The sequence below is a fragment of the Oryctolagus cuniculus genome, chromosome 4, assembly GCF_964237555.1.
Source record: "Oryctolagus cuniculus chromosome 4, mOryCun1.1, whole genome shotgun sequence".
In the NCBI taxonomy this organism is placed as follows: domain Eukaryota; kingdom Metazoa; phylum Chordata; class Mammalia; order Lagomorpha; family Leporidae; genus Oryctolagus; species Oryctolagus cuniculus.
In genome coordinates, this window is record NC_091435.1 from 107517159 (window position 1) to 107661337 (window position 144179).

The window sequence follows — 144179 nt, forward strand, 5'->3', positions numbered from 1 at the left end:
GTCTGCATGGACCTGGGCAGCATAAACCAAGGGCCCAACTGGGGCACCGAGGAAGGTGTATGTGCAGGCTTTTGACTCAAGGCGTCTCTGTAGTAGCCCAGGTTACCTTGCTCAAGTTTATGAAGGGTTGCATTTAGAAAGAGAATGATAATTATTTGTTCAGTACCTGATCTGAAATCATGCGAGATTGAACATTTGTACTAACAAGATTAACAGAGATTGATGAGTGTTAAAGAGAAGAGTTTTTCTGTTAGATGGATTAAACCAGAAAGCAAGTTGTCAAATCTCCAGAGGTGTTTAAAAATATAGTGGTACTTTGGCTAATCAGATATTAATCCATTAGTAGAAAAGCAGTACCAGGAAAGAATGTTTTAAGAACTCCTGTAGCAGTATGATTTTTGTGGCGGCAAATTTCATCTTTTCGCACTTCAGTACCTGTTGATTCAAAGTAAATTTCCCCACTTCTGTGAGTACTTTTCCACCTAAACTCCAATGGTTTCCACTCTCATGATCCAGTGGAACTCAACTCACCTTGCCAAGCCGTTGGGCTGCTTGTAGTGTGTTTTTGTGTGGGGCTTCCCACTGTGTAACTTTCACAAAGGAAAGTCAATGCTCTTTAAAGTAATTTATTTAAAAGGGGTAAGGGGGGAAGGCGGGAGTTCTGATCATCTGGTTCACTTGCAAATGCCCACAAAAGCTGGGGTTGGGCCAGGCTAAAGCGAGGCCCAGAACTCAATCCAGGATTCCCACATAGGTGACAGCGACCTAAATACTTGAGTCTGCTGCACAGATATCCCAAGAAGCATCTCTTTCCCAGTTTTTTTTTTTTTAAGATTTATTTATTGAAAAGGGAGAGTTACAGAAAGGCAGAGACAGAGGCACAGAGAGAGAGAGAGAGTGTGTGAGTCTTCCATCCACTGGTTCACTCTCCAAATGGCCACAATGGCTGGAGCTGGGCCAATCTGGAGCCAGAAGCCAGGAGCTTTTTCTGGGTCTCCCATGCAGGTGCAGGGGTCCAAGGACTTGGGTCATCTTCTACTGCTTTCCCAGGCTGTAGCAGATAATTGGATTGGAAATGGAACAGCTGGGACTTGAACCAGCACCCATATGGGATGCCTGCATTGCAGGCAGTGGCTTTACCCATTATGTCACAGCGCTGGCCCCATTATTTATTTATTTGAAAAGCAGGAAGGAAGGGAGAGAGAGAGAGAGAGAGAGAATAAGAGATATCCTTCATTGACTGCGTTCACTCCCCCAAATGGCTGCCACAATGGGGTTGGACTGGGCCAAAGCCAGGAGCTCAGAACTATATTCTGGTCTCCACATGGGTAGCAAGGGATCAAGTAAGTACTTGGGTCATCTTCCACTGCTTTCCCAGGATCATTAAAAGGGAGCTGGCTCAGAAGAGGAGCAGCTGGGACGGAAACCAGTGCTGTGATATGGGATGCCAGTGTCACAAGTGGCAGCTTAACCCACTGTGCCACAACGCGGCCCTCCCCTCTGCAAGCAGCATCTGAACTGCTGTGCCAAATACTGGCCCCAACTGCTCATCTCTGTAAGCCTGCTGCCCTGCCTGCTGACCTCCTCTGTGGCCCTGCTGCCCTCTCCCGCAAAATGAATGGTGTGTGTTCAATGTGTTTTTGTTGTATTTAACTGAATTGCAAGTCGCTCAATTTTAGGCATTATCCCTAGAAATGTTTGAGTTTTTAATTCATGATTGCTGAATACAAGAAGATGATTTCTGAAAATTTCATGGTTTGTGAATAAACTTTTTAACAGATGTTATATTTTGTACAATTCTTTACCTCATTATATTTAGCTAAGGAGGAGAGATAATGCCCTCTTTTTCCATGGTCAGCCTATCAGATCTAAACATTTGACTTTATCAATTATATATGGTCAGCCATGTGCCTGAAAATAGGGCATAGGGAAGCCAATGGAGAAAGCAATACATTTAACTTTGAGTTAAAACTTTTTAAAAACATTTATTTTACTTATTTGAAAGACGGAGTTATAGAGAAGCAGAGGCAGAGAAATATCTTCCATCTGCCGGTTCATTCCCCAAATGGCTGCAACAGCTGGAGGTGGGCCGACCTAAAGCCAGGAGCCTAGAGCTTCTTCCAGGTTTCCCAGATGGGTGCAGGGGCCCAAGGTCTTGGGCCATCCTCTGTTGCTTTCTTAGACACATTAGCATGGAGCTGGGTTGGAAGTGAAGCAGCCAGGACTTCAACGGGTGCCCGTATGGGATGCTGGTGCTGCAGGCTGGGGTTTTAACCCATTGTGCCATAGTGCTGGCCCCAAGTTCAAATTTTTAAAAGAATAACTTTCTGGTAATATACCAAAGATAAAAAAAATGCCCAATAGAACTAAGCAATTTTTTTCTTTATCTGAGATAAACATTAGAAGCCAGGAGGCAGTAGAAAATCTAACTGAATAAATAATTCACCTGATTTATCTTAATATATCTAGTCACTAAAATTTAAATGTCATCCTGAGTACTTGGCCTAGGAATTTAGACCACTGGGTATTTTTAATAATTAATCATTATGAAGCATATTTAAACAATATGAATGATTTATTCCTAAGAAACATACACTGATTTTTCTACCATTGACTTACAAAAAAATGCAACTAAATCAGTTAAATGAATTCTAATTGTAATCACTAATCTGGCTCTACCAGTAGTTTAATTAAAAACAGATCTGAAACTTCTAAGAGGTGTAATTTTACATCATTCAGAAAATGAGCAGAAGTTTCTCCCTGAAGCTGTCATTCCCTTGCATGCAGATTATTTGAAGATGCCATATGTCTGTAGCTGTCTTCCTTCCCTTGCCTGTCTGATTTGCTTCTACTCAGCTTTGAAGCCTTTTCTTTCCACACAACTTTACTATAACACCAACATTTTTCTGTTTATTTTCCTGTTTATTATTTATTTCCTGTTTACTATTTATTTCCTGTTTATTTTCTTCCCTACAACACTTATAATCTTTCTCTGCAGTCACAGTGCCCCATTACCAAGCATGGTAGAGTGTTCACTACTTGGTAGGTCATTGGTAAATATCTATGGAGACAATAAACGAAAGTTATGGTGATGGTCGATTTTAGGTGTCAGCTTCACTGAATAAGAAAACCAAGGAAAGTGTCGGTGCTGTGTGCAGCAGGTTAAGCCCTGGCCTGCAGCACTGCCATCCCATATGGGTGCTGGTTCCAGTCCTGGCTGTTTCTTCAGAAATCATCCTCACACACAGATCCAGAAATATGAATAATCTTCAAAAAGTTCCTGAGAAAATGTATATTATGAATAAACTATGGATCAATTTCTGATAATAAAATATGGATCAATTTCTGATCCAACTCCCTGCTCATGTGCTTGGGAAAGCAGCAGAAGATGGCCCAAATATCTGGGACCCTGCCATCCACGTGGGAGATCCAAAGAAGCTCATGGCTCCTGGCTTTGGACTGGCCCAGCTCCAGTCATTGTGGCCATTCAGGGAATAAACCAGTGGATGGAAGACTTCCTGTCTCTCCTTCTCTCTCCTATAACTTGCCTTTCAAATAAATAAATAAATCTTATAAAAATAAAAAAACAAAAGAAAACCAAGACAGCTGATAAAACATTATGAGGGGCTTCAAAATATTTGTGGAAAAATTGAATTGGAAGAAGTTTATTTTGGTGCAAAAGGTTTTTTGTTTTTTGGTTTTTTTTTTTTTTTAGAATTATTTTATTTATTTGAAAGTCAAAGCTACACACAGAGAGAAAGAGAGGCAGAGAGAGAGAGGTCTTCCATTCCACTGGTTCACTCCCCAAATGACCACAATGGCTAGAGATAAGCTGATCCGAAGCCAGGAGCCAGGAGCTTCTTCCAGGTCTCCCACATGGATGCAGGGGCCCAAGGACTTGGGCCATCTTCCATTGCTTTCCCAGGCCTTAGCAGTGAGCTGGATCAGAAGAGGAGCAGCTGGGACTCAAACCTGTGCTCAAATGGGATGCTGGTGCTGCAGGCTGGGGCTTTAACCCGCTGCGCCACAGCTCTGGCCCCGGTGCTAAAGTTTTTTTTTTAAATCCATGCATAGTTTATTCATAATATACATTTTCTCAGGAACTTTTTGAAGATTATTCATATTTCTGGATCTGTGTGTGAGGATGATTTCTGAAGAAACTGGCATTTGAATTAGTGAGTGAGGGAGATCTGCCCTCACACACTGTAGAAGGGCACCATCCAATCTACTGAGGGCCCGTGTAGAATAAGAAGGTGGAAGAAAGGCAATTTTTTTTCCTCCTCTGGACCTGGGTTGTTGTTCTCCTGCCCTGAGACACCAGAACTCTAAGTATTTCTGCCTTTGAATTCTAGGACTGAACAGCAGTGACTCCCCAGTGCTTTGGTCCATGTATGAGTTTGCATGTTGAATTGTCCCCATGGGCCGATGTGAAAGACACTTGGTCCCCAGGTTGGACCCCTGGGAGGTGTGGAATCATCAGGAGGTGGAGTCTAAAGAGGTCACTGAGGGCATGCCACGGGGAGGTAGCTGTATGCGACCTCTATGTTTCCATGAGATGGTTGTTAATGGAAGCCCGAGTTGGGACTCATCCACTTTCTCTGCTTCCTGGGCCACCACATGCTCCTTTCTCCATATGTGCTCTGCCATCAGCCATGAGGCCTTCAGTGAAGCCTGAATCACATACTGTTTGGGCTTTCGACCTCCAAAACAGTGAATAAAGAAACCTCTTTTTCCTTCATCAGGTCTCAGGTATTTTGTTGTAAAAAAGAAGAGCTGACTAATACCCTGAGTTCCTCAGGCATTTAGCTTCACATTAAGATCTACCCTTCTGGTTCTCTGGTTCTCAAGCCTTCAGACTTGGACTGAGCTGGACTCCCAGCTTCCCTGGATATCCACCTTTCAGAGGGCTTGTGTAGGACTTCTCAGCCTCCTTAATCCCATGAGCCAACTCCTATAGTATATCCCCTCTCATGTATCTATCAATTGATCAGTTGATTTAGGATAGATTGATGTCTATCTCCTCTTGGTTCTGTCTCTCTGGAGAAACCTGGCTAATACAGTTATACTTGAAAATAGTAAGGTAAATGTAACATATTGTGATGTTATGTAAGTTTGAATGTATTCAAGTCCTTGATACATAGTTTCATACATGTGAACCATGAAAATATATCTGGTTCTTGAAAGGGCAACATAAAACAGAAAAGCCACTTTATATCAAAAACTATGAAATCATTTTCCCAGGGATTACCTAGTCTTAAAAATGTTATCCATAGTTGGTTGTATCAGTCTGAAAATCTGGGGGAAAGATGGAGATAGAGAAAAGATATTTAACCAGAGCTCTACTTTAAAAGTAGCTTTTTAATCAGGCAACCATTCAATGACCTTCCTGAAACAAGATTTTATTTCACTGAAATAAAATCATCTTAGTATTTTCAGAAATAGTGAAACTTTTACTTTAAAAGTTTGGTTCAGAACACAAATACCAATAACACAATTCTCTTTCCAGCTATATAGTCTCCATATTTACCCAAAATTTGGTCATTTAAGTTGGCTGTATAATACACTGCTAGTTGATCAGATAGCAGTTATAGAAGGTGCTTAGATGACAAGCTGCAAGGCCCAAACACATTACGTGATGAATTTTATAAAATACTGTCACTCAGAGGAAGAGACATTTAAGCAGCTACCAACAGCATGAACAGTAGGGGCAGAGTGCCAACTGGAGAGAACATCTTGGAAACACGTCCATGAACGGGGCAGGGGTAGAGGGTGGGGGGACGTGAAGGCGGAGGAGGTTTAGCACAGTGCTTAACAGCTGCTTGGGATGCCTGCTTCCCGTATCAGAGCACCTAGGTTGAGTCTCAGTTACTCTAATTCCATCTTAGCTTCCTACCCAGCAGTCCTTGGGTGCCTGACACCCACATGGGAGACCCAGATTATGCCCTTGGCTCCTAGCTTCAGCCTGACCCAGCCTGGGCTGCTGTGGACATTTGGCAGGGGTGAACCAGCAGATAGAAGCTTGCTCTCTCATTCTGCCTTTCAAATAAATGCAAACAAATCAATTTTTAAGCTCTGGGGCAGAAAAGCCTTAGCACATAGCTGACAAGGGAAAATAGGCAGTATGGCTGCCCTACCAACACAAGGAGGGAGGGCCCTACATGAGTTACAGAGGTAGACAGAAGTTGATCATGCAGGATTTGTAGACTTGCAAAGGAGGTTTAGTTTATTTGATTATAATATTCAAACTTACCTGATGTTGGCTGGAACCCTGAATGCCCAGTCGCCACTTGCCATAACACAGACCCCGGGAATAGCTATGCAGGTCATTAGTAAGGCTCACAGCTTTCCTAGTCTGACAGACTCAACAAGAACACCAAAAGAACAGTGAAATCGTTTCTAACTCAGTTTCTTGGAGGACCAGAAGTTGTGGGGGAGGGAAAAAAAAAAAAGAAGAATGTATTTGGTTTTGAGCAATAAATACAGTTGGTCAAAGAATTTTAATCTGTATCATTGCAGAGCAGCTTCCATTTTGGGGATACCTGAGCTAAAGCTGTCCAAATACATAGTTTATAAAGAAAAATCGAAATGCCTGGTGCGAGCCAAGTGATGGACGCGAGACTGGACGCGGCGCCAATGCGGAAAGCACGTGGGAGGCTTTAGCCGCCTCTCCGCCAGGTACACCATCACCAAGCGGCCCAGCAAGCTGGTAGCGCAATGCTGTGCAGGTCCCCCCACAGCATCAGGCGCAGGCCAGGCTCCAAGAGCTCCTGAAATGCCGGCAACCCCCGCGGGCTCAGCACTCAGCACTCAGCACAGCAGTGGGACCTCGGCCCCTGTCGAGTTTGAAGCTCAGGCCTGTGTTCAAGAGCGTGAATGGCCAGCAGCCCCCTGCTACATCCCCCATCCCTGCAGGGGACCCGGGAGACCTACACACTGGCCTAGAAGGAGAACGTCGGCTTGGTGTCCAAAGCCTAGCAGCGGGTGGAGCAGCACCTGGGTTGTGGCCTCATGGGGCCTGTGCGGTAATGTGGAGAGGAGCCACCAGTCCCTGGTCGCACAAGATTGTTGACCTGGCTGAGTAGGCACTCCAGTTTCTGGCTGGAATATTCAACTGGTCCTAGTGGCTTCTTGAGAAGCACTGGCTCCGTGGACTCTGTGCCACCAGAGGACATGGGTGCCCTGTCCATCCCTGTGGCTTGGCCACGTGCCAGCCATGCCTCGAGTGACAGCATTTGGACTTTTGTGCCTGCTGTACTTTGATCCAGCTGTTCTGAGCTGTCAGGGGGAGGGGCTGAACCCGTCTGACTTCAGTCCTGTCCATTGTGCACGGAGACAATCGCTGGAGCTGGCAGGAGAAGCTCCAGGCTGACAGCTTTAAGAAAGTGCAAAAAGAAAACAAACGACCAAAAGAAAAATGAAAAATTGACTTCACATGGTATTTTTTTTTACTAACAAATCTTCTATTTTTTATTATTGTTAATATTCCTGTGTTATTTTACAACACGTGTTTGTGTGTGTGTGTGTGTGCCATAGGTTATTTGGATGATGCTAGGCTTTTGTTACTATAAAGCAGACAGCCACAAGCTATGTGTTACACAGACCATGCTCCAAGCTGCACCATACTCTTCTGTCAGCCAGAAATCTGAACAGTACAATTTTTTTTTCAATAAATCTGAAGGGTTTTCTTAATTTAAAATTATTTTTATCTGAAACTCAGTTACAGATTGAGAGGGAGAGAGAGAGAAAGATATCTTCCACTCAGTGGTTCATTCCCCAGATGGCTGCAACTGCCAGGGTTGGGCCAGGCTGAAGCCAGGAGGTTTTCTGGGTCTCCCATGTGCATAGAGGGGCCCAAGTTCTTGGGCCATCCTCTGCTGCTTTTCCCAGGCTATTAACAGGGAGCTGGACTGTAAGTTGAGTAGTTGCCAAATCCCAGGTAGCAGCTCTACTTGCTATGCCAGCCCAGAAGGCATTCTTTAGAGTTAAAAACACACACACTCACACAAATTACTTGCATGGAGCCACTCATCATTTACAATATATAGGAAAGCATATGTGCACCTCAACCCTCACTCTACCTCTTTTCCCTCTATCCCGAATTAGTTGTAAAGTTATTTGTCAATAAAAAAAAATGAAAACCTGAGCTTCAGAGAATGAGCAAAGGGGACATCACCTTCTTTGAATAATGTAAGAAGACCTAGGGATCATGTACAGTGCTACAATGGGGGAAAGGGTAGAATGCCCTGCTAAAATGCTGCCTTTTTTCCATTAACTCTTGGTATTGTAATGGATTGAATAGTGCTGTCTCCACTCCCATTCATTTTCTTCCCAGAACCTCAGAATATGACCTTATTCAGAAATAGGGTAATTGCAGATGTGATGAATTAAGATAAAGTCATACTAGAGTAGGGTGAGCCCTTAATCCATTATGACTGACATCCCTATAAGACAAGAGGAGATACAAAAGATTGATTCTTCATGCCACTGCATCACCTGCTGCAAGTCCTTGCAAATATCACCCCTGTCTTGGACACCTTAGAACTAACATTTTCTTCTGCTTCTCCTGCTCTCTCCCTGTCAATATACCCTCTACACAGTTACCAGAGCAACCTAATACGAACCTTTCAGTGCCTCCAGACTGCCTGCGGGATAATGTTCAACTTCTTTGGCATGATGCAAGGCCCTGCTTCATGTGATCTCTGCCCAAGCCTTCAGGTTAAAATCTCATCACTCTCTACTCCTGGCAGCTGATGCTCCAGAAATGTGGGACTACTGATCTACCGCTCTGCTTGCACCGCACTCCGGAGCTGTTGTCCAGGCTCTTCTGTGGGCTTGCGATGGTCTTACCAGGGTCTGCCTGCATGCTCCTCTTCAGCCTGCAGAGCCTGCTCAGTCACCACTTTCATTGTGAATCTTCTTATTCTCACTCTCCCAGAACAAAACTAGCCCTGACCTCCTCTGCACCACACCTCCGAACTTTGTACATATTTGAAATAACCCTTTTCTGTCCAAAAAAAGTGGACACTTTTGGCAGGTAAAGAAGCTATACCTTCATCATAACGGGGCCTACCACAGTACCTTACAGGCAGCAGGACTCAGTAGATGTTGGACGAAAATTCTTTTTGTCTTAGATGGGGAAGTCACGTCACGTGGTACAGTATATGATATTTGGGGTAAATTTGAATTTAAATTTTAAAGAAATTTTACTTATTTGAAAGGCAAAGAAACAAGGAGGGAAGGAAGGAGGGAGAGAGAGACAGAGAAAGAGATGTTTCCTGGTCACAGATTCACGTCCCAAATGCCCAAAACAGCTAGGGCTGGGCTAGGCCTGAGTCAGGAGCCTAGAACTCAATCTTTTTGGTAATGACTCAGCTACTTGAGCCATTATCTACTGCCTCCCAGGGTATGCCTCAGCAGGAAGTTGGAATCAGGAGAGGAGGCAGCACTTGAACCCACGCACTTTTTTATTAATGTAGGAGTCACAAGCAGTATCTCAACTGCATCAAACCACTGCCCTGGGTGCCTTTTTTTTTTTTTTTTAAGAATAAATAAATAAATAAATATTTTGCTAAGTAGTGGTTTTGTTGTGTCATATACTTAAGAGATATTAATAAAAATTGAAGCAATCATGTAAAAGAAAAATCAATTGCTTAACTCAAACCATACCATATGGGCTTAGGAGCAGGACCAGGGCATTTTACTGACTGCTCTCTTTTGTTCACTCATCTTCACTCTCTCTACTCGCCTCTCTCTGTTGGCTCTGCATTTCAAATAAATAAATAACCTTTCAAAAGTCTTTTAAATTCTAATTACTATATTAAGATGCATTTTTACATATGCCAGGTGTTTTAAGACCTTACCTATTTCCATGAAGCAGTTATCCCAAATGTTTTCTTTCTGATTTCTGGTTGTAATTCTGCTAGGGAACTTTCCTCTCCCTCAGCCCATACTCCTCTCTCCCCAGTCTTTAACAAGAATCCTGTTTTGAATGCCCTTTCCGCTACCATTGGCCCACTGGAAGAGGTTTCATTCAGCTAGCGTCCACCAAGTCTTACCACTGTAAAGTAAGTTTTTTTTTTTTCACTTTGTAACAATAATTAGAGGTCATTTGATGAGGAATGAAAATCCCTTGTCAAGCTTTTACCCACTCGTTTTAGCATTTATTTACGATTTTCTGTGGTTAATAGTTGACATTCCATTGTAAGAAAAGCCTTCCCTCTTTCCCTATTTGTTTGTTCATTTATCTTAGTACAGATTCCTGGACTTTCAATGGTTTGTAGCCTATTATGATAGTTTGTTTTGATGCTAAAATTATGCCAGTTTTAGCCACCAGGAGCTCTTTCAAGCTGCCACCTGTTCCATGATGTTTTGAGTACTTCCTTATCTTCCGGCAGGCCGGGCTTATCTTGTAAAGCCACGTGCCCCCGCCTTAGAATCCGCCTTTCCTCCAGGGAGCTGTGCCAAAGGGCTGGTTTCCTGCTACGAGGAGGGAAAGGGATTTGGAAACCAAGACTTGGGTGCTAAGTGTACCGCATGAGAGTCGTTGTTGGAGCTACAGGGATTTTCCCTTCTTTCAACTTCTCAGCTGGATATTATACTACCTGGCAAGTCTGGCTCTGGAAGACTTAATGCCTATCTTAATACCATCTCCACTTTGAGTGAAAGAACCCCCGTGCCTTGCACGGAGACTCAACCCACTGGAACAATTTCGGGTCTGGGGGTTGGAGAACCTCCGGGAAGAAGCCGCTGGCCACAGGCATGCAATGCAAGCCGCTGTCCTGCAGGGCCCGCTGCGCCACGCGCCGCGCCGCGCCAGCGCCTGCTCCAACCTGGGGTGCCTGGAACACTTGGCAAGGACACACGCGAGGGGCACGTCAGCGCTCCGACTTCCTCCCGACGCCACCCGCGATTGGCTACTGGGCGTATAAGAAACAAGCCAAGGAGCCGCTGCCTCTGGCAGAAACTTGCCGGAGGTCTCTGGGTGGCGTCGCCCCTTCCCCCTGGGTGCACCGGCGGGCCTGCGGAGCCGGGGGAGGATGAGGTCGTCCTGCGTGCTGCTCGCCGCCCTGGTGGCGCTGGCCGCCTACTACGTCTACATCCCGCTGCCCGGCGCCGTGTCCGACCCCTGGAAGCTGATGCTGCTGGACGCGACTTTCCGGGGCGCACAGCAAGTGGTGAGGCGCAGCGGCGCGCTGCTTCGCTCCGGGTCCTCTCGCGCGGTCTCCCGAAGGGAGCAGCGTTCCGACCTCGATCCGCGGGAACGCAAGGTCTCCCGAACGCGGCGGGGCGGTCGCACGCTCAGATGCTTCTGCCAGGCTTGTACGGGAGGTCGCAGTCGCCCCCTCTCTGGCAGCGGGCTAGGTCCGTGTCTCGCCTACGACTGTGCCCGGGGAAGTGAAGTCCTAGGATAGAATTTGGCAACGGGGTTAATCTTTCTCCTGCCATAACTAGCCCCCTCTCTCTCGGCTTGCAACATCGAAAAGCGAATCCATCTTTGAGCCTTTTCCAAGTCTCCCCTCCCCCGTGTTCGTTCTCCGGTAGGGGCCGGCAGAGAGTGAGTTAAATGCATAAGGTTCTGATTCCGGGGAAGGCAGCCACTTAGAAGCCACGGGCGCGGGCGGGCCGGCCCCCACGGCCCTGGGCTCGCGGCGCTCCTTCCCGAGGGCAGCAGGCAGGGCCCTCGGGGCGCTGAAGGGGCCGCACGGATCTCCCAGTTCGTCTCCGGCGCAGCTCCAGGCAGGAGGCCGGGAGGCTGGGGTGGCGGTTAAGGTGCGGCGGCGGCTCGGCTTTGCTGGATGTGTGTTTTCTGTTTGCCCGGCCTCTCTTTACGTCCTTGACTGTCAAGGAGATAACCTTTTCCTGAACCTTAGCCTGGAAGGATCCCATTTCTCCCTATTGTAACACGGGTGTGCGGTTCTCCCCACCCCTGGGACAGGAAAATCTGTTTCAGGCTTGTTCCACTGCAAGAGGCACTATTTTTAGTGTCAGAGAATCTAAAATGTAAATTACAGTCTGCAGCCAGGGCTGAGCCGTCCCATTGGACAGCATTTCTAAGCGGCCTGCTCTAACCTCAATAACCCACCTCCAAAACCAGCCTTTCTCCTCCTTCCCCCAACCTTTGTAAAGTCTTTCCTTCAGGAATGACAGCTGGAGAAAGAGGGAGAAAAACCGTGATTTTCTTAGAGGGTTTCTATTCCTTGTCCCTGTCCTCCTTGATTATGTGTAGGATTACATGGTGTAGGGGCTTACGTTCACACACACCCCTCCTGGGACACTGTAGCGTGTTTACAGTTTGGATTTGCTTTTCCTGAACCCAGCTTCTTTCTCCACCTCCAAGGTTGCTTTTGTCCCTGAGGACAAGTCTTGAAGCTGGAGACCCCCATCTTCCCTCCTGCTTACTGTGATGTTAACTACAATGGTGGGGCAATGATCAGCCCTTCCACAGGAAGTCCCGCCTTCCGATTCTGTGCCCCCCTCCCCCAGGCGGTTATGTAATTTGGAAGGATCACTCTGCAAAGATTCTGGAGAACAGTATTTGAGCAGTTGGGTGGGAGGGCTGTCTACAGTATGAGGGCACTTCAAAGAGTTTGTGGAAAAATAGAATTAAGAGTTCATTTTGATGCAAAAATTGATATCCATGCATGGCTTTTTTCCCCATGGTATTCATTTTCCAGGAATTTTTTGAATAATTCTAGTTAACTTGAAACTAAAGAAAGCAAGAAAAACTTATCAGGCCGCTGTGTTGGCTGCAGAGATTATTCTTAGTTCTCTCCCCAAGAAGTCTCCCCTGTGTAAGTAATTTGGGAAACACCAAGTTTGGGGAGAGCCTTTCTTCTCAGCTCAGCCACCCAGTCCTCAAGGGCAAGGCCCTGTTGGGTGCTCCACGGGGTAGAGGTGTGTGCAGATGGTGATGTGTGGGACAGATGAGGGAACAGATGTCCCATCCACCCCCACCCCCACCGGCTTAGCAGAGAAGTGGTGCCTGTCGCTTCCCTTCTGAATTTCGAAGCATCACAAACGACATGAAAGTGTGTTCCAGCTGGGAAAGCACTGGAGCACTGTCACTTCACATTCTCCTAAGTCCTCCCTGTGAGATAGGGCAGGTGACTCCATAAGCCTGCGGTGAAGTTTAGTGATGTAGTTAGGTGTTTTCATTCTAAAAGTTTGTCCCCATGTCGTGTGGATTGTGGGGAATGGAAATGGAAGGAGATTTATAACAGTGGCACCTAGAGAGCTACTCCATAAAACTTTTTAGCCAAATAATTGTAGTTTGAATCAGATGGCTCATTTCCAAAAACAGTTGAAGCTAGTTGAGAGATTAGTGTTGTTTGCTTCCTAGCACAGCAGTACCTACCTAGCATCAAGCAATTCAAGTGCTACATTATTAGTGGTGTCTTTGGCAAATGCCTCCCCATATCCCTCCTTATCTCCTCTGTCTTGTGCAGGGAGTCAGAATTTTGGGGTTATGTGCATTGTACTTTGCTTCCACAGTCATCTAGTATTTTGTTTTTTAAAGATTTATTTATTTATTTGAAAGAATTACAGAGAAGGAGAGGCAGAAGTAGAGGGAGAGAAAGTCAGATCTTCTATGCACTGGTTCACTCCCCAAATTATCGCCACAGCCCAGGCCGGGCCAGGCTGAAGCCAGGAGCCAGGAGCTTCATCCAGGTCTTCCATGTGGGTACAGGGGCCCAAAGACTTGGGCCATCTTCTTCTGCCTTCCCAGGCGCATTAGCAGGGAGCTGGATCGGAAGTAGAGCAGCTGGATTCGAACTGGCACCCAGATAGTATGCTGCACTACAGGCACTACTTAACCCGCTCCACCACAGCGCCCGGCCTGGTTCCTCTAGTATTACCTAAGAAGAAGCTGCTTAGACTCTCTAACTTGATGGCGCCAGTGCTATTGGGTAGGTTAAGTCTCTCTGTGTTTCTTTCAAATAAATAAATCGTAAAAAAAAAAAAAAAAAAAAAAAAAAATCCTGATGCCCCAGTCATACCTTAATACCATATTTATTCCAAATCCCTGGGATGTGAGTATTTTTAGCAGTGTTCCTAGGAAATCGCCTCAGGTGATTGCAATTGCAGCAAAACACGAGAACCATGGATCTATGAAATAAATAAAATGCCTTGCTGTTGTGGATGATATATTGTCCTTGAATTGCTCAAGTTGTATTGCATACATGTTCCTGGGAATAAGCCCTTTTACATTAGCATGGATTAGTTTCTCAGATTAGTTGGTTGATACTGTGGCTCTGAGAGTCTAAGGGGATAAAAGAGTAGCCTGGCAGATTTCAGCGGTGCAGCAGTGGGCAAGCCTAGGAAGGGGCAGGGGATCAGTTTAGCTATGACTGACAGCAGGAGACTAGAGGGCTAATTGGGAAGTTCTGAGGACTGTTTTCAAAATGCTATTCAAATGAAGATTTAAAAAAAAATCAAAGGCAATTCTAGCACAGCAGAAGACACTGACAAGTGTACAGTGCTGAGCGAATGTACTTTGGAACCACTTTAGTTGAGGACAGCTTGGCAACAGCCCTGGGAAGCTTTAAACCCAGCAATCCCTCTGGAGAGAATTTTTTGGTAAGAGATGCTGGCTCTAAGCAAACCTGTGGCTGTAAAAAAGGGAGCATTTTACAGGATTCAAGGCCTCGTTCAGCTCATCCGAAAGCACTGTGAGGAATCACTCACCAACCTCTTCTGTTCTCTCTCTCTCTCTCTCTGATTCTTTTTCTTGCAGCATTGTTTGAAAAAATGAAAATGGATATAGAGAACAAGCAGGAAGATAATTTTTTTATTTTTAAAAAGATTTTATTTATTTATTTGAGAGGTAGAGTTATAGACAGAGAGAGGGAGAGACAGAGAGAAAGGTCTTCCATTTGCTGGTTCACTCTCCAAATGCAATGGCCGTAGCTGGGCCAATCCAAAACCAGGAGCCAGGAACTTCTTCCGGGTCTCCCATGCGGGTGCAGGGGCCCAAGGAGTTGGGCCATCTTCTACTGCTTTCCCAGGCCATAGCAGAGAGCTGGGTCAGAAGAGGAGCAGCTGGGACTAGAACCAGGCCCTTTGGGATGCCAGCACTGCAGGCAGAGGATTAACCTACTGAGCCATAGCACCAGCCCCGATAATTCCAAATATAATGATTTTCCTTCCAGGTCACAAGGAATCTTACCTTTATTTTAATATCTGTATATTGCCACAGTAAACGTGAAGTCAGAAGAAAGTATTTTAAAACTTTTTCTGGGAGCCCAAAAATAAGTTTCCTTCTTCTAATGTGGAATTGATGTGCTTATGCATATCAATATGATGTACATTTTGGTAGTTAAATTTCCTCTAAAAATTTATTGCAGGGGCCAGGTTGTGGTGGAGTAAGTTAAGTCTCCGCCTGCAGCCATGCCATCTCATATTGGTGCTGGTCTGAGTCCCAGCTGCTCCACTTCCAATCCAGCTCCCTGCTAATGGCCTGGGAAAGCAGTGGAGGATGACCCAAGTGCTTGGGCCCCTGCACCCACATGAGAGACCCGGAAGAAGCTCTTGGCATCTGGCTTCAGATCAGCCCAGCTCCAGCCATTGTGGCCATTTGGGAAGTGAACCAGTGGATGGAAGACCTCTGTAACTCTGCCTCTCAAATAAATAAATAAATCTTTAAAAAAAAAACCACACAATTAAAAAAAATCTATCACGGACCCCTGGTTTAGTTATCACAGTGCTCTTGCTCAGTTACTTAGAACTGAAACAGATTGAAAACCTACCATGTGAGTGTTTGGGGAGACTCTAAAAGGACCCAAAAGAGTATAACCTACTAGGCTGGAAGACATGTTAATACAAAGCTATGAGAAACCTAGGAGCCCAGAGCAGGTGTGTAGCCCTGATTCTCAGCCGCCTGCATCCCACATTCAAGTGCCTGTGTTCAGTTCCTGGCTCTGGCTCCTGACTGCAGCTTCCACCAGCCAGTGCAGACCGTGGGAAGCGATGGTGAAGGCTGAACTGATTGAGTCTCTGCCACCCACGTGGCAGAACGGGGGCTCCTGGCTCTGTCCTCTGGCCTTTGAGAAGTGAACCAGCAGATCGGGAGCTGTCGCTGTCTCTCTGCTTTTCAAACCAGAAAAGCCTAGGAGTCTGTGGGTACCTTCGAAGAGCTGCCCATTCCAAACGCCATAGAAAGGAGAAGCTCTATCTGAGCGATCACGGTCATAATGGTAGCTAAGGGAGTTCAGGGCAGTGTCTGACTTGTTTTGTCTTGATCTTTTTCTTACTTGCTAGTACCTACATGATAAACATTTTCAATGCCATAAAGTAAAAGAGAGGTAGCTACAGTGGGCATTTCTGCAGAAGGTTCCCCTATGGTTTATGGGTGAATATTTTTTTACCAGCTGTGCAAGGTTGTTCATCCTATGAAAAGTCCCCAGACTTGTTGGGATTTAATGTGACCTCACCTGAATTTTTGTGCATGATGTGCTTTTGGGTTGTGTGGGTGTGGTTTAAGTGACAGCTCAGCTGAAAACCCTGTAGAACACCAACATGCTAAGCTTTTTGAGAATATCAACTGGAACATTTACTAATGTCAGGTAAAATTAACTTTTCAAACATTAATAAATATTGAATTTTGTCTACCACCTTCTAGAATTGTAACAATGTATATTTTTTCATGTGAGTTGGAAATTTTGGCAGTCACAATACTTTTTGGCTCGTTTGATGGGATTTTCGTTAAAAACAAGGCAGCAGTAGTGTTTCATCAGTATTAGTTTGGAAAGGGGAGCAGTCTGTTGGTCTCTGCAGATTGCATCTATGAAACACTAACGTCAGATTGATTCAACTGCCAGATGAGTAAGATTTTCCTAATTTATAGTTTTCCTTGTTTCGCTAGCACTTCTACAGATGCAGCCCTGAGCACAGAAATACCACTGTCATCAATTATCTTAATAGGACATCTATTTCTAACATCTTGAGCTTGATCAGAAAACATTTCTGTGAAATGTGAAAGTGCAGTTAGTTACTCTTAAATCTTCTTTGTATATACAGTTACTTTAATTTGTATTTGAAGGCAGAGAGAGAGAGAGAGAGAGAGAGAGAGAGAGCGACATATCTCCAGGCTACTAGCTCATTCCCCAAATGCCCATAACAGCCAAATCTGGGCTAGTTGGAAGCCAGAGCCAGGAATTCAATCAAGGTCTCCCTTAGGGGTGAAGGTACCTAACTACGTGAGCCGTCACCTGCTGCTTCCCAGGGCACGTTAGCAGGAAGCTAGAATCAGGAGCAGAGCTAGGATTTGAACTCAGGCCCATCTTAAGGGATCTTAGCTGCTATGCCAAACACTTTCCCCCAATTCTTTTAAAATAGCAGATACTGATTTTTACTTTGCAATGAAACTGTATAAGAAGTGTCATTTCCTTTCTCCTTCATTTTATGCTTACAAAGAATGAGGAAATGTAATTGAATTTCCAAGTGATAAACTTGGTTGTATTCCCTGCCTAATCTAGGATATGTCACTGTGAAATTTTAACAATCTATCTTTCAGTGTTTTCAAAGTAAAGTTAAAATCCTACCATCTGGAAGTTACCACCTATTAATTAAATATTAACAGAACACAAATACTGGGAGCTGGCAAAAGAGAATTGAATAAGATAAATGTATAATATGAGGAGCTTACATTTGAGTGAGGGGCATCAAATTCCGATAGTGACATAGTGTGCCCCTGAATGATGGAAGAAGGGTTATGAGACAGGCATTTATGGATTGCTATAAGAGCCTTGAAAAGTAGACTTGTGCATTGGGGAGTGGTTGTTTCACATTGGTATCTGATCTCTCATGGTTGAATGTTTACAGTGAAAATAACATCAGTCAAGTGAGTAGTGAGCATTTACTCTGTCAGATACTGTGCTATTTGTCTGCAGTTCATTAAGTCCCTACTTTAATACTAACAGGCACTGTTTTTTAGTGTGAAGTTTATCTTATTTGAAAGGCAGAGAGAGAGACATAGATATCATATCTTCCATCTGCTGGTTCACTCTCCAAATGCCCACAACAGTCAAGACTGGGCCAGGCTGAAACCAGGGGCCAGTAACTCGATCTAGGTCTCCCACATGATTGGTAGGGACCCCAGACCATAACCTGCTGTCTTCCAGGGAACACATCTGTAGAAAACTGAGCCAGAATTCAAACCCAGCCACTCCAATATGAAACGTAGGCCTCCACGTGGCTACTTAACTGCTGTGCCAAACACCTGCCCTTGGCACATGTTCTTATTTTTCCTTATGCGACGAAGGAGAAAATTGAAATGTAAAGAAAAGTTTGTAAGAGGTGGAGCCTGATTCAACTCCAATCTGCCTTACTCCTGAGCTTGAAAGCTTAACATTGTGCTAGATTGCCTTTCCATAGTAACCAGCCAAGTGTAGCAGGTTGCGGGGAAGAAAGGGGTGAAAGGGACGCCCCGACAAAGAGCAGCAGCATGAGGGAACTTCCAAAAGCTCATGGAGGGGCCGGTGCTGTGGCACAGTGGGCTAAACCTCTGCCTAGGGTGCCAGCATCCCATATGGGTGCGGTTCCAGTCCCGGCTGCTCCTTTTTTGATCCAGTTCTCTTCCATGGCCTGGGAAAGCAGTAGAAGATGGCACAAGTGCTTGGGCCCCTGCACTCATGTGGGAGACCCGGTGGAACCTCCTGGCTCCTGGCTTCGATTCAACTCAACTCTGACTGCTGCAACCATTTGGGGAGTGAAACAGCCAATGGAAGACCTTTCTTTCAGTCTGTAGCTCTACCTCTCAAAAAAAAAAAAAAAAAAAAAAAAAAAAAAAAAAAAAAAAAAAAAGAGTTCATGGACACTGTAATCAAAAGATAAGCTTATTTTGGTTCAAAAAATGTTTGAAATCCATTCACAGTTTCTTCATAACATGCACCTTGTATTCGTGATGGTTCTATTGGAATAGGCTGGTACAGTTTGGGAAGTAAAAGTGGTTTAGACGGGCAGGGATTTAAAGTTCAAAGATCAGGGAGCAAGGTCAAAAGGAAGTACTGATCAGGTAATGAAGGGCTCTGTGGGTAGGGAAGGAGCACGGGAAGGTTTGTCGTGGGGAGGTCACATGGTTAAATCTGTGTTGAAGGGCAGCCTCCTTGGTAGCCATGAAGAGACCTCAATTTAAGAAAGCAAAAGTGAAGGCAAGAGACCACATAGGAAGCCCGAGTGCAGGTGAGAGCGAGGCCTGGTGCATGCGGCTGGGGGCTGGTTGGGAGGGAGGCTGAGCAGAGCAGCTGCTGAGGAGGGGAAGGAGTCAGCGGGGAGCCGTCAGGGATGACTCTTGGCCCAGACTCTGGAACCCAAGGCCAGTGGAGATGCTGATCCTGACAGGACAAGCGGCAGGCCCAAGGGCGACGACAGACCGTGTGGGAAGAGTCAGTGGGGGGCTGGTCCACGCACAGCAGCCGCACGTAGAGGTCCGGAGCTCAGGACAGGGAGGCTGGGCTGGAGATGTGGACTTGGCGCCGGTGGCAAGTGCGAAGTAGCGGAAGCGGTGGATGCAACTGTGTGTGGGGTGAGAGCTGGCCTGGGGGCTCCTACCAAAGGGAACCCCTGCGGGTGAGAGAGGGTGAGAGGAAGAAGGGACCAGTCCTAAGGGAAATGGGACTATAAGGAACATAATTTTTTACTATGCCGTACATTTAGATAGCCCTTTGGGTTTTGTGAAAGGCTTCACTTATCTCATTTTATTGTGTGGTGAATAACTAACTGGTGGGCATCGCTAGTTCCATTTGTCAGCTGAGGAGGCTTAAGGTTCAGAACAGGTCAGTGACATCCTCAGGATCACGTGGTGAGTTTCACTGGTAAAGCAGGGGCCGCCATGGAATTTCCCGAACTTCTGCTGGCCTGTGCTCACTGCTGGGCTGTGCTGGAAGAATGCTCGGAAGGGTGTCGTTAGTGCATTCTTTGTGTCCTGACCTTTTCTGAGCTCTCACAGTTACTGTACGGCAGCCCTGACCTGTCTTTTTCATGTCATAGAGATGATTAGAGTTCTGTGGTACACCTTGAAAGTATGGGATATAATTTGGGGAGAAACTGTATGGTTTTGAATGGCATAATATACATGATTTATAGAGAGAATTATGCAAATGGTCAGAATGCAAACTCTGATAAATCTTGAAGTTATTAAAAATGGACTTAAGTTGTGATCCCTATAATACACTTAAATATCAGTATCTGGAGCGGCCTCCTATAACCCATTTGTTGTGTACCTGTTGAGAAGCTCCCCTCTCTACAGATTGTCCCTGTTAAAAGTACACATTGTTATGACTATTGTTATTAAACACAGAGGGTCCCATGTTACATATGTCTAGTAGCTATATCATTTGTTATCCAAACCAAGACATTTTCGAGAATGACAGGGGCTGCTTCTAATAACCTTGCTGGGAAAACAGGTTCTTTCTTTTATTTTTAGATTTATTTGTTTGAAAGGCAGAGATACAGAAAGAAAAGGAGAGAGAGAGAGGGAGAGGACTTTTATCTACTGGTTCATTCCCCAAATGGACACCATAGCCAGGGCTGGGCCAGGCCCAAGCCAGGAGCCTGGAACGCCATATGGGTCTCCCACATGAGTGGTAAAGGCCTAAGCATTTGGGCCATCTTCCACTGCTTTCCCAGTCTCCTTAGCAAGGAGCTATATCAGAAGTGGAGTAGGCAGGATGCTGGGGTCATAGAGGCAGCTTAACCTGCTATGCCACAGCACCACTCCCCCAACCCCTCCCTCCTTTCCTCCCTCCATTTCTCTCTCTCTCTCTCTCTCTCTCTCTTTCTCCCTTCTTTTTGGACAACAGTTTCAAACCAGAATTATTCCCAGGCAAACCTGGACTGATGCCTAGGCTACAGTCAGTTGACTTGTAGCCATTCAGCCCAGTCAAGCCAAAGTTGTAGAAGGGTCCCTGTGCCTGAGTCCTGAATGCTGAGCCTCCAGTTCCACTCCCTCATCCCACCCTGGCTGGCGCCCTCGGCCAACCCCAGCGTCACGTGTCTGACACTACCTCTTGTCCTGTCTTCCTTGCATGCCCTCCTACCCTCTTACTTTGGCCAACATCCCACACATCTTTCAACACCAACTCAAAATCATCTTTTCTAGAGACTTCCTCATCCTCTCCTTGAAACGCCAGCCAACCTTCCTTTCCCTCTCTACCCTCTGCTAGCATTTTGTGTTTCCTTTATGGCCATTGTGCTTATTCTCTCATGTGGGTATTTATTGACAGATTCCCATCATAATCGTAAGCTTCCTTGCCTGTCATAATTCCCCTGTTACCATTTTGGGCTTGCATTTTTGTCTTGCTTTGTTTGAAGATCATTTGTGATACAGAAACCAGAGGGAGAATGGGGATCCGTGGTTCTGCTTTCTTGCGGTGTCTGTGCTGCTGCATCTGTCCCCAGGGGCTGACCTAGTGCTCCCATGTGCTTCTGTCTTGGAACTTAGCCAAAGTGGCTTTTTGTTGTCCTTTGCAACTTTTATTTTTGCAAACCTCATGGTTTTTTATGTTTCTAACTTCCTCATAATACTTTTTGTAATGAATTAGGTATCTGTTTCCAGCTAAATATCAGTTGTAATTACAAACCATTTCCTTAAACAATTACTGGCAAATTCCCTCCTTCATTTGATACCATTCTACCTCTTCTACTTCTTCTTGAATGGGATACCTGATGAGTGCCCCTGAGAAATGATGTGACACACTGCCTTCTGAGCTGCCTGTCCCACAATATTACTCTAGGACACAAATGACTTTTTTTTTTTAAGTTTATTTTATTTATTTGAAAGGCAGAATGACACAGAGAGTGGAGAGACAAAGAGATCTTCCATCTACTGGTTTACTCCCCAAATGGCCACAATCACCAGGGCTGGGCCAGGCTGACACCACGAACCTGGAACTCCAACCATGTGTCCCATGTGGGTGGCAAGTTCCTAAGCACTTGGGCCTTCTTCCACTGCCTTCTCAGGCACATTGATAGGAAGCTGGATCAGAAGTGGAGCAGCCAGGGCTCAACCAGGGCTCTGATATGGGATGTCGGCACTGCAGGTGGTGGCTTAACCCACTATACTACAACAGCAGCCTCATAACCTTGAACCTTTTGATCTGTTTTCCTAAAGTGCAAGATGTTTACCACACTGATTTGGGATGCACATTAGTTCTAAGATAGGATCATTTTGTTCCCAAGTTTCAGCCACTTCCATTTCGTAGCATAATTCTTCCTCTTGAGAGGCAGGAGCTGCAGTAACCGCTGCTTCCTTCGCTTTTGTAGTAAGGCAAGTCAGTTCTGCTTTGAGAAGATGATCTGCTTCTAATAGACTGCAGGTCTCTGCATTACGCTGGATCCACGTGCTGAATAGTAGACAATCACCTAGGAAAATAGTAGGATTAATGTCTTCACTTTACAGAAAGGAAATAAGGAAATAAAGGCTCCACAGAGTGAAGCTGTTCACAGACACACAGCTGCTAGTGCGGCTGGCTGTGACCCAGGTCTGCTGGCCCCAGAGCCCTGCCAACGACAGGCGACAGTCTCCCGTCAGGGCCCCTGTGTCCCCCATGCCCACCCCCAACTCTAAACTCATTTGTTCTGGTCCTGTGAGCATGCATCACACCAAGAAAGACTGAGCATGCCATGTATTTACACATTTTAATTCTGGGAGATCTTAATATCATTAAAAAAAAAAAAACCTTTAGGCAAAATAAATTTGATAGCAATCATCTGGGCAAAGACCAAGTGATGATGATGAGTCAGGCAGGCTCAGAACCTCAAGAAGCTCAGAGTTCCACTCTGCAGCATGAACAGTGAGCTGTCATAGACCAAATGGGCAGCAAAGTGGAGAAATTACTTAACTGGCTGCAGCTAGACATGGGCCTTATGTGGGTATGATCCATGGAATGTCCTGTGGTAGAAGTTCGTTAGTGGTTTCTGATTACTTCCACTTAAACTTCATTTTGCTGTTTGCACTGAATTGGGTTTTGCTTTGCTTAGTAGCTCTGAGTCCAGGGACAACCTCAGAATAAGTTTCCTTATTTGCCTTAAGAATGTACAGCACAGGGGCCGGTGCCGTGGCTCACTAGGTTAATCCTCCACCTGCGGCGCCAGCATCCCATATGGGCGCCGGGTTCTAGTCCCCGTTGCTCCTCTTCCAGTCCAGCTCTCTGCTGTGGCCCGGGAGGGCAGTGGAGGATGGCCCAAGTGCTTGGGCGCCTGCACCCACATGGGAGACCAGGAAGAAGCACCTGGCTCCTGGCTTCGGATCAGCTTAGCTCCGGCCGTGGTGGCCATTTGGGAGGTGAACCAACGGAAGGAAGAGCTTTCTTTCTGTCTCTCTCTCTCACTGTGTAACTCCATCTGGCAAATTAAAAAAAAAAAAAAAGAATGTATAACACACATTGCAAAGGGTTCTGTGATTCACTGAGTTTGTGAACTATTGAGTTAAGCAATTAATCAAGAATTTTTTTCTTAACCGAAAGATTTTAGAATTCTTACTACACTCATATCAAGAGAATTTTCACCAAGTCCCACACTTAGTTGACTACAGGTCTCTTATTTTACAAAATATCTCATACAGCTGATAGAGTATTAGCAAATTTTGTGGAACATATCCATTTAAGAGCCCAGACCTGGGGATCAAGGGGACTGACTGAGGTATTCTAACTGTGTGACCTTCCACAGGGTATTTAACCTGTGAGTTTGTTTCCTGATCCAGCAACTAGTTATAATACTTAGCCCATTGACTTACTGTGAAGAGTTCATAAGCTGATGTGTGTGTGTGAGGCTTCATTGCTCATTGTCATCCTCTTTCTCACTCATTAGATAATATGCAAAGCATTGGGAGCAGTACCTGGCACATAAGGAACATTTTCTCGAGATCTAATTTTTGGCAGTTCCCTCCAGTATACTACAATGCACTATTTAAATATGTTGCTTTTTTTTTCTTTTTTTTTTTTTCTTTTTTAGATTTATTTATTTGAAAGGCAGCGTTACAGAGAGAGAATGAGATCACTCCCCAAATGGCCACAACTGCTTGAGTTGGGCCAGACAAACCAGGAGCCTGGAACTCCATCCAGGCCTCTCACTTGGGTGGCAGGAGTTCAAGCACTTGGGCCATCTTCCACTGCTTTCCCAGTTGCATTATCAGGGAGCTGGATTGGAGGTGGGGCAGCCAGGACTCAACCGATGCTTATATAGAATGCCAGGGTCGCAGGTGGCAGCTTAACCCACTGCATCACAATGTTGGCCCAGATTTTCATCCTTATTGTCAATGTGTTACTGCTCTTAGGTCTGTGGACTTCTATATAGGAGATTTTTTTAAAGATTTATTTATTTTATTTGAAAGGCAGAGTTACAGAGAGGCAGAGGCAGAGAGAGAGTTCTTCCATCTGCGGGTTCACTCCCCAAATGGCCACAAGGGCCGGAACTGCACCAATCTGAAGCTAAGGGTCAGGAGCTTCTTCTAGGTCTCCCATGTGAGTGCAGGGGCCCAAGGACTTGGGACAAATTCTACTGCTTTCCCAGGCCATAGCAGAGAGCTGGATATGAAGTGGAGCAGCCAGAACTCAAACTGGTGCTCATATGGGATACAGTACTGCAGGCAGCGGCTTTACCCACTATGCCACAGTGTTGGCCCCACAGGAGTAGATCTTAACATGAACTGCAGTTGGCTACAGTGAAAAGATTTAAATTCTGGCTTTAGCACTTACTAGTTGTGTGACTAGTTGAACAAGTTACTTGACCTCTGTAAGTGTTAGTTTCTTTATTTGTGAAAGTGGGGATAATGACAGTGCCTCTCTCCAGGCTTGATTCAATCAATGTGATTATTCTGTGATTTTCTTATATTAACCCAACTTATAAAATCCTGTGAGGTAAGTACCATTGTTATTCTGGCTTTGTAAATGAAAAGACTGAGACACAGAGGGTAAAGTTTAAGTATCTGCCTGAGTCACACAGCCAGTAAGTGGAAGAGCCAGGATTCAAATCCACATACTCTGTCCAGGGTTAATGCTCTGAGAACTGGAGAAATTACACATCTCCTCGACAATCACTGTGTTATGTCCAAGATCTCAAGCTGTCAACTCAGTTTAGAATTTTTGGTGTCATTTGAAGAGAGTCCTTAGACTTCAGGTACTTGAGAGAAAGTTTTAGTTTTAACTTTAAGATTTATTTATTTACTTGAGAGTCAGAGTTACAGACAGAGAGGGAGAGACAGAGAGAAACCTCTTCCATCCTCTGGTTCACTCCCCAAATGGCTGCAAAAGCCAGAGCTGGGTCAGTCAAAAGCCAGGAGCCAGGAGCCAGGAGCTTCTTCATGGTCCCCCACGTGGGTGGCAGGGGCCCACGCACTTGGGCCATCCTCTGCTGCTTTCTCAGGCGCATTTGCAGGGAGCTGGATTGGAAGTGAAGCAGCCAGGACTCAACCCACACCTATACTGAATGCAGGCACTGCAGACAGAGGCTTAACCTGCTATGCCATAGTGCTGTTCATAGGTAAAGCTGTTAATAGGACATTTTGTTATAAAAATTACAGTGCTTTGCTTGAATTCTAGTCTGTACGAAGGCAGTGATGAAGTCTCTGTGAACAGGGTTGATCTTTTCCTCAACAAAGGGCTCCAGATTTGCCCCAATGACTGCTCTCTTTGCTGCCCAGAGATCTAGCCTGTATGTATGAAGGAGATGACTTTGACATCTAAAGTTGTTAAAGGCACTTTAATTGACTACCTCTTCCATTGACTACCATAATGATGGAGCTTTCCATAGCCTCTATCATGTATTAGCTGGGCAATTATTATGTGCTCGGCATTGGCAGAGAGCAGTTCATGAGCCAAAGGGCACCTGCCCTAGAACTACGTCCATTGCCAAAGTGTGTGTGAGTAGTTGTGTGAACACGGGGACCTCTGTTGGCAGGTCAGGGATAATGGAAACCCTGGAAATACATGAAAACCCCTGAGGAAGCAGTGTTGAGAGAAGACTGTGGCAGATCTGCTGGGAGAACTGGGGCCGGCAAAGGAGGCAGAACCTAGAGGGAACAAGGAAGAAACCGGGAAACAGTGTCAGACCCAGAAAGAATACTGCCAGTGGGTGGTCAACTGCGTGGAGTTCTCCTGAGAAGCTGAAGAACGCGAGGACCCAAAAGGGCCATCAGCCCCGCAGCCTGGTGGAACCCGCAGAGTGTCAGCCCCAGCTTCACGTGCAGCGTCTTCCGCCCGCAACCTGTTTGTTGGCGTGATGTCAAGGATGCCTGCCAAAAATCATGCTCTCACTTTGGCAATATTGCTTCTGAGCTATTACTGCTGGCAGGAAATAGTCAAAATATACTTTATAGGTTGTGGTTAAAACTTGAGGTGAAGTTACCGATGTACTAAATAGTGCAAAAATATATTTACATACACGCATATTAGGAAAGAAAAAGTAAAGAAACTCCCACTAAATTTCCAAATAACTACCTTTCAATTTATGTTGATTGGTTCATTTATGTGGAAACATTTTACAATATGGAATCTTAAAGGCTGATTAGCTTAACTGCCTCAAAACAAGGTTCACGGGGCTGGTGCTGTATCATAGCTGGTAAAGCTGCCTCCTGCAGTGCTGGCATCATATGAGCACCGGTTTGAGTCCAGGCTGCTCCTCTTCCGATCCAGCTCTCTGCTCTGGCCTGGGAAAGCAGTTGAAGATGGCCCAAGTCCTTGGGCCCCTGCACCCATGTGGAAGACCCAGAAGAAGCTCCTGGTTCCTGGCTTCGGATTGGCCCAGCTCTGACCACTGTGGTCATTTTAAGAATGAACCAACAGATGGAAGACTTTTTTTCTCTCTCTCTGCCTCTGCTTCTCTGTAACTCTACCTTTAAAATTAATAAATGCATCTTTTTTAAAAAAGTTCACATTTGATGAATATTAAACACTATTTTAGACTGAATCCTGCTAACTCTCTAGTTATCAGTGTAACATTTAAATACACATACAGGAGTCAGGTGTCTGGTGCAGCAGTTAAAACCTTGCTTAAGATTGTTGCATCCCATGTTGGAGTGTCGGGGTTTGGGTTCTGGCTATGCTTTTGTTTAGTCTCCAACTTTTGTTTATTTCAAGATTCATTTATTTTTCTCTAAAAGACAGAGTTAGAGGGAGAGAGGGAGAAGCGCGTGCACACACACACACACACACACAAACAGAAAGAGAGAGAGAGAAAAATCTCCCATCTACCAGTTCACTTCCCTAGTGGCCCACAATGGGCCAGGGTTGGGCCAGGCCAAAGCCAGGAGCCTGGAACTCCAGGATCCTCTGTGGTACTTGGGCCATCTTCTGCGTTCTTCCCAGGCACACTGGTAGGGAACTGGATTGGAAGTGGTGCAGCCAGGACTCGAACCGGTGCTCAGATGGATGCCAGGTTCATGGGTGGTGACTTAACCCACTGTGCCACACTGCCTGCCCCTAGTCACCACCTTCGACAGTTACAATTTCAGGAACTGAAGCCAAACTACTTACTGTTATTTTAGCCTCACAAAGTTTTGGTTTTCTCATCTCTAAAAATACTGGCTATGGGATATGCATCTAAACCTAGTAGTTTAAGGTGCGGCTTGAGATACCTGCATCCCATTTTGGAGTGCCTGGGTTCAAGTCCTGGCTCAAGCTGGCCCTAATTCAAGCTATGCTACTAATGCACTCCTTGGGGGGAGTCCATGCCGCCCACATGGATAACCCAGATTGGCTTCAACCTTGCCCAGACCTGGTTGTTGTGGGCATTTGAGGAGTGAACTAGCAGATGGAAGGTCTCTGTCTTTCAGAAAAAATGAAATAAAAAGTATTTTTTCATTGATAAGGTAAATACACATAATGTACTTTTGCCAAGGACGGGAGGTCAATGTTTTATACAATGTTCCATGTACCGGAAGCCACAGAAGCAGCTCCTTACTCAAACCAATAACTTGTCAGTCTAATTTCCTCACAGAGCCAAATAAAAATCATGTAATTATATTTGATTAAATATAGCTATGTCATTGATGAAAAGAAAAATATTGTTGGCTTTATCTATAGAAGGAACTTACTTGTAGTGATTTTCCATTGCTCTGAAGACATTAACATGAGTTTCCTGTCTACAAAAGCATATTGTGGGGGCAAACAATAGAATTTTAATGTCTGAAACACTTTCATTTGGTATTACCAGTGGTTAACTGTCTTCTGACCAGCCCTCCCTTGCCCTTTAACCACCCTGGTCCTGTTTATGCTGTTTGCAGGCTTCACCGAGGGGCCGGCAATCATGGGCAGTGTTTTTAATTCTATATCCTGGCTGGTGCCATGATGGCTCAATAGGCTAATCCTCCGCCTTGCGGCGCCGGCACACCGGGTTCTAGTCCCGGTCGGGGCGCCGGATTCTGTCCCGGTTGCTCCTCTTCCAGGCCAGCTCTCTGCTGTGGCCCGGGAGTGCAGTGGAGGATGGCCCAAGTGCTTGGGCCCTGCACCCGCAGGGGAGACCAGGAAAAGCACCTGGCTCCTGGCTTCGGATCAGCGCAATGTGCCTGCCGGCCGCAGCGCACCGGCCACGGCGGCCATTGGAGGGTGAACCAACGGCAAAAGGAAGACCTTTCTCTCTCTGTCTCTCTCTCTCACTGTCCACTCTGCCTGTCAAAAAAAAAAAAAAAATTATCGAAATGGTAAGTTTAATTCTATATCCTTTGAGGGTCCAGGGAATCATGCAGCATACTTAACCGCTACAGTCATTATTGACCTTCGAGAAATTCCACTGGTCTTTGTCCTGACCACATCATGTCTGTGAAGGGCTGGGGAAGGCTCTAGCAAAGGAGCTCATTGTGCTCCTGTTTGACCATTGGCACTCTGACCTGTGTACTGATTGTTGGCGGGGGCCAGAGGGGGTGGGGAGATATTATGTTATTGCAGGTCCTTGGGTAAGGCAAGGCAGGTCCTCTCTTGAGACTTACAGTCCAGACCCTTGTAGACCCAAGTTGTGTTTAGGTAGTTATTTGAAAGAAAAGAATGGTGTCTCCTGCTTGTACTTAACATTAGCTCCTCTTGTGCACAGCTGAATATTTGTAATTATGTTCTGTGTTGGGCCCGCTGCTATAAAAACAATAAAACAGGACACAGAAGGGAAAGAAGCTCTAACACTGGTAAATGTAGCCACAATGAAAATTGGTTCCTGTGGTTTTACAGGCATGCGGGAGATCTAGGTTTGCTTTTAAGGTCTTTTTATTAACGTTGAAGTTACACTTAAACGTGCAGTGTGAGACTGTTACAGCTCTACACGTGGTTCCTTTTCTAAAGTGAAAGTGTATTTTCAGCAGACATTTATCGATCACCCAGAATGTGCCAGACACTGCAGAGACCTTGAAATGCTCACACTCTGAAGAGCCAGTAGGGCCACAATCGCAACAAAGCCTTCAGAGTACTTTAGGCTGTAGTGTGTAGCGGGCACTGTGAGGACCTGATGGAGGAAGCCCCTGTGCGCCTGATGAACTTGGGCAGAAGAACCCGGAGGAAGCACTGGCTGAGCTGAGTCTGGAAAGAGAAAAGGCTCTGTCGATCAGACGGCAAGGGCATTCCAAGAAAGGAAGGCAGCAGGTGCAAAAGTCTGCAGTGGTGAGTGTGATCCCCACGGAGAGCTACTTCTGTTGAGTTTCTGAAAATGTAAAATGAAAACTTGAGGGAGATCTTTACCTAATTGAGCCCTGGGAGCCCCAGTACTGTTAAAGATCTGTTTCACTCTTAGTTGTGGTCACTTCTAATAAGCTAAAAGCAGGATTATGAAAGCACACAACTAATGTGTGATTTTTCAAGAGTAAGGGTGAAATGAACTTAAAATTACTTATTAAAAATGTTCTCCGAGGCCAGCGTTGTGGTGTAGCAGAGCACCTGTTGGAATCTGGCTTCTCCTCTTCTGATCCAGCTCCCTGCTAATGTGCCTGGGGAGGAAGCAGAAGATGACCAGAGTGCTTGGGTCCCTACCACCCATGTGGAAGACCTGGATGGACTTCCAGGCTCCTGGCTTAGGCCTAGCCCAGCCCTGACCGTTGTAGCCATTTGGGCAGTGAATTAGCAGATGGAAGATCTTTTTTTGTCCTGTCACTCTGCTTTTCAAATAAATAAATAAACAGATTTTTAAAAGATGTGTATTATCTGTTATAAACCTGTGGAGTAGCATTTAAATTTTGGTGGCCGAATAATATAATTTGATAGAAAACAAAGCATTTTCCTGGCATTGTTTAGTTTTAGTAGCTTCTTGTCTTCAACAAAAACTTCAAGCCAGTCCATTTTATTGCATCTGTAAATCATTGCTTCAGGAAGTCATTCTTTGAAGCTTGAAACAAAAACTGCAGTTGTTGGCAGTGATGGTGCTTTATTTGAGACAAAACCTTGCATGTTCATCCAAGGGGTGGGTCCGAGGTTAGAGGACTTGGCCTCTTGTTTGAATTACCCAGTGTAGTTTCCCTCTCACCCTGTTTTCCTCTCTCAACCCACTCTGTTCTTTCCTATCTTTGTCTTCCAGATCTTTCATCTTGCCATGAGCAATTGTCTGTTTTTCCAGTTCCTCCTAAGTAACTCTGTCTCCCATGCCCAGCAGGAGGGGGAAGGTATGCAGGCTTCCCAAATACGTACCCAGTTCCTAAAAGTACCTGGCACAGAGAAAACACTCACACGCTTGCTGAGTGAATACATGGAAGAGGGACCAAAAGCCCCTGGGCAGTTTCTACAGTAAAGACGTTGCTGGTGATAACCCTGACAGGAAGTCATCCCTGTACATCCCCTTTCTCAAAGGCTGCATCAGAAGGATCAACCAACAAAATTGCTTGCTTTTACCCTGGATTCCTGTTTGTTTTGTTTTTCCAGGAAGAGCCTAAGTGAAGCTAGGAGGTAAGCTACCTGCTATCTTATAAGACATGCATTTGGAAGCTGCAGTGAAAAGCAACAGTAATAGAAATTCTGTATCTTCATTCATGCTACAATTCGTAGGAGGGAGTATGCTAGGCCTCAGGGAATAAAGGTGAGGGCGATCTAGAGACTGATAATGGTACTGCAGCAAGTTTCAAAAAAGCAGAGGCTAGATGCAGGTGGTAAGAGCACAAGAGCAGAGGTGAGTGTCCCAGGCAGAGCTGGCCGGGGCTACAGGAAGGGGCGTTGGAGTGGAGCACCAGGATGAGCTGTCAGCTGGTTCTGAGGAGAAGCAAGAGAGAGTCCAGTAACCGATGGAATCTCATAGTTCAGCCCTCTGTATCTTTTCTGCCTGGGCAAGAAAGACAAGTTTTGCAAGCAGGGTGTGTACAGGCCAGTAGTAAAGAGGAGTGTGAGTAGGTAAAGGTATGTTTGGTCAATGAGTATGTGTCAGGAGGTAGAGAATGTTTAAGTTCTATAATCATTGGATGTCGTAGCTGCTTCAGAATTTTCCCACAAAAGCATAATTCTTGTAGTAAGTTAAGGCTGTTATTTTTTTTACTGTGAAAGTTAAATAATCATGATATAGGAGTTTTGAAATACAAAAAAAAAAAACACCTGTAATTTCACCTTTTTTTTTTTTTTTTTGGACAGGCAGAGTTAGTGAGAAAGAGAGAGACAGAGATAAAGGTCTTCCTTCCGTTGGTTCACCCCCAAAATGGCTACCATGGCCAGCGCGCTGCGCCGATCCAAAGCCAGGAGCCAGGTGCTTCCTCCTGGTCTCCCATGCGGGTGCAGGGCCCAAGGACTTGGGCCATCCTCCACTGCCTTCCTGGGCCACAGCAGAGAGCTGGACTGGAAGAGGAGCAACCAGGACAGAACCCGGCGTTCCAACCGGGACTAGAACCTGGGGTGCCGCGGCGCTGCAGGCAGAGGATTAGCCTAGTGAGCCAGGGCACCGGCCTGTAATTTTACTTTAACACAACCATCATTCACTTTCTGTTATATTTCCTTTCAGTTTCTCTTTTTGTGTATACAGTATCTTGCTTTTTTGGTGCTGTCCTATTGTACATACAATTTTATGAACTACTTATTTTACTTAAATTCCCACACAATATTCCCAACTTTCCCTGTGACAGATGAATCAAAAAGCTTGTGACATTTTGGGACATAACTGTTCCCTATTACCAAAAACAGACTGTTTAGGAACTTGCCACTAAAGATAATGTCACAGTGACCACATCTATGTATATAATCTTTTGGTTTTTAGGCTTTTCCTCAAGGGATACCCAAAAAGTGGACCTATTAGATCAAAGATTTTAAATATTTTTGCAGGTTTTCTTATTTCTTTCTTTTTTAAAGATTTATTTATTTATTTGAAAAGCAGAGACAGAGAAAGAGAGGGTGAGAGGGAGAGAGGGAGAGAGAGAGGAGAGGTCTTCCATCCGCTGGTTCACTCCCTAAATAGCCACAGTGGCCAGAGCTAGGCCAATCCAAAGCCAGGAGCCAGGAGCTTCTTCGGAGTCTCCTACATGGATGAGGGGCCCAAGGACTTGGGCCATCTTCTACTACTTTCCCAGGCCATAGCAGAGAGTTGGATTGGAAGTGTAGCGGCCAGGACTCAAATTGGTGCCCATATGGGATGCTGGCACTGCAGCGGTGGCTTTTAACCACTATGCCACAAAGCCGGCCCCCACCCCCTGAAGCTTTTTTTTTTTTTTATTGGTTGTTTTCAGACATTTCAGTTCACTCTTTAAATATCTTCATTGGTAACAAGTCTTTCTTCTCTGAAAGTGCATTTGATTTTCACAAAAGCCAGTGTTCTTCTAGAACAGATTCTGTGGTGATGCGGATGACTTCGTTTTATTCATAAACCAGGTGATACTAGAATGTGAGACTGATGTTCACATGAATCTCATGAAATGACTTGGGGTGAAATTTCTAGGGTCAGGTTTCAGGCATGTTCTGAGTATTAGCCATGGCATCACCATTCAGTTAAGCTTAGGGCCACATACTTGGAGCAACGAGCGCCCTACTAACAGGGCCATGCATTTCCTTCTCAGGGTGGTGCAGCAGGTAAGAAAGACCATAGCATCGAAATAGACCAAGTTGCATTCTCTTCATAGCCACTTGCCAGCTGCATGAGTTTGGGGGAAACATTTAACCTCTCAAGCCCTTTTTTTTATATAAATGGATTTTTAAAAAGATTTGTTTATTTGAAAGGCAGAACGACAGAGACGGAAGAGAGAGAGAGAGAGAGAGTCTTCTATCTACTGTCTACTGGTTCACTCCCCAAATGGCCACAACAGCCAGATCTGAGGAACTCCATTCTGGGCTCCCACATGGGTGGCAGGGCCCCATGTGCTTGGGCCATCTTCTGCTGCCTTCCCAGGTGCATTAGCAGGAAGCAGAGCAGCAAGATTCAAACTGGCACTCGAATGTGGGATGTCGACGCCACAAGCAGCAGCTTAACCTGCTGTGCTAAGATGTCAGTCCCTTGAATACTTTTATTTAAATGAGCCTCTCTGAAGTGTATGAATAAACAATCTGTGTGCTCTGTCCCCAGGGGGAAAAGAGTGGGGTTACACAGTGATGTGCATGCAATAGATATTCATGAAGCAATGAGCAAAAATTGGAATGTCAACCATTTTCAAGGAGAGCTCTATTAAACAAGGCAGTCATTTAAGCTACTCCATGAATGAGTTCTAAAAAATCAGTTCCAATAGTTCGTGCTGGAAAAGAGGATAGCTCAATGGGCACTGTCACACATTGCTAGCACCTCCAAACAAGATGGACACATCTGAAACCATTGAACTTACTGAAACAAGCCAGTCCCCAAAAGGCCGAGATCATGTTTTCCCTGATCTGAGGTAACTAGCTAGAGTACCCAAAATGTAATGTATTGGAGTGAAAAGGACATTTTGAAATTCGATGATTGTTTACAGACTGTCTTTTCTGTTGGAACAGTGTTTTTTTCTTCATACTATTTGTTGAACTCTTTTTGTTAGTGTAGGGTTAACTTTACGATCATTAAGTAAACTGAAAATAGATATTTGTAAAAATTAACAGTAGGAATGGGAGAGGGAGGAGGAAGGGTGGGAGGGAGGGTAGGGTGCAAAGTATCACTATGTTCCTAAATCTATATATATGAAATACATGAAATGGGTGCCAATTGGTGTCCTGGCAGCTCCACTTCTGATCCAGCACCATGATAATGCACCTGAGAAAGCAGTGGAAGATAGCCCAAGAGCTTGGGCCCTTGCCACCCACATGGGAGACTCAGAAAAAGCTCCTGGCTCCTGGCTTTGGTTTGGCCCAGCCCTGGCCGTTGCAGCCATCTGGGGAATGAACCAGTAGATGGGAGACCTGTTCCTCTCTCTGCCCCATCTCTCTGTAACTCTGACTTTCAAATAAACAGATCTTAAAAAAATGCTTTTGGGGGGCTGGCATTGTGGTACGGTGGGTTAAGCTGCCACCTGCTGTGCCAGTGTCCCCTATGAGCACCATTTTGAGTCCTCACTGCTCCACTTCTGATCCAGCTTCCTGTTAATGTACCTGAAAAGGCAGCAGAGGATGGCCCAAGTGCTTGGGTCCCTGCCACCCTAGTGGGAGAGCCTGGTGGAGTTCTGGGCTCCTGGCCTCAATCTAGACCTGTCTTGGCCATGGTGACCATTTGGGGAATAAACCAGGGAATGGAAGATCGATCAATTTTTCTCCTCTCTCTCTCTCTCTCTCTCTCTCTTTTACTCTGCCTTAACAAATAAATTTTTATTTTTTTTATTTTTTTATTTTTTTATTTTTGACAGGCAGAGTGGACAGTGAGAGAGAGAGACAGAGAGAGAAAGGTCTTCCTTTTGCCGTTGGTTCACCCTCCAATGGCCGCCGCTGCAGCCGGCGCACCGCGCTGATCCGATGGCAGGAGCCAGGAGCCAGGTGCTTTTCCTGGTCTCCCATGGGGTGCAGGGCCCAAGCACCTGGGCCATCCTCCACTGCACTCCCTGGCCATAGCAGAGAGCTGGCCTGGAAGAGGGGCAACCGGGACAGAATCCGGCGCCCCGACCGGGACTAGAACCCAGTGTGCTGGCGCCGCAAGGTGGAGGATTAGCCTATTGAGCCACGGCGTCGGCCCAAATTTTTAAAAAGTCTTTAAACAGGCTGGCGCTGCGGCTCAATAGGCTAATCCTCCACCTAGCGGCACTGGCACATCGGGTTCTAGTCCCAGTCGGGACGCGGGATTCTGTCCCGGTTGCCCCTCTTCCAGGCCAGCTCTCTGCTGTGGCCCGCGAGTGCAGTGGAGGATGGCCCAAGTGCTTGGGCCCTGCACCCCATGGGAGACCAGAAGAAGCACCTGGCTCCTGGCTTCGGATCAGCGTGGTGTGCCAGCTGCAGTGCACCAGCCGTGGCGGCCATTGGAGGGTGAACCAATGGCAAAAGGAAGACCTTTCTCTCCATCTCTCTCTCTCTCACTATCCACTCTGCCTGTCAAAAAAAAAAAAAAAGAAAAAGAAAAAAAAGTCTTTAAACAGGAACTACTTAGGTCCCTGGTTGCCACATTAGGTTACACGTATGAATCCCTAACTCCTTTGCTAGGGTGAAAACCTGCACATGCCTGGAGGTTACTTGGCTTTGTATCAGCTTCCACTCCTGTCCAGGGCACTTGTGGGCTACCACAAACATTTAACCTATCCATCAGCCTCAAGGACAAGGGCAGGAAGAATATCCTTTAGCGTTGCTCATGACCGTCAGCACAGAATTGGGCACCTGTCATTGTAGCAGAGGTTATAAATAGTCTATTTCCTGGTATTTGCTGAAGTATTTGATAGCAACATACTTGGTGGTGGAGAGAGAGACAGCATTTAGGCAGCTTGGACTCTATATATTTGTGATGATGTATATGTAATATTTTCTTTTTTAAAATTAGGCATTTTTACTTTTTTTTGAAGATTTATGTATTAATTTGAAAGGCAGAGTGACACAGAGAGAGGGAGAGATGGAAAGAGAGAGATCTTCTGTCTGCTAGCTCACTCCCCAAATGGCTGTATCAGCTAGAGCTGGACCAGGCTGCAGCCAGTAGCTATGAGTTTCATTAGGTTTCCCATATGGGTGGAGGGACCCAAGCACTTGGGCCATCTTCTGCTGTTTTCCCAGGCACACTAGCGGGGAGCTGGATCAGAATTGGAGCAGCTGGGACTTGAACCAATGTTCATATGGGGTGCAGGCCCTGCAGACAGTGGTTCAACCTGCTGTGCCACAATGCTGGCCTCTGTAAAATTCTATTTAGCATATTTCTCTTGTCTTCTAATTCTAATGTAATAATTATCTGAGAAAAATGAATCCTTATCACCCATTTCCAGAATTAGCTCTGACAAGGAAAAGGAAATCTATGTTTTGAAGGGAAAAGAAATTTTAAAACAAGTGCTCCAGCCTCTGTTGTCCTTGAGCACTCAACATATGCCCTCGCAATTCTCCGTGACCTCCACGTCAGCTTTCAAAGCTAATTGAACAGCTTCTATGCATTTAAAATGTGAAAAAAAATAAAAATTTATATCTTTATATCTTGATTTTATCATTGTCTGCATTTGGAAATGCAACACTGTTAATTATGCATTTTATTTGTGCGAAAAAATGTGGTTAGACATTGAAACAGCAAGCCTGAGAGCTGGAGACCAACTTGTACCTATGCTATCATTGGTCCATGCTGCATATTGTCAGTACTTAAAATTCCAGATATTTCACAGAATAAGCTGGGCTTCCCACTTCTCTTGAAAAATCATCATCTAGTAGGTTAATCCTTTGCCTGTGGTGCTGGCATCCCATATGGGCGCCCATATGGGTTCTAGTCCCGGCTGCTCCACTTCCGATGTAGCTCTCTGCTATGGCCTGGGAAAGCAGTAGAGGATGGCTCAAGTCCTTGAGCCCCTGCACGTATGTGGGAGACCCAGAGGGAGATCCTGGCTCCAGGCTTCCGATTGGCGCAGCTCTGGCTGTTGTGGTCAATTGGGGAGTGAATCAGCAGATGGAAGACCTCTCTGTTTCTTCCTCTCACTGTCTATAACTCTACCTCTCAAGTAAATAAATTTAAAAAATCTTTAAAAGAAAGAAAGAACATGATCTAATTAACAAAAAAAAAAAAAAGGAAAAGAAAAATTATTGTCTAGCAACACTGGGCCACGATTTCCACTTCACACAGTTACTCAGGGTGGAGCAGCAGCAGTTGCCCTAGGCACTGCTTCTCTTTGCTTCTTTCTCACTGTCTGATGTGTAACAACTGCTTTACTTGCTTTCATTAGTTGCCCGGGCTCCTGAGTTTATGAGAGTTTACAGAGAATGAGAGACTCACAGACAGACAGACAGATGTCTTTCATCCACTGGTTCATTCCCCAAATGGCCACAATGGTGGGGGCTGTGCCAATCTGGAGCCGGGAGCCAGGAGCTTCTTCCATGTTTCCTAAGCAGGTGCAGGGTCCCAAGACTTGGGCCATCTTCTGCTGCTTTCCCAGACCAAAGCAGAGAGCTGGGTCAGAAGTGGAGCATCTGGGGCCGGCGCCGCGGCTCACTAGGCTAATCCTCCGCCTAGCAGCGCCGGCACACCGGGTTCTAGTCCCGGTCGGGGCGCCGGATTCTGTCCCGGTTGCCCCTCTTCCAGGCCAGCCCTCTGCTGTGGCCAGGGAGTGCAGTGGAGGATGGCCCAGGTGCTTGGGCCCTGCACCCCATGGGAGACCAGGATAAGTACCTGGCTCCTGGCTCCTGCCATCGGATCAGCGCGGTGCGCCAGCCGCAGCGCGCCGGCCGCGGCGGCCATTGGAGGGTGAACCAAGGGCAAAGGAAGACCTTTCTCTCTGTCTCTCTCTCTCACTGTCCACTCTGCCTGTCAAAAAAAAAAAAAAAGAAGTGGAGCATCTGGGACAAGAACCGGTGCGCATACAGGATGCCAGCACCACAGCTACGCCACGGCACCAATCCAGAGTTTATGATCTTATAACATATTCTGCAGTGAACATTCATTTAATGTTTCATGTAATTAGCAAATATTTACTAAATAGCTAGCATTTTACACAAGCGTTCCAAAGAGTTCCTGTGCCAGAAGGGTTCTGAAGACAGGATTTACTTGAAGACAAGTAAAATAGTATGGAAGGTAAGCCTAGAAATCTCAGTAGGTAATTAGGGCACGGGTGATTCCTTCTTTCTTTCCTTCCTTCCTTCCTTTTAAGATTTACTTATTTATTTGGAAGGTGGAATTACAGAGAGGCGGAAGCAGAGGCAGAGAGAGAGTGAGATCTTCCATCCACTGGTTCACTCCTCAAATGGTTGCAACGGCTGGAGTTGGGCCGATCCGAAGGCAGAAACCTGGAGCTTCTTCTGGGTCTCCCATGAGGGTGCAGGGGCCCAAGGACTTGGGCCATCTTCTACTGCTTTCCCAGGCCATAGCAGAGAGCTGGATCGGAAGTGTAGTAGCCAGGTCTCGAACCGGCACTCATATGAGGTGCTGGCACTGCAGGCAGCGGCTTTACCCGCCACACCACAGCGCTGGCCCCCATCTTCTTAACACCATTAGCATGTGACTGCTGAGGCTTAAACTCCTACATGCGTTTTGCGGAGAACAAGCCATATTCGCGGCACAGCAGCAGATGTATGAGCGTGCAGGCCACTGTTCATCAGCGAGGGCCGTCTGCTGTCCCTATACCTCCCGACGTCGTGGTCCATTTATTCCCAGCTATCCCGGAAATGCCTCGCCGGAAAGGTACTGAGCACTTTGTGCAAATACTGGCCCACCTCTCTTTATGCAAGACTTGTTTTCCTCTCTCCCTCTCTCCCCCAAGACACAATACAAGAGAAACTCTTTCTACTAGACTCCACTGGGAAAACTTGGTGTGAGAGAACCAATAGGAAACGAGAAAATGGAGGGAGGTGGGTTATGAAGTTAGGAGAAAGGGAAAAAGGAGTGTGGAGAGGAAGGGTGAGGAGGGGGCACATTCTAGTGAGTTTTTGGAGGGGCCGCGTTCACCCATCCCTGTCACCTGAAGACCAGGGCCCTGTAAGAAGAGCATCACCCTACATCTCCTCCACGATGTTCTGTTCTGGGCTCATTCCTCTAGTCCTTTGAACGCTTTCAGATGGCATTGTGTGTCCATGTCCCAATACCTCATGTTGCACTGAAGTTGTGTAAGTCAGGGAAACTAGGCCAGCCCTCTGGCCTGTAATGTGAGATCTGGGATCAAGCTGAGCTAAGAACAAGCATCCACCCTCCTGCCCCGCACAGGTATACACAGTGTGAACGTTTGTAGTCAGTTGCAGGCAATTTGTTGGTACTGGCTGTGCTGAAGGCCAGAAACAACTGGATCCAGCAGAGGAGAAACAGAACTTGAGAGTAGGTCTAGCCCTGGTGCTCAGACAACTGGCTCTTGGCCCAATAACAGAATTCAACTCACTCTTCCTTTGTAAAATAAGGGAACTAGACATGACGAGGGCTTCCTAAACCAGTGTTAAGTGAGGTTTGTAGATGTGGAAAGGGGAAAGGTTAATCAACGGGAAATCCGTCTCTTTGACGACTGGAACTTGTCGGTGTGTTTACACAGCCGATGATGGCTCAGAGAGAAGTGATGTGCGGCATTTCCCAGGCAGAGCTGATCACGGAGCCCTGCACCCTTGCTCTCGACGCGAAGGGATCCCCTCCACCCCATGTCATAGAGAGCTCAGTTTGGGAGGGACTGCTCTGTAATTCTCCATCCAGCTCCAACATTCTAAGCATGTAAAGAAGGCAACAAAAGCCTAGAAAGCCACAGGTGTTGTCTTTTTTTTTTTTTTTAAAGATTCATTTATTTGAAAGGTAGAGTTACAGACAGTGAGAGGTAGAGACAGAGAGAAAGGTCTTCCACCCTCTGGTTCACTCTCCTGATGGCCGCAACGGCCAGAGCTATGCTGAGCCAAAGCCAGGAGCCAGGAGCTTCTTCCTGGTCTCCCATGTGGGTGCAGTGGCCCAAGGACTTGGGCCATCTTCCACTGCTTTCCCAGGCCACAGCAGAGAGCTGGATCGGAAGTGGAGCAGCCAGGTCTCAAACCGATGCCCATATGGGATGCTGGCGCCACAGTCGGAGGATTAACCTACTGGGCCACAGCGCCATCCCCCACAGGTGTTGTCTTAATCTGTTTCCTTTTGGTAATTCCTGAAGACAAGAAGTGTTTTTCTCACTGTTCTGGATGGTAGAAGTTTGAGAGCAGGGTGCCAGCATCTGGTGGGGGACCTTCTTGCAGCGTTATCATGCAGCAGAGGGTATCACAGGGCGAGGGAGTCTGCCAGAGAGAGAAAAACAAAAACAAACAAATGGATAAGCTCAGGCTTTTATCAGGAGCCCAGTCTGGCAGCGCCCTCATGGCCTAATCACCTCCCAGCAGGTCCCATGTCTGAAAACTGCTACAAAGGCCATTGCATATCAGCATGAGTTTCAGAGGGACTTCCAAGGCACAGCAAATGTCAAGGCAGGTGAGAGATCTGGTCCTTAGATAGTGAGGCTTTGGAATGAGGCCTTTGGATGTGGGTGCCCTGTCTCGAGGTCCGGGAGGCAGATGGAACAGAGAAGGGGGAGAGCAGGGTTTAAGCAACTGGAATGACTGTAGAGTTAGTCAGTTTTGCCATGAAGGGGAAAAGAAAGAATCTGAGTGAGGGTTGCAGGAACTCTGAGATGAACTGGGAGTTTGTTTTTTTCAGTTGAGATGTAGTGAAAGAACCTAGAGCTAGAAATCTGCCTGCCTGGTTCAAGTCTGCACAGGTCAGCGACTGGGTCATCTGGGGTTTGTCACCCATCTCTCTAGGCAGCAGCTGCCTCCGTTTTCTAAGAAGGGAATCTATATTTGTGGGCTCTTTGGGTTTTAAAATTATTATCCGATTTTCTTTGTGTCCAGTTTCAGTTAGTAGGGATTGAGGTCTTGGAAAGGGATTTAGTGAGGAAAGATGTATGAAGAAATAAGGGCCGAATCCGAGATTAGAGAGAATTAGGTCAAGAGAGGCCCTTGAGTAGCCTGGTGAAGATGGGTCCTCAGTGGCATGATCACTTCCAGCTCCTGGGATTTCTCTGAAGAATTGCATATAGAAAAGATGCTATCTGTTCAGTTGACTTCTTGTGTCAGTGTGTCTTCATTTCCCAACTAAACTGGCCAGGCCAGCGCCGCGGCTCAATAGGCTAATCCTCCACCTAGCGGCGTCGTCACTCCGGGTTCTAGTCCCGGTCAGGGCGCCGGATTCTGTCCCGGTTGCCCCTCTTCCAGGCCAGCTCTCTGCTGTGGCCAGGGAAGGCAGTGGAGGATGGCCCAAGTGCTTGGGCCCTGCACCCCATGGGAGACCAGGAGAAGCACCTGGCTCCTGCCTTCGGATCAGCGCGGTGCACCGGCCACAGTGCGCCAGCCGTGGCGGCCATTGGAGGGTGAACCAACGGCAAAAAGGAAAACCTTTCTCTCTTTTCCTCTCTCTCACTATCCACTCCGCCTGTCAAAAAAACAAACAAACAAACAAACAAAAAAACTGGCCAGGCCTCTGAACTAGATTGAATTCTTGTTAGCTCTCCTGAGTAACTGATAATTGGTTTACTTGGCTTTCATCCAGATAATACTTTTTTTTGTCATATTTTTTGAGATATTTCCAATTTTTGTTCAATTGCAGTCTTGTCACATGTTCTAGATTTACTTTCCTTCTTGAGTTATCTGCTAAGATAAAATTCGTTTTAGCAATCTCTTAATTATGAGACACAGTAATGTGTGTCTTGGTTAATACTTTTAGGCATTTGGGAAGAACCAGTGCATTTCTTTTTCAAGTATTAAATATATAATCCTCTGATGTTTGTGGGCATCCATTCATTCCACGAGTATTGAACACATATGTATTGGTGCCAGGCATTCTTCTCAGTAGGGCAAAGTGGTGAACAAATACATCATCATATTTCTCATGTTCTGTGTGGATAGATACCTAACTTAAACACTGTTTTAAGCACTGTTGCTGTGAAAACATTCACTTCCTCACTCATTTTTATTTATGATTCTATTAAGTTATAAGAGAAAGATAAAATGGTAACGTTCAACACAGCTCTGCCAGAATGAAACTATGCTTAGTTATCAGTCACCTAGTATACAATAGGAAAGGAGTAAAATATTTGATAGCACTAAGTTTTATTGATACCTGCAATAAACAACTTATGCTTGTGTTTTTTTTTTTTTTTAAGATTTTATTTATTTATTTGAAAGTCAGAGTTACACAGAGAGAGGAGAGGCACAGGGAGAGAGAGAGAGAAGTCTTCCATCCGCTGGTTCACTCCCCAATTGGCTTCAATGGCCGGAGCTGCACCGATCCGAAGCCAGGAGCCAGGAGCTTCTTCCGGGTCTCCCATGCGGACACAGGAGCCCAAGGACTTGGCCCATCTCTCACTGCTTTCCCAGGCCATAGCAGAGAGCTGGATTGGAAGTGGAGCAGCCAGGTCTCGAACCGATGCCCATATGGGATGCTGGCACTTCAGGCCAGGGTGTTAACCTGCTGTGCCACAAGCACCGGCCCCTGCTTGTATTTTTTTATACATAGCTGGATCACACACAATTCAAAACTCACAAAGAACCTGAGTCTTTACAGTACATGTGTTCTTCCTGGAAATCCTTTTTTTTTTTTTTTTTTTTTTTTGGACAGGCAGAGTGGACAGTGAGAGAGAGAGAGAGAGAGAAAGGTCTTCCTTTGCCCTTGGTTCACCCTCCAATGACCGCCGTGGCCGGCGCACTGCTGCCGGCGCACCGCGCTGATCCAAAAGCAGGAGCCAGGTGCTTCTCCTGGTCTCCCATGGGGTGCAGGGCCCAAGCACTTGGGCCATCCTCCACTGCCTTCCCTGGCCACAGCAGAGAGCTGGCCTGGAAGAGGGGCAACCGGGACAGAATCCGGTGCCCTGACTGGGACTAGAACCCAGTGTGCCAGTGCCGCTAGGTGGAGGATTAGCCTATTGAGCCGCGGCGCGGGCCTCCTGGAAATCCTTAACTACGGTATAACAGTCTATCTTTAAGCAGTAAAATTTGATTATGTACCATTTTATATTTAATGTCACATTGACAAGTCAATCAACTGAAACTGTGAAAGTGGAAAAACTTTTTGTGGGGGTCTGGTTATTGCAAATGAGAAACAGATTCAGAAAGTTCAGAAGGGATATTCCCAAGAAATTCAGATTGTACAGGACTTTTCAAAGGGAAGGAGAAGTTACCTATAAGGAAGATGATTGGAGCAGACAAGGTATCTTAATTCCAGTCTACATCACTAGGCTGTACCTGATCAATTGCTAGGGTTGTCTTTAGCTAAAGAATTCATTGTGACAGCAGTAGCTGTAGCATTCATTAAAGGATGTTGATGATTTTTAGAGATGTGATGCAGTTTGTGAGTTCACATTCCCAGCAGTATCTAAGTACTAATCCCTAATAGCCTCTTGACTCCATTTTGAAATGTTCTCTCAGTGTTGCTTGTCATCAAGATTTTCTTCTAGATTTCACAGCATTACAAAATAATGAAGGCACAGCTCATGCAAACAAGCTTGAACCTGTCGCTCGCCCATTCGCGGAGGAACGACACAGGACCCTGCGCTGTTCTTTTGTCTGCTCGGCCCTTCCTGGGTTGGCTGCCGACCCCTCCACCTCCGTGGAGGGGTGGCTCCCCCTGCTACTTTCCCCACTTCTGCGGAGGAGTGGCACACCGCCGGCCGGCTCTCTCGGGGGCTGCTCAGATGTTATCCGGATGTTCCCGGTGCATGTTGTCTCTCTCCTCCTTTATAGTCCTCTTCCACCAATCCCAACTCTGCTACCCACACGCCGAGCACGCTGCTCTCCTCCAATCAGGAGCAGGATCAGCTCCTGCAGCTTATCAGTCAAGTTGGCGAGAGGCAGCTGCGCAGAAGTTGTTTGGTCTCTTTCTCTCAGCGCCATATTGTGGGAGAGCAGATGCATAGAATAAGTCTTAATTCCAGTAACTTAGTCTAGTCTCAGTTGCTCCCCACAGAACCCTTTCCATTTTTGAGCTGGGGGCGGGTACATACTTGGATAGACAAGAGACAGGGAGCACATAGATGGATGTGTCCATGCGTGGTCTCTGTCCCTCTTATAAAGCCATCATGATTCAATCATGGGGCTCCACCCTAATGACCTCATCTAAGCCTTGTCACTTCCTAAGAGGTCCCACCTCTAAACACCATAGGTGATTGAAGTTCCCACCCTGTTGACTATTAACATATGACCTTGGGGATTACAATCCAGCATGAGTTGGGGGAGGAGCAACAAGGAATAGCAAGTTCTGATCATTTCACATGCACTAAAAATGACATGACTAAAGGGGCTGGCACTGTGGTGCAGCGGGTTAAGCCATGACCTGCAGCGCTGGCATCCCATAAGGGCACCAGTTGGAGTCCCAGCTGCTCCACTTCTGAGCCGGCTCCCTGCTAATGTGCCTGGGAAAGCAGAGGAAGATAGCCCAAGTCCCTGGGCCCCTGCACCCATGTGGGAAACCCAAATGAAGCTCCTGGATCCTGGCTCTTTGCCTCAGCTTGGCCTAGCCCTGGCCATTGTGGCCATTTGGGGAGTAAACCAGTGGATGGAAGATCTCTCTCACTCCTTCTCTCTGTAACTCTGCCTTTCAAAACAAACAAAAAAGACATGATTTCACAGGGACCAACCTGCGTAACATTGGATACACATGTTTTAGAGTTCATTGTTCTATAACTCTTTCAGAACATTATTACTTATAAAATAATAGCTAAAGTAGTTTGATGTTTAAACACATGCTTCCCACCTCCTTTGTAAATATACACTACCAAGAAAATACCGGAATCTGAGTTTGTTAAGTAATGAACAGGGATGGTGAAGACATTTCACAAGTTATCCACCTTCTGTCATTGAAGCATGTTGTTTCTCTAAATGCAGGGGTTCAGAACTCTAAGCAGCAGTTTTCCTGGCCTTGTTAGCAGCAGTGCCTTGTTAGCAGCAGTCTCCATCACTAAGATTTATTTCATTTATATTGTTGCTGAAGATGGCAGATATAGATTCTTGTTTTCCAGTAAGAAAATTTCAGACCTGAGACAGAGATCAGCAGTAAGTAAGCTAGCGTGGTTTAATGAAGACAATGCACCTGGCAGGCCAGATGGTTGTCTCAGGCAAGAACTGAGATCCCAGTCTGCATTCAGACCAGAGTTTTTCTGGGCATGGGCTCACCATTTCTCCCCATACTGGGACATTGGCTGGAGAGCTTTCCAATTCATGAAATTCCTCCCAAGGCTTTACCAGCACTGTGCTGGGAACTTAAGATGCCTGTAGGGGAGGGCTGGGACCTGCCTAACAGTGTTATCAGACATGAGGAAGACTTTGATGGCAAATGCTGTCTCCTTCCAAGGCCTGCTTCTAGTTCCTTCCCTCATTTAACCACAGGAACTTCCTGTTCTCTCTCACACATGGGCTAATATCTACTTTCCTACCTAGCAATTTGAAAGGCACAGTGACAGAGATGGGGGGAGATAACAAGAGACAGATCTTCCATCCTTTGATTCACTCCCCAAGTAGCCACCAACGCTGGGCCAGGCCAAAGACAAGAGCCTGGAGCTCCATCCAGGTCTCCCACATGGCTCAAACACTTGGGCCACCTTCCAATGCTTTCCCCAGTGCCCTAGCAGAAAGCTGCATTGGAAGTGGAGCAGCCTGGACTTGAACCAGCACTCTGATGTGGGATGCCTGCGTTGGAAACTGAGGCTTAACGTCCTAGGTGACACCGAGGCCCTTACATTTCTGCCATCTGAAGTGTGAAGCTCATCTCTGAGTTACAAAAGATACTGTTTCTGTGCTGGGAAATTTAAGGGCTAAAGGTACTAGAGAATTAAGCATTGAGAGCATGGGCTTCATTGTCCCATGTATGACAGTGGAGTGACAACCTACTTCCTATCTTCCTGACACTTTTTTTTAAGCAAGTGAAGTTGTTTCTTTTCTTATTCTTTTATTTCTTTTTTTTTTTTTTTAGGTTTATTTATTTACTTATTTGAAAGGCAGAGTTACAGAGAGGAAGAGACAGAGACAGAAAGGGAAATTTTCCATCTGATGGTTCACTCCCCAGATGGCCGCATTGGCTAGAGCTGGGCCAGGCAGAAGGCAGAGCCAGAAGCTTCATCTGGGTTTCCCACTTGGGTGCAGGGGCCCAGGTACTTGGACGATCTTCCACTGCTTTCCCAGGCACATTAGGGGAGCTGGATTGGAAGAGGAGCAGCCGGGACTCCAACTGCACCCATATGGATGCCTGCAATACAGGTGGCGGCTTTACCTGCTATGCCACAGCACCGTGCCCCAACCTGACACCTTTTGCAAGCCTCAATTTTCAATCCTCACAGAAACAATTATGAAAGAATAGTTCAAGGTCAACTCATCATTGCTTTACCACTGTCGGATACATTTATTGTGCTCAAAATGAACATACAGTTTGAAACTGAGGGGCTGGACAAGATCTGTATGCCTCACATTAATATTAAGCACTTCAAAAAAGTTTGTGAAAATGAAGTATAATAATTATTTGCCTGAAAAAAATTAAAATCCATGCACTGCAAAACTTCAGAAAGTTCCTAACAAATGCATATTATGAAAAAACTATGCATTATAGGAATATCAGAATAGGTTTATGTAACAATTAAAAAGTTGTATCTTTCAAGCCCATTAATCCAAGAATTTTGTCAGTTTTTTTTCCCTCTTCCACGTCTTCAGTGTCTGGCCCCTCTTCTTGGATACCTCAGAATGGGATTCCTCATCATTCGCCCCCCCCCCCACCTCCTCACCCTGTTCCTCTCCGACCCCACCCTATTTTGCCCCTAAGGTCCATGCCTAGTCTGCATTTCTCAGGTGAGCTGTGTAGCTTGGCAAATAAGGGCTTATGGGTGTCGGTGTGTTTTTTTCCAGGGCCTGAACTTCCTTATCAAACTTGGTTTGCTTCTGTGGCTTTCTGAGGACAATGACAGGGTGGGCATTTTACCAAGGTAGACAAGCTCTCCCTAAGTCTTTTTTAGGCCTTGGTGTCTCTTTGCACAGTGGCGCCCCTTCGCCCTTGCTCGCAGGCGCGCGCAGGGTCCGCACCCTGCACAGCTGTTCCCTCCGGAGCCCCGCGGATCGCCCGTGTCCTGAGCCTGCCGGCTTAGAAGTGCGAAGGCGGGGTCCCTGAGCGCCAGCAACTCCGGAGGAACGTGCGGAGGGCGGGCTTGTTTTCTCTGCGGGAAAAGAGGCTTCCCAGCCGCCCGAGGCCAGGAAGTAGCCGCTTCTCTCTGCCGCCTGGGATTTCAGGCAAGGCTCAAGCCCCTCCACCTCCACTTGTGGCAGCGCGCCAGCCGCTGTGCCTGGATACGGGCAAGACGCCAGCCTGGTTTCAGAGGCGTCGCGCCCACAGCAAGTCTCACACCGAATGGGGAAGTTGCACCATTCGAGATGTGTTGGAGACCCACCTCGAGAGCCTAAAGTCAGGGAGCAGAGGGCGGGCGAGGGCCTTGACAGAGGACGCTTCTTAAAGATGCGGAGTTATTCTCCCTGATCGGTGACAACTAACTGAACACCAAAAAGGAAACCTCCTGAAGTGAAATGGACACTATGAGAAATGGTGACTTGATCAGCATAGCCCTGACTGCTAATGGACAACTTAATACATTATCCCTCATAGTATTTTTTTTTTTTGTCTGTTCTACTTAATATGACTGGTTTAATTCTGTAATTATCACACAGTTATTCTTAAGTGTTGAAAATTAACTGAAATGTGATCCCTGTTAAACATAAAAGTGGGAATAAGAGAGGGAAGAGATGTATAATTTGGGGCATGCTCGGGCTGACTTGCCCCAATTGGTAGAGTTGGAAACATACTAGGGGATTCCAATTCAATCCCATCAAGGTGGCATGTGCCAATGCCATCTCACTATTCCAAGTGATCAATTTCAGTTCACAATTGATCATAATGAAAGGACTAAGAGTCAAGGGAGCACATAAACAAGTCTAGTATCTGCTAACACTAACCGATAGAATAAATAAAGGGGAGAGTGATCCAACATGGGAAGTGAGATACTCAGCAGACTCATAGAATGGCGGATGTCCTAAATAGCACTCTGGCCTCAGAATCAGCCCTAAAGGCACTCGGATCTGGCTGAAAAGCCCATGAGAGTATTTCAGGCATGGAAAGCCAAGACACTCTGGCAAAAAGATCTCTGTGAGTGAGATCCCAGTGGAAAGAACAGGTCTTCAAAGAGGGAGGTGCCTTTCTCTGAAGGGAGGAGAGAACCTCCACTTTGACTATGACCTTGTGTAAACAAGATAAGAGTCGGAGAACTCAAGGGGCTTCCATAGCCTTGGAAACTCATGACTGGTGCATAGGGAGATTACTGATGCCATAAACAGGAGTGTCAATTTGTAAAGTCAACAACAGGAGTCACTGTGCACTTACTCCTCATGTAGGATCTCTGTCCTTAATGTGCTGTACACTGAGGCTTAATGCTATAACGAGTACTCAAACAGTATATTTCACTTTGTGTTTCTATGGGGGTGCAAACGATTGAAATCTTTACTTAATGTACACTAAACTGATCTTCTGTTAAAAAAAAAAAAAAAAAAGAAACTATCAATTCCCAACTTGACTCTCACTGGGATTAAACATGACAATAGGTCTGATCTGATTTCATCATCATTTAAAAAAAAATCATCTATTATTTTTCACTTTATGTTTCTGTGTGGGAACAAACTGTTGAAATCCTTACTTAAGGTATACTAAGCTGATCTTCTGTATACTAAGATAATCGAAAATGAATCTTGATGTGAATGGAAGGGGAGAGGGAGTGGGAAAGGGGAGGGTGGTGGGTGGGAGGGACGGTATGGGGGGGAAAGCCATTGTAACCCATGAGACATACTTTGGAAATTTATATTCATTAAATAAAAGATAAAAAAAAAAAAAAAGATGCGGAGTTCAGGGCAGAGACCCCTGGGGTGTGAGGAGGCCAGCGGGATCTTTCAGACTTCCCGCTCAGGCTTGTTGTGGGGAGTACTGCAGCATACCCTGGACATACCCTGGGCTGTTGATTGCAAAGGAAATCAGTAAGAGCAAACATGGCTAACGAAAGGCAGTTCTGCACTTTGAATCCCCTAGGCCCTAGGCCCTTGTTTTCCTGCTTTGTGGTACAAAAGAATCACCTGGAGGAGAGGTTTCCTGGGCCCCACCTACAGGGAGTCAATGGATAGAGTGGGGCACAAGATTGTGCATTAGACACCTTAATCACAGGCTACCCTTTGAGTAGTCCTGGATAGGACAACTGCATTGTGTAATGGTGACAGATTCACAAAACCAAGGAACTCACTCTCTATAACCTTGCCTTGAAAACAGTTGAATTTTTAAATGAATAATTTGCTAACCTATGGGTGATTCACACTCGCTTTGTATGTTCAGTTGGGAAGGATCCCTTTTAATGAAATTATTTTTGCTTCCCTGACTTTTGTCCTGGGGGTTGTAGGGCCTGGGTGGAATAGTTGGAGAAGCAGAGAGATGCTTTTTAAAAGATCAAATGTTTAAAAGATTTATTTACTTATTTGAAAGGTAGAGTTACTGGGGGAGGAGGGGAGGTCTTCTATCTGCTGGTTCACTCCCCAAATGGTCACAACAGCCAGGACCTGGCCAGGTGGAAGCCAGAAGCCAGGAGCTTCTTCCAGGTCTCCCACCATGGGTGCAGGGACCAAAGGACCTGGACCATCATCGGCTGCCTTCCCATGCACAATAACAGGGAGCTAGAGTAGAAGTGGAGCACTTGAACCAGTACCCATATGGGATGCTGGTGCTGCAGACAGCAGCCTAACCCATTATGCCACAGTGCCAGCACCCTATCAAAACATTTGAGGCAGGCATTGTGGTACATTAGCTTAACCTGCTGTTTGGGAAGCCCACAGCATATATCAGAGTGCTGGTTCCAGTGCTGGCTACTCTGCTTCTAATCCAGCTTCCTGCTAACATATCTAGGATGCAACAGATGATGGCTCAGGGCCCTACCACTCACTTGAGAGACCCTGATGGAATTCCTGGCTCCTGGCTTCCACCTGACCCAGCTTTGGCAGTTGGGCACCTTTGGGGAGTGACCCAGTGGATAGAAGATACCTCTCTCTCCCTTTCAAGTAAATAAAAATAAGCATTAATAAACAGACACAACAGACACCCCTATTTTCAAACCAGTCTTGCTCTTCCATATCTGTATGTTACACGATTTTTCCACTGGGAGAATGTCTTTATCTCCCATTTTCTTTTGGCAAGTTATTTGTAGAGGCCCCGGTTCAAATGTGGCCAATGCTGTGAACACATTGCAAGCTCCCCTAAGTGGAAACCGTACTTCTCTGTGACTATACCTGTCCTACTGTATACACTATTGCATTGCAAAGTTTGCATCTGCCTTTAAAAAAAAGATTATTTTATTTGCAAGACAGAGTTACAGATAGAGGGAGAGACAGACAGAGAATTTTTGATCTGCTGGTTCACTCCCCAAGTGGCTGCAATGACTGAGGCTCGGCCAGACAGGAACCAGGAACCAGGAGCCATGAGCATCTTCCAGGTCTCCCATGTGTGTGTAGGGGTCCAAGCACTTGGATCATTTCCCACTTTTCCCAGGCACATTAGCAAGGAGTTGGATCATAAATGGAGCAGCTGGGAATCCAACCGTGCCTATATGGAATGCCAGTGCTACAGGTGGTGGCTTAACCCACTGCCTTCTAAAGCTTCAACTTCTTAAGAATGGAGCCCATGTTTATTTGTTTTTTCCCTAATCTCTTTACCAGTTTTGAAATCTAGAAGACAATAAATATGAAGATTTTGCAGGGAAGGGGGCTGAAAAATAAATGTGGGGCCAGCACTGTGGCATAGCAGGTAAAACTGCCGCTTGCAGTGCCAGTATCCATGTGGCCCCAGTTCGAGTCCCAGCTGCTCCACTTCCAATCCAGCTCTCTGCCGTGGCCTGGGAAAGCAGTGGAGAATGGCCCAAGTTCTTGGGCTCCTGACCCACGTGGGAGACCTGGAAGAGGATCCTGGCTCCTGGCTTCAGATGGGCGCAGCTCTGGCCTTGGTGGCCATTTGGGGAGTGAACCAGCGAATGGAAGATTTCTCTCTCTCTCTCTCTCTCTCTCTCTCTCTCTGCCTCTCTGTAGCTCTGCCTTTCAAATAAAATAAATATTTAATGAAGTTATAAAAATAAATATGGATCCTTTTCTGTGTGGTGGGTTATTTCCCCTATAAATTTCCCTGAAGAGGATCCTATAGTTATCCCATCTGTTGTATAGATATTCTGAATGAGACTTAATATGTCAGCCTTTAAGCAAGTTGGATTGTTTGTTGTTTAACTGGATACAGACTAAATGTTTGTGCAGAGTGACTTGTTTCAAATGCATGAATGCATTAACAGTAGAGGCTTCTCTCTGCTGTAAACCCTCCTTTGTTCAGAAGAGTCTAGATTCTATCCAGATCCTATCCCAAGAGCCACTGCCTGCCTTCTTGAGTCTCTGTGGCTGGCAAGCCATCCTATCTCTAATGCCTCAGGCCAAGGAGTGACTCAGCTAGGTTAATTTGAAACTACTGGCTGTGGAAATTCTAATAGTTGTAAAGCTTCAGCTTTTGTACTGATGCAAATTTTCTCAGGCACTGTTTATGTAGCAAACTTGTTCTACTAACCTGCTGAGCAGATCTGCCTGCGCAAAGAATATGTTGCCAGTAGCCTTGAATTTGGGATACATTTCATGACCTACTTGCCTACCCCATCTGATTTTAAGCCTTTTACTCTGAGGTACACCAACACTTGAGTGATAGGAAGAAGCTTCAGCTCTCAATAATAATTTGGTTAGTTTCTGTCTTCCAAGCTCTGAGTAATAATATCATTGATTCCAAGCACCATGTGAATATGCATAAAAAGTTACTTATGGTCATCCTAGGCAATCTGGGTCTTCAGACATTTGGAGATGTCTATAAAAATTATTTGCTTTCTATCTTTTAGGTTTATGCACCATTTAAGAAACCATTTTTCAAAGGTCATTTTGCTGCTTCCTGCTGTACTTTACACAAAAGAGAAAGTTAATCCAACTGCTGGAGTTGCCTATGTAACACGCTAGTGAAGTCAGGCAGAGGGCGTGAGTGGGCATGCTCTGAGCTGCTAAATCCCAGAAGGGCGCCTTGGAGATTTTGTTGGGCAGTGTTAATTGTTCTGCGAAGCCTTTAGTCAGCTGCTGTTGGAACACACAAAGGAAAATAAACGCTACTTGTCCTCGCAATCAAGGGAGGCTCCGGGCAGCTTGTGTCCTCAAGAAGGACCTTTATTTCTGGTCCTCTGTACATGAGGCTCTGGAAGACATTTTGATAGCCCCCCATGGCCCAGACCTCGTCCATGGAGCTCACAAGCTAGTTATGTCTGATGGATAACAGAGACGGGTGGAAATAAGAACTCAACTATTTTTTTTTAAATCTCTTTATGCACCTGCTATCGAAGGCAAAGGAGAGTGAGAGAGGAGCAGGAGAGAAAAGGTGTTGCCAGAGAAGGCTGGAGAGAGAAATGGGCTGGTGACGAAGGGGAACGATGGAGCCCCTCTGATCCAAAGCATTAAGGCTGGACAGAGCTGCTCTGTCATAGTTGCTTAGCCCGGTGTAACTATGGGAAGCTAAGTGTACCCCCCCAGGTGTGAAGTCATCTAGTTTTAAGATGTAGGTTCAAGAATAAATGTACTGTGGAGAATGGCAACAGAGGGTCTGGGGCCAGGGAGGCTAGAGTTCAAATGCAGCCCACTGTTTACCACCTGTGTGGCCTTGTGATTCACAAGGCCGCCCTTGGCCTGAGATTCCTGCAAATGTCAGCATGTACGCTACTCCCCTGGATGGATCCTTCAGAACCTAGGAGATTTGGAGTGACGTCAGAACTTTGGCATTACGGAAGCTACCTGTTTTCTCTGTGATGGTAAAAAACAAGAAAATTAAAGGACAAGCTTATCCTTTTGGCTTTCCTGAGACTGAGTTGCAGCCCTCGAGATTTACTGGGAGAGAGGGAATCCATTGGACACTTTAGAGTAGCAGGGCTAAGGTGCTGGAACCTTCTGTGAGCTCTTTCCTTTCTCTGACCAGGGTTATCCTTGTTTTGCAGTGGTGGTAAGGTTCTCCTCATTCTTGCTTTGCAGCCTGTAATGAAATTCTCAGGTATGTGAGGAAACCACTTGAGATTCTGTAATGGAGTGATCCCATGAGGAAACGCTACTGTGGCATGATTACACTATTTGAGGTCTTGCAGGTAGCCTGAATCATTCCCTCCGGTGCTGTGCCAGGTGGGGAGAGTGCAGCTGTGCCCCACAGAAAACTCTTTTGGTCCAGGCGCTCCCTTAGTGTGAAACACAGGGATTACTCCACAAAAAGAATGCTGAGTACCTGAAATAAGGAATAGGCAGTGTCTCAAACCAGAGGGATGTCTACCAAAGGCCTGGGGCCTGAGCAAGCCTGTAGCATTTGCTGATGGCCAATTCCAAGCTACCCACCTCATGTCAGCTTACCTGCAGCTTCCTGTAAATTTATCAGTTGGTCCACTGTACTACTGGTGTACATCGTCAAAGAAGATAGCAGGTGAAAATATAAAAGTTATAAAGTTACACTTGAGTTCAGGAGGAAGGGTGGTGAGAAATGAGGTTGGAATGTTGGACCCAGGCTGGAATGTCAGGTTCTGATTTTTTTTTTTCTGTAGGAAATAGCAAGTCAATATGTATTAATATGACTAATATGAGCAACTTTTTAGAGTAAGAATTCTGACAGCAGTGTGCAGCAGGGCATCAGTTTCCTTAATGCTTTCCTCCTCTGGAATCTGGTATCTCTGTTTACACCCCTTTGCCTAGAAACAACTCAAGTCTCTACCAATTTAGAAGGTGGGGGGGGGGAGGGTTTTATTTATTATTTCTCTTAAACTATTTTCCCAACACCCTGCGTATCTCCTCAGACAGTCAAAGCTGTCTGTCTACATTGGCTACCCCTGTGTCTTCAACTCTCACTCACTTTGCAGCCGCGGTGTAACCCACACATGGCTGTGGAAACCGGCTTTACCCGGCTTCTCCATGACTGACTTGGCCTCTTTTCAGACCCTTGTTCATTCTGGAGGTTCACTTGCCCCATCACTTCCCAATTTCTTGTTTCTTTTGTTAAAGATTGATTTTATTTATTTGAAAGGCAAAGTGAGTGAGAGAAAGAGATCTCCCATATGCTGGTTCATTCCCCCAAAGGGCTACAATGGCCAGGCCAAAGCCAGGAGGCAGGTGCAGGGGCCCAAGCACTTGGGCCATCCTCTGCTGCTTTCCTACGTACGTCAGCAGGGAGCTGGATTGGAAGCTCAGCAGCCGGGACTTGACCCAGCGTGCATATGGGATCTAGGCATCACCTGCTGTACCACAATGCCAGCCCATTTCTTGTTCCTCTTATCACATTAACAAGTCACCCCCTCTCTATTTCTGTTTCCCTCTCTCTCTTTTTCCAATTTTTCTTCCACTCCTGCCCACTGGCCCCTTTAAGTGATGATGTTCCAAGTTTCTGGTTTTTATTTTACTCAACTTTACAGTTCCAGCTTTCTGTGAGCAAACTGACTTCCTCTGTCGGGTGGGATTTACCTTACTGCCTAAATCCTCCTGGTACTGGTGCTCAGACAGTCCTGTCCTTTGACCAGAGTTGGGTTGCAGCAGGGAGATTCAGCATATAACAATCGAGCGTGTGACTTAACCTCATACTCTGGTTGAAGATAGGAAAGGGGACTTCGATGACTCGCACAGTCTCTTCGTGTCCTCACTTGGTGAGACAGGCAAAAAGACTGAAAGGTGGAGCTGCCAGAAACATCTGGAAGGCTCTCTCCGCCTTCTCCTTCTCCAGCCTGCTGGTCATTGCTGGAAGTCAGTTTGTCTGAGCTGGTGGTCTGTGTGTAGGCAGCCTGCGTAGACAGCCTCAGTTGCTTTCTTCCCAAGGTTTAGTCTGTAGTTTTGAGGTTTCCACAGCATACCACAATCATCCGTTGTGTCTAGGAGATTCCCACGTTTGTGTGCTCCTCAAAGACATAAATAAAGCCATCTGAGACCTTCTACCCACCAAAGGAGGAACTCAGAAATCTGGAGGAAGCCGAAAGTGAGGCTTCCCCCCCCACCCGACACACACACCCACGACACACCACCCAGTCTGGAGAGCAGTGACCAGCTGGTGAAGCTGGCCAGCGGGCTCAGCCGGTCCGTCCCTTTTATCTTTGCTACGCAGAGGTCCCTGCCCTCTGTTTCTCATTGGTTGAGAAAGCTGGGAGGTACAGTCTAGCCCAATAGGGCACCTAATGTGGGGAGGGGTAATAGAGAAGCGGGTATGCAGACGTGTTGCTGGGCAGATGAGGGAGAAGGAGGGTGCTTCAGACTGATACTGGGAACTGGCGTTGAACAGGGGCAATGTGGTAATCCCGTCCAGCCTGCTCACAATAAAATACAAACACCATCAGAAGAGTGGGTTAGGGGCTTCCTCTTAAAACCAGAAGCTCAGAGGGTGGAGGTGGCGATTTGGGCTTGCTGAAGGCAACTTCGGTGGAGGAGCAGGCATAGTTTGCCCAGAGAGCTTTAGATGTCAGAGGGTGGAGACAAAATGCCTTCAAGGGCTGGAGTTGTCAGCCAGCTCAGCAGTTAATCTACTTTGGGGTTTCTGCAACTGCTTCTTAAGTGTGCTATGGAGGCCTGAAATGATGGCCACAGAGCCTAAGCTAAGATTTTATGAAACTACAGCATGGAGCATTTTCTAGCAGGTATTTTGTCAATGTTGATTGAACGACTTAGTTGACTTGATTTACTTAGTGCATCTCAACCTTGCTATGCATTGAATTTACCTAGACAAATACTCATGCTTTGGTCACATTCCCAGAAATTACTATTATTATTTAAAGATTTATTTTGTTTATTTGAAAGGCAGAGTTGCAGAGAGAGAGACAGAGAGAGAGAGACAGAGAGAGAGAGACAGAGAGAGAGACAGAGAGAGATCTTCCATCCATCTGCTGGTTCACTCTCCAAATGGCCACAACAGCTAGGGCTAGGCCAGGCTGAAGCCAGGAGCTTTTTCCGGGTCTCCCTTGTGAGTGCAGGGGCCCAAGCACTTGTTGCTTTCCCAGGCACATTAGTAAGGAGCTAGATGGGAAGTGGAGCAGCCTGGACTTGAACCAGCTCTCCTTTGAGAGGCCACTGGTGTGGGCATCAGCTTATCTACTATGCTGCAACACTGGCCCCTAGAAATTATTATTTAATAGGTGTGGAATCTGATTCAGCAATAGTAATTTTTTAAAGCTTCTGGAAGATTCTAATATGATGCCACTTTTGAGAACCACTGGATTAAATGAATAAAAGGGGTATGCCAGCTGTTTTAATTAAATTCTAACAATAATTAGGGATTTGTTTTTAGCATATGGAAAAAGGTGATCTAATAGCTTTACATAAACCACAAAATTCACAAGAGGCAGAGCCAGAAACTGTTAACTTGCATTGTCTTTCTGGTTTCCCAGGCAACTACCCTCAAGTGACAGTGTTGGGGGAATCCATTCAGTCACTCATTCCATCACTTAGCAATCAAATATTGCCCAATTGGCTGAATTACATAACATTTAGAGAAATGTGTGCCCTTATCTCACAGCCGCTTTTTTTTTTTTTTTTTTGAAGAGTTACAAAGAGAGAGACAGGTCCTCCATCCATGGTTCACTCCCCAGATGGCTGCAACAGCCAGGTCTGTGTCAGGCCGAAGCCAGAAGCAAGAAGCTTTAGCAACTTAACTCTCCCACATGGGTGGCAGGGGTGCCAGCATTTGGGCCAGTTTCTTCTGTTTTCCCAGGCCATTAGCAGGGGGCTGGATCGGAAGTGGATCAGTCAGGACATGAACCTTTGCCCATATGGGACAGTGGTGTTGCGGACAGCGGCTTTACCTGCTATTCCACCCTGGCCTCATAGCCACCAATTCTTCTGAAGGAGAGTAAACAGTGCAGAGCAGGGATACCTTGCACACAGTGAAGAAAATGATGAAAAGGATATTGAAATAATTGGGCTATATGTCCATGAATCAACTAAAACCTCCGGACTACTAGTGACGATTTCCCAGTTAGGGTGATACTGGCCATTTTTCAGCCCTTAGCTTCCTTCAGTGTCCTAATTGTCAGCTGTTCCTTTGAAATTCTTTCAAATCTGGCTTTTGTACTCTGATTTTCACTTAGTTCCCTTCTTGCCACTCTGACCTCCATAGAGCTTTCCCTCTGGATTCTTCTTTCTAGCCTGTCAAATAATATTTTCCTCCTTGGTCTGCACCTTTGACACTATGTCTGGTCTCATTGCTGCCTCTTGTGAGCCTTCCTGCTGTTTGAGTTGTCTCAGCTGCCGCTGAGCTCTGGTTCCAGGAGATCCAACCTCCTTGCATCTCTGACGCTGCGTTTGCTTTCTGTCTTTTGGGACCTGGATATGTCCCAAAGAGCTTTACAAGGACTGATTCTAAAATGAACTCCCTGCCCTACCTGTGCCTCTGTTCTCACAGCCCAGGTGAAGCCCTTCCAGGATTCTTTGTCCCGTGGCCTTCCATCGGGCCTGCCAGGCCCCAGTTCCTCCACTCCATGAGCCATTGCCAAGGCTGGCCCCTCTGCCTCAGCAATGACTCTCGCCTATGTTCCCTTCCTTTGAGTCTGCTCAGGGCAGACCTTCATCTGCTGTCTGGTGGACAATGGCTGAATTCTTATAGCTGCTACCTTTGCCTCCAGTGCTTCTCTGCCAATCTATTGGGTGCACCCTGGCCATGAAACTCTTCCCAAGGTACAGAGTCATAAAAATAAAAAATAGCATCCTAATGTCTTTGTTGTTTCACCATAGAGATTGTTTTGCCGGCTGAGGTCTACCCTTGACAGTGGCGTTGAATCTGCTACCACCTGGCCAGCTACACACTCAGATTCAGTCAGACTGCATCAGCCTCTATACTGGAGGTTGCCTCTGGTGGCCCTGTAGTCTAGATTTGGCCTGCAGATGTGTTTTGCTTTTCTGCAACTTTTTTCAATATCAATCTGGGTCAATAGTTTAAAATCATGAGATTTACCTTAAAAGTTAAAGTCTCCAGGGGCCGGTGCTGCAAGCATAGTGGCTAAAACTGGTGCCACATCCCATATGAGCACCAGTTCAAGTTCCAGCTCATCCGCTTCCTATCCAGCTTCCTGCTAATGTGCCTGGGAAAGTGGTGGAAGATGGCCCAAGTCCCTGGGAGACCCGGAAGAAGCTCTTGGCTCCTGGCTTCAGCCTAGCCCAGCCCTTGCCATTACCGCTATTTGGGGAGTGAACCAGTGTATGGTAGTTTCTCTCTCTCTCTCTCTCTCTCTCTCTGTAACTTTGCATTTCAAATAAATAAATCTTTAAAAAAAAAAACCTTAAAATACAATTGCACAAGTTTAAAGGAAAAATGGAATTTTGGAGAAAAGGAGAAAGTCAGACAAGACTTTGAAAGATTCTTACCTACTTCAGTGCTTTCTCTATATTTTACCTTCATTTGTATTCCTGTAGTATGTGGCAGAGATGCTACCTCGTAGGTACCTAACTAATGTTGGTTGACTTACAGCTCTATGACCTTTGGTAATAAAGACTGATTCTGTGTAGAATAAAATTTCTGCGTTCATGAACCTCAAGTGTAAGTTGCCCAAGCTGAGTGTGAGCAACAACAGAGTAAACCTGCATGTTGAAGGCCATCCAGACTTGATCATGTCCAAAAAACAAGGCCACATATTCTCAAGCAGAGAAATGAATATTCCATGAAATCGTAGAATTTTCTGAAACAAGCATTAGTAGAACAGAATCTGGAGAGGAGAACTACAAAGGTTATTTGGAGACCCACTGGCATAGAATAACAAATTCTTTTTTTTTTAAAGGTTCATTTTATTTATTTGAAAGAGTTAGAGAGGGAGAGAGAAAAAGAGAGAGAGAGAGAGAGAGAGGTCTTCCATCTGCTGCTTCACTCCCCAAATGGCCACAACAGCTGGAGCTGAGCCAATCTGAAACCAAGAGTCAGGAGCTTCTTCTGGATCTCCCACGTGAGTGCAGGAGCTCAAGGACTTTCCCAGGCCATAGCAGAGAGCTGGATCAGAAGTGGAGCAGCCAGAACTCCAACCAGCGCCCATATGTGATGCCGGCACTGCAGGCAGAGGCTTTACCCACTACACCATGGTGCTGGCCCCTCTCCATACATTCTTTGCTTCATTTCCAACGCTTCTGCTTCCACTCTCCCCACACCTAGCCTGGGGTATCACCTTCTATTCTAGGAGCCTCCTTATTCATCAAGCAGTCTGCTAAGCTGGTGTCTGTTTTTAAAATTCTCCTGCAGCACGAAGGCACTTCTGTTTTTTTTTGCAGTTTCTTCTCCTACCCCTTCAGTGAAGTGACAACTGTGGAAAGACTTGCCTAATGCTATTATTTGCTGGGCAGTAAGGGTGACGGGGAACAATAATCGCTAAGGGAAAGAGTAGATACTGGAGGAATGAGTTGCAGTGTATTCATGATTTGGTGTTGTTACATAAACATGTGAATGTCATCTTATACTGGAGAGGGCTCAGAGCAGATGCCTAACATTTCTAGGCCCTTTTGTGGTCCTGCAGCCCCTCACTGTTTGAGGATAGCAACTTCTGCACTTGAGACTTAATCTCTAAGCTTCTCTCCTCTCTGCACGGAAAGTGACAGTTCTCACCTGATGGGATTGTCGCCAGGATCCCGCAGTACACCTGGCACTGAATGTAGCCCCTGCAGCAGTAATGGCTCTTATTAGTGGTCTCTCAGTAACAGTGGTTAAGGACGGGTTACTGACACTGTTAAAGGTTTCTGTTACAGTGAAAATGGCTAATGGCAGGTCACTGTTTAGTCCTCTCCATTTTTACATTGTTTTCTTTTTTTTTTTTTAAGAATTATTTATTTATTTGATAAAGTTACACAGAGAGAGAAGGAGAGGCAGAGAGAGAGAAGTCTTTCATCTGCTGGTTCACTCCCCAGATGGCCACAAAGGCCAGAGCTGAGCCAATCCAAAGTCAGGAGCCAGGAACTTCTTCTGGGTTTCACACATGGGTGCAGGGGCCCAAGGACTTGGGCCATCTTCTACTGCTTTCCCAGGCCATAGCAGAGAGCTGGATCAGAAGTGGAGCAGCTGGGACTAGAACCGGTGCCCATATGGGTGCCAGCGCTGTAGGTGGTGGCTTTACCCGCTACACCACAGCGCTGGCCCCGACGTTGTTTTCAAATTTATTTATTTTATTTATTTGAAAGGCAAAGCATCAAAGAGACAAGGAAAGAGAGAGGTTAAGCTTACATCTGCTGATTCACTTCCCAAATGCGAGAGAAAAGCAGTGGTTGGCCAGGCTCAAGCCATGAGCCCCAAACTCCATCCGAGTCTCTCATGTGGGTGACAGGGACCCAAGTACTTGGTCCGTCATCCACTGCTTTCTCAGGCACATTAACAAGGAGCTGAATGAGAAGTGGAGTAGCTGGGACTAGAATCTGCACTCTGTTATGGTATCCAGGTTGCAGGAGGTGACTTAACCTGCTGCACAACTTTCACCTCCATTTTCACATTTTGAAACAGCGTTGCCATCGATGTGGGATTTCTATTCCTATTCTCTAATTTCAAACATTAACATAATTTTTCCTTTAGCAGCTTTCTAGATCCTTCCTTCCTTCCTTCCTTCCTTCCTTCCTTCCTTCCTTCCTTCCTTCCTTCCTTCCTTCCTTCCTTTCTTTCTTTCTTTCTTTCTTTCTTTCTTTTAGATTTATTTGAAAGACAGAGTTACAGAGAGAAGTAGAGACACAAAGAGAGAGGTCTTCCATCCACTGCTTCTCTCCCCAGATGGCTGCAGCAGCTGGAGCTGAGCTGATCCAAAGTCAGCAGCCAGGAGCTTCTTCCAGGTCTCCTACACAGGTGCAGGGGCCCAAGGACTTGAGCCATTCTCCACTGCTATCCCAGGCCATAGCACAGAGCTGGATTGGAAGAGGAGCAGCCAGGACTAGAACCGGTGCCCATATGGGATGCCAGCACTTCAGGCCAGGGCGATAGCCCACTGCACCACAGCGCCGGTTCCTCTAGATTCTTTTCCCACCTATCCACGCATCCCCTCTAACACCCTTCTTTCCTGTGTCCATATACTGTCCTTTTCCTAGCCGGCGCTTCTGCTACCCCTCACCCTGTCACTATTATGAACAGTACAGATATGGCTGTTCAGAAATTCTGCTAATGCAGGTGAATGCCAGCTGAGGAGCAGGGCCGTTTCTGGAGAGGTATGGGCAATGTGAGTCATGTCTGTGTGCCTTCAGGGCAGGTACCACATAAATAAAGTCCAAGGTGGGTTCTCATAAAACTAACAATTTTCCCTTCTCTTTCTTGTAAAGACAGTACACTAATTTTGCAGCTTTCCTCTAGTTGAAAACTGTATATAATTTGTCATAACTCTTTAATGGAGTCTTTGTTTAGCCAAGAAAAATAACAGTCCAGAAAGAGCCAAGTTTGCTGTTTGTTCACATTTCATCATTTCATGCCTATCAGCTTACTCGTCCTGTGAGAAATGCAATGGATTCTGCGTGTTCTCTGTTAATTGGTAACAGTGCTGACAAGGACTTATTGTGTCTGTTCCAGAATCCTTTGCAAATACAGTGATTCCCAACTGTGCCCTCGCAGAGCACAGTATTCCCCAAGTTGAATTAAGGTTTCAACATGAATTCCAAAGATGATTGACTTGTCCCCCATGAGCCAGAGAACTCAACTGGCTGGCTGGAATCCTCTATGGGTACACATGTTTGCACATGCACACACATGTGTCCATGTTTACCTTTATTTACTTATGTGATATCAAGGGCATTCATGGTGTTTTAACTTTTTTAGTAAATTGGGTGGTTGATGTTAGGACACATATAGGAGTTGAATCATTTTATTAATATTCATTTGCTCTGCTGATGCTCACACTTGCCAGCAAATGAATATTAATGGATTCTTGAAATAGCTGTTCATTGTTAAATTAATTGCCTCTTGTTCTTATTTTTCATGAACACTCACTAATGTTTTTATAATGCAGTGTCTTTCAACTCTTTTCATGACAAAGCATATGTGTATATATGTATATATCTCTATATATACATATATATTTGTATATATATGTGTGCATATATGTATACATTTATATATACATATATACATTTTATATATATATATATAAAACCCCTTTCCCCAGGATACTAAAATCAACAGATGCTCCAATCCCTTATATAACATGGTGTAGTACAAGGGTACTTCAAAAAGTTTGCTGAAAAATAAAATTTAAAAATGGTTTATTTTTGGTGCAAAAAATTGAAATCCAACAGTGGGCATTTGGCAGAGTGGTTGAGACACTGGTTGGAATGCCCGCATTCCATATCAGAGTGCTGGGTTCGAGTTCTAGGTCTCCTGGTTTCAGCTTCTTGCTAATACACATGAGCCAGCAGGGATGGCTCAAGTACTTGGATCCCTGCTGCTCACATGGGAGACCTGCAGTGAGTTTCCCACTCCTGGCTTTGGCCTGGCCCAGCTCTGGCTTTTGCAGGCATCTGGAGAGTGAACCAGTGGATGAGAGATCTCTGTCTCTATGTCTCTCTATTTCTGCTTTTCAAATAAATAAAAAATAAAAAAAAAAACCACTGAAACTTTTATATAGTGTTTTCATAATATGATTTCCTATGAATTTTTTAAAGATTCTTTGTATGCGTAGCTTTTAAAATTTTTGTACCAAAATAAATATATCTTTTATTTTATCTTATTTTTAATTTATTTGAAAGTAGAGTTACACAGAGAGTGGAAAGGCAGAGAGAGAAAGAGAGAGAGAGAGTGAGAGGTCTTACATTGCTGGTTCACTCCCCAATTGGCCACAACAACTGAAGCTGTGCCGATCTGAAGCCAGGAGCCAGGAGCTTCTTCCAGGTCTCCCACGTGGGTGCAGGGGCCCAAGGAGTTTGGCCATCTTCTACTGCTTTCCCAGGCCATAGCCAGGATGTGGATAGGAAGTGAAGCAGCTGGGTCTTGAACCAGTGCCCATATGGAATGCTGGCACTAAAGGCCAGGGCATTAACCCACTGTGCCTCAGTGCTGGCCCCAAACATATCTTTTAATACTATTTCACAGACTTTTTTAAAAATTAATTTATTTATTTGAAAGGCAGAGTTACAAAGAGGCAGAGAGAGAGGGAAAGGTCTTCCATCTGCTGGATCACTCCCCAAATGGCTGCAATGGCTGGAGCTGGGCCAATTCGAAGCCAGGAGCCAGGAGCTTCTTCCAGGTCTTCCACACAAGGAAGTGGAGCAGCCAGGATTCAAAACAGTGCCCATGTGGGATGCTGGCACTGCAGGTGGCAGTTTTACCCACTATGCCACAGCACCGGGCCCTCCACAGACTTTTTGAAGTACATTTGAATTTGCATATAATCTGTGCACATCCTCCCGTATACTTTGCGTTATCTCTAGATTACTTATTATGATACCAGTACCATGTGAATGCTGTGTAAATAGTTGTTCTGCTCCACTGTCAGGGTTAGTGACAAGCGAAAAGAGCCTGTTCATGTTCAGTACTGATGCAGTTTTTTGGCCCAAACATTTCCAACCTGCAGATGGTTGAATGCACAATGCAGAAGCCAGTGATATGTAGGCAATAATAGTATCTATAGAGGACATTGGGGTAGATGGCTCAGGAGCTCAGCTGCACAGAGGCCAAGCACCCACCTGTGCCCTCGTGGCACATCAGTGTGCTCTGTGCATGGCCGGGAAGCTGCAGTATGGTGCACTCCAGACATCATAGAGTTCTGATTCTGCTAAGAACACGGTTTCCTTGATCCTGTGATGCATTAATAATTTCACTAATCACCAGGATTCTGTTTCATGTCCTACAAAAAGAGCACTCTTTCTCTCCAGCTGCTCCCCTTTTTGAGGCGCTTGTAGAACTGGAAAGAGGAATGAACTCTGATGGGTCTTTGCAGGGCAGGTGGCCAGGTCTTTTCCTTTATGCTTCTTCTGCAAGCAGATAACACCCTGTGAATGCTTAATGCTGAGCTCGATGCCTGTCAGGTTCTGAAGAGAAGGGATGCCAGTCTTGGGGCGTTTTGCACATTTCTGAAATGTTCCTGGTTGTGTTTGAACTGGTCTGCTGTTAAATGCCAGGGCTGCAAGTGACCTAGTTCCTTTTTCTCACTCACTCATTACTTCCTCCTTCTCTCAAAATAGTTTAGACATACTTAAATATATAAGCTTGAAAGCACTTTAACAATACTTAAGGTAGGACCGGTACTGTGGTGTAGTAGGCTAAGCCTCTGTGATGCTGGCACCAGTTCGTGTCCTGGCTGATCCTTTTCCAACCCAGCTCTCTGCTTGTGGCCTGGGAAAGCAGTGGAAGGTGCCCAAGTGCTTGGGTCCCTGCACCTGCATGGGAGACCCAGAGGAAGCTCCAGGCTCCTAGCTTCAGATTGGCCCAGCTCCAGCCGTTGCGGCCACTTGGGGAGTGAACAAGTGGATGGAAGACCTCTCTTTCCCTATCCCACCCATCCCGTCCTCTCTCTCTCTAACTCCACCTCTCAACTAAATAAAAAAAAAAGTTACTTAAAAAAATTCCTAAGTAAATATAAAACTTACTTCACTTTCATTTACACTTAACTATTCTTCTTCTTGAAGCTGTGTTCTGCTTATTTAGAGGGGGAGGGAAAGGAATGAATCCTGGACTTCACAAGTCCTAGGTTTGAGTCCTAGAACCACCACTTATGCAGCTAAATGGGCAAGTGTAGTGCCTTTCTAAAGATTCTCAGTAACATGGGTCTGATGATAGCTGCTCCATTTCCATCCCAGAGCTGGTCTGAAAATGAAAGGTCATCTCAGATACAAACATGTGTTGGCTGCTCTGAAAGCATAAGGGAAAGGCGGTGCCCAGGGAGACCTCGGTCCAGTTGCTGGTGGAGAATTCAGATGGCGAGAGTTGCCGAGTGTAGCTCTGGCGGCAACAACGTTGACCTGTGTTCTTCCTCTTCCTCCCTCCCTTGTCCTACAGAGTAACCTGATACACTACCTGGGACTGAGCCATCACCTGATCGCGCTGAATTTTATCATCATTGCTTTTGGCAAGAAAAGCGCCTGGTCCTCCGCCCACGTGCAGGTGACCGACACTGACTTCGATGGGGTGGAAGTCCGCGTATTCGAAGGCTCTCTCAAGCCAGGGGAGTCTCTGAAGCGCAGCGTCGTTTACATCCACGGAGGAGGCTGGGCCTTGGCAAGTGCAAGTACGTCCTGGCCACTGAGCTGTTGGGTGTCGTGGGGGGTTCTGGGGGAGCCACGGACTTGACTTTGGCTTTCCTATTGGGTAAGGAGCAGGGGTCTCAGAGGCTTGGATGGTCCTCCTCATCCCTATTGTCCAGCAGAATTATGAATAGTGTCCCCCTTGTCACTCTGAAACAAGTTCTGGTTTGAGTTATTGATTACATGGCTACCCTATGTCACCATGCTTGTTGGATGGTGTGTTAGTTCTGGCAGACTGTTTGAGAATATTTCTTGCGATCTAAATCAGAGACTAACTTTCTGTGAAGTGCTGAGAATACCTTCCCGCACCAAAACGAGAAGTTTGACTGGGTTGAGGTATTACAGAATTATCTAAAGGTGTTATTGTGCAAAACAGAGTAGTTATTTCTTATGCACTTGTTAACTCACCAACATTGTATGTGCTTATAAAGCCAAAGATTAACATATAAAGGGTATGCAACCACTAAAAGGGAAAAAAAAATTGTTCTTTAGAGTTGGATGTCTTTCAAGAAGCTAACAAGGTCCAAACAGTAGGCAGCCCAGGGGAGTCTAGCGCCAATGAAGTCAGGCCCTTTGCTCTGGTGGTAATTATCTCAGAGCTACTTCTTCATCTTCAGCTCCGAGCTTTTGTCATCCCTGAAGTTCAGAGGCAATGACAACTTGTTCTGTCCATCTATTTTATTATTATATGATTTATATACATTTATATATATGCACACATGCATATACACTAATTGTCCAAAAGTGTATATTTGGGGGTATTTCCATTTTATTTAGCTACATATTCATTTATTCTTTTTTCAGTTATTTGTTCATGTTTTCAATAGATGCTAACTGAATACATAGATGTGCCCAAGATTTAGATTTCCTGGGATGCAGATTTTCAGTGCAAAAACTCAAAAAGTTGTGGGCAACCTGGACCCTTGGTCACCCAAGGGATACCTGGGCTCGAGATGGGGAAGACAGTTTCTGCCTTAGAAAAGACTGGTCTGTAGCATTGGACGCTTGCCAGGCAAGGCATGGTACTGGAGGAAAGGAAGTGAAGATTGCAGGACTGGCAGGTGCTGTGTGAATCAGCCTGGCCTTTTCTGCACCATTGTCACTGATCAACCCTGCCCGAGGAGCGGCATGGCTGGTGAGGATGCAAGAGGCTATTGGCTTTTAAAACTTGAGATTTCCAGCTGCCTTGGAAAGCCTGTAAAGAGGCAATACCTGGCTCTCTGCTGGCATAATGGAGAATTCATTACTGCATCAACTTCTTGCATGTGAAAATTGCTGTCACTGTGAGGTCTTGGGATCCACTTTCTCAGAAATGCTTAGACATCCTAAATTCTGGTTTCATCTCTGTTGGTTGAAAGAGAATGACTTATTCTTCAGATAGATGACTTTTTGAATTACAGCAAATGAGGATGTTAAAAGAGCAAAATTTTATGATTTCAAGGAGGAAACTGCTTATTTGCTATGATTTCAAGGAAAGGCATACATTTGAATAACTACAAAATTCAGAATTAATTTGTAGCATTTCATTATAGTCCATTATGAAATAAATGTTTAGTTAGCTAAAAAACGTATTCAAAACTAATCTCATATGGAGTTCCTGTTATTTACAGTCAGTACATTTTTTTTAAAGATTTATTTTATTTATTTGAATGAAAGGCAGAGTGACAGAGAGGCAGAGGCAGAGAGAGAGAGAGAGGTCTTCCATCCCCTGGTTCACTGCTCAACTGGCCTCAATGGCCAGCGCTGTGCCAATCCACAGCCAGGAGCTTTTTCTGGGTCTTCCACACAGGTGCAGGGCCCCAAGGACTTGGGTCATCTTCTACTGCTTTCCCAGGCATAACATAGAGCTGGATCAGAAGTGGAGCAGCTGGGACCCAAACCAGTGCCCAGATGGAATGCTGGCACTGCAAGCGGCAGCCTTACCCACTAAGCCATAGTGCCGGCGCCTACAGTCACTGCATTTTAACAGAAACCAGATTTAATTTTTGTATTTGTCATATAAGTCTACTGATACTTGTTCACATGTGATTTTTTATTATTTGTTTTCATTATTGATAACCTAACTTCAAGTCTAAGAGCAAGCCATGTTTAGCTGAATTTAGGCATGGACAATAATGATGTAAGAATGGACAGTATTAAATGGCCTGTTCTGCGGTGATTATTCCTTTGTCTCTTGCAGAAATCAGGTATTATGATGAGCTGTGTGCAGCAATGGCCGAGGAACTGAATGCTGTCATCGTCTCCATTGAGTAAGTAATTCATGATATTCAAAGAAAAAAATTAATCAAGAAAGGACTCTAAATAACAGTGTAAGGGTGGATATTTGGCCTAGCGGCTAAGACACCGGTATCCCGTATCAGAGTCCCGGGTTTGGATTCCTCATTCCAGCTCCCTGCTGTTGCACGTCCTGGGAGGCAGCAGTGGTGTGATGGCTCAGGTTCTTGGGTTCCTGCTGCTCACATGGAAGACCCAGATTGACTTCCTGTCTCCTGGTGTCAGCCTGGCCCAGTCCCTGTATTTAGGGAGTAAACCAGTGGATGGCAGTTCTCTCTTTATACATCTGTCTCTTTGTGTCTCTCTGACTCTCAAATAAGTAAATGAAAAATTAAATAAGTAGGTAAGCACCAGTCTAGTTACTTGCATTACAAGTGATAAAATGAAGTGTAAAATGTGGGTCCAGGGTGGTGATTTGCCTAAGGTCACATTTAACATAATCAGAAAAATTATTTCTGATATAGCTTAAAATTTTTAAACTAGCTTTATATCATATTGAATTACCTTTTTATTTTAGTCTTGCATACTTTTCAAAAAAAATTAACTATAAACTAGAGAAATATACAGTTACCAGCAACATATAAAATTTTATGCTACAGGGATGGGCATTTGGCCTAGTAGTTTATTTTTTTTTCTTAAAGATATATTTATTTTTCTAAAAGACAGTTAGATAGATAGAGAGAGACAGAGAGACAGGGAGTTCTTCCATGCACTGATTCACTCCCCAAATAGTGCAATGGTTGGAGCTGGGCTGACTTGAAGTCAAGTCATGGTGTGTGTGCAGGGGCCTAAGCACTTGGGCCAATCTTTGATGCTTTCCCAGGCACAGCTGGGACGAGCCGGCACCCATATGGGATGCTGGCCTGCCATGCCATAGTGCTAGCTCCTAACCTAGTGGTTCCTTCATCAAAGCACCTGAGTTTGATTCCTGGCTCCAGTTCCTGACTCCAGCTTCCTCCTAATACAGACCCTGGGAGGCAGCGGTGATGGCTTATGTAACTGGGTTCCTGCCACTCACGTCAGAGACCAGGTCTGAGTTTCCAGCACCTAGCCTCCCCTTGACCCAGTCCCGCCTATAGTGGGCACTGGGGAGTGAATGAGTAGATGGAATCTTTCTTTCTCTCTGTCTCTCTGCCTCTCAAGTAATTAAATAATTAATTTTTAAAAATAAAATTGATTATTTTGGGGATTCATTTTCTAAATGACCACAACGGCAGAGACTGGGCCAGACCAAAGCCAGGAGCTGCCCATGAACTCCAGGTCTCCCACAGCAGTGGTAGGAACCCAAGTACTTGAGCCATCACTGCTGCCTACCAGGGTCTACATTAGCAGGAAGCTGGAGTTCAGGAGCTAGGTATTGAACCCCAGTCCTCCAATATGGGGTGAAGATGTCTTAACCACGAGACCAAATGCTCGCTCCTTAATTCTACTACATTTTTAAATCTGACAAGCAATCAAGATTATTTAAGAGAGTTTCACATATCACCAAGAGTTGGAAAAGTTATTTTCATAGAAGCAGGTTCTATAACTTGGACCTTGGGACTTAAAAAAATGTGCAATAAATCTTAGTGGTATATTTAGGTGTGGTGGTGGTCGTGGTAGTACCATTTTGGCTGTCAGTAATCACTTTTTTATAAGCTACTCTTCTGGACCACTGAGAGGAATATGAGTAATAGTAATGATAACAATTATGGTGGTAGCAAGAATTCAAAAACTCCACTACTACGCCATGCCAGACAAGGTATATGTGCTTTCGCATGAGTCTCCCTCCCTCATCCAGGTCTGTGTTGGGGATTCTCAGGCGGACACCTTCCTTAACGGCCCTACGGAACATTACAACCCACTTCCTCTGCTGCAATGGCCGGAGCTGCGCCAATCCGAAGCCAGGAGCCAGGAGCTTCCTCCGGGTCTCCCATGTGGGTCTAGGAGTCCAAGGACTTGGGCCGTCTTCTACTGCTTTCCCAGGCCACAGGCTCTGCTTAATTTCTCTCCAAAGCTGCCACCACTGTCTGCACAGACCATGTCTTTGACTTATTGCATGTTTATTGTAGTAAGTGGAAGTAGACAATATGAACTCTAAGAAGGCAGGAATTTTAGGGAATTTTTTCTGTTTTGTCAATTGCAGAATCATTAGTGCCTGGAAACACCCCTGGCATATGATGGCTATTCAATAAATATTTATGGAATGAATAGATAGGCTTCCTTAATTCTCATATAAAGCCTTCAAGATAAATATGTTGGCATCTTCTTCATAGATGAGGAAGTTGAGGCCCAAGAAGCCAGAGAGTCTGTGTGAGGTTGAATAGCTCAGCCAGTCACACGGTGGGGTGGGGAGCAGAGCGCAGGTCGATGGCTGTGGAGACCCCGTGCCTTTGTGACCCAGTGTGAAGCCAACATTGAAGGAAGCTGATCATGCTGAGTCCCAGGGCTGTGGCAACCTCACCCACTGTCCGTGCCTCAGGCACATCCTGTTGTCCCCGCCCTCTGCCTCTCTCTGCCAGCTGCTCTCACCGCTCTGTGGCAGCTCCAGATCCGAGATCTGAGAGAGCCCTGTCTTCTGCAGTCTCTTGGGAAGGCTGTTCTCAGTCACTGGGTGTGGGCATGGGCAGTTCTGACTTGAAGTGGAGGAGAGAGGTTGAATTTTTATTCCAGGCTCTTGCCATGTGCTAAGCTAAGAATTCTTAGTGCTGACATTTATAAAGCAACATTTATTCAAAAGGTGAGGCAGTGAACACACACACACACGCATGGGTTGCTCCACACTGAGAAATACCTGTCATAAGTATGCAGTGGCCAGAGGAGAAAGGGGTAGAGAGAGGAAGCAGAGAGCACTTGCTAACACCTCCCTTTATGAAGCAGGGAGGGGGGGTGTCTCTTTGGCCATGAAGCTACCTGGGAGTTTTATGGTACCTCCATAAAATTCCACGTGGATCTCAGTATATATATTTTCATGGAATCTTTTCCGCAGTTCTAGATGAAGAAGATGAATCTCGGAAGAGGCCCTTTTGATTGACAGATAGAAGGATAGTCTTACACGTGGGGCAAGGGCTTGTGCCCTGCAGCTGCTGCCAGCTCAGCAGACCCTAAACTAGCTGCCTGCCCGTGCTGTGTCACTCTGAGTGGTGCACCGGCTGCCTCCTCGGCCAGGTTGGCTTCAGACACCTCTGAACTGCTCCTAGTCCTCCCAGACGGCACACAAGGGCTCTAGGTGCAATTTGGCGATGCAGGAACCTTCAAATAAATGGTAGTGGCAGGTGGCCTGGCAGCTGGCCAGAGGAAAGCAGGGGCGGCCGAGACAGCTGGGCTCCACCCTGGAGCGGGGCCGACAGCTCAAGGTGAGGGAACAAGCTTTGGGGGCCCTTCACTGGGATTTTGAGTAACCCCAGCTCCTGGCAATTCAGAGGAAAGAGGGCAGCCAGGCTTGGTTCCCTTATCACTCTGAGAATTCTCCAGTTACCCCACAGGCCCTGCCCTCTGGGACTTCGATACCAGTGGGTGGCGGAAGGCCTCAGCTCTTCCTGCAGGCCCCGCATTCGTGTCTCGAATGAAGCTCTGCTCTTCTGAGTCAGGCTCATCCTGAAACATCAGAGGATGGATAAGATGCTTTTAAGAACTAAAGCAAAGAAGGGCTTGCTTTCATCTGAACTTTCACCGCACCTGATCTGTGCCACATAGCATCCACAAGTTTATCCACCGCAAGCTGTCACAGTACAGTGGCCAGTGCCACTTCTCGTGACAGTGCAACCTCAGGTTCATGTGCAAATTGGGGGATAGGACTGTTTCCTGTGTGTGTGGAATGCTGCTACTGGGAGCAGAAATCGTGTCCTCTTTCCTTTGCATCCCCAGCACCTAGTGCAAGGCTTGGAATGTGTGTGGCTGAGCAAACATGCGGTGAGTCAGGATAATGACTTCAGAAAGTTGTCACTGAGCGCCAGTCTGAACACCTGATGTCAGAGGGTTTCCGACGCTGTCAGAGACATGCTGTAGCCCACAGCATGAAAAAATCAGCTTAGAAACGTATTGATCTGTGTGTGGGATTCACAGCAGCATTCGATTTGCAGAAATAGTGAGATGACACGGTTAAGATCCAGGCCAGCGCACCGGGAGTCTGATAACCTATGCTCCAGTTGAGAAGCAGCCAATATCACATGATCACCTTTCCTTTGCAAAGTGTGTTTGGAGATCTAACTTGGGAACATGTTTGTCTTGCTGGGTCACCTCTTTCCTCTCTGTGTACTTACTGAGTTCAGTGTGAGTAGGACAGTGTTGCTCCTGTGGATAAGAAATCCAACCTGGAGCAGGCAGGGTTCGGGTGATGTGTGTGTGTGTGTGTGTGTGTGTGGTGGGGGCTGAATTCCAATGGAGGCATTGGAGAGGGGGCCGGCACTGTGGCGGAGGAGGCTAAGCCTCTGCCTGCAGCACCGGTATCCCTTATGGGCGCTGGTTCGAGTCCTGGCCGCTCCTCCTCTAATCCAGCTCTCTGCCCATGGCCTGGGAAAGCAGTGGAAGATGGCCCCAAGTGCCTGGGCCTGTGCTACTCACTGGGAGACTCCTGCCATCCCTGTGGGAGACCAGGATGGAGTTCCTGGCTCCTGGCTGCAGCCTGGCAGGGGCCCAGTGTTCCAGCTGTTGCAGCTATTTGGGGAGTGAACCAATGGGTGGAAGAACTGTGTGTGTGTGTGAGTGTGTGTGTGTGACACTGCCTTTCAAAAAAAATCCTAAAAACAATTCGATGAATTTGAGCTGACCTCACGGTGCTTTAGCGTCATCCAAAGCACAGCTCCACAAACATTTGTAGATGTAAGACGCTCTGGGAAGCAGGGTGCAGCGGTGATCTAGCTGTGGCCTCCCCTCGCTCCTTGTTTGGCTCCTCCTGCGAGTCATGAGTGGAGTGATCTTCACTCACCCCCACTCCAGCCCCTACCGCACCCAGGCAGCCTGGGGAGACAGGCAAACCAAATTCCGCAGGAGCTCCTCTCCCCGAACGGGCAAGAGGTGGGCCTTCTCCGCAGCGCTGGCTACTTGAGCTCACCTAGATAGCATCACAGGTAAATTAACCCTACCGAGAGAAGGGATTGTGCTTCTTTGAAAAGTGGTTTTATTTTCTTCACTATCACGAAATGAATGACCGCTTTGAGATGTATTTAACTCATGTCTTTCTGGTTCTGATTTCTACTAACATACAAAAAAAAAAAAAAAAACCCACAAGGTTCTTCCTGGTGGCTTAGGTCTTTAGAATTCTGGGGAAGGGAATTGGAGCTTTACAATGGCCTGTGTCACAGCTATAGGACACCTGCACACCTGAACCTGGTGCAGCTATTTTTAGCTGCTGAAGCCATGGGGAGAAGGACTAGACAGACCTTGACCCTGGTTGGGTTTCTGTAGCCCCGTGGGGGATGTGCTCTGGCTCTCTGTTTACCCCCCCCCCTTTTTTTTTTAAAGATTTATTTAGTTATATTTGAAAATCAGAGTTATACGGAGAGAGGAGAGGCAGACAGAGGTCTTCCATCCGCTGGTTCACTCCCCAATTGGCCACAATGGCCAGAGCTGTGCCGATCTGAAGCCAGGAGCCAGGAGTTTCTTCCGGGTCTCCCACGCAAGTGCAGGGGCCCAAGGACTTGGGCCATCTGCCACTGCTTTCCCAGGCCATAGCAGAAAGCTGGATCGGAAGTGGAGCAGCCGGGACTCAAACCGACGCCCATGTGGGGATGCCGACACTGCAGGCGGCAGCTTTACCCACTTCGCCACAGCGCCAGCCCCTCTGTTTACCCTTGAGGGCCCCGAGGAAGGAGACCTGCTTTCAGCTGGGGGGCTCAGAAGGCTTGGTGGAAGCAGCAGCCTGCAGGGACGGGAGCAATTGCTGAGGAAGAGCTGGAGGGCTCGGCGGACGGACGGAGACAGGCACTGCAAATGAGACAGGGGCGTTGTGCTCAGAGCAGAGCGCGTGTGTGATTGGGCTCCAGTAGTTTTGAACCCCGGGCTGCCCGTAGTAATTACTTGAGGAACTTTTCTTCCAATAGAGATACTGAGCCCTTGCCCGGGCTGAGTGAATTGCAGTGTTCTGCAGAGGGGCTTGCACCGGAGTGATTTTGAGAACTTGCTAAGGTGACATGGTATGTGCGGCGCACAGAGAGCGAGAACCCCCCCACCCCCACCACCCCCACCCCCCCACCCCCCATGGCTGGAGTACAGGAAGTGGAGCCACGGGAGGCAGGCCGACGCGGTGGTGTGCCAGGAACCGTGTTTCTAAAGTCGCCGGGCTTCGTGCTGTCCTGCCACAGCTAGTGCTGTACGACACGTAGCTCATCTTTACATTTGTGTTGGAAGGGGAGAAAAATATGTTATTCAAAATGTATCATGTGCCAGATTTTGCTAGATTACCCTAGGCAAGTTCTTTTGAGAATATTGCAAAACTGTTGAAATCTTGCTAGTGTTCTGGGATGTCAGACTCGTAGTGTTTTGAGAATTTAGTGCTTTGATGGAATAATGAGAATATGTATGAAAGAAACTCCGTGGAAAATGGATGTAATGGAAACTGTATGGGGCTGGAGTGTGGCACAGCTGGTTCAGCTCCTGCTTGTGATGCCAGCATGCCACTCTGCTTCCAAGCCGGCTCCCTGCTTGCCTGGGAAAACAGCAGAAGGTGGTCCAAGTGCTTGGGCCCCTGGACCCACAGGGGAGGCCTACATGGAGTTTCAGGTTCTTGGATTTGGCCTGGCCCAGCCCTGGGCATTGCGGTCATTTGAGGAGTGAACCAGCAGATGGAAGATACCTCTTTCTTTCTTTCTTTCTTTCTTTCTTTCTTTCTTTCTTTCTTTCTTTCTTTCTTTCTTTCTTTCTTTCTATCTATCTATCTTATTTTACTTTGTTTTATTTTATTTGAAAGGCTGAGTGACAGAGAGAGAGGAAGAGGCAGATTCCCCACTTGGCTGCAAAGGCCAGTGCTGTGCCGATCTGAAGCCAAGAGCCAGAAGCTTCTTCTGGGTCTCCCATGTGGTTGCAGGGGCCCAAACACTTGGGCCATCTTCTACTGCTTTCCCAGGTGGATTAGCAGGGAGTTGCATAGGAAGAGGAGTAGCCGGGACTCAAGCTGGGGCCTATATGGGATGCTGGCACTCCAGGCCGGGGCTTTTATGCCATAGCACCTAATCTACCTTTCAAAGAAATACAATAAACCTTAAAAAAAAAAAAAAAGAAAGAAAGAAAAAGCTATGTATGGATTTAAATTTTTTTTTACTTGAAAATAAGCTTATCTTTTGATTCTATTTTCCAACTTTTTGAAGTCCCCTCGTGTGTGTGTGTGTGTGTGTGTGTCTGTCTGTCTGTCTTTGAAAGGCTGCGGGTTTTGAAGAGTGAGACTGTTTAAAGGGAAGCAGGGAAGAAGGTTTGAAGTCCTCAGAGCCTAGCTCTCCACTTCCTGGCTATTGTAGACATGTTGGCACCCTCCCTCAGCCTCACATTCTTGTCCCTAAACCCCGAGATCTGAATGAACCGTGTCTGTGGAACACTTGGCAAAGTGCCTCACCTAGCAGGAAAGAGATCATCTTTACACAGCAACTTAGCAGGCTGAGCCTCAGGCCTGAGTCTCCACCGATGCTGCTCCCGGCGGCTGGTGTGCTGGGTGTGCTGGGACAAGGACAGGCAGTGTAGCTGGCTCTGCACAGTCAGTTCTCTGGCATGAGCTGGGGGAAAAACAGACGTATCTCTAAATTTCTTAAAAAGGGAGAACCTGCTCTGAGTACTTGGCAGAGACGTGGCCTGGGAGGCACATAGTGGACAGCAAATGTCTTCCTGTGCGCTGACCTTGGCCCTGACCCCGGGTCTCTCCTTCTGACCCTCAACAGCCAGCACCTGTGAAGAGGCTGCAAACTCGTTTGTTTCCAGGAGTGCTTTCTCTGTTTTCTGAGCCAGTTGTTAATGGACGAGATTAAGCAGTCACTTGCTGTTTCAGACTTCCCATTTCCTTTGATCCCAAATCCCTGAGACTGTTTCTGGAACAGCACCTGAAAACCGTTTAATTCATGTATGTTAGGCATATGTTCTGATCTCCTGGACAGCTAGGAAAACAGTTTATGGTGAGACGTGGAAAATTGCTGAAATATAATGATCTTTATATCCATTAGCTTGTTTGTGAAATGAATTCATTTGTTTTGATTAAAATGAAAAATTCAGCTTGATAATGCTGACATTAAAAAAATTGATACCTCCTCCAAGAACTAGGGGTAAGTAGACTCTTGTGATATGGCGCCACCTAGTGGGAGAAAAATGTAATACTTCTCCTTTTGTACATAATTAGCAAATGAAATACCAGCAGCTTTAATACTGTGAAGTCAACTGGAGGAAAATATTTTGCATGATTAATTGTTAATATTTATAGGAAAATGGAAAGTAATTAGGAAGATTTTATCTGCTATAAGGTAGCACTAGCGGAGTTTCTTATTGCATTTATTTTCAAAATATAGTAATTCCTAAGCAATTAGTTCTATATTTACTACTTACCAAAGTATTTGACAAATATTTGTTCATTTGATTGTAGCAACATTTAAAATCAAGATGGTTAATTAGCTACCTGGATTTTAGATGGGGAAGATAAATGGCCTTATAAAGCTTAGCTGAAAAAATTAGTTTCTGGAAATAAATATGTAATTATAAAATGGATATTAAAGCACCTGAGTCTAATGGGCATGGATAGTCTTGCACTTAAGATGCTCATATCCCACCTTGGAACACCTGTCAATTCCTCACCCCATCTCCTAACTCCAGCTTTCTGCTTCAGTTTCTTTTTTTTTTTCTTTTTTTTTTTTTTTTTTTTTTTTTTTTTTGACAGGCAGAGTGGATAGCGAGAGAGAGAGACAGAGAGAAAGGTCTTCCTTTGCCGTTGGCTCACCCTCCAATGGCCGCCGCGGCTGGCGCGCTGCGGCCGGCGCACCGCGCTGATCCGATGGCAGGAGCCAGGAGCCAGGTGCTTTTCCTGGTCTCCCATGGGGTGCAGGGCCCAAGCACCTGGGCCATCCTCCACTGTACTCCCTGGCCACAGCAGAGAGCTGGCCTGGAAGAGGGGCAACCGGGACAGAATCCGGCGCCCCAACCGGGACTAGAACCCGGTTGTGCCGGCGCCGCTAGGTGGAGGATTAGCCTAGTGAGCCACGGCGCCGGCCTTCAGTTTCTTCCTTTGCAGAATGAGGTGTGCTGACGCCCAGAGACGCTTTACTGGGTGGGTGACTGTGGGCACTGGAAGCACATGATGAACACAGTGCAGTCCCTGATATCAGAGAACAGGGTGCCTTCGCAGCAGGGTACCCCAACACATGGGACTATCATGGCCTTCCTTCAGGAGCCAGCTTAGCTAGAAACCAGTGGAGTCAAGTAAGGCTGCCTGGAGGAGGCCACACCTCTGGTTAAGGATTAAATGAGTAGTCAGAATTGCTGAGCAAGGGAGGAGAGTGGAGACTAAGGGGGCCTTCCAAGTGGAGGTGCCAGTGTATCAGGGAACAGGGTGGGCAGGACATTTGTCAGAAACAGTTATGGGGACTCTTAAGGGAATATGAACTCTACAAGTTGTACAGAATGGGATCCCTGAGGGCCCTGACCTTGCAAAGTGGGGCAATAAGCTAAGTGCCAGAAGCTGGCTATGGACTGAACTGGGCCAGCTGGCAAACTAGGCTTTCCCTTTGCCAGTTAACAGCTGGCTCTTTAGTCCCAGTCTGGGCCTGGACCAGCACCAGTGGGGAGCAGTTTTACTCTGTTTATCAAATGAATGATGAAGAACGCCAGCTGGACTCACTCAGCGTGATGCCAATGAAGTGGTCAGTGCTGCTGAGTCACCAGCGGGCCAGAGGTCAAGGCCAGCGAGCGGACCACTGAACTTCCAGAGACAGAACCCTGAAGTCTGTAATAGCTCTCTCCATGTCCCAGTCACGAACATCTGCTTTTGCCTTTGAAGTCTGATCATGTTTTTGTTGTTGTTTTGTTTGGAGTTGGGTTGCTGGTGGTGATGAATCTGACTTACTTGGTTTGGTGTCCTTACAGCAAAAAACAAAAAACAAAAGGAATGGTCACTAATACAAAAGTCATTTGATTTGCAAGAGGATTGATGGCTTTAGATGTCGTTTAATTCCTTTTCTGTTTATTTCTTCCTGTAAAAGAACTTGTTTCCTCTTGAACTTCAAGCTGCCGACACAAACTTGTAAGATCCTCACATGCCCACAACTTCTGTCTTCACAGATACAGGCTAGTTCCGCAGGTGTATTTTCCTGAGCAGATCCATGACATCGCCCGGGCCACAAAGTATTTCCTGCGGCCAGAAGTCTTACAGAAGTACAAGGTTGACCCAGGCAGAATCGGCATTTCTGGTGACAGCGCGGGTGGGAATTTGGCAGCTGCCCTGGGACAGCAGGTAACTCCCCTGCCCTGAGGTGTGCCGGTGAGGGGGAGGGGAGCAGCACATTGTCCATCAGGGGAGGCAAAGGCTTTGAAGCAGGAAGACAGGTCAGTGCAGGAAGTGTCGTCCTGGAGTCCTTATGAAGACCCTGACTGCAGTGGGTGTTAGGGAAATTCAGTGTCCCTGGCTCCCTTCCCATGTTTGCTTCCATTCCGAGGTGCTTTCCAGGGAGCACTACACCACATTTAAAAATCAAAAAGGGTTTCCCACAGTCTCTCTCTGGTTTTTTTGTTTGTTTGTTTGTTTGTTTGTTTTATTTGAAAGAGTTACAGAGGGAGAGGGGGAGAGAGAGAGAGGTCTTCCATCTGCTTTTCACTCCCCAGATGGCCTCAACAGCCAGGGCTGGGCCAGGCCCAAGCCAGGAGCCAGGAGCTTCTTCCGGGTCTCCCATGTAGGTAGCAGGGGCCCAAGCACTTGGACCCTCCTCCACTGCTTTCTCAGGCCATTAGCAAAGAGCTGGATCAGAAGTGGAGCAGCTGGGACTTGAACTGGCACCCATATGGGATGCCGGCACCACAGGTGGCAGCTTTATCCCATAAGCCACAGCGCAGGCCTCGCTCCACACACACACCCAGAGTTTCTCTTTAATATAAAAGAAACACAGTAAGTGGTTATGCCATTTTGAGTGCTATGCTACAAGCTGAGCCCAGCTTTACCGTGTCGGCTGTAGCAGCTGTGTGAGCTGGGCGAGGAGACCAGCACCTGCTTCTTCCTGGGGCTTGAGTAACACAAGCACGGCCCCTCTCTCTGGCTTCGTGCCTCCAGACTTCTCTCGGTCTCCTGGAGTAGCACCGGCTGTTTTGTTCGTGTGGGCTCTGCTTTGCCCGATTCCTAATGATTAATGAATAGCAAGAACTTGATTCTGCGTGGCATCAGCACTTGCTATCCGTGCGTCCAGATGTGGTCAGAAGGAAGGCTGTGCAGTGGAGGAGAGTCACATGGGCTCTGAAGCCAGGCAGAACTGAGATCCACTCCACAGGGCGGCACGGGCAAGTCCGTGACCACCGTGAGCTGGGGGAGAAGGAGGACTTGAGCTGATTGCAGGGCTGCCGGGAGGACTCGGTGAGAGGCCGCGTGCAATCCTTGGCGCGTGTTGCCATTGCCATCTAGTGACCGTTTCCTCTGGCTTTTACAAAGCGCTTTAGCATCCTACCGGGGGATGATGGGCTCTGAAGTCCAGGTGTGAAGCCCACCCGCTGGGCTGAAGCCACCTTGGCGATCACCTCGATCACCTCGTTGCTCCAGAAGCCCTGTGACCTAGGTAGCTTCCTTTTAGATGTTCGTGACAAATAGGTGCTTTTCAACACTGGGGTTAAAAATGGGGCAGTGGAGTCACCCTATGGAGAGGCATAGGGAGCCTCCCCTATCTAGGAAGGGGAGGGATTAGCCCCCTTCCCAAGTCCACGCTGGGGCGTGTGTGCGCTCATGCCGCGGAGTGGGAAGTGCATCGGCAGCACTATTTAGATTCGCCGGGTGTGAGGAGTAAGTGCTCATGGGAGGCGGCGCCTGGGGTTCCGCTAAAGCACCTGGGAGCCCCATCATCTAGGGAGGGACACTTAGTGTTCCCTCCCCCCTCCTTAGGAAGAGTAAGACCCATTCTCTCTCTCTCTCTCTCTCTCTCTCTCTCTCTGCTAAGAAGCTTTAGCTTCTGGGGGTTTTGTAAGGAATACAATGATCTAAATATGTTCCCCTCCACCCATAAGGCCCAGCAAGGGGTGCTAAGTGCCAACGAGCCCGTGTGAGTAAAACATTAGAGGCCTCAGGGACGGTGCACCTAAGGGTTTGCTCAAACCTCTGAGTGCCGAACACCCCGAACCCTTCACAGCGAGTGCAATAATGTCCCTGTTTCCTCCTCTCCAGTTTATCCAAGATGCCAGCCTACAAAACAAGCTCAAACTGCAAGCTCTGATTTATCCAGTCCTGCAAGCGTTAGATTTTAACACACCCTCTTACCAGCAAAATGTGAACACCCCGATCCTGCCTCGCTACGTCATGGTCAAGTACTGGGTGGACTACTTCAAGGGCAACTATGACTTCGTGCAGGCGATGATCGTTAACAACCACACCTCGCTGGACGTGAAGGAGGCTGCGGCCCTGAGGGCCCGCGTAAACTGGACGTCCCTCCTGCCCGCTGCCATTACCAAGCACTACAAGCCCGTCGTGCCCGCCACCGGCGACGCCAGGATCGTCCAGGAGATCCCCGAGCTGCTGGATGCTCGGTCGTCCCCACTCATCGCAGACCAGGAGGTGCTGCGGCTCCTCCCGAAGACCTACATCCTGACCTGTGAGCACGACGTCCTCCGAGACGACGGGCTCATGTACGCCAAGCGCCTGGAAAGCGCCGGCGTGGACGTGACCCTCGACCACTTTGAGGACGGCTTCCACGGCTGCATGATCTTCACCAGCTGGCCCACCAACTTCTCCGTGGGCATCCGGACCAGGAACAGTTTCATCAGGTGGCTGGATCAGAATCTGTAAACAGGGAATCCTGTGGAAGGCCCGAGCCCTTCTTGATTCTGCATCTGCTTTGGCAAGACGTCTCCCTTCTCAACGGACTCATTCCTCCCCCAACCCCACCCCACCCCACCCCCGCCCGCTGTGCCGGGGGCGCTGTGGCCTCTGTGCTCCCTGCAGACTTGAGGAGAATCTCATTTTTTTTTTTAAATGAACTGGAGTAACTGACATGCGAGCATGCTTTACCTGGCTCCCAAGGTGCGCTGGTCTCTCTGTTCTTGTTACTTTAGCCGACTCTGCTCATGCCTGCAGCAGCTACACCAAGCTGGACGAGGAGCCAGAAGTAACCCCGGGCCCTGCCTTCCTCAAGCTGCTCTTTGCGGAAGAGATCCTTCCAGCCGGGGGTGAGGCAACGCCCTCCCCCGAGTTCAGAGAACGTGGTTGGACTTGACTTTGGGTCCGAGTGGTGTTGAGAGTGTGCACTTTCCGATCGGTGCAGGGGGCCACGGGCCCTCTGGGCTTTGTGGGTGGATGGTTTTGTTTCTGTGGGAATCTTAGCAAAAGCTTTCCAGCAAGGACAAGTGTCTCCAAGGATCTTCTTCCTCGTGAATGTTCATTCTATGAGCTAGCTCCAGGTCCAGGTGGACTAAAATAATACTTGAAAGCTACCTTCTACCACTATGATTAGAAATTATGAGATGCATGCACTGGATAGCTACACATCGTGAAGATTTTTTTGTGTTTTCTGGTTATGCCATCTCCTTGGGAAATCTTTTGTGAGCACATTCATTTAGATTGAGACTGATTTTTCCATTATAGAGTAGAAACACACAAATAAAACAATCTAATGTTTCATAAAAATACTTTGACATAAATTACCATGAGCAGTGTGTATATATTTGGCATAGGCAGAAAAGAAAATACATTTAATATTAGTCTAAAATTATGAAAAATACCTGCGGAAAGTCTAGTCTATTCTTAAAAACTCAACTTTTTCACTTATGGCTTTAAAATGGGGCTATTTTGGTATAATATAATGTATTGTTTGTTTTTTAGGTTATTTAATGTTAATATAGCTAGCTAAAATTAGGATTTTGTTTTTGGAAAGACATCTGTTATAAATATTAAAATAGTGGTATTTTTAAAAAACTACCTTAGAGTTATATCCACATGTAATTTTATGGAAAGAGATAAAAATAGCTATTGATAGTACTATACATTAAACCTAAATATTTTGATATTTATATATATACATATATATGAAAGTTAAAATCATTAGAGACTATGATCGTATCTAGGAAACATATCTCAGTTTCTACAGGTTGAGCATCCCTAACCCCAAAATCCCAAATCCAAAATGCTCCAAAGTTGACTGTGCACTGACTTAATGCCACGAGTAGACGATTTCCTACCATGAGGCTTTGTTTCATTCATTGTATTATTAAATATGTTGCATCAAATTACCCTCAGGATTCGTGTGTAATGTATATATGAAACATAAATGAATTTCCTGTTTAGACTTGGGTCGCATCTCCAAGATATCTCATTGTGTATATGCAAATATTCCAAAGTAAGAAAAAAAATCCCAAGTGTGGCATTCCTGTTCCAGGCATTTCTGATGAGGGATGTTCAACCTGTCGTTCAGTAGCTTAGGCAGGACACACATTGCACCTTCTGCTCTTTGTCAGAGGAACCCTAGCTCATTCTTCTGGGTGAAGGGCAAACATTGGCACCTAGTGTCTACCCCCACCCCCCATTTGCCCCCTCCTCCTAGAACACTATTCTTTCTGACACCATGTAAAGGTGGACTTATGTTGAGTTTGTCTACCTTTATAAAAGAGAACATCTAATGTTTGCACACAGTTCTTTAAAGTGACATGTTTGTTTTTTAAATTTACCAGAACTCTGAGTTGAATCCTAAAGCTATTACAGACAACAAATGATTCCAGATTTCTACAGGGCTCTCAGATGAAAGGGAGTGGAGGAAAAAAGCGGTCAAGCGCTGTTTCTGATGACATACTTGAGTTTAGTTATTCTTTTAGTTTTTATTCTGGTAAAAAAATGTTTATGCTCTGCAGATTGATCTTTTTTAGTACAATAACTGTTTGCTTTTCCTATTTTATGAAAAAGTTGGCAATCTTTTTGTAATGTCATTGCTGTCTGTGAGATATGAACATTAATATATGAAGAAAAAACCTTGAAGTGCTGCACAACATAGGGAACTGTAAATTACTCTTCCTGTTTTATCATTGATTTGTGAAGAATTTATGACTATTGTATAATTATCATGGTGGTATATTTCATGCATGACTTTTAACCTTTGACTTCTTGCTCACCTCCCATGATAAAGGGGAAGGCAGATTTTATGAAGGATTTTAGGAGCAACTATATTTTATAAAATGAAAGTCCAGTGTGGAGATAGGATATCAGATATCTGTTTTGAATCATGTTTGGAAATAAAATGGCTCCATCTGGGAATGTGTGTATTTGCTTCCTCTCACCTAACTTTGTGGTTCCCAGCTGAGGCCGTGCTCTCTCAGCATCTAGCTGCCCAGCCCTGTGTCTGCCCAAGTCCTGCCCACCTGAGTACCCAGCTGTCCTTTAGCCAAGGATGAGGGGCTCACAGCGACCTCCTTCCTCTCACAGTTATTGGACCCCCTGTCGCCCATGGAGGGAGATCGGTTTTGGACTGGCTGATATGTTCCTAAAAGTAGGGTAGGGCCTGTGGCTCTCTTGGAACCCTCGGTATGCATATTAGGCAGGGGTGCTAATAATGCAAATGACTGGCTTTGAGCCAATAGCTACTTTCCTCTTTGCCAATAAAATGTCTGATGTGTGCCTATATTTTGCTAGAAGGATCCAGGAACAGTTCTAATAATTCTCCTCCAGTGCATTTAAATGTACACTCTCTGTGTTTTAATTTTCTTTTCTTGTGATTTTCATTCTCCTTTTATCCTCTATTTTTTTACATTTCATATTTTCTGATGAACATGTTATTATTTTTTTTTATTTGAAAGAGTTACAGAGAAGGCAAGGTAGAGGCAGAGAGAGAAAGAGAGGTTGATCTTCCATCTACTGGTTCACTCCCTAATGGCTGCAACAGCCAGTGCTGGGCCAGGCTGAAGTCAGGAGCCAGGAGCTTCAGCTAGGTCTCCCACACAGGTGTAGGGGCCCAAGTACTTGACCCATATTCTACTGCTTTCCCAGGTGCATTAGCAGGGAACAGCCTGGATTCAAGCCAGCACCCACATGGGATGCCGTTGGCAAAACAGGTGACTTTACCCACTATGTCACAGTGCCACCCCCCATCTTTTTTTTTTTTTTTTTTTTTAATACTTATTTGAAAGGTGGAGAGACAAACAGATCTTCCATCAACTGGTTCACTCCCTATTTGTCTGCAACAGTTAGTGCTGGGCCAGGCTAAGGCCAGAGGCTGTAACTCAATCCGGGTCTCCTTCCTGAGTGGCAGGGACCCAACTACTTGAACCATCACCTGCTCCCTCCTAGGGTACACGTTAACAGGAAGCTAGATTCAGAAGCAGAGTTAGGACTCAAATCCAGGAATTCCAACATGGTATGCAAGCATCCCAAGTGGTCTCTTAACCCTTGCACCAAACACTCACCCATGGATCCCCTACTGAGACACATAGAAGTTACTGATATCAGTCCCAGATTTTTTTGTGTATCATTGGAGTGAGAGGCGGGGGGCACCATTTGCCCATGTCAAATTCTGAAGGCTTCTCCATGTTTTCTCAAGGCTGGATCATGGCTGGTAGTTCAGAATAAATGCCCCTGTCTAGGTGGCCTGCCAGAACTGGCACCCAGGCCTAGCGCCATTCCACTCTCCAGCTGACTGCTGTGTCTACTGTGTCTCACTTCTCTGACATCTCATTCATTCGTGTAATGACATGCTTGCGTTCTGTTCCCCCATACCCACATGTAAGGTCCCAGAGGGCAAGGACTTTGTCTGTTTGTCCATCCCTATTTTCTAAGCTTTTAGAACAGAACACATAATGGATTTTCTAAAAATGTTTTTGAATAAATCTTCACCAGGAAAACTTCAGTTTTGAAGAATTGGGATACAATTCTCCATGCGTCTCTTCTAGTAGTTAGTTATGGTTATGTCAAATATAAGTCATAGTTATTTAAGACTTACAACTAAATATTTCCAAACAGAATTAAGTAATTCAAAGTAATTTGAGCCCTGCTGCTAACTAACAAATTTTAACACATGAAAAAATATTTTGAAGATAGGTTTCTTCTTTATTTTTTTAAAGACTTATTTATTTGAAAGTCAGAGTTACACGGAAAGAGAAGGAGAGGCAGAGAGAGAGAGAGAGGTCTTCCATCCACTGATTCACTCCCCAATTGGCTGCAACGGCCGGAGCTGTGCTGATCCGAAGCCAGGAGCCAGGAGCTTCTTCCGGGTCTCCATGTGGGTGCAGGGGCCCAAGGACTTGGGCCATCTTCTGCTGCTTTCCCAGGCCATAGCAGAGAACTAGATTGGAAGTGGAGCAGCAGGGACTCGAACTGGCGCCCATATGGAATGCTGGCACTGCAGGCGGCGGCTTTACCCACTATGCCACAGGTTTTTTCTTAACACAACTCAAATCTGTTCTTCATTTTTCTTAACAAATACTAAATTTTTTTGTTATGTTGACAAAACAGTTGGAAAATACCCTGAGAATGATTTATATAACATGTCCCACTAGTCAGTATAAGAATTTGAGAAATTTTAACTAAATTTAATTTCTATCAGTTTTAGGATGTTATCGTCCCTTCTTCCTGTTTTCATTATTTTTTTATTTTTAAATGTTTATTTGTTATTTTTGTTTACTTGAAAGGCAGAGAGAGACAGAGAGAGACAGAGACAGAGAGAGATCTTCATCACTGATTCACCCTTCTAATGGTTGGAAAGGCAGGCTGAAGCCAGTGACCAGGAGCTCCATCCAGATCTCCCATGTGCTTGGCAGGAGCCTAAGCACTTGCGTCATCTGCTGTGTCCCAGACGCACTAGCAGGAAGCTGGATCAGAAACAGAGCAGTTAGGACTTGAGCTGACACTCCATTATGGGATGTGGGCATCCCTAGCAGCAGCTTAACCCCCTGCAGTAACAGAGAAGCAAGTGCTATGTTTTTTTCCAGTTAAAATCAGGGAATCAAGAGATATTAAATACTTATTTTGTTTGGCAACATATTACAGTGATTTTGAGTGTTCTAGTTTGCCATAACGGTTTACTTGGTAACATCTCCCCTGCTTATTTCATTTCCACCACTCTCCCAGAATGAGGTTCCCTTCTTTCTGGACAAAGCCAGTCCCTCTTGATTAGCCTCCTCAATCCAACCCATCATTGTCTCATTGAAGGACTTGTCAGTTTCCACTGTCTGTCCTGTACCTTTAACTCCATGTCTCTGCTCACTCTGTCTTAGCTGTATGAATATGAGCAGGGTCAATTCTGTCTTGGTCACATGAAAAAGTGCTCAGGATCACTAGCTGTCAGGGAAATGCAAATCAAAACCACAGTGAGGTTTCACCTCACCTCCATTAGAATGGCTTTCATACAAAAATCAACAAACATGAAATGCTGGTGAGATTGTGGGGGAAAATGTACCCTAATCCACTGTTGGTGGGAATGTAAACTGATACAGTCACTGTGGAAGACAGTATGGCGATACCTCAGAAATCTGAATATTGACCAACCATATGACCCAGCCATCCCACTCCTGGGAATTTACCTAAAGGAAATGAAATCAGCATATGAGAGAGTTATTTGTACCCCTACATTTATTGCAGCACAATTCACAACAGCTAAGATATGGAATCAATCCAAATGTCCATCAACTGAAGACTGGATAAAGAAATTATGGGCTAGGTACACCATGGAATGCTACACAATGGTAAAAAAAAATGAAATCCTGCCATTTACAACAAAATGGGTGAAACTGGGCAACATCATACTTAGTGAAATAAGCCAGTCCCAAAAGGACGAATACCATATGTTCTCCCTGATCTGTGGTAACTAGTAGAGCACCTAAAAGGAAATCTACAGAAGTGACTTTGAGATGCAATGACTGTGAATAGCCCTTGTCTTGACTGTTGAAGAACAGTTTTCTTTCATACTATTTGTTGAACTCTTTACTTAGTATAGATTTAATTGTCTGTCTATAAAGTTAATTGAAAATAGATCTTAGTAAAAAATAGTGGGAATAGGAGAGAGAGGAGGAAGAGGGGTGGGAATGTGGATGGGAGGGCGAGTAGGGTAGGAATAATCACTATGTTCCTGAAGTTGTATTTATGAAATGCATGAAGTTTGTGTTCCTTAAATAAAAGATTTCTAGGGGAAAATTTTTTAAAAATATATACAGAGTGGAAAGGTTAGGACAGAAAAAAGAAATCTGTTGTGTCAGGACGAAACTCCTCCTTGGCCCCGTATCCTCATTTTGTTTTTCTTCTGATCCAAACACTGAATTGTCTTCAGTTTAAAAAGTTGACACTGGTGGGCATTTGTCTGCTGGGAAGATACCCGCATCAGAGTGCGTGGGTTCAATCCTTGGCTCTGCTCCTGATTCCCATATTCCTCAAATGCAGACCCTGGGAGACAGTGATGATGGCTCAAGTACCTACCACACACATGGGATTCCTGAATTGAGTCCTGGCTCATGGCTTCAGCCTGCTCCAGGCCTGGCCTTGCCCTCATCATTTTGGGTATTTGGGGAGTAAACTGGTGGATGGGGAAACACTCTCTATCTCTTTCTCTTTCTCTCAAATTAAAAAAAATACATTTTTTAAACCAAGTAAAAAAGTTGATAAATATAAACATTGCAAAACTATTTCATCCAACTTCCATTAAAAGAAAATTATGTATGTGTTTAAAATTATAAATGCTAAGTAAAACTTATTCTGAAACTTTTAATTTAAAACAATACCACTTGTTATCTCAGGGGTTTGAGTTGAATGAGCTAAATGTGAGCTGACAGGGACTTTGAACATCAGAGATGCACTGGGCCAGAGCGTTCTTGATGACTCACCGTGTGGCTGGCCGTTGTGCAGGTTGTTGGCTAAGTGCCTTGGTTCTCCTCCACGTGGCTTGCACTCCTGGTCCAGGATTCTAAAAGCATGACAGGCGGAGTCCACGATGAGCACTCTGAGTGTTTAAAGGCAAAAGGCTTCATAGATCTGGAAGTTACCCAGCAACACCTCCATCATATTCTGTTGGTGAAAGCAAATCGCAGGAACAACCCAGACAGAAGAGAAGGGGAAAAAGATACCACTGCTCAAGAAGGAATGGCACAGAATTGGTAGCCATCTCTTTTCTTTTAGATTTATTTATTTCTTCGAGAGGTAATTACAGACAGAGAGAGGTAGAGACAGAGAGAAAGGTCTTCCATCCTCTGGCTTACTTCCCAAATGGTCACAACGGCAGGAGCTGGGCTGATTGGAAGTCTGGAACCAGGAGCTTCATCCGGGTCTCCCCAATGTGTGCAGTGGCTCAGCACTTGGGCCATCTTCCGTTGCTTTCCCAGGCCATAGCATAGAGTTGTGTCGCAAGAGGAGCAGCCGGAACTCGAACTGGCGTCCATATGGGATGCTGTTGCTGCAGGCGGAGGCTTAGCCCACCACATCACAGTGCTGGCCTCTTGTAGCAGTCTTTAATGCACCAGAATTCTTGCCAGAAGAGAATTCTCATTTCAACCAGTCATTGCTGAGAACAGAGTCCTCTTTATGTTTTTTTTAGGTGTCTGAAGATTGGGAAATTTTTCCACAAATTGCTTTTGGCTCCATATGTTTCTAACCCTGTATTTCCTCCACTTCCTACCCCCAATCTTCTAATGCTGGTGCGTAGAACATGGTTGTACTGCAATGCAGCTGACTTGGCTCTGCAGTGGCCTGGGCCTGCAGGATAAGGGTATTCCTGGAAGCTGTTCCTGTCTGAGTGAGGCAGCAGTCACTCAGCTGAACCAGTGGAAGTCCTGTACACGTATTCCACCAAACAAAGATAAATGTGTCTCCAGCTCAATTTCCCCTTGATGGGATCCCAAAATGCCTGCAGCCACTGTCAGCCATCTCCCAGGTGACAGGTCACGACAAGGAACAAGTTGGAGTGGTAGGGGACCCTGATACTCACTGGCTGACATTAAAAAATATTCCAAACTTTTGTACTCTGAGAAAAGCAGCGATCTTAACTGGCTGTGAAGGGGGCCCCTTCCAGTTCCTTGAATGAATGAGGGCTCCTAAGCTCGAGTGTTACGGCAGATCCACCTCTGCACGAGATTCAGGTTCACATACTCACCCTCCTTCTAGATGGCTCGCCTCAGCCTTCCTCACCCTGCCCCCACTGTTATGTAAGTCTTACATGAAATGCATTAGCTTTTCCTTCCTGTGTTGGCATTGGCTTATGCAAGGTATTTTTGAAAAGTTCATGGGAAATGCATACTATGAAAAACTATGCATGGATTTAAAAAATTTTTCCACCACAATCAACATCTTTTAATTCCATTTTCCATGAACTTTCAGTGGGTTAAAGCCCTGGCCTGAAGCATCAGCATCCCATTATGGGCACCGGTTCTAGTCCAGGCTGCTCCTCTGCTGATCCAGCTCTCTGCTATGGCCTGGGAAAGCAGTAGAAGATGGCCCAAGTCCTTGGGCCCCTGCACCCACATGGGAGACCCAGAAGAAACTCCTGACTCCTGGCTTCGCATTGGCGCAGCTCCAGCCATTGTGGCCATCTGGGGAGTGAACCAGAGGATGGAAGACCTCTCTCTCCCTGTTCCTAACTCTCTCTGTAACTCTGTCTTTCAAAAAATAAAATAAATATAAAAAATTTATTTTATAACTTTGCTTTCAATTCTTTTAAAATTTATTGTATTTATTTAAAAGGGGAGGAGAGAAGGAGGAAGGGAAGGAGGGGGAGAGAGAGAGGGAAAGATATCTCCTATCTACTTGTTTACTCTCTGAATGCCTGCAACAGCCAGGGTTGGGCCTGGGCCAGGGCCAGGAGCTGGGAATTCAGTTTGGGTCTCCACGTGAGTGACATGGCTCAACTACCTCAGCCATCACCTGTACCCACTAGGGTTCCTTTTAGCAGGAAACTGGAATTGGAAAAGGAGCCAGGATTTGAACCAAGGCACTCAATATGAGATGTGGGCATCCCAAGTAGTGTCTTAACCACTATATCAAATACCTGTCCTGTGGATTTTTCTGAAAAGGTCTTTTAAATTTAATTTTACTTATTTGAGGGGCAGAGAGAGAGAGAGAAAGACTGCTCCCATCTGCTTGTTCACTCCCAAACACCCGCAACAGCCAGGACTGGGCCAGGTCAAAGCTGGGAGCCTGGAACCCAATCCAGGTTTCCCTTGTAAGTGGCAGGGACCTACCTCCTGGAGCCATCACTGCTGCCCCCCAGGGTGTATATTAGCAGGAAGCTCGAATTAGGAGTGGAGCCAAGACTCAGACCTGGGTACTTGTGTATGGGATGTGGGCATCCCAAGTGGCGTATTAACCACTACACCAAATGCCCACCTCTCCATGGACTTTTTGAAGTACTGTCACGCAGTCCCCACTTCATTTCATTACACCACCTTCTTTCTCATTATCCAAGCTAGTATTCAAGCAGTTTATCTCCACCTTTCCAGCAATCACAGCATCCAAACACTCTTACCTCCTAAGTCATTTCCCCAGTCCTCTCTCTTCTCCCCATCTCTGACATTCTGCTGCAATTGAGTGCCTCACCACTTCTTGCCCAAACAGTTGCAGCAAGGATCTAACATTTTCTTGTCTCCCTCAATCTCATGTCTCAGAAATTCATTCAATCCACAGCTGCAGAAACTCACCCTCAACCATGTGTTTGTAAGCTTAAAGTCCCATGTCTGCTGGCAGGATTCAGGCCACCCTCCATGATAGGCACAGCTGTCCCTCCTGGGCTTCCCCGCCTAGCTCTGCAGCGGCCGTTTTCTAAGCATGGTCTGGGAATTCCCTGGGGCCCACTGAGTCAGCCGGCTTTCATAATACTTGACACTATCTGCCTTTGTGTGATTTTTCTTTTGTGCAGGTGCAATGAAGTCTTCCAGCAGCTACAGACGGAATGCAGAAGCAGATAGAAGAATCCAGCTGTCGGAGCTGGTGTTGTGGCAAAGTGGTTTAAGCCACTGGTAACATCCCATATTGGTGCTGGTTTGAGTGCTAGCTGCCCCACTTCTGACCCAGCTCCTTGCCAATATCCTGGGAAAGCAGCAGAAGATGGCCCAAATGTTAGGGCCCATAGACCTACGTGAGAGACCCAGATGGAGTTCTTGGCTCCTGGCTTCAACCTGGCCCAGCCCTGGCTGTTGTGGCCATCTGGGGAATGAACCAGCAGATGGAAGATTCATTCTCTCTCTCTCTCTCTCTCTCTCTCTCTCTCTCCCCCTGTATTTCTGTAACTCTGCTTTTCAAATAAATAAATAAATAAATACACTTTTTTTTTTTTTTTAAAGAATCTAGCTGTGGGGGGCCGGCGCTGTGGTGCAGTGGGTTAATGCCCTGGACTGAAGCACCGGTATCCCATATGGGCGCCGGTTCGAGAGTCGGCTGCTCCACTTCCAATCCAGCTCTCTGTTATGGCCTGGGAAAGCAGCATTTGATGGCTCAAGTCCTTGGACCCCTGCACCCATGTGGGAGATCTGGAAGAAGCTCCTGGCTCCTGGCTTCGGATTGGTGCAGCTCCGGCCGTTGCAGCCAATTGGGGAGTGAACCATCGGATGGAAGACCTCTCTCTCTCTCACTCTCTCTCTCTCTTTCTCTCTTTCTCTGCCTCTCCTCTCTCTGTGTCACTCTGACTTTCAAGTAAATAAATAAATCTTAAAAAAAAAATCTAGCTGTTTCCAGTTAGGCAGACATTAAAAAGAACTGTAAAAATGTAAAACAATTCCACGTTTCTCACTAGTTTATACTTAGAAAATTCAGTTATTTTTTCAGAAAATAGAATTTAAGATAAGATATAATTAGATAAATTAATAGTTATGTTTCAAGCTTCCCAGATTGAGTATCTAATAGGGTATAAACATCAATAAACGAAGTCCACAAACACTGGGTCCTCAGTAATTTTTGAGATTGGCAAGTCCTGAGACTAACATGTTTGAGAACTGCTATTATATATAGTATATAGCACTTGTGTATTTGCCTTCTTATGATAGAGTCTCTGGCACTTTTTCCCTTCAGGAGTTTTCTTTCAATACATGCACTGAAAATCCCATTTGAATCAAAAATGAAATCCCAAAGCATAAGGGAGACTTCTAAAAATATAAAGCAGGTAGGCTGGTGTTGTGCGGCATAGCAGATAAAGTAGCCACCTGTGATGCTGGCATCCCATATGGGTGCTGGTTTGTGCTCCGGCTACTCCACTTCCAGTGCAGTGCTAGCTGATGGCCTGGGAAAAGCGGTGGAGAATGGCTCAGACGCTTGCGTCCTTGTCATCCATGTGGGAGGCCCAGGTGAAGATCCAGAGCCCTGACCCCAGCTTGGCTCAGCTCCCGCTGTTGTGGTTATTTGGCTAATGAACCAGCAGATGGAAAATTCTCTGGAGAGAGAGGGAAAGAGAGAGGGAGAGGGAGAGGGAGAGGGAGAGGAGAGGGAGAGACATCTCTTCCATATGCTGGTTCACTCCCTAAATTGCCGTAACTCCTGGGGCTGGGCCAGGCCAAAGCCAGGAACCTGGAACTCCCTCCAGGTTTTGACATGGGTGGAGGGGCCCAAACACTTGGGCCATCCTCCACTGCTTTCCCAGGCTAATAGCAGAGAGCTGCATCAGAAGTGGAGCAGCCAGGACTTGAACCAGCACTTGTACGGGATGCTGGTGTTACAGGCGGTGGCCTAACCCACTGCACCACAACACGGACCCTCAGCTCCACTTCTGATCAAGTTTCCTGCTAATGTGGGCCCTGGGAGGTAGCAAATGATCAAGTACTTGAATCCTTGTCACCCACGGGAGACTGGACTTAATTCCAGACCCCCTCTTGGACATGGCTCAGCCCTGGCTGCTGCAGACATTTGGGGATTAAATGAGCAAATGGGAGATCTATGTTTGTCTTTGTCATCTCGGTCTCTGTCTCTTTCTGTTTCCCTGTCTTTAAAATAAAATTAAAAAATAAAATATATTTTAAAATGTAAGGCAGTTACCAGCAGAGGGCACCCTTGAAAGTCAATGGCAGTAACCTTCCAATATCCTGTTCCTGTTTCATCTGGAATTTTTGATAAAAAGAAAAAAAATTATTTCCAAATTGCTGTCTTGTGCTTTTTATAAAAGGTGAATGAAAAGCCATGTCATATTTCATCGCAGAATAAATTAAATCGGATGGTTTAAAATCCGCGTGAGTACCTGGGAGAAAGCAGCTGAAGCCTCAAACAAAACAAGACAAAACAAAACAGTCTCACCTTTTGTTACAACATGACTCATCTCCCTGCCCACCAACGCATTTTGTCTTTTTTTTTCCCGCATGTTTTTATTCAAGGTCGATGTTTGGATAAAGGCTGACAGAGAAACAGTGTTCGGCATTTTTGAAGAACCATTTAGTGCCACGGGAAATACAGGGCCTTCATCTTCCTGTTGTGTTCACCGGTGACCCCCAGGCATCCCGCCCTCGGCTGTGAAGCCTTAGACATGGAGAGACTGCTTTGAAAGCAATCCCGGCTAAAGCATGTCCTCAACCTTCGGCATGGATGTTTGTGAGGCTGCCACGCTTTACAAAATAGGTACAATACACCCCACAGTTACGAGGAGAAGCTCGGGGCCAACGCTGTGGCATAGCGGGTAAAGCTGCTGTCTGAAGCACTGGCATCCCATAGGGGTACGGGTTCAAGTCCCAGCTGCTCCACTTCAGATCCAGCATTTGGGCATTTGGCACAGCAGTAAGAAGCCGTGTCTGAGTCTGGCTCCACTTCAGATTCTACCTTCTTGCTAATGTGTACCCTAGGAGGCAGCAGGTGATGGCTCAACTAATGGGGTGCCTGTCACCCACATGTAAGACCAGGATGGAGTTCCAGGCTCTCAGCTTCATCCTGGTTCAGCCTTGCCCTGTTTTGGGCATTTGTGGAGTGAACTAGCAGATTGGGAGATATGTTTCTCTGTCTCTCTGCCTTTCAAATAAAATGAACAGTTTAATTATAAATACTCAAAGCAGCTTATAACTAAACAAACAATACAATGAAATACTGACATAGAAATAAAGAAAAAGACAAAAATACACTAAAAAGAAAAATCAGTTTTTGTGGTTAAAGCCTCTGGTTTAGCTCTGAGCATGTGGAGGTTAAAGCAAAAAGTAGAAAACATCATTAATGATTTTGCAAAAGAAGGGTTCTAATTTCGTGATGGTCTTTTCCTGGCACTAAATTCTAAAACAAAATCACTGCATGTGACTCAATGGGTAATAGCCTCTCTTAGTTAAAGCAAACACAGCAGAGACTGTCACAGATTTGTTTAACGACCTCGGTGAGAACAGAGGACATAGCTGTACACCTCTGTGACCATGCCATCAGTGCGCATGCTCAGGCTTGTCCCGTTGCTGATGGCCTCCAGGGAGTGTTAACAACAAAGCCACAGAAAGGCATTTTTAAAGTTCTGAGTTAAACAAGTGCTAGGCAGTATTAAATATTTCCCTGCAGGTGTATTGATAAGATGGTCTGCCTTTTTGTTCTTCTGTTGATACTGAGGAAGAGGGGCAGGCATTTGGCACAGCAGTTAGGCTGTTGACTGGGACACTGCATCTGGTGTTGGCAGTGCCTGGGGCCGGGTCCTGGAGCTGCTCCAGTTCTGGTTTCCAGCTGATGTGCACTCTGGGAGGCAGCAAGTGATGGCTCAAGTGGTTGGGTTCCTGCTGTCCACATGGGACACACGTACTGAGCTCCTGACTCCTAGCTTCGGCTTCTCCTAGCAAGGATCTGGGGAGAGAACCAGGTCTCATTCTCTCTTTCTCTCTCTCTCCCCATATAAAAAAAATATCATTATTTAAAGGAGATGTTGGCTGGCGCCGCAGCTCACTAGGCTAATCCTCCGCCTGCAGCGCCGGCACCCTGGGTTCTAGTTCTGGTCGGGGCGCCAGATTCTGTCCTGGTTGCTCCTCTTCCAGTCCAGCTCTCTGCTGTGGCCTGGGAGTGCAGTGGAGGATGGCCCAAGTGCTTGGGCCCTACACCTGCATGGGAGACCAGGAGGAAGCACCTGGCTCCTGGTTTTGGAGCAGCGCAGCGCGCCGGCCATAGTGGCCATTTTCGGGGATGAACCAACGGAAGGAAGACCTTTCTCTGTGTCTCTCTCTCTCTCTCTGTCTCTCTCTCTCTCTCACTGTCTAACTCTGCCTGTCAAAAAAAAAAAAAAAAAAGGAGATATTGTAGATGCATAGAAAAAAAAATTTTTTTTTTTTGACAGGCAGAGTGGACAGTGAGAGAGAGAGAGACAGAGAGAAAGGTCTTCCTTTTGCTGTTGGTTCACCCTCCAGTGGCCGCCGCGGCTGGTGCGCTGCGGCCGGCGCGTTGCGCCGCTCCGATGGCAGGAGCCAGGTACTTATCCTGGTCTCCCATGGGGTTCAGGGCCCAAGCACTTGGGCCATCCTCCACTGCACTCCCTGGCCACAGCAGAGAGCTGGCCTGGAAGAGGGGCAGCCAGGACAGAATCCGGCACCCCGACCGGGACTAGAACCCGGTGTGCCGGCGCCACAAGGCGGAGGATTAGCCTATTGAGCCGTGGCGCCAGCCTAGAAAAATTATTAAATATTACATAGGAAATCATTAGTTGGTGATCTCTGAAGGGGTGGGAATGGAGGCCCCAGGAGGAGAAAAACTTTTTCTGCCTATCTTGCTCCCCTCTGAAACATTTGGGTTTTTCATAATGGTTACGAATTATTTAATATCTTTAAAATGGAGAAGAAATATCAACATGCCTATAAATAACACTCTACCCAAGGTCTGCAAAATGATTCAAAATAATCTATTTTACTTTTCTTTTAGTCATAATTTAATCTCTTTGTAAGTTACTTCTTGCAAGAAACAGACATTTGAGCTAGCATAAGTAAACTGGGAGATTATGTTAAGGGTACAATCAGAAATCTCTTGGACAGGCAAGAACAACAAATGAAAGGAAGCCCGCCCTCAGAGAGATTGACATGGAAAATTCAAGAGCCCAGGCTCTTCTCTCTGTCCTTCTGTGGTTTCCAATTCTTTCTTCTTACCTACACAATGAATTCTCTCTGACTGCCTTCTTTGATTTGCTTTTGCAAGGCATAACTTTTATTTTTTTTAAAGATTTATTTTATTTGTTTGAAAGAGTTACAAAGAGAGGTAGAGACAGAGAGAGAGGTCTTCCATCTGCTGGTTCACTCCCCAGATGGCTGCAACGGCAGGGGCTAAGCCGATCCAAAGCCAGGAGCCAGGAGCTTCCTCCTTGTCTCCCACATGGGTGCAGAGGCCCAAACCTGTGCCATCTTCTACTGCTTTCCCAGGCCATAGCAGAGAGCTCGTTTGGAAGAGGAACAGCCTGGACTAGAACTGGTGCTCAAATGGGGTGCTGGTGCCATAGCACTGGCCCCACGAGGCATAGCTTTCATAGGATAAAAAATGATCATCAACTCTGGATAGGGTTAAAGTGATCACTACTCACCAAGACATCCTTTTCCTAAATGTTAATCTTTTTAGGCTGTAGATTCTAATTCAATATGTTGAGGTAGCCCCAATAGTCTACCTTTTTTTTTTTAAGATTTATTTATTGATTGATTTGAAAGTCAGAGTTACAGAGTGAGAAGGAAAGTCAGAGAGAGAGAGAGAGAGAGAGAGAGAGATGCTGTGTCTGCTGGTTCACTTGCTAGATGTCTGCAATGGCCAGTGCTGGGCCAGGCTGAAGCCAGGAGCTTCCTCTGGGTCTTTGACATGGGTGCAGGGGCCCAAGTACTTGGACCATCTTCTGCAGCGTTCCCAGACCAGTAGCAGAGAATTGGATAGGAAGAGGAGTAGCTGGGACACAAACTGGTACAAGGCCACGTCCGCCACAAGGCCGGCCCCAAGAGACTCATTTTCTAAGATTCCCAGATGATTCAATGTTGCTGGTCAGCCAACTACACTTTGAGTACCCAGGCCTCACTGTACATTTTCCGGGGGAATCTGATTGGTTGGTCACTATTCAATGAATTGTATTGGATACAATCATCTGGGGCCTTTAACACCTGCATGCGTAGCCAGAGCAATGGATGGTAGCAGAATTTCTAGAAAAGAGAGAGATGATTGGGCAGGCATTTCCAAACATGGGTTACACATCTTACCCTTAACTGCATCCTAAGTTGCTACAAACATGATTCAGCTGTATTCAACAGAAAATCCTCTCTCTTTGAGGTCAGCAGTGGGTTAAGCTGCTGCTTATGGTGTAATGGGTTAGGCTACTTCTTATGATGCTGGCATCCCACACTGGAGTGCTCGTTCAAATCCTGGCTGTTCCACATCCAATTCAGCTCCCTGGTCAGGTATCTGGAAAGGCAGAAGAAGATGGCCCAAGTTCTTGGGCCCCTGCCACCCATGTGGGAGACCTGGATGGAGTTCTAGGCTCTTGGCTTCAGTCTGGAATGTTGGCACCATTTGAGAAGAACGTTCTCTCTCTCTCTGTATCTCTCTCTCCCTCTCTTCTCTCCTTCTGTCTTCTATTGCTCTTTCGAAAATTCAATAACACTCACTCTCACTTTGTTCCAAATGTGTACAATCTGCGTCAGATGCCAAAGCAGCCCCACTTGCCTCCGAGCTGACGACCTCCAGCTGATTCGCATTCTTCAGGGTTGTTGTTTCCTGTTCTAGGAGTGGTTTCTCGCTATCCTTAGCTGAGATGCTGCCACACAGGCTCTGCTTCAGTGAGTCCACTGTGGAATTTGGGCATTGGGATTCTGAGCAAGCCCTGTGTCATTGTGGTGCATTAGTGTGCTCCATTTGAGAGCCACTGGGATAATAATAATACCAAGATTCCTTTGCACTGGGGAGAGGGAGTGGGGAACATTGACTGGAGTTGCTTACATTAAAACACGTAAGTAATAATTTTTTTTTTTTTTTGACAGGCAGAGTGGATAGTGAGAGAGAGAGACAGAGAGAAAGGTCTTCCTTTCGCTGTTGGTTCGCCCTCCAATGGCCGCCGCGGCCGGCGCACCGCGCTGATCCGATGGCAGGAGCCAGGTACTTATCCTGGTCTCCCATGGGGTGCAGGGCCCAAGCACTTGGGCCATCCTCCACTGCACTCCCTGGCCACAGCAGAGAGCTGGCCTGGAAGAGGGGCAACCAGGACAGAATCCGGCGCCCCGACCGGGACTAGAACCTGGGGTGCGGGTGCCGCAGGTAGAGGATTAGCCTATTGAGCCGTGGCGCCGGCCAAGTAAGTAATCATATGTTAAATCAGTGCTTTTCAAACTTCAGTATGTCCTAGAACTTTCCAGAGAGCTTGTTAAAACACGGATTGCTAAACCCACCCCAAAGTTACCAGATCATCAGGTCTGGGACAGGACTCAATCATTTCCATTTTAACAAGATTCCAAGTAATGTGGTTGCTGCCAGTCCTGGAGGTATTGTGAGAACTCCTACGTTATGCGATTTGATAGCTGATGGTCCCCTCCCTCATCACAAGTTTGGTTGAAACATTGTATGTAAATATTTGTGAAGTAATTTAGAGCTATGAAAATGACATGTTGTAGTCAGTGAGTTGTTCAGATGAGTGGAGGATGGTTTTATTCTGGATTTGGCTAAATTTGAAGACTAAGATAGAAGGCCAGCTTGTAGAGGCATCGTCATCTCTGTGCACACAGGTGTATCAGTCAGGTCCCGCCAGGAAAGACACAGCTCAGACTGGCTCATTTGGACACCACGATAGCCAAGAAGTGAGCAGCATGTAAAGGAACACGAGACAGCCCACACTCTGGGTCTGGGTCTGGTGGTGACAGGAACTGTTATCTTTCCAGACTGGTAAGCCAGTGGAGGGGTAGAGGTGTGAGCCTGGCATCAGCTGTGTGCTCCTGCAGACCCACAGAGAAGGAGCCAGGCCATCAGTTCCCACACTTCCTTCTCCTTCAGCCCTCCCACGTCCTGAACTGGAAGAGAGAGAGCCTGTTGGTTCAGTCTGTATCGGTCAGGCTCCGTGGGCCTATAGCAGGGTAGAGAAGGGGAGGAGTGGATCTGGAGCAGCTAACAGAAGACCCCCACCCCTCCGGGTCTGTAGCCCAAAGCCCACATGTAGTACTCTCACAGCCCAGATAATAAGGAGAGATGGATGTTGTTTATGTCTGCTTCACACAGGTAAATTGTAGCTCTTTATGCTATCTGAAATAATTACACTTAAAAAAATACTAGAAGTGATGTTTAATTTAGGATGGCACTTAGCAGAAATAATAGGCCTAGTTCTAGTATAACATCTATGTCCGGTGGTTATCCTGGCTGAAATTCATTGGCCCAATAACTAAAAATATACTACTAGCCTCTCCTTTTGAGTCTCAACATCAAATAATCTTCCCTGCCTACTTTTCAGCCCTAATTTTGATGCGTGAAGGGGGCAAAAGGATCTCACAAGCTGTAATTCCAACACTTACAGAGAAGAGGATTTCACATAAATTGTCAGTTTATTAGTCAATCAAGAAAAATAATTGTGCTTCTCCTCTATGGCCAATGAGGACTGAGCAGAGAAGGGACACAGGATGATATCAGCAAAAAGCTGGATCTCAACGTATCTACTTCCCCAGGGCCTGACAGTCATATATTCATTTACTCGCTTAATAAGTGTGGTAGCATCTCTAGTGAATGCCCCACTCGGCGCTGAGCTCTGGGGAGGTGCCCCTGATGGTGGTAAGTAAGGCACAGTCTGCAGGGGCCAGTGCTGTGGCACAGTGCATTAAGCTGCAGCCTGTGAAGCTGGCATCCCATATCGGCACTGGTCTCAGTGCCTGCTGCCCTGCTTCCGATTCATTTCCCTGCTAATGTGCCTGGGAAAGCAGTGGAAGATGTCCAAGCGCTTCAGTCCCTGCACCCAAGTGGGAGACCTGGAAGATGCTCCTGGTTCCTGGTTTTGGCCTAGCCCAGCTCAGATTGTTGTGGCTATTTGGGGAGTAAACCAGCAGATGGAAAATCTTTCTCTGTAATTCTGCCTTTCAAATAAATTTTGAAAAAAAATTAGAAAAAGGGAGATTACAGTACTATGACGACTGTGGCCATGGAAAAATCAATGATAGGAATCTAATTATGAAAAAACTAAAAGTGCTTATAACAAGCCATGCTTACCAAAGCATTTTCTTAAAAAGACTAATGTTTAAGGAGAAGTTTTAGGTTCACAGCAATATTGGGCAGTAGGTGCAGAGATTTTCCATATTCCCCTGCCCCCACACATGCATAATCCCCCCTCATAGTACCAACATCTTTCACTAGAGGGGTGTGTTTGCTGTGATGAACCTGCACGGACACATCGTTACCACCCAAGGCCCACACAAGGCTTCACTTTTGATGTTGGATGCTTTATGGGTGTGGACAAATACATGACATGCTATCCATCATCTTATTATATTTTCACTGCCCTAGAAAATTCTCTTTGCTCCACCTATTTATCCTCTCTACCCACTAATTTCTGGTGACCACCTATCTTTTAACCATTTCCATATTTTTTTTAATATTTCATTATTTAATATTTACTTGAATGGGAGAGATAGGAAAGAGAGATCTTCCAACTGCTGGTTTATTCCCCAAATGGCCACAACAGCCAGATTTGGTCCAGGTCAAAGCCAGGAGCTAAGAACTCCATCTAGGTCTCCCACATGGGTGGCAGTGTCCCAAGGACTTAGGCCATCATCTGTTGCCTTCCCAGATGCATTAGCAGGAAGCTGGATTGGAAGCAGAGCAGCCAGAGACTCAAACTGGCACTATGACATGGGATGTTGGCATTTCAAGGAGTGGCCTAACCCACTGCACCCCAACTCTGGCCCCTGTTTCCATTGTTACATCTATTCCAGAATGTCATATAGTCTTCTGATACAAGTAGCCTTCTTAGACTGGCTTTTTAAAAAAATAGATTTATTTATTTCTTTAAAAGTCAGAGTTACAGAGAGAGGAGAGACAGAGAGAGGTCTTTTATCTGCTGATTCACTTCCTAGATAGCCACAATGGCCAGCACTGGGCCAGGATGAAGCCAGGAGCCAGGAGCTTCATCAGGGCCTCCCACATCAGTGATTGGAGTCCAAACACTTGGGCCATCTTCCATTGCTTTTCACAGGCCATTAGCAGGGAGCTGGATTAGAAGTGGAGCAGCTGAGACTTGAATTGGTGCCTATAGGTGATGCCAGCATCATAGGCGGTGGTGGCATTAGCCACTAAGCCATAATGCTGTCCCCTAGACTGGCTTCTTTCACTTGCTAATATGCCTTTACGTTTCCTCCCTGTCGCTGGATGGCTGGAAAGCCCATTTCTTTTTAGCACTAAATAATATTCTCTTATCTGAATACATACCAATTTATCCATTTGCCTACGGAAGGACATCTTGGTGGCTACCAAACTCTGGCAATTATAGACTTAAGTTTTCAGTCCCTTTGAATGAAAAGCAAAGATGATGATTGCTAAATCATGTGGTAAAACTGTATTTTGTTTTGTAAGAAACTGTCAACTGTCTCCTAAAGTAGCCACTCCATTTCAGTTCCCTCTAGCAGTGAATGAATGTTCCTGTTGGTCCACATCCTTACCAGCATTTGGTGTTATCAGTGTTCAGGATTTTGGCCTTCTAGTAGGTCTGTAGTGGTGTACAGTGTTACTTGCATGTGCATTCCCTGCTGTGGAGCATCTTTTCGTATGCTTATTTGCCTTCTGTATACAGGTATACCTTGGAAACATTGTGGGCTTAGTTCTAGACCAGTGTAGTAAAACAGATATAATAAAGAAGTCATATGGATTTCTCAGCTTTCCAATGCATTTTAAAAGTATGTGCACACTATAGTGTTATGCAATAGCATTAGGTCTAAAAAATGTACATGTCTTGGACATAAATTACCCTATTGCTAAAAAATGCTAACAGTCATCCGAGACACTGACAAGTCAGAATCTTTTCACTGGTAGATGATCTAGACTAGGTGCTGATGGCTGCTGACTCAGCAGAGTGGCGTTGGCTGAAGTGACAACAATGGAGTTTGTCTCCCGAAAGACTTCTCTGCAGCGTGCAGTGCTAGTTGATAGCGTTCTGCCCACAGGAGTTGTTTCAAAATTGGAATCGATCCTCTCAAACCCTGCCATTGGCTTGTCAAATACATTTATGTCATTTGCAAAATTCTTTATTGTCATTTCAAGAACGTTCACAGAATTTTCACCAGAAGTAGATTCTATCTCAAGAAACTATTTTCTTTGTTTATCTGTTAAGTGGAAGCTCCTTATCTGTTAAAATTCATCACTGGACTGCAGCGATTCATTCATAGCTTTAGACTCCACTTCTAAATCTAGTTCTTTTTTTAAAGATTTAATTTTTTAAGCATATAGTTTTTTTTAAAAGGACTTTTTATTTATTTGAAAGGCAGAGTTACAGAGAACAGAGGCAGAGAGAGAGAGAGAGAGAGGTCTTCCATCGGCTGGTTCACTCCTCAGATGATTGCAACAGCCGGAGCTGTGCCAATCTGAAGCCAGGAGCTTCCTCTGGGTCTCCCACATGGGTGCAGGGTCCCAAAGTCTTGGGCCATCTTCCACTGCTTTCCCAGGCCATAGCAGAGAGCTGGATAGGAAGTGGAGCAGCCGTGACTCGAACCGGTGCCCATATGGGATGCCAGCACTGCAGAAGATGGCTTTACCTGCTATGCCACAGTGCTGGCCCCAAGATTAATTAATTTATTTGAAAGGTGGCAGACACACACACACACACACAGAAAGAGAGAGAGAGAGAGAGAGAGAGAGAGAGAGAGAGAGAGAGAGATCTTCCATCCTCTGGTCTACTCCTCGAATGGCCACACCTATTGTGTGGGCCAGGCAGAAGCCAGGAGACAGGAGCTTCTTCTGGCTCTCCCAGAAGAAGTGTAGAGGTGTAGGGGTCTAGGGACTTGGGCCATCTTCTGCTGCTTTCCTAGGCCATCAGCAGAGAACTGGATCAGAAGTGGAGCAACCAGGACTCTAACTGGCCCCCATATGGGATGCTAGTTCTGCAGGCAGAGGCTTAATCTATTACAGCACAGCTCCAGTCTGTAATTCTAGTTCTTTGGCTATTTATATCACATTTGCTGTTACTTCCCCTGGAAGTCTTGAACCCTTTCAAAGTTATCCAGGAGGACTGGAATCAACTTCTTCCTGTCTCGTGTTAATGTTGTTTTGCCCCTCTTCCATGAGTCATAAATGTTTTTAAGCTCATCTGGAATGGCGAACACTTTCCAGTTTTTTTTTTTTTAAATATAATTTGCCCAGATCCATCAGAGGTATCACAATGTAGAGCAACAGTTTCAGCTTTACAAATGTGTTTATAGAATTAGACTTGGAAGTTAAAATTACCCCTTGATCCATGGGTTGCAGAATGGAGGTCATATTGGCAGGCATGAAAATGACATTGAACTCATTGTACATCTCCAACAGAGCTTTTGGGTAACCAAGTGCATTGTCAATGAGCAGTTATATTTTGAGAAAAATCTTTTTTTTTTTTCCTGAGCAGTATGTCTCAACAGCAGGCTGCAAATATTCAGTAACTCATGCTTTTCACCCAGGCTTTGTTGTTCCATTTATAGAGTATAGGCAGAGTAGATTTAGTGCAATTCTTAAGGGATCCCAGACTCTCAGAATAGTAAATGAGCATTAACTTCAACTTAAAGTCATCAGCTGCGTTAGCTCCTAATCGGGTAATCTCCATGTCCCTTGCAGCCATGAAGCTTTGACTTCTCCTTTCTAGCTATGAGAGTCCTGAATGGCATCTTCTTCCAATATAATGCTATTTTATCTACACTGAAACTCTGTTGTTAGTGTAGCCACTTTTATAATTGCATTAACTAGATCTCTTGGGTAACTTTTTTTTTTTCTTAAGATTTATTTATTTAAAGTCAGAGTTACACAGAGAGAGAAGGAGAGGCAGAGAAAGGTCTTCCATTCCGCTGGTTCACTCCCCAGATGACTGCAATGGCCGGAGCTGCACCGATCGGAAGCCAGGAGCCAGGAGCTTTCTCCGGGTCTCCCATGTGGGTGCAGGGGCCCAGGGACCTGGGCCATCTTCTACTGCTTTCCCAGGCCATAGCAGAGAGCCAGATTGGAAGAGGAGCAGCCAGGATTTGAACTGACGCCCATATGGGATGCCAGCACGCAGGCGGTGACCTTATCCACCAGGCCACAGTGCCGGCCCCTCTTGGGTAACTTTAGGCAGCTTCTACATCAGCATCGACTGCTTCACTTTGCACTGTTATGTAAAGGAGATGGCTTCTTTCCTTAATCCTTTCTTCACTACTTCCCTATCTCTCAGCCTACACAGAATGGAAGAGTTAGGGCCTTACTCTGGCTTGGGCTTTGGCTTAAGGAGATGTTGGGCTGGTTTGCTCTTCTCTGCAGACTACTAAAGCTTTCCCCACATCAGCATTAAGGATGTTTCTCTTACAGTCCATGTGCTCCCTGAAATCGCACTTTTAATTTCCTGCAAGAATTTTTCATTTGCATCCACAACCATACTTAAGTGGTGCAAGAGGTCTGGCTTTTGCTTTATCTTGGTGACATGCCTTCCTCATTAAGCTAAATCAGTTCCGGCTTTCAATTTAAAGAGAAAGATGTGCAACCTTTCCTTTCACTTGAACATTTAGGGGCTATCATAGGGCTGTTAATAGCTTGAATTTCAATATCGTCATGTCTCAGGGAATGAGGGAGACCTAAGGAGAGGAAGAGAGAGAAACAGCCTGTGGGTGGAGCAGTCAGAACACACAGTGTTTATTTGTTATGTTTTCTGTCCTACACGGGCACAGTTTGTGACATCCCAAAATAATTATAGAAGTAACATCAAAGGACACTGATCACAGGTCGACATCACAGCTATGACAATAAAGAAAAAGTTAAAAATCATGCAAGAATTACCAACACGTGACACAAACCAGCACCTGCAGCTGGAAAAATGACGCTGATGATCCGCCCAGTGCCAGGGCACCTCCAGCCTCCGATCTGTAGAACACATGGTATTTGCAAAGCACAAGACAGCAAGCTGCAGTAAAATGAGTGATACCTGTATCTTCTTTGGTGAAACGTTTGCCAAAGGTTTTGGTACATGGTTTAATCAGGTTGTTTTTATTGCTGAGTGTTTGGAGTTCAAAAATTTTGGGCAACAGTCCTTCATCAAATGTGTCTTTTGAAATATTTTCTCCAAGTCTGTGGCTTGTCTTCTCATTCTCTTAACATTGTCTTTTGCAGGCAAAAAAATTTTAATTTTAATGTTCATATTAACAGTTCTTTCTTTCATGGGTCAAGCCTTTGTGTTGTTATCTAGAAAGACATTGCCATATTCAAGATTACTTGGAATTTTATAATTTTGACTAAATTAATCTTTGAGAAGGGTTTAAGGCCGATCTAAGTGCAGAGTTTTTTCTTTTTGTTTTGTGTGGATGTCCAGTTTTTCCATTACCATTTGTTGAAGAGACTATCTTTTCTTTATTGTGTTGCCTTTGCCCCTTTGTCAAAGAGCATTTGATTACATTTGATCACATGGTCAGGTCTGTTTCTGAGTTTTCTACCATGTTCAGTTGTTTTTTTTGCCAGTACCACATAATCTTGGCAAAACATTGTACCTTTATAGTGAGTGTAAAATAGGGTAATGTCAGTTCTTCAACTTTGTTCTTCAGTATTGCATTGGCTATTCTGGACTTTTGCCTTTCCATATAAACTTAGAATCAGTTTGCTAATATCCACAAAATAACTTACTGGGATTTTTATTGGCTATGATTTAATCTATAAATCAAGTTGGAAAGAATTAATATCTGGACAATATAGAGTCTTCCTTTTCATGGACATGGAATATCACTCCATGTATTTCTGCTTTGGTACATACATATATTATGTATATATTTAAATATTTATTTATTTACTTGAAAAGCAAAGTTACAGAGAGAGAGAGAGAGATCTTCCATCTGCTGGTTCACTCTCCAAATGACCACAGTGGTCAGAGCTGGGCTGACCCAAAGCCAGGAGCTTCTTCTGGGTCTCCCACATGGATGCAGGGGCCCAAGCACTTGCACCATTTTCAACTGCTTTCCCAGGTGCATTAGCAGGGAGCTGGATCAGAAGTAGAGCAGCTGGGACTCAAACCAGCTCAAGTGCTTCAGGTGGCATTTCCCCCTATGCCACAGTGCTGGCCCCTGTTTTGATATATTTTTTAAATCATAGTTTTGCAGAATATTAACATAAATGCTATCATGTTTTAAATTCAAATTCTAGCTGTTCATTGATGATATTTAGGAAAGTGACTGAAGTTTTGTATCCTGCAACCATTAGTTGCTGGAGTTTATTATAATAATAATAATATCATAATATAATATTATATATTATACATTATTATGTATCTATTATATTATTATTATTCCTTTGAATTCTCTACATAAGCAATCATGTCATTTATGAACAAAGTTTTGTTTTTTTCTTCCCAATATATTTTATTTCCATTTTTAATCTTATTGCATGAACTTTCAGTACATTGCTGAATAACAGTGGTAAGAGGGAAAATCCCTGTCTTATTCTCAATCTTAATAGGAAAGCTTCTAGTTTCCTGCCATTAAACGTGATGTTAGCTGTAGGATTTTTGTGGATATTGTTTATCAGCTTGTGGAAATTCCCCTATATTCCTTTTTTTTTTCAATGTAAAACAAAAAAGTATTTATTTGTATTTAAATACTTTAATTTCACATAATTAACATATTCAGCATGATCTTAATTTGATTAACTATGACAGGCAACTTCAGACCTTAGCTACCACTTGACAAAGATCCATGACACAAGGCTATTTCTATTGCCTGATGACTGAACACTAAGAAGTACCAAATTTGGGATGGTTCCTAGTGGATAGCTCACCCCAACAAGGGAAATTTTTACTAGTTTTCCAGGGCTTAAGAAGATAAAGTATAAGGACTAATGTATGGTTCAACAGGGTAAGCCACAGCCTGCAATGCCTGTGTATGGGATGAGCACCAGTCCAAGTCCAGGCTACTTCACTTCAGCTCTATGCTAATGTATCTGGGAAAGCAGCAGAAGATGGTTCAAGTACCTGTGTCCCTGCCGCATCTTTGAACTAAAAAGTATGAGGATTAACTCTGGTATTTATAACATGGAAAAAAGCCACTGCTCCCCTACATTCCTAATTACCTGAAAGCTTTTCTCATGAATAAGACTAGGTTTTGTAAAATGCCTTTTCTACATCGATTGGTATGATTGTATGATTTTAATTAGCCTATCCATAGAAAAATAAATATTAATTGATTTTCTAATGTTGAACCAGTCTTGCATATCTGGGATAAATTCTACTTGGTTGGAAATGTATAATTTTTAATATACTATTTGATTTATTACTATTGTCTTGATTTTTACATCTGCTCATGAGATATTGGTCAGTAGTTTTCTTGTAATGGCATTGGTTTTGGTATTAGGGAGATATGGGCCTCGTAGAATGAGCTAGGAATATTTATTCTCTTGGTTTATGCTTTTCTGAAAGAGATTGTAGAGAATTGATATGATTTCTTCCTTAAATGTTAGGAAGGATTCACCAGTGAAATCATCTGGGCTTTGTACTTCCTGTTTTACATTATTAATTGTTGACGCAATTTTTTTAATAGATACAAACCTGTTCATATAGTTTATTTCTTTTTCTTTTTAAAGATTTACTTATTTATTTGGAAGTCAGAGATAGAGAGAAGGAGAGCTAGAGAATCTTCTATCCACTGGTTCACTCCCCAAATGGCTGGCACAGCTGGGGGTGGGCCAGGCCAAAGCAAAGAGCCAGGAGCTTCTTCCAGGCCTCCCACATGGGTGCAGGGGCACAAGGACTTGGGCCATCTTCCAATTCTTTCCCAGGCACATTACCAGGGAGCTGGATTGGAAATGGAGCAGCCAGGACTGGAACCAGCACTCATATAGGATGCCCGTGCTGCAGGCAGAGGCCTAACTTTTTACACCACAGTGCCAGACCCCAAATAGTCTATTACTTCTTATGTGAGTTTTGGCAGATTGTGTATTTCAAGGAATTGGTTCATTTCATCCAGGTTATCAAATTTGAGAGAATAGAATTGTTCATAGCATTCGTTTTATTAATCTTCTAATGTCCATAGGCTCTGCAGTGATGTGTTCCCTTTCATTTGTGTTACTAATTTGTGTCCTCTCTCTTTTTATTTCATTATTTTATACTTGTGTCATTTATTTGAAAGGCAGAAAGAGATCTTCAATCCCCTGGTTCACTACCCCACTGCCTAAAGTAAGCAGGGCTGGGCCAAGCTGACTTCAGGAGAACAGAACTCAATCCAGGTCTCTCCTGTGGGTGGGAGGGACCCACATACTTGAGCAGTCACCTGGCCTCCCAGGGTGTATGTCAGCTGGAAGCTGGAGTCGGGGTGGAGCGAGAACTCAGACCCGGCATTCCAGCACAGAATGCAGGTGTGACAAGTGGTGTCCTAACTGCGGTGGCAAACACTCACCCCCTCCTCTGTTGTAGTCAGCCTGGCTAGAGGCTTATTCATTTTGTTAATTTTTAAAAGAACCATGTTTTGGTTCCATTGAATTTCTTTACTGACATTTTGCTTTCAATTTCATTGATTTTTGCTCTGTTTTTTTTTTTTTCTTCTGTTTAGCTTGGATTTCATTGCTTTTTTGTTGTTGTTTTATATGATGGATTTTAGATACACTGTTTTAGTATATACATATAATGTACAAATTTTCCTCTAAGCACTGTTTTTGCTTTATCTCACAAAATTTGATAAATTGTGTTTTGGTTTATTTAGTTCAAAGTATTTAAAAAATTCTCTTGTAAGTATTTTGGGATTTTCCAGATATCTTTTTTTTTTTTTTAACAGGCAGAGTGGACAGTGAGAGAGAGAGAGAGAGAGAAAGGTCTTCCTTTTGCCGTTGGTTCACCCTCCAATGGCCGCCGCGGCTGGTGCGCTGTGGCTGGTGCACCGTGCTGATCCGATGGCAGGAGCCAGGAGCCAGGTGCTTCTCCTGGTCTCCCATGGGGTGCAGGGCCCAAGCACTTGGGCCATCCTCCACTGCCTTCCCAGGCCACAGCAGAGAGCTGCATTGGAAGTAGAGCAGCCGGGATTTGAACTGACGCCCATATGGGATGCCAGCACCAGAGGTAGCCTACTATGCCACAGTGCCAGCCCCAGATATTCTTTTCTTTTTCTTTTTTTTTTTCAGTATTTCATCTCTTCTCAGTTTTGAAGGCTTATATTGATATATCCTCAAGCTCAGAGATTCTTTGCCCAGCCATATTCATTCCACTAATAAGCTTATTAAAGACTTTTTTTAAAAAAAGGTTTATTTATCTCAAATGTAAATATACAAAGAAATAAGAGAGAGAGAGAGAGAGAGAGAGAGAGAGAGAGAGAGAGAGAATCTTCCACCTACTTGTTCACTCCCCAAATGGCCACAATGGCTGGGGTTGGGTTAGGCCAAAGCTGGGAGCCAGGAGCTTCTTCCGGGTTCCCCATGTGGGTGCAGGGGCCCAAGCACTTGAGCCATCCTCCATTGCCTACACAGGTGCATTAGCAGGGAACTGGATCAGAAGGGGAGCAGCTGGAACTTGAACTGGTGCCCATATGGGAAACTGGCACTGAAGACAGTGGCTTAACTCACTGTGCCACAGCACCAGCCCTGTAGATTGTGAACTTAATGTTTGTTTCTCAGTCCTCCACACCCCTTTTAGTGAGATAGGATGGCCAGAGTGGGTTGAAGTTGGGTATTTCCCTTTTTCTACATGGAAGGCTAGAAATGCCTAAAGTTGGGTATTTTCCTTCCCCTAATCAGTTAGGCTGTTAAAACCCCAGTAGGTTAAGCTCTAGTGAAATAATTTCTCCTGAGGAAAGACCTTAATAAGAACAGAATGCTCTGTATTATTTTGATATGGTACCATTTTTCTTCCCCCTGATATCAGATCCCTGGATGACCAAGCAGAAACCTTGGAGATTAGCCAGTGCTGCAGCTCACTAGGCTAATCCTCCGCTTGCAGTGCCGGCAATCTGGGTTCTAGTCCCGGTCGGGGCGCTGGATTCTGTCCCGGTTGCTCCTCTTCCAGGCTAGCTCTCTGCTGTGGCCAGGGAGTGCAGTGGAGGATGGTCCAAGTGCTTGGACCCTGAATCCCATGGGAGACCAGGAGGAAGCACCTGGCTCCTGGCTTCGGATCAGCGCAGCGCGCTGGCCGTAGCAGGCACTTTGGGGGTGAGCCAACAGAAAAAGCAAGACCTTTCTCTCTTTCTCTCTTTCTCTCACTGTCTAACCCTGCCTGTCAAAAAAAAAAAAAAAAAAGAAAAGAAACCTTGGAGATAAGACCACACAAGGATGGGGCCCCCATAATGGGACCCCTGTAGTTTTTTTTTTTTTTTTTTTTTTTTTTTTTTTTGACAGGCAAAGTGGACAGTGAGAGAGAGAGACAGAGAGAAAGGTCTTCCTTTGCCGTTGGTTCACCCTCCAATGGCCGCCGCGGCCGGCGCGCTGCGGCCGGCACACCGCGCTGATCCAAAGGCAGGAGCCAGGTGCTTCTCCTGGTCTCCCATGGGGTGCAGGGCCCAAGTACTTGGACCATCCTCCACTGCACTCCCTGGCCACAGCAGAGAGCTGGCCTGGAAGAGGGGCAACCGGGACAGGACAGAATCTGGCGCCCTGACCGGGACTAGAACCCGGTGTGCCGGCACTGCAAGGCAGAGGATTAGCCTATTGAGCCGCGGCGCCGGCCTGGACCCCTGTAGTTTTAAACTCAGCCTACAGAAATTCATCCATTACTGTTCAGGTTGCTTTCCCTTGGCCTTTGTTCCTGGTGGAGGTTAGTAAACATGAGTTTCTCTCCAGTTAATTGTGATTTTCTGAAATGACCTGTTGGTCTCTCCAATTTGGGGGACAGCAATTTTCCCTGTGACTTTACTTCTCTTGTGGATCTTAAAGGAATTGTTGATATTTTAAGTTTTTTTAGGTTTTTGTTTGTTGTTAGAATGGAGGTGGTGGTGGTGGTGGTGGTGGCAACTTCCAAGCTCCTTGTGTACAAGACCTGAAACCTGAAGTTCTACCAAAGCATTTATTGCAGAAGATGTTATTTAATCGTCACTGCACTTTGGAAGTCATTTTTATTGTCTTGATTTTACAGGGTATAATCAGAACTCAGAAAAGTTAAGCACTGATTAATGATTGGTGGATATGAAAATGAAACCCAAGACACAGGCTATACACCTGCATGATAAGTGCTGTTCTATAACTACCTGGAACAGTAAAATATTAAGTCATTAATGCCAAGGGATAAATCAGCTTAAACTGTGATGTGGATAGAGTGTCTTGAGAGAACAGAGAAAAGGAAGGAGGTATAGAATAAAAATTGGCCTGGGAAGTTGGAGAAAGGGATAAAAATAGGGTGAAGGTCTCTGACAGGCGAGACTCGCTGCTTCAGCACCTCATATAGTCTGCTTCTTCTGCTTACATGAGTTCAGTGACTGCTACAGACAAGATTCATTTCTAGGGTTGAGTCTAAGCAAGCGTGGCTTATTTGTTCCAGTTTTCCTGAGAGGGAGTAGGATGCCAAGATAATGCGATAAATGATGTTCTATTGCCCTCATGGTCAGCATTTGTTTTTTTCACTGGGGCCATAATAAATTTGTGCCCCAAACAGCACACGAAGTTCCATGTAGCCAAATTAGAATGCCCTCTAAGTAGTCCCAACATCATGTTTTTTTCGGTCTCTAAATTGGATGACCTAATAGGGAAAGAGTGCTGTAAACAAGTGGGAACACTTTGTTGTCCCTTGATGGAGAGATGGGCCCTGCTTCCTCATTGGCTTTAGCTCGCCAAGTTTGGTACATGGGGTGTCTCATAATCAAAGTGCATAATAGTCACATAGAGCATATAAGATATTAATATCACCACGTGGCTTAATTTTCAAGCCTTCTATTTAAATCTGTAGATACGCTTCAGTGATTTTTAGAGTATATTTAACATACAACAAAAATATTATATTTAAGCTTCTCTGATTCATTTTCCACTTCTAAACTATTTTATATGTAACCTAAAATATTAAGTACAAAATAATTATGTGTTTAAACAGTGCTCTGCAGATCCTGAAGGAAACACTAACAATTATAGATGTGAGTATGATGTGTTGGAGGCTTTTACTCCTATGACTACGTGTGACAAGCACATCAAAATATTTCTCCTGACATCCGCAGTATTTTGTGCTTTGTAAATCAATCCATTGAGAGGTTAATTAGCTCATTCAAGATCACATCTGTTTCAGTCTTGATTCTTCAGAGAAAAGTAGAACCAATAGGAGATAAGGAAGTACTTCGAAAGCATATGGAAAATGTGCATTTTTTTAAATTCCATTTTCCCATGAATTTGTTAACAAACACACTGTGTGTATCTTAGTATAATAAAATGATTTATTTATGTAAATTTTTAAAAAGATTTATTTACTTATTCATTTGGAAGAGTTACACAGAAAAAGAGAGAAAGAGATCATTCTTATGCTGATTAGAGAGCGACAGAGGTCTTCTATCTGCTGGTTCACTCCCCAAATGACCACAATGACCAGGGCTGGGCCAGGTTAAAGCCAGGAGCTTCTTCCAGGTCTCTCATGTGGGAACAGGGGCCCAGGCACTTGGGCCATTTTCTGCTGCTTTCCCATGCCATTAGCAGGGAGCTGGATCAGAAGAGGAGCAGCCAGGACATGCACCAGTGCCCACATGGGATGCCAGCATCGCAGGTAATGGCTTTCCCTGCTGCACCACAGCACCAGCCCCCTTAAATGATTTATTATAAGGAACTGGCTCATGCAACTATGAAAGCTGCCGAAGTACCAAGAACTGGAGCTAATGGCCTGTTTTGGTTTGGTATGAGTTTGAATTTGAAGGCAGAAGTCCGGGTGTCTCAGTTCAAGGATCTTCAGGCAGAGAATGGATTTTTCTATACTCAGTCTTTTGCTCTATACAGGACTTGAACAGATCAGATGAGGCTGACACACAGGAGGGAGGGAAATCTGCTTCACTCAGTCTATAGATTCAAATATCCTCTCATCCAAGTATGTGCTCCCAGACACTCCAGAATAATGTTTACCCAAATACCTGGGCAACCCATGGCCCAGAAAGGGTGACACACAAAAGTGACAATGGCAGCATAGCTAGAAAGTGGTGGTGATGGGGTATTTGAATAGCTGAGACTCCCAAGTCCAACGTCTTTTGTCATATTACCCCAAAGGAGTTGAGTGTTCTGATCCCAAGCTCCAACTTTAATAGCTGCATTGATTGTTTTGGGCAGTGGGGGAGATCTTCTTGAAACAACTCTTCTTCTCAATTATTCTGAAATCAGTAAGTTTTAACTGGTTCATCTCCAGGTCTCTGACACACTCATCTCTGGTAATATTCTGAAAATTCCCACCATACTTCCCTGTTGGCAAAGTTCACATCTTTGACGTTATCAAGAATTCCAGGAACTATAAAGTAGCTCATTACCCAATAGAACTGAGGCCTTCCAATTAGTTTTTAATTAAAAATTTTTAAATATAAAATTCATTTTCAATTTACTTATTCTTATTTTACATATTTAAGGTAGACAACATGATGTTTTACTACATGTAGTAAAATGATTTCTACAGGTAAATGAATTAACATATTCATCACTTTACATAATTCTTTTTTTGTGCCTTTAATTCACTCTACTCACAAATTTTCAGCATATGATATACTATTAGCTATAGCTCTCCTGCTGTACATTAGATCCAATTTATTTAATTTATTCAATTTACTCAAATTTATACAAATTATGTAACTTTTATACCCTTTCACCTTGTCATCCCACTTCTTCTTACTTTCTGCTGTATTATTTTTTTCTTTCTCTTAAAATAATTTTTTAAATTTACAACTTGCATGTAGGAGACAAGGATGGTGCTCCAGGCTCCTGGCTTTGGCCTGGCCCAGCCCTGGCTGTTGCAGTCATTTGGGGGAATGAACAAGCAAATGGAATCAATCAATCTCTCTCTTTCTCTCTCTCTCTCCCTCTCTCTCTTTGTAACCCTGCATTTCAAACAAATAAATCTTTAAAAAAAACATTGAAATGCATGGATGTAAAAATACATATTTTATCCAATTTCTAGAACCACGTCTTGCACTAATAGTATAATCTACTGTGCTGTACCTCAGAGGGAGTTTTCAGCCAGTCTCCTTAGTCACCTTGAAGAGTCTGTGAAGCAAGCCGGCTGACTATGCCACTGCCCTGGGAAGAAGGACCCTGACCATGTCGGGAAGGTTTTCTGTCACCCATGGGCTCCAGCTTTCACTCTCTGCCCTTTTTGACATTCTCTATGAGTGCCCCGTCTCTGTGGTTTGTAGAAGTTAATGTTCCTGCAAAGAACAGCAAATTCATTATCAATAGAGTAATGAGATCAGATCCAAGGACAACTGGCCAAGAATCCTATTTGAAAAACCTTTAACATTTTTTATGAATGAAACGCAGGTAGAATCTGCAAGTAACTCGCCATGTTCAATGTCTAGGAGAAGGGACATGTTTGTGCGTGTTATGACATGTGGCCTCAAGCTTCTTTCATGAATGAATATTTTAAAGTACGTTTTCCTTGTCTGCTTTGCCATTAACTCATTCATTCAATCAAAACATATCCATTAAGCATCTCTCATTTTGAAGTCATTTTTACACTGGATAATGTAAAGATTTTAAGATAAATAATCGATGTTCAGGGAGAAAGTAAATACCCAAATAAATGCAATGCAAAGCAATACATTATAAGGGCTGAGTAAGAGGGAAAACAAAGGGTTGTCAGGATTCAAAGGAGACTAAAATTAAATAGGGCACTTCAGGGAATCAATTAGGAAATCCTAATGTTAGCTTTCAAGGATGGGAGGCACTGCTGGCAAAAGGCCAGCATGAGCACAAATCCATCAGTGGCGGAGTTCACTTAACAGCAGAGTTTGTTTGCTGGGAAGAGCAGGGGAGATAGGAGTGGAGTGATGGACCCAGCATGCATCAGAAGAGAAAGCAGAGAGGCCTGTGGGAATTAAAGACTCAGTTCATTCAGAACGAGATTGCCTGCACACGCTGTGGGCAGCATGTGTGGCGGAACATACATGAGGGGCCCTCTGCTCTCCTGGCCTCTTCCATGCCTCATTGCTCCTTTCAGGGGTTCTGTGTCCACATCTGTGAAATGGGATTGCCATTCTGCCTACCTTATCAAGTGGCTGTAAGGACTGGATACAGGTTAGATCATGTAAGTTACTGCTAAGTTCCAATGTGGATTGGTAGATGAGTTACAGCTTTGCTGTTCAACTTTAGAGAGCTCAGAACATAAATTATTTTAAAAAATTCTTTAAACAATATTGCTAGACCCACACATAGAACATAAACAAGCTAATCATGTCTCATTATCATAGCAATGAAAATAAGAATTGCTTATATTTTTGATGACTTTTAAAAAAATTAGGTTGAAATCTTCATACAAGCTTTTTATCGCATACATCTTTTGTAAATAGTTTTTCCATCTTTCACTCTTAATGGTGCTTTTTGATTAAACTATTGGTTTTTTATACGACAAAAATTAAGGAATGGTTTTTATTGGCAGAAACAATGAATTCAATGAATAACCACTTTTCAGTTTTGTCTGACATCAAACTACTGAAATATGAAACTATTTTCCATATATTTGCAGCATATTTATAAGCAGAGTAGCACAGAAGGGAGTTAATGAGACATTGGTTTAGAGAGGCTGGAATTGTGGCACAGTGGGTTAAGCCACTGTTTGTGATGCTGGCATCCCATTGGAGTTCCAGCTGTTCTACTTCCAGTTAGTTCCCTGCTAATGTGTCTGGAAAAGAAGCAGAGGATGGTCCAAGTCCTTGGACCCCTGCACTCACATGGGAGATCAGGATGGAGTTCTAGGATCCAGGCTTCTGCCTGGCCCCACCCTGGTCATTGTGGCCATTTGGGGAGTGAACTAGTGAATGGAAGCTCTCTCTCTCTTTCTCTCTCTGTCTCTCCTCTCTCTTCCTTTGACTCTCCCTCTCTCTGTAATCCTGCCTTTTAAATGTAAATAAATAAATTTCTTTAAAGAGAAAAAAAGAGAGAGATTAGCTTAGTGCACTATATTAGTGAAACTGATGTGATTAGGTAAAGCTAGCCTTCTTTAACTGAGGCTGGGCATTCATCACCAAATGCTAGTCCTAAATGTGGTTCAGTCTAAATCCACAACCAGCCAAAAAGCACAGAAAAGAATTCGAGGTTAGTGGGCCAGTGTTGTGGTGCAGCAGGTGCGCCTGTACCAGTGGCATTCCATATGGGCACCAGTTCATGTTCCGACTACTCCACTTCTATCCAGCTCCCTGTTAATGGCCTGGGAAAAGCAGTGGAAGATGGCTCAAGTGTTTGGGCCCCTGCCACCCATGTGGGAGATCCAGATGAAGTTCTTGGGCTTGCCTAGCCCATCCCTGGCTGTTGTGGCTATCTGGGGAGTGAACCAGCAGATAGAAGATCTCTCTTTGTCTCTCCTTCCCTCTCTGTAATTCTGACTTCAAATAAATAAGAAATCTTTTTTAAAGAGGAAGAAGAATAAACACTGTATTAGAAAAAGACACATGATTGTGATTCCTTTTCTGAGTTTCCTCACCACAATTCCTATAGGGTATGATTAGGCAGAAAGCAAAAATTATTATGTGAAAACATCCACTGGTGAACTGAATATTCATAAAATTGTTCCCCTCCCAAACAGCCTTCCCTGCTTAGCTAGAATGACTTCCCCTGATCAACAAGCCAAAACTCTTCTGTTCTGTGTCTTACTGAGTGTAGTGAAGTGACACCTTGACAGTAGGGGCTTTATTTTAGAGCACCTGAGACTCCATCTTGAAAAAGCGCCCCCCACCATGAGACTCTGGTCTGAAACTAACGATGGTCTAAAACTCAGACAATAACATAACACTGCATCCCACTTGGCAGAACGTAGAAACTCCCTAGCATGGTCGCTCAAGCTTTAAACAGATAGACTGCCCCTGGATTAACGTTACGATTGTAATTTGTCTATTGTCAAAATTGTAATTGATAGTAGTTTCCCATAGGCCTTAGGTCAGCCTGACCCTCGTAACCACATATTCCCCCTGATCCTAGCAACCACGTATTCCCTCTCCCCTCCTTGTGGCTTTTTGCCTTTATAAAGCCTGTTGCTTTGAGCAACGAGAGTTCTTTAGGGCATGAGCCTGCTCTCCATCTCCGCCAGTAAAGGACCACCAAATTTTTATCAATGTGTGGTGCTCCTCTGCTTGCACTCAGGTACAACAGTAGCATATTATAAACATCTGAAAACACAACCCAAATAGATGGCAAAGCAATTTCACTCTTGCAAAGAATTCAGAATTCCATGAAATTGCTTAAAATGATGTTGAACAACTGCTCCTATCTTTAGTTAAGTATCAAGATTAGGTAAAATTGAAAAATAAAAAATACATAGGAATTAGATAAATTAACAACACAAATAAGCAAGAATGATGACCCTACAAATGCCTCCAAAAAGGAACCAGCTTAAATATTAAAGAATTTTTTTAAATCCCTGTGAAAAACTGATAAATACTTTGGATTAAAAATTCTTTTTTTTTTTTACTTTTTCATGAAAATGATGCAGTTTTGGTGATATTGCACACAGGTGATATTACTCAATAGTGTTGTACTCTGCTATCCTATAGTCTCATCCAAGAAAACACGTCTTCTTTATACCAAGTCAACTCCCCTACACTCAGTGCATAGTTGCCATTCATCATATACATTTTGTTAATATTCACATGATTTTTTCATTGTGTGCTCTCTATTACAAGAGGATTAATTAATTTTGGCCCATTGGTGGCCCCATTTATCCTGAGACGGGAAACATATCATTGAAATCTGTTGTATGTGAATAACATTAGAGAGTGAGTTTATTTGCTGCACCCACATCTTGTATCAGGCACTTTTCCAGGAGGTGCCTCACTTTGTAGACAGCATAACCGAGGCACAGAGCAGATGAGTGCTCTGCAGAAGTCATGGTGACGGTGTTTGAGTTCATGTCCATCTGCCTCCAGAAATCAGCTTAGAGGCTGTTGCCTGAAGGGCTCCCCAATCAGAGGCAGCTAGAAACCCAAGGTGAATCGTTTTACTCTTCAATCCTCTGTTCCTTGAACGAGAAAACGAGGTCTGCACTCTGACTCTTCCTAGGCAAGGACTGGGCTAAAATATGCTTCGTGCCTGCTGAGGGCATACACAAGTCGCAAAGCACCTTCTCATCCATCCTATTTTGTGCTCACTGCCACCCTACAATGTAGTGGGGAAGCGGCAAGCAGGCAAGCGTGCTAGCGTGCTCCGGGGCTCCAAAAGCTGAAATGGGCTGGCCAGGTGTTAGGCAGGAAGGTAGAAATGAACCCATGTGTGTGTGAGGGGAGCCTGAAGACCAGCACCTGCTGCAGAAGCCCCAGAAGCCCAGCACCTTGCACTTCCAAGTCCTGCTCAGACCCTGATAACCTTCCAGGTGGTCCCAGCCCTTCCCCCAAGGAAAGCTCCCAGAATTCTCTCTCCTCAGGACCAGATGAGTTCCCTGACTTGGTAACATGGGGCAATAAAACCTTCACAGAGGCCCTAAGGGAAGCCCCCCACCCCACCCCGCTCTGCCCGGTGCCAGCACCTCTGGGGAGGAATCTGCTCAGTTACCCTCCACAAACCCTTTCCCTTTGTCATAGAGGAGGAGGAGGGAAAGGAGAAACCTGGCCCCCATTTCCTTTATAAGCCCCAATCTAAACAAAAACTGGGCACGCTCAGCCCTCTGCTCTCTGCTGAGCCGCCCACCTCGCCTGCCCAGGTGTATTCTCTCCGTTCAGCCAGGTAACCTCCCTTTCTCCCAGTCGTAGCCCCAGTAAAACCTTATTACTTTGCTCTCTGTCTCATGCCGGAGTCCTTTCTTGCATGAAGACAAGAAGCCCACGGCTTCCACAGCTCTTTTCTCCGGTGACACAGGGACCCTCAGCTCAAACGCAGCGCTGCTGAGCCTGGCAGTGACTCCTCTATGCTGCCGGCGCACTGCTGTTTTCTCTGTACTTCGCCCACGTCTGGCATGAGAAAGAATGAGAAATTTACTGATAAAGTTAACACCTAAACATCTTCACCAAGCCCATTGCCTTCATACTGTGTGACATTTTCCCAGTGCATAACTTTGGTGCGTCCTTCCTGAGAGTGGTACCCACAACACCAGCAAGAGGGAGCCTGGAGATCACACTTGCCCTCCCCTTGGAGTCAGAAGAAGGTCCTGGCTCAGGAACTTTGTATTATTCAGATCCATCCGGGTTCTCAGTCCCAGGTTAAGTGTGCTCTTTAGGGGAGCTGAGAGAGGAAGGTACTGGACACAGATTCTGTAAAAATTAACAGCCCCTGAAGTTATTTCCTTTCCGTTGCACTTGTCAGTTTTACTTTCTGTTTCTTAGAATTAGCTTCCATTGTTCCTCTGTATTAGGGAGGACCGAGACAATAGCAATAACCCAGCTGGAATTCGTGAAGTTTGTTAATTTCTCCTAGAATGCTAGATTCTTCAGATCTCTAAGGTTTATGCCCATAGCCCTGAAATTGATTGGATTCATCTCACTTTTGGGGCCTGGGCTCTACTTCCCTCACCAACACACCTGCTCCCTCTCCAGCTGTCACTGAAGAGAACACAGCAAACAACAGGATTACATTTGGACCCTACCACCACAAGGCAAGAAAGACCATAAAATACCTTGATCCTGCACAAACAGTAAGGGAGAGCAGTAACTGGAAATAAAAACGATTGACTCAAACCCCCTCATGTGTATTCTGAGTTTGGCTGTATCAAAAGCTAGGGTTGCTTTTGTTTTTTGCATTATTTTCCCCTCTCTATCAATAAGGACATCAGTTAGGATTTTCTCTCCATGCTGAGTAAGTGTTTTGGGTTTTGTCTCAAGTCAATATGACTTTTGTTCAGATTCTTGGGCAAATATGAAAATGAACTATTTTGCCATCTTGAAGTTAAGTAAAATGTTTTCTGAAACACTCCGTCTAGTCACCGGGAAATTCCAGATTAATCTTCCGGCAAATGTAGTTGATTTATGAGTCACTGTTAGCCACTCAAGTGAGTGGTGCCTGGATGCCTGCACTTGCTCAACTGGGTTCAGACACCACCACGCCCCCACAGCGTCTTCATCTGACCAACAAAAAGTCAAGGGAGAACGTGGTTTCCATGTAAGAGAGCCACTAGATAACAAAGACACTTCTGCAGCTTTAGCTTTACCAATATAGACATGCAAATCAGTGACTACGTATCCTACATATACATGCACACATATAATGTGGACACGTATACACATATGAATACGTGCATGCATATATGTATATAGGCATACATATATGTGTATGTATGTAGATAGATAGATAGATAGCTCCTTTCCTCTGAAGAACTCAAAATATGTTTTTTCTCCTTGCTTGCATTTTCCTTCTCAGAAAAGGGAAAAAGAGGAGAAATCAAAACTGCCGTTCACCTGAGGTCACCTGGTGAATTCAGCCTTGCTTGCACAGTTAGAGCTGCCTCTGTCAGCTTTTGAGGCTTGTGGGGAAACATAAATCCTGCTACACATGGACCATAATGACCTTAGGGCACTTAGTGCGGATATGCCTAGGTGGAGTTCTGGAATTTCCAGAAGTTCAAAGGGAAACAATAAATCCGCCTTGGTTTTTTTCCATGCAGTGAACAAAGCAAGCACAATACCCACATCCCCAGGATGTGTGCAGCACTCCAGATTCTCCTCCCACAGCTCATTCACACATGAAGTTTTCAGAAGGGGGTCCCTCAGAACCACGTCCCCCGGTCTGGGCAGCAAATGGAACTGGAGCATTGTCTGTCTCTGAGCCTATTCTATTCAGCCCCAAACAAGGAGAGGCAAAGGCTTTTTGAAAAAGTTTGCCAGTTGATGGCCAAGGTTAAAGGGAATCCACGGGGATATTTAGTGACTAGAACTCGACATTTCCTTCTCTTTCATATTTCAGGGTTAGAGCCTCGGAACTTCTGTTCAGGGGAGAAAACCCCAGGCAACTGCCGCTGCTGCTCAGCTTCAGGCCCACCAGGGTCCTGCAGAGAGAGCCCTGGTGCCTGCCAGAGGTGAGAAAGGAGCCGCAGCCAGACCCAGGAGAGGGGAGATGCGTCGATTAGCTCATCCCTCGTCCTGCCACGGCAAATGAAAGGAAATGAAATCTTTTAATTGAATGCTTTGCCTGCCTTGACAAGATTGAATTTGTCCAGCTTTAAGAGAAAAAATGAAAGTCAGCATTAAAAGGGGAACTGGCTTTGTGTAAAAATCAGTATTGTTAACCCCCAAGAGTCTCTTTGAGAAATTATTATTACAAAAAGAAAGGTGAATTGGGGAGAAAAATTTGTATGTGTATCTATATATTATAATTCTATATTAATAATAGATAAGTCTATGTTCTTTGCCATTTGTGTTTCTTCTAGCAACACATTAAGACGTGTTTTCTTTTGTTTAGGTCTAAATCCTTCTCATGTATATCTTCCTTCTTTCTTCTTCTTTGTTTTACTTTCTTCATCTCTAATTTAATTTCCTGAAGATAGAATCAGGAAGAGAAAGAAAGAAAAAAGTTCGATGAGTCCTGACAACGCTTCTAAGAACTTCCAGTATTTTTACTGGAGTAAGACTATATAGAAAGACATGGGCTTGGACGTTCCTAGTTCAGCTAGAAAAATCTGCTTTAAATATTCAGTTTAGTCTGAGATAAAGTAGTGAACTAAAGGTTCATCTTCCAGAAGCAAAAAAACCACCAGGAACACTCTCAAGCCACGCCCACTCCCACCTTCCTTGTGTGAAAATGTACCTTTGTTCATTGCACATCTGTGCACGCATGCTGAGCAGGGTGTTTGTTCACTGTGATTGTCTTGCCAAATCCGGAGCGTGAGCCTGATTTCCCAGAATTAGTTACGTTTTCCTGAAGTTCACTTTCGCTCAGCTCTTTCAGTTTTGTTTCTCATTATTCCAAATGAGATAACAGAAATTAGAGCTAGAAGGATTCAAGTCCTCTCATTCCGTGTATCCAGAAAATCAGAACTGGTGGCTTGCTCTAGCCCTCCTCATCTCCATATAGACATTTTATGAGTTTTGAAAAGTAGCCTTATTCTGGCTTTAAACATTAGGTAAAATTCCACACTCTTCAATTATTTGTGTGAAAGTTAAGATCCCTAATTACACTTACAGCCATCCGGGAGTCAATTTTATTAAGTCAAATGACTGCTCATGAATGGAAAATATATTTAAAGACAACTTAGACAAGTGTTCCTCTCCTGTTTGGACATGATAGTCAACATATTTAACAAGTGGCAGGGCCCAGGCACTAACCTAGGGATGCAGATACCAGCCATAAACACCTGTCTAAGTGAAGCACGCATCCTAGGGCAATAACAATGCCTTGCCTTGCCTTGCCTTGCCTTGCCCTGCCTTGCCTTGCCCTGCCTTGCCCTGCCTTGCCCTGCCTTGCCCTGCCTTGCCCTGCCTTGCCTTGCCTTGCCTTGCCTTGCCTTGCCTTGCCTTGCCTTGCCTTGCCTTGCCTTGCCTTGCCTATGTGTGTTGGGGACAGAAGAATCAACTTTCTCCACATATCATCAGTCTTATTTCCAAACACATTTGCCTTCATTTGCTTCTTCTAACTTTAGATTGGTGCCAAGAATCTGGATTTTAGCTCTGCAAAGTTCAACAAGCCCACCTGCAACTTAGTCATTTGAACTTTGGGACAGAGACCAAATCCGCCTTTCTTACAAAAGCTGCATTTCCTTTTCCTGGCCTTTCAGGCCAGCCACATAGGAAAAGAGCTTGTCGCTTGTAAGAATTTACTAAAACTCGGGGCTAACACTGTGGCACAATGGGTTAATGCCCTGGCCTAAAATGCTGACATCCCATATGGGCACCGGTTTGAGCCCCGGCTGCTCCAATTCTGATCCAGCTCTCTGCTGTGGCCTGGGATAGCAGTAGAAGATGGGCCAAGTCCTTGGGCCCCCATATCCACGTGGGAGACATGGAAGAGATCCTGGCTTCTGGCTTCGGATCAGTGCAGCTCCGGCTGTTGTGGCCAATTGGGGAGTGAACCAGCAGATGGAAGACCTCTCTCTCTCTCTCTCTGCCTCTCCTCTCTCTGTGTAACTCTGACTTTCAAATAAATAAATAAATCTTAAAAAAAAAAGAATTTACTAAAATTCGCAGGACATAGCCAACATATCCTAAAATGCTATTTTCCCACCATATCCCCCCAAATCAAGTCTTGGCACAAGAATATGTAATTTCATTTAAAAAAAACAAGCAGACAGAAAATATTTGTAAGAGACATATCTGATTGAGAGCTATTAGCCTCAATTCATAAATAAATATTTTTTTCAAAATTTATTTATTTATTTATTTGAGAGGTAGAGTTACAGAGAGAGAGAGAGGGAGAGACAGAGAGAAAGGTCTTCCATCTGCTGGTTCACTTCCCAAATGGCTGCAATGGCCAGAGCTGGGCCAATCCAAAGCCAGGAGCCAGGAGCTTCTTCTGGGTCTCCCTTGTGGGTGCAGGGACCCAAGCACTTGGGCCATCCTCTATTGCTTTGTCAGGCCATAGCAAAGAGCTGGATCAGAAGATGAACAACCAGGACTCAAACTGGTATCCATATGGGATGCTGGCGTCGCAGGTAGAGGCTTAGCTTACTGTACCACAGCATCGGCCCCCATAAAGAAATCTTAACAATCAAAAACAAGAGGGGCCGTCGCCGTGGCTCACTTGGTTAATCCTCCGCCTGTGGCGCTGGCATCCCATATGGGCGCCGGGTTCTAGTCCTGGTTGCTCCTCTTCCAGTGCAGCTCCCTTCTGTGGCTCAGGAAGGCAGTGGAGGATGGCCCAAGAGCTTGGGCCCCTGCACCCGCGTGGGAGACAAGGAAGAAGCACCTGGTCCTGGCTTCAGATCAGCGCAGCGCCAGCCGTAGCGGCCATTTGGGGAGTGAGCCAACGGAAGGAAGACCATTCTCTCTGTCTCTCTCTCTCACTGTCTATCACTCTACCTGTCAAATAAAAAAAAATCAGAAAAGATCAAAAACAAGATAGCAAAAACTTGGTCAAATGGGCAAAAGGCCTAAACAGACACCTCACCAAAGAAGATATACGGATAATATTATGCATATGAAGAGATGTTCAGTATATAGGTCATTAAGGAATCTCAAATCAAAATATCTGTGAGATATCATCACACACCCATTACAATGAACCAAATCTAAAACACTGACAACACCAAATGCTGGCAAAGTTATGGAGCAACAGGAACTTTTCATTGTTGTTGGAAAGCAAAATGGTGCAGCTACTTTGGTGCAATGGTTTGAGTGTGTATGTGTTGCCTAAATTTAGATGCTGAAATACTTACTCCCATGGTGACCATAGTAGAGGAAACCTTTAGCAGTAATAAAGTGATAAGAGCAGAGACCTCATAAATGGGATTAATGCCATTATAAAAATGACCCCAGAGAGCTGGCTGGTCTCTTTTGCCATGTGAGGACAATGATAGAAGGCACTGTCTATGAGCATAAGGTCCTCACCAGATACTACGCCTGCCAGTGTCTGATCTTAGACTGCTCAGCCTCTGGACTTGCGAGAAACAAATCCCCATTGTTTGCAGCCTGCTTAGCTCATGATGTTTGTTACAGCAGCTCAAACACACTGAGACAGTCTGACAACTTTTTGCAAAACTGAACAACAGACTGTTACCATATGATTCAGCAATCATGCCTTTGGAATTTATGCAAAGGAGTTAAAAACAAGGGCCCATGTTGTGGAATAGCAGGTTAAGCTGCTGTCTGAGGTGCTGGCATCCCATGTGGGCAATGGTTCGATTCCCAGCTGCTCCACTTCCAATCCAGCTTCCTGATTATGTGCCTAGGAAAGCAGCAGAGGATGGCCCAAGCATTAACTGCTCCCTGCATGGGAAGAAGCTCCTGGCTCCTGGCTTCACCCTGGCCATCGTGGTCATTTGGGAAATGAACCAGCAGATGGAAGACCTCTCCCCCTGCCCCGAAACTCTACCTTTTAAATAATAAAATAAGTCTTATATAAAAAAAAAAGAACTGAAAACTTAAGTCCACACAAAACTGCACACAAATATTTATAATAATTGTCAAAACTTGGTAGCAACCAAGAGATCATTCAGTAGATAAGTGGATAAATTCACTGTGTTATACCCAAAGAAATATTATTCAGTGTTGAAAAGAAATAAGCTACCTAGCCATGAAAAGACATGAAAGGGGCCAGCATTGTAGCATAGTAGGCTAAACCTCCCCTGCAGCACCAGCCTCTCATATGGGCACCGGTTCATGTCCCAACTGCTCCTCTTCTGAGCCAACTCTCTGCTATAACCTGGGAAAGCAGTAGAGGGTGGCTCAAGTGCTTGGGCCCCTGCAACCCACATGGGATACTCGGAAGAAGCTCTTGGCTCCTGGCTTTGGATTGGCCCAGCTCCAGACATTGTAGCCATTTGGAGAGTGAACCAGTGGATGGAAGACCTGTCTGTCTGTCTCTCCCTCTCTGTGTTTGTAACCCTGCCCCTCAGATAAATAAATAAACAAACAAACAAATAGACTTGAAGGACATTTAATACAACACATTGCTTTGTAGAAGAAGCCAATCTGAAGAGGCTACAGAATGTGTGATTCCAGCTACACGTCACTCTGAAAGCTACAGAGGCAATGACAAGATCAGCTGTCAGGGGTAGTTGAGAGGGAGGAGTAAACAGAGCAGAGAGGATGTTGAGGTGAGTGGATCTATTCTATGCAATACTGCACCAGTGGGTACATTTTATATTTGTCAGAACCCCTGGAATGTACAACACCTTGAGTGAACCCTAATGTGAACCATAGACTTTGGGTTGCAAAGGTGTAGCAACAGGGGCCGAAATTGTGACACGGTGTGTTAACCTGCTCCTGTGACACTGGCACCTAAATGAGTGCTGTATCAAGTCCAGGCTGTTCCACTTCCAATCCGGTGACCTGCTGGTACACCTGTGAAGGTGGTGGAAGATGGCTCAAGTGCTTGGGCACCTGCACCCATGTGGAGACCTGGCTGGAGTTCCAGACTGCTAGCTTCAGTCTGGCCCAGCACTAGCCACTGGGGCAATTTGGGGGAGTGAACCAGCAGAGGGAAGATTTCTCTCTCTCTCTCTCTCTCTCTCTCTCTCACTTTCACTCTCTCTTTGTAACTCTGCCTTCAAACAAATAAATAAATCACATACACACACACACACACAAAGACAGTGCTTATTATATACCAAGAGGGTTTTTTTTTTTATGTTTGCTAAATAACAGCAGCTGGTGACCGTTTAGTCAGTTTGTCAGCTAGCAGAGAGCTTCCATTTTGAGCCAGGATGGAAAAGTGTTCACTGTGCTGTGATAGTTCAGAGTCCATCCCCATGTAAAGACCTCATTTCCTCAGACTAGCTTCTAGAATGATTCCTGCTGTTTGAGTTATTCAGGATCTCATTTCAAACTGGCTGAATTCCAAATGAGAATACGCTTGCTGACTTACATAACTGAAAAGTCTACAGATCAGAAAGTATTCAGGCATAGCTAAGCCCAAGTTCTTAAAAGAGGCAGTCAAATCTCTCTCTTTCTCTCTCTCTCCTCCCCCACACCCCACTCCGTGTTGCCTCTTTCTCTTGAGGGCTGACTCTCTCCATGAGTGGTCTGTGGTTATGAGCATCTGTAGGCCCAGCTTGCACCAGTCAAGCCATACTCAGAAGAATGTTCCTTTCTCAGCAAAACCCAAGCTGCTGTCTCGCAATAGACTTCACCTACTTGCCCATGGCTAAAACAATTTTAGTTCATTATTTCCAAAATTGATTTTCAGGTCACTGGTGCCCCATGAGATGATTTGGTAGTAGACAAACACTTAAGTGAGTAGATGCCAGAGGTTGAGGGGAGGGGAGGAACAAACAGGCAAGAGGATACTGATGCTTAGAGCAGTGACAATATTCTCGGATGATACTGTGATGGTGGATGCCAGTCACCATACATCTGTCAAATGTCTAATTCGGTATAAATTTCAGTATATATTAAAAATGGGAAGTGCATCACTTGTCCTTTTTGTTAAAATTAGGCTAATCTGGGAAGGAAGGTAGACATTCACTCCGGGTGGCTGGGACGTTGTTTGTGGTGTGGGGGTAAGGCATGCTTAGTTTCAACCCTTCGGTAGTCTGAATTCTCTACTGACACTTCACCTAGCCCATGGGGTGAAGTGAAGCAGAAAAACAGTCACGACTGCATATGAGGAGAAACTTGGGACTACTTTGAAGTCCCTCAGGGATTCTAGAAAACCTGTCTCATATGGATGCTCACAAGGCAGCTTTTGAAAGGAAGTCAAGATGCCACAAATGATATCTGGTGATTTCACATCCCATTTTACAGTTGATAAATTCAAGATTTACTCCTGAAAATGTGAAAATCTTTCATATCATCTATCTTATAGCACCTCAGGGACTACTAAATTTATATAAATAAAAATATATATGTATCTCAAGTGTAACTTTGAAAATCCCCCACTTGAGGAAAAAATATAATTCAATATAAAATAAAATTAATCGCATGACTTCTCACAGTTAAATTCCTTGTCAACTGAAATTATGTAACTTTTGCTCCTTCTGATTTGTTTATTTGAAGTTGATTTCTAAGAGGAAGCAAGCTTCCTTCTTAAGTTTAATTCAAATTCTATTCCAGGAACAAACAGAAGCTAGGTTTCTTTCTATATATATCTTCTTAAGTATCGCTTTTGCTTCTCTTGTGGTTTCACTATGAGAAGTAACTCAAGGAGAAAGAAGGCTGTAATATTGCATTTTTAAGCTTGAGGGAGTTCCTGAAAATTTCTTCAGATAAGTAGGATATAGGGTAATTTTCATTTATATGAAATAACACATAATTACCAGAGAGGATTCTGGGAAGATGGTAGAATAGCCAGCACCAAGAAGTTGACTCCCCACCTAGACACCAGTTGCATTGCCAGAATCTGGTGTTACTGTTCCGGAACTCTGCAATAACTTGAAAGTGTGAAACCTCTGAGGGAGGACTTGGGTGGTAAACTGTGCTTAGTTGCAGTCAACTTCAGCCCTGCCATCCCCATCCCTCGGCTGTCTGGCAGGCCACTGCGCACGTATGTTGAAGCTGCTTACAGGCGTCAGGGTGGGAAAAAGGACCCTTTCCTTCCATTCCTGGTGATCTGTATTCTGATTTCTGACTGTTGCTTCTGAACAATGAGACGCAGACAAAGGTAGCAGCCATTGTTGTTCCTCCACTCATTGTAGCAAGTCACCCTCACACCCACTCCATGGTCAAGGTGACTTCCATAGATTGTTTGTTTTTGTGTTAACTTATTTATTTTCATCTCTTTGAAAGGCAGAGTGATGGGGTAGAGGTGAGGAGGGGGATTTCCCATCCACTGGTTCACTCCCCAAATGCCTGCAACAACCAAAGTTGGCCCAGGCCAGAGCTAGGAACCTAGAACTCCGTCCAGATCCTGCACATGGGTGCCTGATTCTGCCTCCTCTCCTTTAGCAGGAAGCTGGATCAGAGCAGAGTAGCTGAGACTCTGATATGGGAAGTGGGCATCCCAAGCAGAGGCTTAACCTGCTGCATCACAATGTACGGCTTCCAGGGGATTTAAAAGGTAAGAGTTCTTTCTTCTCCTTTCAGTTCTCTCTTTTATCCTTTTGGGAAACAGGTATTAAAGTCGTGGGCATTTGAAAGCAACCATATATAGAGCAGAAATCAGGAAGTTGCCGCACATGACCAGGGAAGACATATTTTCAGAAAAGACCTAAGAAGACTCAAAGTTTATACCTGAGGCTGATCTTCAGCACACAGGCACCTTGCATCAATTTTTTAAAATTAAAAAATAAAAAATAATAGCAAACCCTGGGAAAGGGGAAAGGATAAGAATTTTTTTTTTTAAGATTGACTTATTTATTTAAGAGGTAGTTACAGTTAGACACACACAAACACACACACAGGTCTTCTACCTACTGGTTCACTCCTCAAATGATGGCAACGGCCAGAGCTGGGCTGATCCAAAGCCAGAAGCCTGGATTCTTCTGGGTCTCCGAAGAGGGTGCAGAGGCCCAAGCACTTGGGCCATCTTTCACTGCTTTCCCAGGCTATTAGCAAGGAGCTGGATCAGAAATGGAGCATCCAGGACTCAATTGGTGCCCATATGGGATGCTGGGGCCACAGGAGGACATGTAACCAGTTCTGGCCCCAAAGGTAAGAATCTGATTTTCAGGGAACTACTTTATTAGGCTCAAATGTCTAATTTGCAACAAAAAATCCAGAAAGTATAAAAAGAAACAGAAAAATATACTCCATTCATAGGAAAAAAAATCAGCAAAAGCTTTCTTGAAAAAGATCTGATAGCAAATTGATTAGACTTTGAAATAACAATTTTACTTTACTTATTTTTTTATTTATTAAACAGAGAGCTCCCATCCACAGATTCACCTTCCAGATACCTGCAGTGCTGAGACTTGGCCAAGCCAAAGCCAGGTGTGGAACTTAATCCACATCTTAGGTGGAAGCCAAAGCCAGTGCCAAGAATTGAACTCAGGCACTCCTGTACAGGGTGCAGGCTTCTTAACCCCTAAGCTTATATCCATTCCATAAAATAGCTACTTTAAGAAGACTCAGAGAACTAAAGGAAGATACAGAGACAGTTATGAAAACAATGCAAAAACAAAATTGAAATACAGTCTTGTCTTTTTTAAAAAATATTTATTTGAAAGGGGGAGTTACAGAGAGAGAGAGAGATCGATCTTCTGGTCCACTCCCCCAGTAGCAGCATTGGTCAGGACTGGGCCAGGCAGAATCCAGGAACCAGGAGCTTCATCTGGGTCTCCTACATGGGTGCAAGGGCCCAAGGACTTAGCCATCTTCTTCTGCTTTCCCAGGCATATTAGCAGGAAGCTGGATTGGAAGTGGAGCAGCCGGGACTCAAACTGGCACCCATATGTAATGCATTACAGCACTGGCCCTAGTCTTGTATTCCTTATCAGTGGTGATACACTATGAGAAAAGCATTGTTAGGTGATTTCATCATCGTGCAAATGCCAGAGCATACTTTCATAAACCCAGACAGCTACAATATTGTTAGGTAATACAATCTTGTGAAACCACCTTTGTCTATACAGCCCATCATTGACCAAATAATCATTAGGTAATACATAAATTTATTAGCAAAGAAAGGAAAATCTAAAAAGAAATTCCATGACATTCAACAGCTTAAAAGCACAATCATTGAAATAAAAAACTCACCTGAGAGGTTCACAAGCAGATTTGAGCAGGCAGAAGACTGAATCAAAAAACTTGAATACCAGGCAATGGAAATTAAAGATTCTGAGGAGCAGAAAGAAAAAAGACTAAAGAAAAATAAACAGAGTGCAAGGGGCCTGTGGGACACCATCAAGAAAACCAGCTTGTGGAAGTTCCAGAAGCAAAAGAGAAAGAGAAAAGGACAGAGAGAATATTTGAAGAAATAATGGCCCTAAACTTTCCAAATTTGCTGAGAGGTATGAACATGAATATCCAAAAGCCCAGTGAACTCTAAGAATGATGAACTCAAAGAGACCCACATTGACATACATTATAATCAAATTGTCTAAAGTCAAAGACAAAAATAAAATCTTGAAATCACCTAGAAAGTGACACCCTCAGTAAGATTACCAGCAGATTTCTCATCAGAAACCGTAGAGTCCAGAAAGCACAAGGCTGATGTATTTAAAGCTCTAAAAGAAAAAAAATCTATCAATCAAGTATTCTGTATCTAGCAAAATGGCCCCTCAAACATGAGGGAGAAATTAAGATGTTCCCAGATGGGGCTGGCGCTGTGGGCGCAGTAGATTAATCCTCCACCTGTGGCACCAGCATCCCATATGGGTGCCGGTTCTATTCCCGGTTGCTCCTCTTCTGGTCCAGCTCTCTGCTGTGGCCTGGGAAGGCAGTGGAGGATGGCCCAAGTGCTTGAGCCCTTGCACCCACATGGGAGACCAGGAGGAAGCACCTGGCTCCTGGCTTCGGATCAGCGCAGCTCCATCTGTTGCGGCTATTGGGGAGTGAGTCAACAGAGGGAAGACCTTTCTCTCTGTCTCTCTCTCTCACTGTCTGTAACTGTACCTCTCAAATAGATAAGCAAAAATCTTAAAAAAAAAAAAAGTTCCCAGATAAACAAAGGAATTTGTTACCCTAGATCTTCCCTGAAAGAAATGTTAAAGAGAATCCCAAGCTGCAGGTTGAAATGAAAAGATACTACATGATTACATGAAGTATATAAAGGTATAAAGAAATAAAGCTGTCAGTGAATGTATTTTTTTTTTTTTTTGGACAGGCAGAGTGGATAGTGAGAGAGAGAGACAGAGAGAAAGAGAGAGAAAGGTCTGTCTTTTGCCATTGATTCACTCTCTAATGGCCGCTGCGGCTGATGCACTGCGCTAATCCAAAGCCAGGAGCCAGGTGCTTCTCCTGGTCTCCCATGCAGGTGCAGGGCCCAAGCACTTGGGCCTTCCTCCACTGCACTCCCGGGCCACAGCAGAGAGCTGGCCTGGAAGAGGAGCAACTGGGACAGAATCCGGCTCCCCTACCGGGACTAGAACCCGGTGTGCCAGTGCCGCAGGCGGAGGATTAGCCTAGTGAGCCACGGCGCCAGCCAGTGAATGTATCATTGTAACGGCAGTTTGTGATTCCATTTTTTAAATGTAATTTATGAGGCTAATGCATTTTTTTTTTTTGACAGGCAGAGTGGACAGTGAGAGAGACAGAGAGGAAGGTCTTCCTTTGCCGTTGGTTCACCCTCCAATGGCCGCCGTGGCCGGCGTGCTGTGGCCGGCGCGCTGCGGCCGGCGCACCGCGCTGATCCGATGGCAGGAGCCAGGTGCTTCTCCTGGTCTCCCATGGGGTGCAGGGCCCAAGCACTTGGGCCATCCTCCACTGCACTCCCTGGCCACAGCAGAGAGCTGGCCTGGAAGAGGGGCAACCGGGACAGAACCGGCGCCCCAACCGGGACTAGAACCCGGTGTGCCGGCGCCGCAAGGTGGAAGACCTGGAGGAGACTCCTGGCTCCTGGCTTTGGATTGGCACAGCTCCAGCCATTGTGGCTAGTTGGGGAGTGAACCAGCGGATGGAAGACCTCTCTCTCTTTCTCTCTCTCTGCCTCTCCTTCTCTCTCTGTGTGTGTAATTCTGACTTTCAAATAAATAAATAAATCTTTAAAAAAATATTTCCAACTGGTCAAATGTCATCGCAGCTGGACATCCCATAGGCATTTCTATATAACCCAAAGTAAACTCATATTTTCCCTCTTAGTCTGCCTCTTCCATGTTTCATCTTTTATTAACTGGCACTTGGATTCTGATGAGCACTTCATTCACCTTCCATCTACCAGAACTGTCCACACTTCCAGATCTTAGACATATTTACATAACCCTTCCTATGTCATGAGATTTCCTGTCTAGAAGCTCCCCTGGTTACAAGAAAACCATGTCAGAAGTGGGGGTTGGCATGGTGGTTAGACACTGGTAAGGATACCACATCCCATGTCAGAGTGCCTGGGTTTGAGAACTGGCTCAAGCTCCTGAGTCTAGCTTTCTGCTAATGCTACTCCAGAAAGTAGTGGTGATGGCTCCAGTTGCCAGTCCAAGATTGGGGAGCTGGATGGCCTGGCCCTGCTCCAGGCTGTGTGGGCATTTGGGGAGTGAACCAGCAGATGTGCCTCTCTCTAGGTTCTCAAATAAATAAATTTAAGAAAAGACAACTGTGTCCTAGAGTCAACATTGTTCAGGTTATTAACTGCACAACCATAGGGGGTACTTTTCATATCATAGATACAAGAATACACCAAAATTTTCATGGCAAATGGAATTAAAGACAAAGCATATTTCCATGAACTTTTTTGAAGATCCCTTGTATTTGTACTTGTAGGTACTTACTACATCAGTTTTCCAATGAATGAAGATAAAATGTCTTGGTAAAAGAACTGTTCTACTTTGCTCTGAATAGAAAAGGAAGCTCTTAGGGTGAAAAGCAAAAACAAATACACAAAAAAAACCTGATCATAAAGAGACATAGTTCTCATAGTTTCTGATTGCTTGCTCCAGGGATTAAGTTTAAGGATTTTGAAGGAACAATTATCAGGTGAAAATATTGAGTAGACTAGGAAGTTGTGGCATTCCCTTACTCTGAAGTGCCAAGTTGATGGTCCTCATTTGCACTACATATTGCAGCAGTTTGTTGTACTCATGACAGATGTGGAACAATTCCTACCAACATATCTCAAAGATGATTGCAGGATGAGGAGCAATGATAAAGTCAATAAAGCAAGTCTTGTGTTTTTCACTTTTTGATCCTCAAAGGCTGCCTTAGCTAGGCTGCTGCTGTTGCTTCTTCTGTTTTTGTTTTGTTTTGTTTTGTTTTTTCCTTCAGAAGCTTGTTTATTGTGTTTGAGATGATTTACAAGGTGCTCTCTGAGATACAAAGAATAAAAGGAAATCCTCTCATTACATTATAAATTGAAACAGCACGAACCACATACTCAGAAATAGATCTGAGCTTGATACAAGTGAATTCCCCTCAATTGGATTTCCACGTGCAGAATCATAAAGCAAGACCCCTACCTTTCACCTTACACAAAAATTCACTCAACATCGGTTAAAGACTTAAATCTATGACCCAACACCATCAAATTATTAGAGATCATTGGAGAAACCCTGCAAGATATAGGTACCGGCAAAGACTTCTTGGAAAAGACCCCAGAAGCACAGGCAGTCAAAGCCAAAATTAATATTTGGGATTACATCAAATTGAGAAGTTCTGTACTTCAAAAGAAACAGTCAGAAAAGTGAAGAGGCAACCAACAGAATGGGAAAAAATATTTGCAAACTATGCAACTGATAAAGGGTTAATAACCAGAATATACAAAGAAATCAAGAAACTCCACAACATCAAAACAAAGAAACCACTTAAGAGATGGGCCAAGGACCTCAATAGACATTTTTCAAAAGAAGAAATCCAAATGGCCAACAGACACATGAAAAAATGTTCAAGATCACTAGCAATCAGGGAGATGCAAATCAAAACCACAATGAGGTTTCACCTCACCCCGGTTAGAATGGCTCACATTCAGAAATCTACCAACAATAGATGTTGGAAAGGATGTGGGGAAAAAGGGACACTAACCCACTGTTGGTGGGAATGCAAATTGGTTAAGCCACTATGGAAGTCAGTCTGGAGATTCCTCAGAAACCTGAATATAACCCTACCATACAACCCAGCCATCCCACTCCTTGGAATTTACCCAAAGGAAATTAAATTGGCAAACAAAAAAGCTGTCTGCACATTAATGTTTATTGCAGCTCAATTCACAATAGCTAAGACCTGGAACCAACCCAAATGCCCATCAACAGTAGACTGGGTAAAGAAATTATGGGACATGTACTCTATAGAATACTATAAGGCAGTCAAAAACAGTGAAATCCGGTCATTTGCAACAAGATGGAGGAATCTGGAAAACATTATGCTGAGTGAATTGAGCCAGTCCCAAAAGGACAAATATCATATGTTCTCCCTGATCGGCGACAACTAACTGAGCACCAAAGGGGAAACCTGTTGAGGTGAAATGGACACTATGGGAAACAGTGACTTGATCAGCCCTTATCCTGATTGCTGATGTACAATGTAGTACTTTATCCCTTTTAGTATTTTTTTGTTCTAGTACTATTGGTTGAACTCTGTAATTAACACACAATTATTCTTAGGTGTTTAAATTTTAACTGAAAAGTGATCCCTGTTAAATATAAGAGTGGGAATAAGAGAGGGAGGAGATGTACAATTTGGGACATGCTCAATCGGGCTTGCCCCAAATGGCAGAGTTAGAAATGTGCCAGGGGATTCCAATACAATCCATCAAGGTGGCATGTACCAAGGCCATCTCACTAGTCCAAGTGATCAATTTCAGTTCACAATTGATCACACTGATAGGTCTAAGAGTCAAAGGGATCACACAAACAAGACTAGTGTCTGCTAATACTAACTGATAGAATCAAAAAGGAAGAGAAAGATCCAACATGGGAAGTGGGATACACAGCAGACTCATAGAATGGCAGATGTCCTAAATAGCACTCTGGCCTCAGAATCAGCCCTTAAGGCATTCGGATCTGGCTGAAGAGCCCATGAGAGTATTTTAGGCATGGAAAGCCAAGACACTCTGGAAAAAAAAAAAAGAAGACCTAAATGAATGATCTCTGCGAGTGAGATCCCAGTGGAAAGAATGGGGCCATCAAAGAAGGAGGTACCTTTCTCTGAAGGGAGGAAAGAACTTCCACTTTGACTATGACCCTGTTGGAATAAGATCGAAGTCGGCGAACTCAAAAGGCTTCCATAGCTTTGGCAACTCATGACTAGAGCCTAGGGAGATTACTGATGCCATAAACAGGAGTGTCAAATTGTTAAGTCAACAACAGGAGTCACTGTATTCTTAGTTCTCATGTGGGATCTGTTCTTAATGTGTTGTCCAAGGTGAAGTAATGCTACAACTAGTACTGAAACAGTATTTTACACTTTGTGTTTTTGTGTGGGTGCAAACTGATGAAATCTTTACTTAATATATACTAAATTGATCTTCCGTATATAAAGATAATTGAAAATGAATCTTGATGTGAATGAAATGGGAGAGGGAGCGGGAGATGGGAGGGGTGCGAGTGGGAGGGAAATTATGGGGGGAAAGCCATTGTAATCCATAAACTGTACTTTGGAAATTTATATTTACTAAATAAAAAAAGGCCAAAAAAAAAAAAAAAACCCAAACAAGTGACTTCCCCCCTGATTTACCTGTGTCCTGCCTTTTGGACAGCTGCCAGTCATTTGGGCTTTTCTCCCTCCTTGTCCCTGAAATCCCCTAGAGCCTATTTATCCTCAATCTTCATGAGCCTTCCAGTTCACCACCCAAGGATGCCAGGATCTCATCCATCAAATTTCTTCATAGTAAGATTGAGCCCTCAACATACTATCTTTAAAATTTGCCAGCCCTTGGGACAGCCACTCTAGAAATAATGAACTCAATATCCAGTACACTTAATTTCCATAACTGAAAGTTGTAAATAGGTCAACATGACGTAGTCCTGTCCTAAGAATAAGCGTGAATTCCAAAATACAAAGGAGAGAGCAATTACTCATATTTAGATAAAAGAATCTGAATCTAGTGGGAAGCATCAATACTGAAATTTAAATTTAAATAATGGAAGACATTTTGTCTTTAAATGAGGAATGAGGTCATCTTATTCTTACAAATTTGAAAAATAATGTCCACAGGATCTTTTTTCTTTTAAAGATTTATTTGAAAGTCAGAGTTACACACAGAGAGAAGGAGAGGTAGAGATAGAGAAAAAGAGAGAGAGGGTCTTCCATCTGCTGGTTCACTCCCCAATTGACAGCAATGGCCAGAACTGTGCCGATTCGAAGCCAGGAGCCAGGAGCTTCTTCTGGGTCTCCCACACAGGTTCAGGGGCCCAAGGACTTGGGCCATCTTCTACTGCTTTCTCAGCCCATAGCAGAGAGCTGGATTGGAAGTGGAGCAGCTGGGAGTCACACTGGTGCCCGTATGGGATGCCAGCACTGTGGGCTGAGGCTTTAGCTGCTATGTCACAGTGCCGGCCACCACAGGATCTTAAATATCATATTAGTATATTTTAAGATTCTTCAGGAGTAGAAGATAGGCAGAGTTGTTTTTCCCAGATCATGCATTGGAATTTTACTCACACCGTTCATTTAGTTACTGGTAGATAACTATCTATCTATGATGGTAGATCAGATGGTGTTTTAAGGGAAGCCAATTAAAGAATTTTGGAGTCTTAGTGGTTATTTACCTCCTATTTTATTTGAAGGGTCATGAAGGATGGTCATTTTTTATTCTGTATATTTTGTAGATTTGAAATTTTCACAACAAATGAGTATTTGTGGGTTATTATTTTTTCTCTTTTTAAACTTTTATTTAATAAATATAAATTTCCAAAGTAAAACTTTTGGATTATAGCAGCTTTTCCCCCCTATAACCACCCTCCCACCTGCAACCATCTCATCTCCACTCCTTCCCATACCATTCTTCATCAAGATTCATTTTCAATTGTCTTTATATGTGGAAGATCAATTTAGTATATACTAGGTAAAGATTTCCTGCTACTTTGCCAAACTAATGTATGAGTTCCAATAGTCTCTTAGTAGAGTTCTTTGGATCCCCTAAATAAAGAATCATGAAATCTGCAAATAGGGATAGTTTGACTTCCTCCTTCCCGATTTGTATCCCTTTAATTTCTTTTTCTTTCCTAATGGCTGTGGCTAAAACTTCCAGTACTATATTGAATAGCAATGGTGAGAGTGGGAATCCCTGTCTGGTACCAGATCTCAGTGGAAATGCTTCCAACTTTTCCCCATTCAATAGGATGCTTGTCAAGGTTCTTTTCACAAATGGCTTTGATTGTATTGAGGAGTTTTCCTTCTATAACCAATTTGCTTAGAGTTTTCATCATGAAAGGGTATTGAATTTTTTTTTTTTGACAGGCAGAGTGGATAGTGAGAGAGAGAGACAGAGAGAAAGGTCTTCCTTTTGCCGTTGGTTCACCTTCCAATGGGCGCCGCGGCTGGCGCGCTGCGGCCAGCGCACTGCGCTGATCCAAAGGCAGGAGCCAGATGCTTCTCGTGGTCTCCCATGGGGTGCTGGGCCCAAGCACTTGGGCCATCCTCCACTGCACTCCCTGGCCACAGCAGAGAGCTGGCCTGGAAGAGGGGCAACTGGGACAGAATCCGGCACCCCGACCGGGACCAGAACCCGGTGTGCCAGTGCCGCAAGGCGGAGGATTAGCCTAGTGAGCCACGGCGCCGGCCTGGTATTGAATTTTATCGAATGCTTTCTCTGCATCTATTGAGATAATCATATGGTTTTTCTTCTGCAGTTTGCTAATGTGGTGTATCACATTGATTGATTTGCAGAATTGAACCATTCCGGCATACCAGGGATAAATCCCACTTTGCCTGGGTGGATGATTTTTCTGATGTGTTGTTGTATTCTATTGGCGAGAATTTTATTGAAGATATTTGCATCTATGTTCATCAGGGATATTGGTCTGTAATTCTCTTTCAATGCTGCATCTTTTTCCGTCTTAGGAATTAAGGTGATGCTGGCTTCATAGAAAGAATTTGGGAGGATTCCATCTTTTTCTATTGTTCTGAATAGTTTGAGAAGAATTGGAGTTAGTTCTTCATTAAATGCTTGGTAGAATTGATCATAATGAAAGGACTAAGAGTCAAAGGGATCACATAAACAAGTCAAGTGCCTGCTAATACTAACTGAACTGATAGAATAAATAAAGGGGAGAGCGATCCAACATGGGAAGCGAGATACACAGTAGACTCATAGAATGGCAGATGTTCTAAACAGCATTCTGGCCTCAGAATCAGCCCTAAAGGCATTCGGATCTGGCTGAAAAGCCCATGAGAGTATTTCAGGCATGGATAGCCAAGACACTCTGGCAAAAAAAAAAAAAAAAAAAAAAAAAAAAAAAAAAAAAAAAAAAAAAAAAAACCAAAAAACCACCTACATGAAAGATCTCCGCGAGTGAGATCCCAATGGAAAGAATGGGGCCATCAAAGAAGGAGGTACCTTTCTCTGAAGGGAGGAGAGAACTTCCACTTTGACTATGACCTTGTCTAAATAAGATAAGAGTCAATGAACTCAAAAAGCTTCCATAGCCTTGGAAACGCATGACTGGAGCATAGGGAGATTACTGATGCTATAAACAGGAGTGTCAATTTGTAAAGTCAACAACAGGAGTCACTGTGCACTTACTCCTCATGTAGGATCTCTGTCCTTAATGTGCTGTACATTGAGATTTAATGCTATAACGAGTACTGAAACAGTATTTTTCACTTTGTGTTTCTATGTGGGTGCAAACTGCTGAAATCTTTACTTAATGTATACTAAACTGATCTTCTGTATATAAAGAAAATTGAAAATGAATCTTGATAAGAATGGAAGGGGAGAGAGAGAGCGGGAAAGGGGAGGGTTGCGGGTGGGAGGGAAGTCATGGGGGGGGGAAGCCAATGTAATCCATAAGCTGTACTTTGGAAATCTATATTCATTAAATAAAAGTTTAAAAAAATGCTTGGTAGAATTCAGCAGTGAATCCATCTGGTCCTGGGCTTTTCTGTGTTGGGAGGACCTTTATTACTGTTTCAATTTCTGTCTCAGTTATGGGTCTGTTTAGGTTTTCTATGTCTTCATGGTTCAATTTAGCTAGAGTGCTTGTGTCCAGGAATCTATCCATTTCTGATAGATTTCCCTGTTTGCTGACATACAACTCTTTTAGTAATTCCTTATGATTCTTTTTATTTCTGTGGTGTCTGTTGTTACATATCCTTTTTCATCTCTGATTTTATTGATTTGGGTCTTTTCTCTTCTTTTTTTAGCTAGTTGAGCCAACGGGGTGTCAATTTTATTTATTTTTTAAAAACCAGCTCTTCGTTTGGCTGATTTTTTGTAATTTTTTTTGATTCAATCCTGTTGATTTCTTCTCTGATTTTAATTATTTCTCTTCTCCTACTAGATTTGGGTCTGATCTGCTGAAGTTTTTCTAGATCCTTCAGATGCATTGAAAGCTCATTTATTTGGTGCCTTTCCAATTTCTTGATGTAGGCACCTGTTGCTATAAACTTTCCTCTCAACACTGCTTCACTGCTTTTGCTGTATCCCATAAGTTTTGATATGTTGTGTTGTTACCCTCATTTACTTCCAGAAAGTTTTTGATTTCTCTTTTGATTTCTTCTATGACCCAGTGTTCATTCAGGAGCATGTTGTTCAGTCTCCATGTGTTTGCATATGCTCTAGGGATTCCTGAGTTGCTAATTTCCAACTTCATTCTGCCGTGGTCTGAGAAGCTGCATGGTATGATTTCAATTCTTTTGAATTTGCTGAGACTTGCTTTATGGCCTAGTATGTGGTTGATCCTAGAGAAGGTTCCATGTACTGCTGAGAAGAATGTAAATTCTTTAAATGTAGGATTGAAAATTCTGTAGATATCTGTTAGATCGACTTGGGCTATAGTGTTGATTAAATCTGCTTTTTCCTTGTTGATCTTCTGTCCATTTGATCTGTCCATTTCTGAGAGTGGAGTATTGAAGTCCCCCAGTACTATTGTTTAAGTCCCTTAACATATCTTTTAAATAAACCAGTGCCCTGTAATTAGGTGCATATACATTTATAGTAGTTACATCTTCCTGTTGAATTGAACCCTTAATCATTATATAGTGCCCCTCTTTGTCTCTCTTAACAGTTTTGTGTTAAAGTTTATTTTGATATTAATATGGTTCCACCTGCTTTTTTTTGGTTTCTGTTGGCATGGAATATCTTTTTCTAACCTTTCACTTTCAGTCTGCATGCATCTTTGTTGGAAAGATGTGTTTCTTGTAGGCAGCAAATAGAAGGGTTTTGTTCCTTAATCCACTCAGCCAGTCTGTGTCTTTTAACTGGAGAGTTAAGGCCATTAGCATTCAATGTGACTATTGATACGTAGTAATTTTGCCCTGACATTTTCCCAAAGATATTTTCTAGTACATGTTTTGAGCTTCCTGTGATCTTTTGCTGGGAGGTTTTCTTCCTTTACCTTCTTTCACATTGATGGCCGTGTTTCTGTGTTTCTGTGTGTAACACATCTTTAAGCATTTTTTGCAGGACTGGATGAGTGGTGACAAATTCTTTCAATTTCTGTTTGCTATGAAAGGTCTTTATTTCACCTTCATTCACAAATGAGAGCTTTGCAGGATATAATATTTTAGGCTGGCAGTTTTTCTGTCTTATTACCTGGGCTATGTGTCGCCATTCCCTCCTAGCCTGTTGGGTTTCTGATGAGAAGTCCGCTGTGAGTCTGATTGGAGATCCTCTGAGAGTAATCTGACGTTTCTCTCTTGCACATTTTAGGATCTTTTTTTTATGTTTGACTGTGGTGAGTTTAATTACAATGTTTCGTGGTGAGTATCTCTTTTGGTCACGTTTATTAGGGGTTCTATGAGCTTCCTGTACTAGGATGTCTCTTTCCTTCTCCAAACCCGGGAAGTTTTCTGCTAGTATCTCACTAAAAAGGCCTTCTAATCTTTTCTCTCTCTCCAAGCCTTCAGGAACTCTTAGAACCCGAATGTTAGGTTTTTTAATAGTATCCTGTAGATTCCCGAAAATATTTTTTAAATTTCTAATTTCCTCTTCTTTTCTTTGGTTTGATTGTGTACTTTTCTGTGCTCTGTCTTCTAAGTCTGATATTCTCTCTTCTGCTTCACTGATTTGTTTTTAAGGCTCTCTAATGCATTTGTCATTTGATCTATTGAATTCTTCATATCAGTATGATTTCTCTTCACTATCACAGTTTCATGTTCTACTAGTTGCTTCATTTCATTTGATTCCTCCTTAATATTTCATTTTCGTGAGAGAGAATTTATATCCTTTCCAGTAAGGATTTCTGTTTTTAAGAATTTGTTTTTGAGAACTCCTTAATGTTCTTATAAATTTTTTGAAATCCGTGTCTTGCTTTTCTTCTATCTCATCATCTTGATAATCTTGAATTGGGGTGTCTTGTGCATTTGGGGGCATCATAGTGTCTTCTTTGTTCTTGTTTCCTCAGTTTCTGCATTTGTTGCTTGGCATTGTGGAGATATTCTTTGCTTTCTTCTTCCCTCGCTGTGGTGGTTTTCTCGTTATTCTATGACTCTAGATTAAGTGGACTGTCTGCTTTTGATGGATCCTTAGAGGCTTGTGATGGGTGTGGCCAGAGAGCTCTTTTGGGTTCTTCAGGGTTAAGGGTGTGCCAAAGGTGACACACCCAGGTTAGGTGTGGTAAATCTCCCTCTCTCACTCTCTCTCACTCTCTCTCTTTTTTTTTTTTTTTTTTGATTCAGAAGGGAAGTAATTCTGCACAGCTGAGCGGAATTGAAGGTAGTCAATGTCTGAAATGTGGCCCCTGCGGGTATAATATTCGTCTGCTCTATCCCAAGGACCACACAAAGGATCTGTGCAGACCTGTGTAAGCTCAAATTCCTCTGCAGTCTCCCACCAGGTTGCCAAGGTTATCAAGTTTGTGTACTCTCCTGAGAGTACTCACGTCTCCAGTACTCCGTGAGTTCTCTCCCACACCCTCAGTTTTTCACAGTCTCAGTTCATTAGCTCCACACATTCACTAGGTCCTAACCTCCTGTTATTTCTCCCTATCAGAGTCAGGTTTTCCTGCTTGGCTGATAGCGGGTGCAGCTTTTACGTATGTCCAGAATGGTGCCTGCTGTTTGTCTTGCTCACCTTCGTAAGGTGAGCGGAGAGAGAGACTTGTGTCCATACTGGTCCCTTTTATTTATGTATTTTTTTCTCTCTTCTAGTTAGCCTGGTGAACTTTCCCCAACGTGGCTTCAAGCCTCGTTCCCTCTAAGCTCTTCCTGCCATTTCCCCACCAGTGTCTCGGGCTACTGAGGTTTCGCCTCACCTCCCTTTCCAGTGCTGATGCATAGACTCCGTGACTGGGGTCTCAAGCCATGGGCACCCCTGCCCTCTACGTAGGTCCACAGTGTCCCACTAGTTCTGGAAGAGTTTCCTCTGCAGTTTTTTTCCCCTGAAACTACATTATCTCCAATTTTATTAAACTATCTTTTCCCGGACTATCAGTGCACGCCCTCACTATTCTGTCATCTTGGAGGACCTGAACTATGAGAATTCTTACACAAACTGGAGAAGCATTTAAATGATTGACAAAGGATTGGTCAACCTTATTTTTAACAATGACTCAACTTTTAACATTCGCTAGAAAAAATAATTTAGCGAGTGAAAAATAAGCCTCTCTGCTTTTGCATCTGGGTTTTGTCAAGTAAAACCATTGTATGAAAGTAGTATCAGTCCAAAGCCAACCACCCAGAATTCATGAAGGACAGCTTCAATTGTTCTCAGTGTTATAATATCAGCTCGTTCATCTATGCATCAAATAAAATCTCTGATTTTTAATTTCTATTTCTGTAAAATAGAGTGGAAGAGAGAGAGGAAAAGGTAGGAGGCAGGGGCCAGCGTTGTGGCACAGTAGACTAAGCAGCAGCACCGGCATCCCATGTGAGTACCGGGTCTTGTCCTGGCTGCACTCTTTCTGATATGCACCTGGGAAAGCAGTGGAAGATGGCCTAAGTGCTTGGACTCCTGAACCCACGTAGGAGACCAAGATAGACTTCCAGGCTCCTGGTTTAGGCCTGGCCCAGACCTGGTTGTTGTGGCCATTTGGAGAGTGAAAGAGCAGATAGAAGATTCCTTTCTCTCTCTCTCTCTCTCTCTCTCTCTCTCTTTCTCCCCCTTCCAAAAAAAATACATCTTAAAAAAAGAGAGGAGGAAAAAAACCACATACACACAGCTGCAGAATAGTCGGGAATACATATAAAATGCTATGCACTCATCTTAATGCTTAGCAAAACTAATGTAAAACAGAAGATAAATAATTTGAGGAAGTGGTCGCTATTGCTATTTTTTTTGTGGATAGCCATGAGGCAGCCAGGATAATTATTTACTGTTATTTTCATTTTAGGGTAATTACCTCTAATATCACATTATCAAGCCTGGCTTTTCAGTTACTTTATTGTTTGTTTGGCTACAACTTTCTGCTTTCTGCTTGAAGAACTCACATCAGATATACTTGCATATACAGTGGAGTTCTATTTATATTTCTCAGGATTTCGCTAAGATTTAAAAATTGCCACACAAAATATAATTTAATATTAAATTCAATATTCAAAATAAAATATTAAATTTTATATTAATTCAATCATCCTGTTCCCTTATGTCTTGTGTTGAAAGTAAAACTCTGTATAGCACAAAAGGTGACCTGAGGATAACTGCCCAGCATATTCACGGATTAGTGTTTCAGGCACCAGGCAAACATTTCTCTGCTCGCACTCAGGAGCATTCCCAGCTTCAGGCAGGCAGGACGCACAGCAACATTGCTTTGACACAGAGCAACGTTCGCTTCAACCAGTGACCATAGAAACATGTGATCCATTGCACTGGGAATGGAATACCCTAGACTTCCACCCCCCAGGGAGAACAATAAGCCTGCTTCTGGGCATTCAGTTTTCTAATCACAACTTCCTTCTCACTAAATGGTCTTCAAGTTTTGAATAGCCCAGTCAAAATGTGTTGACACATTGATGAGTTTTCTTCAGTTGATCATTTTCTTTGGTTAGATTTTATATACTTCAGAAATCAAAGATAATTTGGACATTGTTAAATCGTTACACATTTCAGTTGCCTTAAGGATTTGAAAAGGAGCAAAACTAATAAGAAAGAATGCTAATGGGAAGTTCTCAAGGCAGTTTCTCCTTCTTGGCTTCAGGGAACCCAAGAGCAGAATAGTGAATCTGTCAAAGTATGGCTGCCTCACCCTACCCACCAGATGCAGTGCATCCCCGCTTGGTTCTCTCTCTCCCTCCTGACTCATACCCTCTATGGCAACAGAGTCACATGAATTTGAGAAGCAAAAGCTTGATGCTGATGGATTTTAGAAA

The 144179-nt window shown here is 44.9% G+C and overlaps 1 protein-coding gene across 2 annotated transcripts; it reads left to right on the plus strand.

Annotated features, from left to right (window-relative positions):
- Positions 1-10459: 10459 nt before the first annotated feature.
- NCEH1 (neutral cholesterol ester hydrolase 1) lies at positions 10460-82857 on the plus strand. Of its 2 annotated transcripts, none has more exons than XM_008266500.4 (5): positions 10460-11174; positions 64966-65194; positions 67390-67459; positions 77709-77880; positions 79786-82857. In XM_008266500.4, the coding sequence occupies exons 1-5, from the start codon at positions 11037-11039 to the stop codon at positions 80401-80403; spliced, it is 1227 nt and encodes a 408-aa protein (XP_008264722.2). In that variant the 5' UTR covers positions 10460-11036; the 3' UTR covers positions 80404-82857. The 2 variants fall into 2 exon arrangements, with proteins under 2 accessions (XP_008264722.2, XP_069928611.1); XM_070072510.1 differs by lacking the exon at positions 10460-11174 and adding an exon at positions 11626-11769.
- The last annotated feature ends 61322 nt before the right edge of the window (positions 82858-144179 follow it).

What these genes read in the sequence shown, in the direction of transcription:
- NCEH1 (XM_008266500.4), top strand. Translation starts at nt 11,037, where the DNA reads ATGAGGTCGTCCTGCGTGCTGCTCGCCGCCCTGGTGGCGCTGGCCGCC. An exon ending in TCCGGGGCGCACAGCAAGTG is followed by an intron (nt 11,175 to 64,965) that starts GTGAGGCGCAGC and finishes CTTGTCCTACAG; the next exon opens with AGTAACCTGATACACTACCT. An exon ending in CTGGGCCTTGGCAAGTGCAA is followed by an intron (nt 65,195 to 67,389) that starts GTACGTCCTGGC and finishes TGTCTCTTGCAG; the next exon opens with AAATCAGGTATTATGATGAG.